General features: G+C 53.8%; 10 protein-coding genes across 12 annotated transcripts in view; all 10 read left to right on the top strand.

Annotated features, from left to right (window-relative positions):
* LOC308530478 (leukocyte-associated immunoglobulin-like receptor 1) overlaps positions 1-10,411 on the top strand; it is a 12,427-nt gene extending 2,016 nt beyond the window's left edge. The window contains exons 3-8 of the mRNA XM_081107153.1: positions 3,372-3,713; positions 7,182-7,292; positions 7,388-7,430; positions 7,545-7,582; positions 8,096-8,148; positions 9,312-10,411. Coding sequence (XP_080963279.1) covers positions 3,372-3,713; positions 7,182-7,292; positions 7,388-7,430; positions 7,545-7,582; positions 8,096-8,148; positions 9,312-9,458 — 734 coding nt within the window. The 3' untranslated portion in view covers positions 9,459-10,411. The remainder of the gene's footprint in view (positions 1-3,371; positions 3,714-7,181; positions 7,293-7,387; positions 7,431-7,544; positions 7,583-8,095; positions 8,149-9,311) is intronic.
* Positions 10,412-19,721: 9,310 nt separating this feature from the next.
* LOC308530480 (leukocyte-associated immunoglobulin-like receptor 2) lies at positions 19,722-24,491 on the top strand. 2 transcript variants are annotated; one of them, XM_081107155.1, is made up of 5 exons: positions 19,722-19,783; positions 20,193-20,225; positions 21,654-21,977; positions 23,552-23,623; positions 23,761-24,491. In XM_081107155.1, the coding sequence occupies exons 1-5, from the start codon at positions 19,750-19,752 to the stop codon at positions 23,895-23,897; spliced, it is 600 nt and encodes a 199-aa protein (XP_080963281.1). In that variant the 5' UTR covers positions 19,722-19,749; the 3' UTR covers positions 23,898-24,491. The 2 variants fall into 2 exon arrangements, with proteins under 2 accessions (XP_080963281.1, XP_080963282.1); XM_081107156.1 differs by lacking the exon at positions 20,193-20,225.
* A 447-nt stretch (positions 24,492-24,938) lies between these two features.
* On the top strand, positions 24,939-30,342 carry LOC308530481 (leukocyte-associated immunoglobulin-like receptor 2). Its single transcript, XM_081107157.1, has 4 exons — positions 24,939-25,568; positions 25,982-26,017; positions 27,565-27,867; positions 29,610-30,342. Exons 1-4 carry the CDS (start codon positions 25,535-25,537, stop codon positions 29,744-29,746), a joined length of 510 nt encoding a protein of 169 aa, XP_080963283.1. The 5' UTR covers positions 24,939-25,534; the 3' UTR covers positions 29,747-30,342.
* A 1,672-nt stretch (positions 30,343-32,014) lies between these two features.
* LOC308530479 (leukocyte-associated immunoglobulin-like receptor 2) lies at positions 32,015-37,609 on the top strand. The gene is made up of 5 exons (XM_081107154.1): positions 32,015-32,403; positions 32,838-32,873; positions 34,894-35,214; positions 36,672-36,743; positions 36,881-37,609. The coding sequence occupies exons 1-5, from the start codon at positions 32,370-32,372 to the stop codon at positions 37,015-37,017; spliced, it is 600 nt and encodes a 199-aa protein (XP_080963280.1). The 5' UTR covers positions 32,015-32,369; the 3' UTR covers positions 37,018-37,609.
* A 4,880-nt stretch (positions 37,610-42,489) lies between these two features.
* On the top strand, positions 42,490-58,476 carry LOC308530713 (leukocyte immunoglobulin-like receptor subfamily A member 6; the record flags this gene model as incomplete). The annotated part of the gene is made up of 9 exons (XM_081107400.1): positions 42,490-42,856; positions 44,411-44,482; positions 44,619-44,751; positions 48,548-48,636; positions 50,625-50,855; positions 51,572-51,657; positions 55,489-55,558; positions 57,310-57,630; positions 58,340-58,476. The coding sequence occupies 9 exons, from the start codon at positions 42,490-42,492 to the stop codon at positions 58,474-58,476; spliced, it is 1,506 nt and encodes a 501-aa protein (XP_080963526.1).
* A 3,945-nt stretch (positions 58,477-62,421) lies between these two features.
* On the top strand, positions 62,422-66,737 carry LOC308530482 (leukocyte-associated immunoglobulin-like receptor 2). The gene is made up of 4 exons (XM_081107158.1): positions 62,422-62,556; positions 62,967-63,002; positions 64,468-64,791; positions 66,044-66,737. The coding sequence occupies exons 1-4, from the start codon at positions 62,523-62,525 to the stop codon at positions 66,133-66,135; spliced, it is 486 nt and encodes a 161-aa protein (XP_080963284.1). The 5' UTR covers positions 62,422-62,522; the 3' UTR covers positions 66,136-66,737.
* Positions 66,738-71,547: 4,810 nt separating this feature from the next.
* LOC308530711 (leukocyte immunoglobulin-like receptor subfamily A member 5) lies at positions 71,548-84,798 on the top strand (the record flags this gene model as incomplete). Its single annotated transcript, XM_081107399.1, has 9 exons — positions 71,548-71,899; positions 73,120-73,231; positions 75,020-75,066; positions 77,574-77,671; positions 77,822-77,891; positions 79,466-79,563; positions 79,714-79,786; positions 80,982-81,089; positions 84,740-84,798. The coding sequence occupies 9 exons, from the start codon at positions 71,548-71,550 to the stop codon at positions 84,796-84,798; spliced, it is 1,017 nt and encodes a 338-aa protein (XP_080963525.1).
* A 9,224-nt stretch (positions 84,799-94,022) lies between these two features.
* On the top strand, positions 94,023-100,101 carry LOC308530475 (leukocyte immunoglobulin-like receptor subfamily A member 5). 2 transcript variants are annotated; one of them, XM_081107147.1, is made up of 12 exons: positions 94,023-94,445; positions 94,563-94,598; positions 94,786-95,070; positions 95,217-95,519; positions 95,855-95,905; positions 96,036-96,086; positions 96,216-96,266; positions 97,040-97,156; positions 98,773-98,815; positions 98,895-98,953; positions 99,166-99,218; positions 99,465-100,101. In XM_081107147.1, exons 1-12 carry the CDS (start codon positions 94,412-94,414, stop codon positions 99,609-99,611), a joined length of 1,230 nt encoding a protein of 409 aa, XP_080963273.1. In that variant the 5' UTR covers positions 94,023-94,411; the 3' UTR covers positions 99,612-100,101. The 2 variants fall into 2 exon arrangements, with proteins under 2 accessions (XP_080963273.1, XP_080963274.1); XM_081107148.1 differs by lacking the exon at positions 96,216-96,266 and having other exon boundaries at positions 94,346-94,445.
* A 9,816-nt stretch (positions 100,102-109,917) lies between these two features.
* LOC308530485 (leukocyte immunoglobulin-like receptor subfamily A member 6) lies at positions 109,918-125,340 on the top strand (the record flags this gene model as incomplete). Its single annotated transcript, XM_081107163.1, has 8 exons — positions 109,918-109,951; positions 110,070-110,105; positions 110,278-110,562; positions 110,710-111,012; positions 120,478-120,774; positions 121,024-121,326; positions 124,329-124,379; positions 124,527-125,340. The coding sequence occupies 8 exons, from the start codon at positions 109,918-109,920 to the stop codon at positions 124,631-124,633; spliced, it is 1,416 nt and encodes a 471-aa protein (XP_080963289.1). The 3' UTR covers positions 124,634-125,340.
* Positions 125,341-129,636: 4,296 nt separating this feature from the next.
* LOC308530710 (leukocyte immunoglobulin-like receptor subfamily A member 6) lies at positions 129,637-136,452 on the top strand (the record flags this gene model as incomplete). The annotated part of the gene is made up of 7 exons (XM_081107398.1): positions 129,637-129,670; positions 130,011-130,298; positions 130,445-130,747; positions 130,963-131,259; positions 131,513-131,815; positions 133,965-134,015; positions 134,159-136,452. 7 exons carry the CDS (start codon positions 129,637-129,639, stop codon positions 134,293-134,295), a joined length of 1,413 nt encoding a protein of 470 aa, XP_080963524.1. The 3' UTR covers positions 134,296-136,452.
* Between the last annotated feature and the right edge of the window lie 1,389 nt (positions 136,453-137,841).

Below are 137,841 nucleotides of genomic sequence, written 5' to 3'. Positions count from 1 at the left end.
TGAGCCTCCCACACTCACCCTGGGCCTCCCACACTCACCCTGGGCCTCCCACACTCACCCTGAGCCTCCCACCCTCAGCCCTGAGCCTCCCACACTCACCCTGAGCCTCCCACACTCACCATTGAGCCTCCCACACTCACCCTGAGCCTCCCACACTCACCCTGAGCCTCCCACACTCACCATTGAGACTCCCACACTCACCCTCAGCCTCCCACACTCACCCTGAGCCTCCTACACTCACCATTGAGCCTCCCACACTCACCCTGAGTCTCCCACACTCACCCTGAGCCTCCCACACTCACCCTGAGCCTCCCACACTCACCGTGGGCCTCCCACACTCACCCTGAGCCTCCCACACTCACCCTGAGCCTCCCACACTCACCATTGAGCCTCCCACACTCACCCTGAGCCTCCCACACTCAGCCCTGAGCCTCCCACACTCACCCTGAGCCTCCCACCCTCAGCCCTGAGCCTCCCACACTCACCATTGAGCCTCCCACACTCACCCTGAGCCTCCCACACTCACCCTGAGCCTCCCACACTCACCATTGAGCCTCCCACACTCACCCTCAGCCTCCCACACTCACCCTGAGCCTCCCTCACTCACCCTGGGCCTCCCACACTCACCCTGAGCCTCCCACACTCACCCTGAGCCTCCCACACTCACCATTGAGCCTCCCACACTCACCCTGAGCCTCCCACACTCACCCTGGGCCTCCCACACTCACCCTGGGCCTCCCACACTCACCCTGAGCCTCCCACACTCACCCTGAGCCTCCCTCACTCACCCTGGGCCTCCCACACTCACCCTGAGCCTCCCACACTCACCCTGAGCCTCCCACACTCACCATTGAGCCTCCCACACTCACCCTGAGCCTCCCTCACTCACCCTGGGCCTCCCACACTCACCCTGAGCCTCCCAAACTCACCCTGAGACTCCCACACTCACCCTGAGCCTCCCACACTCACCATTGAGCCTCCCACACTCACCCTGGGCCTCCCACACTCACCCTGGGCCTCCCACACTCACCCTGAGCCTCCCACACTCACCATTGAGCCTCCCACACTCACCCTGAGCCTCCCACACTCACCATTGAGCCTCCCACACTCACCCTGAGCCTCCCACACTAACCATTGAGCCTCCCACACTCACCCTGGGCCTCCCACACTCACCCTGGGCCTCCCACACTCACCCTGAGCCTCCCACCCTCAGCCCTGAGCCTCCCACACTCACCCTGAGCCTCCCACACTCACCATTGAGCCTCCCACACTCACCCTGAGCCTCCCACACTCACCATTGAGCCTCCCACACTCACCCTGAGCCTCCCACACTCACCATTGAGACTCCCACACTCACCCTCAGCCTCCCACACTCACCCTGAGCCTCCTACACTCACCATTGAGCCTCCCACACTCACCCTGAGTCTCCCACACTCACCCTGAGCCTCCCACACTCACCCTGAGCCTCCCACACTCACCGTGGGCCTCCCACACTCACCCTGAGCCTCCCACACTCACCCTGAGCCTCCCACACTCACCATTGAGCCTCCCACACTCACCCTGAGCCTCCCACACTCAGCCCTGAGCCTCCCACACTCACCCTGAGCCTCCCACCCTCAGCCCTGAGCCTCCCACACTCACCATTGAGCCTCCCACACTCACCCTGAGCCTCCCACACTCACCCTGAGCCTCCCACACTCACCCTGAGCCTCCCACACTCACCATTGAGCCTCCCACACTCACCCTCAGCCTCCCACACTCACCCTGAGCCTCCCTCACTCACCCTGGGCCTCCCACACTCACCCTGAGCCTCCCACACTCACCCTGAGCCTCCCACACTCACCATTGAGCCTCCCACACTCACCCTGAGCCTCCCACACTCACCCTGGGCCTCCCACACTCACCCTGGGCTTCCCACACTCACCCTGAGCCTCCCACACTCACCCTGAGCCTCCCTCACTCACCCTGGGCCTCCCACACTCACCCTGAGCCTCCCACACTCACCCTGAGCCTCCCACACTCACCATTGAGCCTCCCACACTCACCCTGAGCCTCCCACACTCACCATTGAGCCTCCCACACTCACCCTGAGCCTCCCTCACTCACCCTGAGCCTCCCACACTCACCCTGAGCCTCCCACACTCACCATTGAGCCTCCCACACTCACCCTGAGCCTCCCTCACTCCTCCTGAGCCTCACACACTCACCCTGAGCCTCCCACACTCAGCCTGAGCCTCCCACACTCAGCCCTGGGTGAGTATCACAGCGAATGGCTGTGGTTTGCACACTCCCCCTCACCCTGTGCTCCCTCTACCCTTCCCCCAAGAAGGCAGGGACCCTCCTGTGTTTCTCCTATTTGTGGAGCCAGTGGCACCAGGAGGCATCTGTAAAGGGAAAGATGGGAGCTGAGCTGTGGCTGAAGGTATGAGGGAATGAGTGCTGAGGCTCCGCCAGCTCTGCCTCTATGGGGATTGGGTAACTTGGATGCCTTCTTCCTGCTTCAGGGCTAGAGCCCTCCCTCCCTGCCCAGCCCAGTTTAGACACTTGGGGTTTCAGGAACCTCAATCACAAGGAAGTGGAAATGGGCTGAGAGGGTGGCAGGAAATGCAGAGGGAACCTGAGTGAGTGCTGCTCAGAGGACGTGCCCTGGAGTCAGGGGTCCTCACCACTGGGGTCCTGGGAGCAGGTCTGAGCTGGTGTCCACCCCCACTAGACTTCCCATGGGGCCCTGCAGCCCGCATTGGTCCCCACAATCTCTCCCAGCTGCCTGCAAACCTGGCCCAGCAAGAGGAGTGCAGTGGGCTAAGTGCAGTGACTTGGGGGGACGGATTTGCATCTGAGTCTCCTGGAATCACCAAGAAACAGACCCCGGAGCATTGTGGGATCAGAATCTGTCCCTTAGAGCCCATTGCAGACGCTCCCGTTTGGCTGAGCCAAGCTGGGGACACTCAGAAACACCCTCTCAGACTCCTGTCTCCCTCTCACCAGAGTGACCTGCTCATCCTCACCCTCTGCCTCCCTCCCAGCCCTCATGTCCCCCTGGGGAGTGGCTGTGGGGAGGGCGACGTGCCCGGGGCCCCAGGCTGCTCTGACACCTCCTGTGTCCCCCTGAGAAAAGGCCAGGATGTCACCATGACTGAAGTCCGCGTGTCACGTGGGGCAGTTACTGGAGTGATGAGAACTCAGTTTCCTGGAGGGGGAAGGGGTGGTCTCTTGGCGAAGGGGTGGTGGGAATGGTGTAGAATTGGGCTGTGGTGAGGGTTGCTAAGCTCCACTGAGCTATAAGCTTAAAACCCGGTGGGGGGGGGGGGGGTGTGAGGTAGGAGATTTCCTCATGATGGAGCCTGAGATCCTGCTCTGCTTCCTCCCAGGGGCCCTGCCCAAACCCTCCCTCAGGGCCGAGCCAGGCCCTGTGATCTCCCTGGGAGAGTCTGTGACCTTCGTGTGCCGGAGCCCAATTGGGGCTGAGTTATTCCGCCTGGAGAAGAATGGAAAATGTGCACAACCTGATCAGAAAAAGGTGTCTCAAGATGGTTCGCAGGAGACAGAGGCCAGATTCCACTTCCCCGCAGTGAGTGAAGACACTGCTGGGAGTTATTTCTGCCGCTATCACATAGCACCCAGCTCCCAAACGCACAGATTTGGCTGGTCTGAGCTCAGTGAGCCCCTGCAGCTGCACGTGACAGAGGAGGAGGACTCCACTCTGCCCTCAGGTGGGCCCCAGGGACCTGCTCCCTGTCCCAGCCCGGTCTCTGTCCTCGGGCTCCCTGCCCTCCTGCTCACCCCCAGCCCTGGGGCTCCCCTCCCTCTGCACACATCACCCTCAGCCTTCACCCCTGGCTCGGGGCCCTGGAGTCTGGTCCCATCTGGACACCACGGTGGCCTGGACCCTGAGTCCTGCATCAGAAGGGACACACACCTGTCCCTGCTGGGCTGGGTGGGGCCTGAGCTTCCAGCCACCAGGTGGGGACAGACCCCTTCAAAGGGGCCTGAGTCCTTCCCCTCAGGATGGCGGTGCCCTGCCCTTTCCCCTGGCCGGGCTCTGTGGGGCCCAGGCAATGTGTCCGCTGGGGACCACCCTCCATGGGCAAGTGGCATGGGTCTGGCAGGGGGGCAGGGCATGACCAGGGCGGGATGGTGCTCTGAGGGATTTGGGGGATGAAGCTGTCCTTCCCTGTGTGTGGTCAGCCCCTGAGACCTCCTGGACTCAGGGTCCATCAAGCCTCCCCCTCCCCCCATGTCCCTGGGCCTCAGGGGAGCTGCTCCCTTCTGTTCTGTGAGGCCAAGAGGCGCTGGTGCAGGGAGCTGAGAGGAGTGAACCCCCAGCAGAGTGGAGCAGGGCTCTCCTCCTCTCCTGACCCCCACCCCCCCATAGCTCAGGGTGCCGCCTGGGACTGAGTGATGGACAGATGTGGCCTGTGGGTGGACGCTCAGAATGGAGGGGGGCCAGGCCGAGTGGGAGGAACCCAGGCAGCCCCCACAGAGCTTCAACCCTTCCCCTGCCCTGTTCACAGAAGACCCAGGAGTTCTCAGCTCCACCCTCAGCTCCACTCCCAGCTCCTCCCCCAGCTCCACCTCCAGCTCCACCCCCATCACAGACACAAAGCCCCTCTCAGCTGGTGAGTAGAGACCTCAGCTTGGAGGGGTTTTTTTTGGGGGGGGGGCTCTGTGCTGGGGCTCAGGCTCCATCCTCCCAACTCTAGTGGGGAGAATTAATTAGAATGAACAACAAAAAACTGCATATCCTATATAATAAAAGGCTAATAAAATGCAAATCGACCAAACAGTGGAACAACTGGTCGCTATGATGGACACTGACCACCGGGGGCAGACACTCAACACAGGAGCTGTCCCCTGGTGGTCAGTGCGCTCCCACAGGGGAAGTGCTGCTGAGCCAGAAGCTGGGCTCATGGCTGGTGAGCACAATGGTGGTGGCAGGAGCCTCTCCCGCCTCTGTGGCAGTTGGACATCCCCTGAGGGATCCGGGACTGCGAGAGGGCACAGGCCTGGCTGAGGGACCGCCCCCCCCCCGCCCAGTGCACGAATTTCATGCACTGAGCCTCTAGTATGTCTATATGTGCAAATATAAATATATAATTTACAAGGTAAAGTTTCAGATCTATAATTTATGTTAGTGTATATAGTTGATTATACATTAGATATTCGTGTGTGGGGGCCATGGTCCCTAGGCCTGGCCTGCGATCAGGGCCATCTTCCCCAGCTGCCTGCATCTGGCCCTGCCCCTGCCGCCACCCACCCCCTGGTTCCCCATTCGGCATCAGGCGATCAGAGCCTGGGAAGGGACCAAGAGATGGTCAGTGTGCCTCATCGTGACTGGTCAAGCGGTCGTTCTGGTTGTTCTGCCCTTAGGGTCAATTTGCATATTGCCCTTTTATTATATAGAATATATAAATAATATGATTAATATGATAAGCACATTACAAATGAATACACAATACAGTATGATCAATTATACCATGTATTACTACAACCAGTATATGCAAATGTGAACATAAATACGCACCCTATGTTATATAATAACATGTATAATTCATATATATCTTATATAGTATAAGTTCTTTTAAATTTATATTTTTAAATACTTATGTGGTTCAAGTTGTACATTTATAAGTGAAATCACATAATTTTAAAGATATGTTTACACCCACTATACTTAGGTTATAATTACATAATTTTGTTATAAATATATAAATAGGTTACGTTACACACAGCACACACATGACACACATATTGCGTAAACATCTAAGTTTAAATTGTGCTAAATGCCTTAAAGGGAAGGACAGGCAGTGGCGTGCAGAACAGGGGGCGGGGCCTGGGTCCTGGGGCCTGGGCTGTCACAGGGCGGGGAGGGAGGATCCGGGAGGGGAAGCTTCCTGCTTTCTTAAGGGAAGTTGAGGACATGAGGAGGCATGCCCTCCTGATTCCAGAAGAAAAAACAGGGAGACTCGCAGCCTGTGCGTGGACGAGCCCTTGGACCTCAGTCTGACCGCCTGTGACATGGGCGGCGCCGTGCGCATGCGCAGAGCAGGTCACCGGCAAAGGCGCGATGGACGCACAGCGCATGCGCCAAGCCCGGTCCTGGGCTGGTGCTCCATCCACTCGCCCGCTCACTGCAGGGCTCCAGGCAGCAGGAGGAGCTCGGGGCTCGGCCTCCTCGCTCCCAGAAGGGGGTCCACGCCCAGCAGAGGCTGGAGTGAAAAAGAAAGAAGAATCAGGGATGGGGGTTCCTGCCCTGGGGGTGGGGCCCAGAAGGAGGTCGGCCCTTCCTGTTCTTAGTGGGTCTGATGTACCTGCATCCAGTGCGCGCACCGTTCGCCAGGTGTGGCCACTGAGCCCTGGGAATGTGGCTAGTGCAGCTGAGGGTGTAAAAAATGTATTTTTATTGAGTTCAGAGAGGAAGAAAGAGAGAGAGAGAGAGAGAAACATCCATGATGAGAGAGCATCATTGATCAGCGGCCTCCTGCACGCCCCCTGCTGGGGACCGAGCCTGCAACCCAGGCATGTGCCCTGATCGGGATTTGAACCTGTGACCTCCGGGTTCGTAGGTCGACAACCACTGAGCCAGGCGGGCCGGGCTGAAAATCTGGCTTTTATTTCAATGAAATGTCAGTGGATACAGTGACGTGTGGTTACCAATTTGGACAGGACAGACGTAGGACATTTCCATCCTCACAGAAAGTCCCGCAGGCAGAGCAGTCCTGGGGGGAGCAGGTGAGGGCCGGAGCGGGGAGACCGCCCTGGGGGCACCTGGAGACTCCGAGCCTCCTCTGTCCAGCTCGGGCCTTGGACGCATGTCCGCCTGGCTCCTCACTCCCAGGAGACACACAGGCCCGTGCACAGGACGGTAGCAATCGCGGTGAGCGATCTGGACCGAGGACCTGGACCCGGAGCCTGCCTCCGGGGGAAGGGAAGAGAATGGGCATGGACGCTGCTCACACCTCAGCTCTGGGAACGTCCTGTGGACAGAGGGCGTCCGCGCTCGGGACCCTGGTTTAGTGAAATGGGGATGATGGGTCCCGTGTCACAGGGCTACTAGGCATGTGGGAGATTCGATACATAAGCGTGAACACGACAGGCACCCAGCCTGTGCGTGGTATGCAGTTGGTGCTCAATACGTGCATCCTGCGGACACTTTGGTTCCATCTTCCCTGCTCTCCCAGGCCTGTCGAGCAAATACGTTTATGTCCTTGTTGGGACCTCCGTGGCCGTTCTCCTCTGCCTCCTCCTGCTGGTCCTACTCTTAGTCCTTCGCCGGCGTCAGAGAAAACACGGTAGGTCTCAGGGCCAGGGTGGGGCGACCTGGGAAGGCTGTTTGGGGTGCTGGGGAGATGGCCTCCTTCCTAATCCACACCCTGATTGTCCTCAGAGTCCCTCCACAGCAAAGGCGAGGAGAAGAGGCCCCAGGAGAGGTGAGGACCCCGAGAATGACCCATGGACCCCCTCCCAGTTCTCTGCCTCTAGGCCCCACCCTCCCCACCCCACTCCCTCCGCCCCACCCATGCTCACTTTTTCTTTCTCCTCAGGCTCAACCCAGCAGCTGACATCACAGAGGGCACCCCAGGTAAGGGACAAGGAGAGGGAACCCCTTGGGGAAAGGGAACCGGGCATTGAGTGCCATTGGGGAAGCAATGGGGAGGGGGCAGTAGTGTTGGATGTTCTAGCTCAGTGGTTCTCAACCTTCCTCATGCCGCGACCCTTTCATACAGTTCCTCGTGTTGTGGTGACCCCCAACCATAAAATTATTTTCGTTGCTACTTCATCACTGTAATTTTGCTACTGTTATGAGTCATAATGTAAATATCTGATATGCAGGATGTCTTTTCATTATTACAAAGTGAACATAATGAAAGCATAGTGATTCACCACAAAAAAAGTATGTAATTATATGTGTGTTTTCCAATGGTCTTAGGTGACCCCTGTGAAAGGGTCGTTCGACCGCCAAAGGGGTCGCGACCCACAGGTTGAGAACCGCTGTTCTAGCTGGAGGTGGAAACCTAAATCTGTGAGGTTTCAGGCAAATTTGCTGCAAAAGTTCACCCCAAAGAACTGACCACTGTTCTCCCCCCACCCCCAGATGAGGCTGTAGTCTGTGAACCTCCTGAGAAAAACAAGGAGACGCAGAGCCCAGTAAGTCCCTGGATTAGTCACCTATTTCTGTGTAGCCACAAACCCCAACTTTTTTTTAATTCCTCACATGGGGATATTCTTTTCATTGATTTTTCAGAGAGAGGGGAGGGGAGGGAGGGAGGGGGAGAAAGAGAGAGAGAGAAACATTGACATGACAGAGACACATCGACTGGTTATCTCCCACACGTGCCTCAACCAGGGCCGGGGATTGAACCTGCGACCCTTCCGTCTGCAGACAATGCTCTAACCACTGATCACACCAGCCGAGGCCAAAGTGCCCCCACTTTAACAGCATCACACAAGTATCTCAGTGTCTTGGGTCGGAATTTGGAAGCAGATTGAATCTGCTGGGTGGTTCTGGCTCGAGGACTCTCACGAGGCTGCTGTCATGATGATGGGCTGCATTCATCCGAAGGCTTGAATGGGGCTGCAGTCCACGTGCAAGATGGCACTCTCCTAGGCGGAGGGCAGGAGCCCTCAGTTCCTCCACACGCGGGCTTCTCTGTGGCAGCCGCCTCCCCCAGAGGGCGGGGCCCCAGGGAGGGAAGGCAGGAGCCCAGTGTGTCTTGAGGCCTCTCCATGTAGGTGGCATGCCCTCCCTTCTGTCATAGTCTAAAGGGTGTCCCAAAATTCACGCAAGAAGTAATTTTGATAGAAATCACAGGTTTATAATTAAAAATTGCAAATTTTTTATTGATCCATAAAGTACACAATATAGGGTTATGTATGGAATAGCCCATCGGGTAAATGGCCTCCATGGCTTTGCTGGCACATTACACAAAGCCGTGGTCTTCATTGGTCTTCATTGTCCCTGCTCCTGGGCCATCATTGGTACTTGGTAATGCTTATCAAATTGAAGGGATTGACATCAAAGGGCAACAGATATTAGAATCTGATTCAATAAACCAAGTAAAATTAGGCTTTTATTTTTGTTGTTGTTGTTTTTAATGCTCACGCAAAATTCAAATCTTGCGTGAATTTTGGGACACCCTTTACCTGTTGCACAGACCAACCCTGATGCTATGGGGACGGGAACTCCACAATGGAGATCGGGAGGTGGGATCACCAGGGCCACGTGGAAGCTGGCCGCCCTAGTCTGTCCTTCCCACAGCCCCCTCTCCTCTGCCCCAGCCACACTAACCAGCCCTGGCTCTCTCCCTCAGAGCCCTGATGCGGGGGACGCCCAGGAGGTGACATACGCCCAGCTGGACCCGCGGGCCCTCACCCACAGGGCAGCCCAAGCTGTGTCCCCACAGCCCACGGAGCCCACCGCTGACAGCAGCACATACGCAGAGCTCCCCAGACGCTGACTCGGCACCCCCTGGCCTCTGCACCCACAGACAGAAGTCATCTTTTTTTTTTTTAATTTAAATTCTTTATTGTTTAAAGTATTACATAAGTCTCTTCTTTCCCTCCCCCGTTGACTTCTTCCTGGTCACCACCACCCCCACCACAAGTCACTCTTGCAAAGGCCTGAAGCACCATGAAGAGGGATTCCCTCTGCAATCACCCCGTTCTTCACAGCCATCTATTCATTTCTCCTGGAGGCGAGAGCTGGAGTCGGGGGACCCTACTCAACACCTAGGAGGTTCTTCACCAGGGCTGCCCCCTACAGTCCACCAGCTGCTTGGAGCACCCATATAACACTTGTTTCCAGAGACCCAGCTACAGTTGTCCAAAAATTTCTAGGGACCCAGCTACAGTTGTCCAGCAGTTTCCAGAGACCCAGCTACAGTTGTCCAGCAGTTTTCAGACACTCAGCTACAACTGCCCAGCAGTATCTAACAACCCAACTACAGTTGTCCAGCAGTTTCCAGAGACCCAGCTACAGTTGTCCAGCAGTTTCCAGAGACCCAGCTACAGTTGTCCAGCAGTTTCCAGAGACCCAGCTACAGTTGTCCAGCAGTTTTCAGACATCCAGCTACAACTGCCCAGCAGTATCTAACAACCCAGCTACAGCTGTCCAGCAGTTTCCAGAGACCCAACCACGGTTGCTCAGCAGTTTTCAGAGACCCAGCTACAGTTGGTGGGCTGTTTCCGGAGACCCAGCTACAGTCCTACAGTCACTCAGCTCATTCCACCCAGTCCTGTGAATCCCCACCTTCCCCCCAAGAGACTGTTGGAACCATCTTCTTAGCCGACTCTAAAGACTTTTCACGTGTTGGCCTTGAACCTGGGCCATATTTATGCATCGAATCTCCGATGCCTCATTGTCTCTGAATCCTGCTTCACCTTGTGCATCAATAAATGTTTTCACACAACCAACTCCGGCAGCCCTGCATGAGGAGCTGGGGTACACGGTCCCTGGCCCCCAGTCTCTGCCTCCACAGATGCTCAATACTTAGTAAGGGAAAAAAGACAGGAAAAAAAGGGGGATTGATGATTTCTGATCTGAGTGAGGTTCTTAGTCATGAGTGAGCAGACATCTAAGGGGTCGCTTGGCTGGGTGAGGTTGCTGAGCGTACACCCTCACCCACACCCACACCCACACCCACACCCACACCCACACCCACACCCACACCCACACCGCATGCACACACATGCCCGTGAAGGCACAAATGCACACGCACACATGCATGCACACACTGGTACAAACGCATATACATGCATACGCCCACATCCTGGACACACGTGTGGTCTGGGCACAGGTTTGGCGAGGCTGTGGTGGCACAGGAGGGTCCCTCGGGCTGTTAGTCCACTCTGAGGGACATGGCCCGTTCCCACTTCCCGCGCCCACCCAGACTCATCCCCACTGGACACCATGCATTCTCCAAAGAATTTGGACCTACCCAGCTCTCCAGCCGTGTCCTTGGTCCGACCTTCCTCCCCTCCTGGAGCTCATGCCCTTCAAGACTGGGAGTGGGTGCTGTTTAGCCCAGTACGTTTGCATTGAGTCCTCCCCTAAAGTGAGAGTATTAGCTTCCTGTTGCTGCTGTAACAAATCACCACACACTTCGTGGCTTCAAACAAGACAGTGTATTATCTTATGGGTCAGGATGCCAGAAGCCTGAGGTCAGTTTCATTGGCTCAGATCAAGGTGCTGGCTGGGCTGCACTCTCTTGGGTGGGGGGGCAGGAGGGGAGGGCAGTAAAGGAGAATCCATCTCGTTACCTTGGGCAGCTTCGAGGGGTCGCCTGCACTCCTTGGCTTGCGGCCCTTCCCTCCATCGTCAAGGAGCGTGGCAGCTTCTTCAAATCCCGCTCTCTGACTCCGGACATCTCCTTCCCTCAGTCTCTGACCCTCCTGCCTCCCTCTGAGCAGGGCCCTTGGGATGACATGGGTCCACCTGGACCCCTGGATCATCTTCTGATCCCCAGATTCCAGATAGTTCCAGGGAATAGGACGTGGGCATCGCTGGAGGCTGTTATTCTGTCCTCAGCACCTTGTCTGTCCATGGGCTTCCTCTGGGCCCCAGGTGGGCTCTCCCCTTCGCTGCTGGAACTGACGTCCTGGGTGACCTTGGACGCCACACCTTGAAGGTGGTCCTGGCTCCCAGCCTGACTGCGCAGAGCAGAGCCTGCTGTGCCTCCTTGTAACTGGCCACGTGTCAGGGTCTGTAAACCTGACGCTTTCACATCCATCCCACAGGAGTCCGTCGGGCACAGCTTGTCCTCGACGACCCTGTAGATGCCTGAGCCCCCTGGCATTGGCCTCCTGCCCCCCTCACGGCTGCCCCAACCTCTGAACAAGAGTCCTCTTCCTGCCCTAGTCGGTGTGGCTCAATGGATAGAGCATCGGCCTGCAAACCAAAGGGTCCCGGGTTCGAGTCTGGTCAAGGGCAGGTACCTCGGTTGCAGGCTCCTCCCCGGCCTGGGCCCTGGTCGGGGCTCTAGGGGGAGGCAACCAGTCCATGTGTTTCTCCCACATCAATGTTTCTATCTTTCTTTCTCTCTCCCACTCTCTCTAAAAATCAATGGGAAAATATCCTTGGGTGAGGATTAAAAATATACTTAGGAATCCTCTTGCTGGGGTCACCCTTCAGATAAAACCAGCCATCCTGAGCCCACACCCCGCCACCCCTTCTGTGGGGCTTTCACACTCTGGGCCCCGACCCCCCTGACCTAGTCACCCCCGGACCAGGGGCCAGGCAGCTCGCACCATCCCCTCCACCCCGGGGCCCACTGCAAGCATTAAAGCAGCCATTGCTAAGCTGCTCACCCTGTCTCCCCAATTCCTCCCAGTAGAAACCACATCAAAGGCCCTTTTCTGTGATCCCCCACTTCCCCAACCTCTCTGCTCTGACCAGCCTGGGGCTTCCTGGGTGCCCCTCCCCCGGGCACTGTGAGTGACAGCCTGTCTCCAGTGGCCGGCATCTCCTTGCCTGTGGGCCGTGCCAACCCTCACACTTCCTGTTGGTCGCAGGATTTAGGCCACGCCTCCTGGGGAGCTGAGTGACCCTCACCTGTTGACGTGGGCGGGAAATTGCCTTCCATCCAGGTGAGTCCCCACACCTCGGGGCCTGTTGGCGGGGAAGGTCACACACCCCCGATCACACACATTCTGACAGCTGGTCTTTGCCCAGGGCAGGGGCGTGGCCCTGTGGTGGCTGTTGCCCCAGAGGCACCCCCCGCCTTGTGCTGTGCACCCTATTTTCCTGAACCTGCTCTTCCTCTTCTGTCCCTCCCCATGTGGGGTCGAGTCCCCCAGTTTTCTCAAATGCCACTGGTGGCAGGCACCCCCACGCTTCCCTGACCCCGGGGTCCCTGGCCATGGGGGCAGATCTCAGGAATCAGTTATGTGAACACATCCATCCTCGTTCCTGGGTCCCCTCGCTCTTTCTTTCTTTTTTAAAAAATTCTTTATTGTTTAAAGTTTTACATACGTCTCCTTTTCCCTCCATAGACCCCTCATTATTTCTATCCTCCCCCCAGGATAATTTTTCCATTGAGTTTTAGAAAGAGTGGAAGGGAGGGAGGGAGGGAGAGAGAGAGAGAGAGAGAGAGAGAGAGAGAGAGAGAGAGAGAGAGAGACAAACAGGGGCATGAGACACATGGACTGGTTGCCTCTCACACACACCCCGACCGGGTTGGGGATCGAACCTGCAACCCAGGTACATGCCCTTGAATCGAACCCAAGAGCCTTTGATGCGCGGGGTCTGCTCTAACCACTGAGCGACACCGGCCAGGCCCCTCTGTTATTCCAGTGTCTGTTCAGGACTGCCCACCCGGCTGCTTAGCAAGGTTGCTGATGGCCGCGGGGCTTGCAAAGGTCGCTGCCCAGCGCTGTCTCCACAAAGAAACATTTGGGGTCTGAGGCACCCCGACCCCAGAGCGGAGCCCCTCGCCATGAGCTGGGAGACAGAGCCCCCCTGTTGTGGGGACGGGCCCAAATTCCTGCCACTTGTGGGGTCAGACCCGCTGCCCCATCAGGTTAAAATGAGATGTTACCCTGCGAACCGCTAGGGGGCGCCCGCGTCTCGTTCGGATTAATGTTGCGAGTTTTTGTTGTTACTGTTTTAATAGAAAAGGTAAGAAGCTTGCGTGGCTGTTGCAGGCATTAAACATTTTATTCTCCATTAAAATAATATATATATTTAAAGTTTAACCAAGACTCAGCCAGCGTTTACAAGCGCGCAACTGCTATTTTCGTTCTGTCGAACGTTACACATTGAATCCTGGGCCAAGCCCTCTAAGGCAGCGGTTCTCAACCTGTGGGTCGCGACCCCTTTGAGGGTGGAATGACCCTTTCACAGGGGTCGCCTAAGACCATCGGAAAACACATCTATAATTCCATATTGTTTTTGTGGTTAACCACTATGCTTTCATTATGTTCAATTTGTAACAATGAAAATACATCCTGCATATCAGGTATTTACATGATGATTCATAACGGTAGCAACATTACAGCGATGAAGTAGCAACGAAAATAATGTTATGGTTGGGAGTCACCACAACACGAGGAGCTGTATGAAAGGGTCGCGGCATGAGGAAGGTTGAGCACCACTGCTCTAAGGTATGTTCTAGTCCTTTCTTCATTTTTCTTGGAAAAACTAGGGAGGGAAACATTCCCTAAGCTGCCGAAGGTGGGCGAGGAGCTCTACGTGGCCGGGGACGCTGACCCGCGTGGGGGGCCTGAGTCACTGTTCTGAGTCACAGGCCATGCACCTCAGAGAGGCTGGGTCCCCAGCCTTCCTACTCAGTTTCATTTTATTTTTTTAAAAAATATATCTTTAATGATTTCAGAGCGGAAGGGAGAGGGAGGGGGGGATAGAAACATCAATGATGGGAGAGAATCATTGACCAGCTGCCTCCTGCACGCCCCTAACCAGGGGTCGAGCCCCCAACCCCGGCATATGCCTTGTCCGGGATTCGAACCCAGAACCCTGCACCCAGCAGGCCGATGCTCTGTCCACTGAGCCAAACCAGCTGGGGCCTAACCCTATAGTTTTCATCTTCGTTTTTTTGGGGTTACATCCTGTACTGAATTTCTGAATCTCTCTCTCTCTCTCTCTCTCTCTCTCTCTCTCTCTCTCTCTCTCTCTTCCCTCCCTCCCTCTCTCCCCCTCCCCCTTTCTCTCTTTGTTACTTAACCCCTATTAGTGCATTATTCCGGGTCCTCCAGGTAAACAGAACCCATAGGCTCTGAGCTATCGGCACAGAGAGATAAGGAGGGGGTTTGGCACAGGAATAGCTCACCCGCTATGGAAGCTGGACGTCCCCATCCGCCTTCTGCACGGAGACCCAGGAGAGCCGGTGGCACAGTCCAGCCCAAGTCCAAGGCCCGGAACCGGGGGGCCGCGGGGGTGAGAGAACCAGGAGCTCCGATGTCCGATGTCCGAGGGCAGGCGAGACAGGCAGGCGAGATTGGCAGGCGAGACGGGCAGGCGAGATTGGCAGGCGAGACGGGCAGGCGCCCCAGATCCGGGAGAATGAGCCCTTCCTTCCCCTTCTGGCTCTGAGGTTGGGTGGTGCCGCCCACAGCGGGAGGGCGGGTCACACAGCCCGCTGATTGACAGCTCCTCCCCTCCAGTGACCCCGCCCTCGGCCTGAGCAGGGACAGCTGACCAGACCCAGGGCTGCCCCTGTGAGTCCAGGCAGTGCAGCCCAGTGGGGAGAGACACCCTCTGGGGGAAATGACAAGTAAAACAAGCCCGGCCGGGGTGGCTCAGTGGTGGGGCATCGACCCAGGAACCAGGAGGTCAGGGTTCGATTCTGGTCAGGGCACCTGCCTGGGTTGCAGGCTGGATCCCCAGTGTGGGGCGTGCAGGAGGCAGGCGATCCATGATTCTCTCTCATCAATGATGTTTCTATCTTTCCCTCCCTGTGCCTTCAATAAATGTATATACAAAAAATATAAATATATAAAAATAAATATAAATAAATAAAACAAAACCCTTTCCATCTCAGGGGTTATTGGAAGAGGAGGGGGCTCAGGGAGAAGTCAGAAGAGCAGACGTGAAGGCTAGTCCCTCCCCCTCCTCCTCCTTCTTTTCATTTTTTATTTTTTTGATTAATCCTCACCTGAGGATATCTTTCCCATTGATTTTTACAGGACTGGAAGGGAGGGAGGGAGAGAGAGAGAAAGAGAGAGAAGCATGGATGTAAGAGGGACACATGGCCCTGACCGGTTTGGCTCAGTGGATAGAGCGTCGGCCTGCGGAATGAAGGGTCCCAGGTTCGATTCCGGTCAAGGGCATGTACCTGGGTTGCGGGCACATCCCCAGTAGGGGGGGTGCAGGAGGCAGCTGATCCATGTTTCTCTCTCATCGATGTTTCTAACTTTCTATCCCTCTCCCTTCCTCTCTGTAAAAAAATCAATGAAATATATTTAGAGAGAGAGAGAGAGAGAGAGAGACAGAGACATGGACTGGGTGACTCTCGAACTCACCCTGACCAGAGATGGCACCTGCAACCCAGGTACCTGCCCTTGACCGGGAGTTGAACCCAAAACCTTTTGGAACCCGGGCCGCTGCTCTAACCACTGAGAACACCAGCCAGGGCGAGTCTTTTCTTCTTGAACCCCCGACTGCCAATCTGGGGGACGCAGGGCCCAGGACACGGCCATGGGGTGTAGGGACTGCAAAGTTCGTGACGCAGGAAACAAAGAGAATCAAGCTGGTCAGATAGGGGAAAAGAGAAGGTTTAGTCTGCATTCCCATGAGCCCCAAAGGCAGGGCCAATGCATTCCTGCCAACAGGGACGGGGGCACTTCTTTTTATACAGGTGTTTGGTGAGGGGGGGCGGGGGGGGCATGAGCTGAGGAAGTTCCCGCCGTGGGGGTCCCCATGTTGACCTGTTAGGAATTCCAGGGAGGATCCATGATCTCCGTCACCATCTGCCTTATGGTGGCATGCATCCTCTCCTGGGCTTCCCTTGGACATAACAGGGGCACCCCTTCCTCGAAGGGCACCCCTCTTGCTTTTGGGCCCCAAGAGGCCACCTGGAGGCCGGGTCACCTTTAACACTCCTGCTGGCAGGTGGAGAGGGACCCACCTTGCACTAGGACTCCCTCCAATCCCCCAGGTGTGTGGGGCGCTGATCACCAGGGAGCCGTAGGGAGATCCCACCTGGACCCGATGGGGCAGGAACGGATGCTCAGACGCGTCCACTGACGCCCGGGGGCAACGCAGGTGTTGAGATGATGCCACAGGGTCCCTGTGTCCTGAGGAGCAGAGGCAGGCTGGGCCGCATGGCACCCACCGAAGGCGCCCTGGCACGTTCTGCACCCACAGCCCCCCTCACGGCTGCAGCCCGTCTGTGAGCACAGCCTCTCTCGGGGGGGTTTGCTTTGACCTGCACCCCTTCCCCCGCTTTCCCACCTGGGGGACCCCGTGTAAACACGTGTGACTGCATGATGGGCTGTGAGTGACAGCAGGCAGCCCGTCGCTGTGTCTGCCTTTGCACGCGGGCGGGGCTCAGCGGAGGGGGTGCTTTGTGGGAATGAGGGGGATTGTTCTCACCAGGAGAGAACTGCTCCCCGAGGAGAGTGGCTGCGACCACAGACCCCAGGTCCCTGCAGCTGGTGGGGGACGCCAACCGCGGTGGCCACACCGCCCGCCCCGAGTCCACAGGGCGCCTCCTGCATCCTGTCCCCACACGGAGCCACTGGCTGCACCTTCTGTTCTCAGAGGCGCTGGGTCAGCTGGGCTGGGGACCTGCAGATCTGGGCGGTGGGGGTTGAGGCTAAGGATTCTGTGCCCTAAATGGACCCATGGATGCCCATCAGCACCCAGATGGGATTCCAGCCACCAGCCCAGACCCATGTGGTTCTGTGCAAACTCAACCTTCCCAGAAGCCCCGCCCACCAACGTGTGGACCACAGAACTGTTTCTTTGGTGCATTTGCTCCTGTGGACTTGGGGGCTTTCAGGTTGAAATAACCAGAGGCAGCTGGCAGCCCAGAGTCACCGGGCACAGAGGGGCACAGAGACATGGGCATCAAGCCTGAGCCCTGTGCCATCTGCCCGGGAGCATGGGGAGGGGTGCGGGGGTGCGGGGGGGCCGAGTCCATCCAGTGTCCCCCTCTGCTCTGTGCTCTCCCAGTAACAGCATGGAGGTGTCAGGAGAGTTCTATGGTTTCCTGTTTGCAGGTGAGAACCTGAAGCATTTGCATAAGGAAATGTGTGGTTTGGGGACAGTCAGCCTGTGAGGCCAGATGACAAGCCAAGAAGTTTCCCTGCCTGTGTGGTCTACCTACGTTTCTATGTATCTCAGTATCTATCATTGTACCTATGTATCTATCTATGTAACTATGTATCTATCTCATTATCTATGTATCTATCTATGCTACTATGTATCTAAATATGTATCTAAGTATGTATCTAAGTATCTATCATTGTACCTATATATCTATGTAACTATGTATCTATCTAATTATCTATCTATCTATCTATCTATCTATGCAAATATGTATCTAAATATCTATGTCATTATCTATGTAATATGTATCTATCTAATTATCTATGTATCTGTCTACATATGTAACTATTTATCTAAATATCTATGTATGTATCTATCATTGCATCTCTATATCTATCTATGGGACTATGTATCTATCTGATTATCTATGTATGTATCTATCTGTGTAACTGTGTATCTAAATATTGATGTATTTACATAACTATCTGTGTATCTATCTAAATATCTTCCAACTCTCTGTATTTATATAATTATGTATCTGACAACCTGTCTATCTATCTATGTACCCAGTATGGGTTTATGTAACTAAGTATCTTTGTAACTATCTCTATATCCATGTGTGCATCTATGTGTTTATCTATGTAACTATGAATTTGTTTATCTGTGTAACAACTTATACACCTACGTATCTGAGTATCCAGTGATCTAGGATCTATCTAGGACAGGGGTGGGCAACCTTGTTGTGAGTGCGTGCCAAATCCAGCAAAACCTCTGACTCAAAATTCTGCCTGCGAACCCTAATTTTTTGAGAACATGTGATGCCTACTTGATATCTCTTAAGGTGTATGTATGTGAAGAAGCTTGAAGAAATAATAAAATCCATTCGAGCGACAAAAACACAGTATATGATGATGAAAAATACATTTATTTTTTAATGTATACATGTACACTGCTAGTCCGACAGAAAACTTTATGACTCCGTTTGATATTATCAGTGGGATTTTTGCTGCTGCGTCACTGATGACAGAGATTTTACATCAGGTTTATATTTCGTGACCTTCAGAGATATGCACGAGCTACTACTTTCATCCGTCAAGCTACTCCTATTACGAGACTTAACAAAATTCATCACTGAGAACAAAGATTCACAAGCGTATGTGGATGAAACCAAAACACTGGTCGGATCTAGGAAGGCAGGGAGAGTTAAGGCAGAGGCATAGAAATTGCTCTTCCCCTCTCTCCTCAATCCATGTCTATGGTCTTTATTAACTTGTTATGTAAAATTATTTATTTATCTAAGATGCACCTACACTGAATTTATCTGAAAAATAAAAGAGTGGATATTAAGAAAAAAATTGTAAATGGAAGATTATAAGAGAGGGTTTTGCGTGCCAGCAAAAGTTACTGGCGTGCCATGTTTGGCACGTGTGCCAGGGGTTGCCCACCCCTGATCTAGGACCTATCTATCTATATCTATATCTATATCTATATCTATATCTATCTATATCTATATCTATATCTATATCTATATCTATATCTATCTCTATCTCTATCTCTATCTCTATCTCTATATCATCTATATCTATATCTATATCTATATCTATATCTATATCTATATCTACATCAACATCTACATCTACATCTACATCTACATCTACATCTACATCTATATCTATACCTATATCTATATCTATCTATCTGTCTGTCGCTGGTGAATTAATACCATGTGGGTTTCATCTGGTCAGAGGTTGAGCCTGGTTAGGACATGTATCGCTAGAAATTGGTGCGTGAACAAATTAGAAATTTAATTTTTCATAGAGTTTCACCAAGGCCCCTCTGGACCCAAAAAGGGGAAACTAGATGTGGCCTTAGGAGCACCCGCCTCCCTTCATGAGAAACCACAGAAATGAGGCACATGACTCAGCCCTTGTGAGCCCCTCCTGCAACTTCACTGTCCTGCGTCACCCAGGCAGACTCACCTCCTCCCTGTGGACAAGGACAGAGGAGACTGTGAGAGGCTGGCCATGAGCCCCCGGCCCTCCACCCTCCTGGGCCTCGGTGAGTCCTGGATGGAGGGACCGCATCCCAGGGACCGAGGGGCTGGGAGCTGAGGGAGGTGTCGCCATCCCTGCTCCGTCTGACTCCAGCCCAGGAGACCCATGGTCCCTCCTGGGGGCCTGGCCCCTCAGCGCTGGCCCTGACCTAAGTGTGACCATGGGAGGGTTAGTCCTAGAAGCAGGAGCCTGGGCGTGGGGACAGGTTCTGACTGAGGACGTGATTGGAAGAGAGGGTGGGGGGTTTGTGTGGAAACTCAGAGCAGGAAGCAGGATTGTGCTCAGAGGGAATGCCCAGGAGGGAGCCTGGAAAAGTCTCGGTGCCGAGCCCGCTGCCTCCAGGAAGGCCCCCTGATTGCAGCCCAAGGAGGACCGGGTTCTGGGCATTGTTCTCACCAGACCTTCCCTTGCAGTGCTCTGCCTGGGCCAGACGATCCACATGCAGGGTGAGTCCGCCTTTTAAATGCAGTTTTTCATACAAGTTTCATTTTCAGGCAAAATATTGATTTCCCTTAGCATCCTCTCCAGGTGTATCTTCAGCTGGAATGAGCCCCAGCCTCTCTCTCTTTGTCTGGATCTGTCTGTTCTCACGCCCTCTGGCTACATTACCTTCAGAAACCAGCCTTTCCTTCACTTTCACAAACACTATTTTCCCGCTGTACAATGGCCTCCTCCCAGGCTGAGGCTCCTGTGCTGGGCTTGGCTCATTCCCACCTGACCCTCTGGTCCCAGCTCAGGGCCTCCCCCTCTGCCTCTGATGAGAGGTGAGCTCTGCCCCCCTCTCCCTGAGCCTCCCACACTCACCCTGAGCCCCCCACACTCACCCTGAGCCCCCCACACTCACCCTGAGCCTCCCACACTCACCTGAGGCTCCCACACTCACCCTGAGCCTCCCACACTCATCCTGGGCGAGTATCACAGCGCGTGGCTGTGGTTTGCACACTCCCCGCTCACCCTGTGCTCCTTCTACCCTTTCCCCCAAGAAGGCAGGGACCCTCCTGTGTTTCTCCTATTTGTGGAGCCAGTGGCACAAGGAGGGGTCTGTAAAGGGAGAGATGGGAGCTGAGCTGTGGCTGAAGGAAGGAGGGAATGAGTGCTGGGGCTCGGCCAGCTCTGCCTCCATCCGGGATTGGGTAACTTGGATGCCTTCTTCCTGTTTCAGGGCTAGAGCCCTCTCCCCCTGCCCAGCCCAGTTTAGACACTTGTGGTTTCAGGGGCCTCATTAAAAGGGAAGTGGAAATGGGCTGAGAGGGAGGTGGGAAATGCAGAGGGAACCTGAGTGAGTGTTGCTCAGAGGACGTGCCAGGAGTTGGGAGTCCTCACCCACTGGGGTTCTGTGAACAGGTCTGGGCTGGTTTCCCTCTCCCCCCAAATGCCACTATCATTTCCATGAGGCCCTAGAGGCCCCATTGGTCCCCACAACGTCCCCCAGCTTCCCGCAGACCCAGTCAGGTCATACCCACCCTCTCCCACTCCAGCATCCCTGTCCCCTGAGGGACCTGCTCATCCGCACCCTCTGCCTCACACCCAGTACTGCCTGTCCCCCTAGAGAGTGACTGTGGGGAGGGAGACATGCCCAGGGCCCCAGCTGCTCTGACACCTCCCATGTCCCCCTGAGAAAAGCCCAGGATGTCACCAGAACTTGTGTGACACGGAGAAGTCATTGTATTGATGAGAACTGAGTCCCTGGAGGGGGTAGATGGGTGGTCTCTTGGGGAAAGGATGGTGCACATGGCCTAGAATTGGGCTGTGGTGAGGGTTGCACAGCTCTGTGAGTTTGCTAAGAACCATTGAGCTGCACGCTTAAAACCCGGGAGGTGTGAATTGTGATTTTTTCATGATGAAGCCTGAGATCCTCCTCTGCTTCCTCCCAGGGGCCCCGCCCAAACCCTCCCTCAGGGCCGAGCCAGGACCTGTGGTCCCCCGGGGACAGCCTGTGACCTTCGTGTGCCGGGGCCCAGCTTGGGCTGAGTTCTACCACCTGGAGAAGGATGGAAGGCGTGTCTACCTTTATCACAAAAGTGAGCCTCAAGATGGTCTGCCTGTGACAGAGGCCAGATTCCACATCCCCGCGGTGAGTAAAGTGACTGCGGGGAGTTACCGCTGCCTGTATGAACATATGTATGAGATCCGGTCTGAGCGCAGTGAGCCCCTGCACCTGCAGGTGACAGGGGAGGAGGTCTCCACTCCAACCTCAGGTGGGTCCCAGGGCCCTGCACCCTGTCCCAGCCCCGTCTCTGTCCTCGGGCTCCCTGCCCTCCTGCTCACTCCCAGCCCTGGGGCTCCCCTCCCTCTGCACACATCACCCTCGACCTTCACCCCTGGCTCAGGGCCCTGGAGTCTGGTCCCATCTGGACACCACGGTGGCCTGGACCCTGAGCCCCGCATCAGAGGGACACAGAGCTGTCCTCCTGGGCTGGGTGGGGCCTGAGCTTCCAGGCACCAGGTGGGGACAGAGCCCTTCAAGGGGCCCCGAGTCCTTCCCCTCAGGATGGCGGTGCCCTGCCCTTTCCCCTGGCCGGGCTCTGTGGGGCCCAGGCAATGTGTCCGCTGGGGTCCACCCTCCATGGGCAAGTCGCATGGTCCGGGAGGCAAGACCAGGGCTGGATGTTGCTTTGGGCATTTTTGGAAGAGGCTGCTCCTGGCCAGGTGTGTTCAGACCCTGAGATGAACTGGAGTCAGGGTCCAGCAAAGACGTGGAGAGGAAGGTAGTGCGGTGGTTCGGAGGGAGGGAGGGAGGGAGGGAAGGAGGGAAAGAAAATTCTTCCTTTAAATTTGAGTGTCTTCTCTCTCCTCTCCTTATCCTGCTGTGACTCAGACATCCATGGGTGGGAGCACATGCCCAGGGGTGGCCCCCATCCACCAGGCCTGAGGTGTCCACTAGTTGATCCTGACCCTGTGACCCTCCCTGCCCTGGGGGACTGTGGGTGGCACAGTGGCCGGGTGAGGTGAGCTCAGAGTCCAGGCCCTGTGACCCTGTGACCCTGTGGCCGGGTCAGGGGGCTCCCACCCTGTGTGTCCATGGGTCAGGACCAGCTGCCCTGTGCTAATGTAGGGAGGGTGGTGGGACGTTCTGAGGGGTGACCAGTCCCACAGACAAGTGGAAGCAGAGAGGGTGCCACCCCAGTGACCTCCTCTCCCTGTGCCCTTTCTGGGGGGTGTCAGGGCGTCGTCTCTACTGGGAGGTGCAGGGAAAGAGCTCAGGTGGAGGCGCGGTGGGTGGGGAAAGGCCAGGTGAGTGGGGCAGGCAAAGTGGACCTTGGGCTCAGTGCATGCCCTTTCCCTTTCAGGGGAGCCCCTGGAGCCCTCAACTCTCACCCTGAACGTGGGCCGGGAGGGGACCAAAGCCTGGGCGTCCCCTCCTCGGACTCTGCTGGGCAGTGGGGTGGCTGTGGGCAGGGGCTCTGCCTCTCTCACCGTGGGGCACACGGGGGAGGGGGGCAGGGACATTTACATCCTAAAAACAGCAAGAGACCGGTTCACGCCTGGTGGGTTGAGATCCAGGAGGGAGACGCCCTCGCTCCCTGCTGGAGTTTGATGAAATGCAGGTTTACTCTTTGCAGCTGGGCCCGCCCTGGGGCCTCTAGGTGACTGGCTGTGGCACCTGGGGACGTGCACCTAGGGCTCCTGAGGTGCTGCAGGTGGAGGTATTCCTGGGGGGGGGCCTGGGTGCTCCCCATGGAGGGAAGTTCCCTCTGGGAATCAGGAGGCAGGGTGTCCAGAGAAGGGGAGCAGCTGCCTGAGACGTCTGTCACCCCTTCCTGTCTCCTAGCAACAAGCCCTGCCCTCACCCTCCCACCCACAGAAGTGACACCTTCACCCACAGACACGGCCTCCCAGACAGGTCAGCCATCGGGGAGTGTGCACAGGGGTGGAGAGGGAGGGGCAGGTCCCCCCCATTGAGAAGGCGCTCCAGCCTCCTAGGGCCTGGCCTGGCCTGGTCGTGTCCACCTGTCAGTGACCCCTGCCCTCTGCTTCCAGGCCCCGCCTCCCGGGATTACAGGGTGGAGAACAGCATCCGCTTGGGCCTGGCGGGCGTGGTGTTGCTGATCCTGGTGGCGATTCTGGTGGAAGCTGGGCACAGCCAGCACAGGTCCTCACAGGGACCACAGGAGTAAACACCCGAGAGCCCCCCAGGGAGAGGGGACCCCAGGGCCCCAGCAGGGACCTCACCGAAGGCCTGAGGCTCACGCTGGAGCCCAGGAGACCCAGAGCTGCTCCCGCTGTTGTTCAAGGACAAGAGCACCCAGGCCCACGTGGGTTAGGATGCTTGGCCTCATCCCCTCATCTTCCCAGGACCATGGAGAGGACTCAGCTTGACTGACAGGCAGGCAGACAGGGCAGTGCTCCAGGGGAAGCAAAGGCAGGTGGAACGGAGGCAGGGCAGACACGGCCACGTGAGCCAGCCTGACCACGGAAGCCAACGACACAGAAATAACAGGACGATTTAGACTCAGAGGGGAGACACGTGAAACTAGGAAGGGGCTGCAACAGGCAGGTGAGCTGAGGCACAGGAACCAGGGAGGTTCAGGTCTGCTTCTGGGCAAGAACAATTGAGAGAATCCATCAGGCGGCCACAGGGGGCGACAGAGAGCAGGTTTGTAGCAAATATGTACCCCCAGACCACAGGCTTCAGTGGCAGCCATGAGGGAGTCCTCTTCCCACATGGGAGTCTGAATCTGCTTGCAATAAAGTTTCCATGCTTTTGCTTCAATCTTGTGGTGCAAGCTTTCATTGTTCAGGGTCATTAGGTTCAATCTGGGGGGCAACAAACCTCAGCTGGCTGTTCCGCGTATCACCATGATCCCCAGCACAGCCACCCAGGGCCGCTAAGACATGGGAGGGAAGCAAACTGCCCTCCATCAGGTGGTGGTGGTGGTGGGGGGAGGGGGCTCCTCACATCGGCTGAAGAGAACAGGACTGACCCTGGATGCTGGGGGCTGGCTCCCTGGGGCATGAGCTGCAGCAGCAGCTCCCCTGGTCTCCAGCCACCAGCCCTCCCTGCAGATTTTGCACTTGCCAGACTCCTGGATTGTGTGAGCCAATCCTGCCCCAGACATCTCTCTGTACATACACGCCTATTGGTCCTGTGCCTGTGACAGACCTGCAAGGATACAATGGGCACAGCATTTCTTTTGGGGTTTGGGGGTGATGAAAGTAATTTAAAATGAAGTAGAAGCAATGGTTGCACAAGACGGTGAATGGACACAATGCCACTGGTTAGTACACATTTCCCCTTCTGCTGATCGTGTCTGTATTGTTGACACTATTAGAGAAGTTCCCCATCCTCCCCTCCCACCATTGCCCTCCTGATGGCCCAGCTCTGCCTGGGGCCTGTCTGGGGCTGGAGCCTCCGCAGCCATCGCTGGGCTATCTATTTATATCTATCTATCTATCATTATCTATTATCTATGTCTGTCTATTTGGTGAATTAACACCATGTGGGTTTCATCTGGTCATCAGTTTAGCCTGGTTAGGACATATCTCACTAGAAGCTGCTTCATGAAAAAACTATAAATTTAGTTTTTCATAGAGTTTCACCAAGGCCTCTCTGGACCAAAAAAGGGGAAACTAGATTTGGGGCAAGAAGCACCCCACCTCCCTTTATGAGAAACCACGGAAATGACGCAAATGACTCGGCCCCTTTAAAGCCGCCCTACACCTTCACTGACCTGCAGGACCCTGTCGTCCCTCACCCAGGCAGACCCACCTCCTCCGCGAGGACAAGGACAGAGGAGACTGGGAGAGGCTGGCCATGAGCCCCCGGCTCTCCACCCTCCTGGGCCTCGGTGAGTCCTGGATGGAGGGACCGCATCCCAGGGACCGAGGGGCTGGGAGCTGGGGGAGGCGTCTACATCCCTGCTCCGTCTGACTCCAGTTTAGGAGACTCATGGTCCCTCCTGGGGGCCTGGCCCCTTAGCTTTGGCCCCGACCTAAGTGTGACCATGGGAGGGTCAGTCCTAGAAGCAGGTGCCTGGGCGTGGGGACAGGTTCTGACTGAGGACCTGATTGGAAGAGCGGGAGGGGGCGGGGGCTGCCTGGAAACTCAGAGCAGGAAGCAGGACTGTGCTCAGAGAGAATGCCGAGGGGGGAGCCTGGGAAATTCTCAGTACCCAGCCTGTTGCCTCCAGGAAGGCCCCCTGATTGCAGGTTGGGGAGGACCGGGTGCTGGGCGTTGTTCTCACCAGACCTTCCCTTGCAGTGCTCTGCCTGGGCCAGACGATCCACATGCAGCCGAGTGAGTCCACCTTTTAAATGCAGTTTTTCATACAAGTTTCATTTTCAGGCAAAATATTGATTTCCCTTAGCATCCTCTCCAGGTGTATCTTCAGCTGGAATGAGCCCCCAGCCTCTCTGTTTGTCTGGCTCTGTCTGTTCTCACGACCTCTGGCCAAGTTCCCTTCAGAAACCAGCCTTTCCTTCACTTTCACACACACCTTGTTCCTGTTGGACCCCGGCCTCCTCCCAGGCTGAGGCTCCTGTGCTGGGCTTGGCTCATTCCCACCTGACCCTCTGGTCCCAGCTCAGGGCCTCCCCCCTCAGCCTCTGATGAGAGGTCAGGTCTGCCACCCTCACCCTGAGCCCCCCACACTCACCCTAAACCTCCCACACTCACCCTGAGCCTCCCACACTCACCCTGAGCCTCCCTCACTCACCCTGAGCATCCCACACTCACCCTGAGTCTCCCACACTCACCCTGAGCCTCCCACACTCACCCTGAGTCTCCCACACTCACCCTGAGCCTCCCACACTCACCCTGAGCCTCCCACACTCACCCTGAGTCTCCCACACTCACCCTGAGCCTCCCACACTCACCCTGAGCCTCCCATACTCAGTGCTGGGGCTCGGCCAGCTCTGCCTCTATGGGGATTGAGTAACTTGGATGCCTTCTTCCTGTTTCAGGGCTAGAGCCCTCTTCCCCTGCCCAGCCCAGTTTAGACACTTGGGGTTTCAGGTGCCTCAATCACAAGGAAGTGGAAATGGGCTGAAAGGAAGGCGGGAAATGCAGAGGGAACCTGAGTGAGTGCTGGTCAGAGGACGTGCCCAGGAATCAGGGGTCCCCACCCACTGGGGTCCTGTGAGCAGGTCTGGGCTGTTGTACACTCCCACCCCCACTAGACTTCCCATGGGGCACTGCTTCTCCCATTGCTCCCCACAATCTCTCCCAGCTGCCTGCAGACCCAGCCCAGCAAGAGGAATGCAGTCGGCTAAGTGCAGTGACTTGCGGGGAGGGCTTTGCATTTGAGTCTCCTGGAATCACCAAGAAACAGACCCCGGGGCATTGTGGGCTCAGACTCTGTCCCTTAGAGCCCATTGCAGACGCTCCCGTTTGGCTGAGCCAAGCTGGGGACACTCAGAAACACCCTCTCAGACTCCTGTCTCCCTCTCACCAGAGTGACCTGCTCATCCTCACCCTCTGCCTCCCTCCAGCCCTGTCTGTCCCCCTGGAAAGTGGCTGTGGGGAGGGCAACGTGCCCGGGGCCCCAGGCTGTTCCGACACCTCCCGTTTCCCCCTGAGAAAAGGCCGCAATGTCATCACGACTCACGACCGCGTGTCACGTGGGGGAGTTACTGGAGTGATGAGAATTCAGTTTCCTGGAGGGGGTAGATGGGTGGTCTCTGGGGTAAGGGGTGGTGCACATGGTGTAGAATTGGGCTGTGGTGAGGGTTGCACAGCTCTGTGAGTTTGCTAAGAACCACTGAGCTGCAGCTTAAAACCCGGGAGGTGTGAGGTGTGGACATTTCCTCATGATGGAGCCTGAGATCCTGCTCTGCTTCCTCCAGGGGCCCTGCCCAAACCCTCCCTCAGGGCCGAGCCAGGCCCTGTGGGCCCCCAGGGACGGCCTGTGACCTTCGTGTGCAGTTCCCCAGTTTGGGCTGAGTTCTTCCGCTTGGAGAAGGATCGAAGACCTGTATTCCCTGGTCTGAGAAGTGAGCCTCAAGTTTGGAAGAAAGAGGCCAGATTCGTCATCCCTGCACGCACTCCTGGGCGTTATCAATGCCTCTATAATCAAGGGTCGGTCTGGTCGGAGCACAGTGAGCCCCTGCAGCTGCAGGTGACAGAGGAGGACCCCACTCCGCCCTCAGGTGGGTCCCAGGGCCCTGCACCCTGTCCCAGCCCCGTCTCTGTCCTCGGGCTCCCTGCCCTCCTGCTCACCCCCAGCCCTGGGGCTCCCCTCCCTCTGCACACAAGGTCCGCAGCCTTCGCCCCTGGCTCAGGACCCTGGAGTCTGGTCCCATCTGGACACCATGGTGGCCTGGACCCTGAGCCCCGCATCAGAGGGACACAGAGCTGTCCTGCTGGGCTGTGTGGGGCCTGAGCTTCCAGCCACCAGGTGGGGAGAGAGCCCTTCAAGGGGCCTGAGTCCTTCCCCTCAGGATGGCGGTGCCCTGCCCTTTCCCCTGGCCAGGCTCAGGGGGGCCCAGGCAATGTGTCCCCGGGGTCCCCCCTCCATGGGCAAGTCCCGTGCTCCATGGGGTCCCTGACCAGGGTGGGATGGTGCTTTGGGGCATTTTAGGATGAGGCTGTCCCTGGCCTGGTGTGGTCAGACGCTGAGATGAACTGGAGTCAGGGTCCAGCAAGGACTTGGAGAGGGTGGGAAGAAGGGAAGGAGGGAAAATTCTTCCTTTAAATCCAAGTGTCTTCTCTCTCCTCTCTCTTCATCCTGCTGTGACTCAGACATCCATGGGTGGGAGCACATGCCCTGTGGTGGCCCCCACCCACCAGGCCTAGGGGTGTCCACTAGTTGATCCTGACCCTGTGACCCTCCCTGCCCTGGGGCACTGTGGGTGGCACAGTGGCTGGGTGAGGTGAGCTGAGTCCAGGCCCTGTGACCCTGTGGGTGGGTCAGGGGGCTCCCACCCTGTGTGTCCATGGGTCAGGACCAGGTGCCCTGTGCTAATGTAGGGAGGGTGGCAGGACGTTCTGAGGGGTGACCAGCCCCACAGAAGAGTGGAAGCAGAGAGGGTGCCACCCCAGTGTCCTCCTCTCCCTGTGCCCTTTCTGGGGGGTTTCGGGGGTGTCGTCTATACTGGGAGGTGCAGAGAAAGAGGTCAGGTGAGGCTCTGTGGGCGGGGAAGGGCCAGGTGAGTGGGGCAGGCAAAGTGGAACTTGGGCTCAGCGCCTGCCCTGCCCCTTTCAGGGGAGACCCTGGAGACCTCAACTCTCACCCTGAACGTGGGCCGGGAGGGGACCAAAGCCTGGGCGTCCCCTCCTCGGACTCTGCTGGGCAGTGGGCAGTGGGGTGGCTGTGGGCAGTGGCTGGCCATGGGCAGTGGGCAGTGGGGTGGCCATGGGCAGGGGCTCTGCCTCTCTCACAGTGGGGTACAGACAGAGGGCAGTGACATGTACATCCTCAACAGCAAGAGACCAGTTTGATGAAATGCAGGTTTGCATTTGGCAGCTGGGCCCGCCCTGGGTCCTCTAGGTGACTGGCTGGGGCACCTGGGGACGTGCACCTAGGGCTCCTGAGGTGCTGCAGGTGGAGGTATTCCTGGGGGGCGGGGGGCGGGCCTGGGTGCTCCCCATGGAGGGAGGTTCCTGGTGGGAATCAGGAGGCAGGTCGTCCAGAGAAGGGGAGCAGCTGCCTGAGACGTCTGTCACCCCTTCCTGTCTCCTATCAACACGCTCCGCCCTCACCCTCCCACCCACAAAAGTGACACCTCCACCCACTGAATCGGCCTCCCAGACAGCTCAGCCATCAGGGAGTGTGCACAGGGGTGGTGAGGGAGGGGCAGGTCCCCCCCATTGAGAAGGCTCTCCAGCCTCCTAAGGCCTGGCCTGGCTGGGTCGTGTCCACCTGTCAGTGACCTCTGCCCTCTGCTTCCAGGCCCCGCCTCCCGGGATTACAGGGTGGAGAACAGCATCCGCTTGGGCCTGGCGGGCGTGGTGTTGCTGATCCTGGTGGCGATTCTGGTGGAAGCTGGGCACAGCCAGCGCCGGTCCCCACAGGGACCACAGAAGTAAACACCAGGGAGCCCCCCCCCAGTGAGAGGGGACCCCAGGGCCCCAGCAGGGATCTCACTGACTGCCCGAGGCTCACGCTGGAGCCCAGGAGACCCAGAGCTGCTCCCGCTGTTGTTCAAGGACAAGAGCACCCAGGCCCACGTGGGTTAGGATGCTTGGCCTCATCCCCTCATCTTCCCAGGACCATTGAGAGGACTCAGCTTGATTGACAGGCAGGCAGACAGGGCAGTGCCCCAGGGGAAACAAAGGCAGGTGGAACGGAGGCAGGGCAGACACGACTACGTGAGCCAGCCTGACCACGGAAGCCAACCACGCAGAAATAACAGGACGATTTAGACTCAGAGAGGAGACACGTGAAACTAGGAAGGGGCTGCAACAGGAAGGTGAGCTGAGGCACAGGAACCAGGAAGGGTCAGGTCTGCTTCTGGGCAAGAACAATTGAGAGAATCCATCAGGCGGCCACAGGGGGCGACAGAGAGCAGGTTTGTAGCAACTATGTACCCCTAGACCAGGCTTCAGAGGCAGCCATGAGGGAGTCGTCTCCCCATGCAGGGAGTCCTACTGTGTTTGCAATAAATTTTCCATGATTTTGCTTCAATCTTCTGGTCTGAGATTTTATTCTTAGGGTTCCTGAGGCTCGATCCTTTGAAGGAATGCTGGATTTGCTGTTCCGTGTATCACCATGATCCCCAGCCCAGCCCACCCAGGGCCTCTAAGACATGGGAGGGAAGCAAATTGCCCTCCATCAGGTGGGTGGGCCTCCTCACAGCGGCTGAAGAGAACAGGACTGACCCGGATTCTGCTGGGATAACTTGCTGGGGCTTGAGCTGCAGCAGCAGCTCCCCTGGTCTCCAGTCACCAGCCCTCCCTGCAGATTTTGCACTTGCCAGACTCCTGGATTGTGTGAGCCGATCCTGCCCCAGACATCCCTCTGTGCATACACGCCTGTTGGTCCTGTGTCTGGGACAGACCTGCACGGATACCATGGGCACCCCATTTCTTTTGGGGAATTGGCGGTGATGAAAATAATTTAAAATGAAGTAGAAGCAATGGCTCACAAGATGGTGAATGGACACAATGCCACCGGATAGTACACATTTCCCCCTTCTGATCGTCTTGTCTGTATTATAGACATTATTAGAGAAGTTCCCCCATCCTCCCTCCCCCACCATTGCCCTCCTGAAGGCCCGGCTCTGCCTGGGGCTGCAGCCTCCACAGCCATCCCTGGGCTGGGAGCTGAGGAGTCTCCGGCCTTTCCCTCCAGGTCCTGACTCTCCTCTGTCTCCTCCTCCTGGGGGCCCCTCCCCTGGGAGGTCACAAGGATGCCCCTCGGAGTCCTGAGGTGGGAGGCTATGGGATCATCTTACCTTGTCACACTGTCTGTGTTCTGGGCCTGAAATGGACCCACAAATGCCTATCTTCATCCAGGTGAGATTCCAGCCACCAGCCCGGACCCCTGTGGTTCTGGGAAAACTCAACCTTCCCAGAAGCCCCCACCAACAATGTGTGGACAACATGACTGTTTCTTTAGTGCATTTGCTCCTGTGGACTTGGGGGCTTTCAGTCTGAAATAACCAGAGGCAGCTGGGAGGCAGGGGCGTGTGCGGGTGGCAGCCCAGGGTCACTGGGCACAGAGGGAAGGGCATGGGGCCTGAGCCGGGTGCTGCCTGCCCTGGGGAGCATGGGGGCGGGGGGAGCAGGCTGAGCCCTTCCAGTGTCTTGTTCAGCTCCCTGTGCTGCCCCAGTAACAGCTTGGAGGTGTCAGAGAGTTTCATGGTTTCCCCTTTGCACTGAGAAACTGAAGCATTTGCAGAAGGAAATGTGTGGTTTGGGGACAGTCAGCTTGTGAGGCCAGAAGGCGAGCCATTCAGTTTCCCTGCCTGTACTGTCTGTCTATGTTTCTATGTATCTAAGTATCTATCATTGTATCTATATCTCTATCTATGGAACTATGTATCTAAATATCTATGTATTTACATAACTATCTGTGTATCTGCCTAAATATCTATTCAACACTGTAACTTGTATAATTACCTACCTTACTATCTGTATATCTATGTTTCCCATATCTGTTTATGTATCTAAGTATCATTGTAACTATTTTTATATCCATGTTTCCATCTATGTATTTATCTATGTAACAACTTATACATCTATGTATCTGAGTATCCAGCTATCCAGGATCTATCTAGGATCTATCTATCCATCTCCATCTATCTATTATCTATCTATCTATCTATCTATCTATCTATCTATCTATCTATCTATAATCTATCATCTATGTCTGTCTATTTGGTGAATTAACACCATGTGGGTTTCATCAGGTCATGGGTTTAGCCTAGTTAAGACATATCTCACTAGAAGCTGCTTCATGAAGAAACTAGAAATTTACTTTTTCATAGAGTTTCACCAAGGCCTCTCTGGACCCCAAAAGAGGAAACTGGATTTGGGGTTAGGAGCACCCGCCTCCTTTCATGAGAAACCACGGAAATGATGCACATGACACAGCCCCTTTAAAGCCGCCCTGCACCTTCACTGACCGGCAGGACCCTGTCCTCCCTCACCCAGGCAGACTCACCTCCTCCCTGTGGACAAGGACAGAGGAGACTGGGAGAGGCTGGCCATGAGCCCCTGGCTCTCCACCCTCCTGGGCCTCGGTGAGTCCTGGGTGGAGGGAACGCATCCCAGGGACCAGGCGGGTGGGAGCTGGGGGAGGCGTCCACATCCCTGCTCAGTCTGACTCCAGTTTAGGAGACTCATGGTCTCTCCTGGGGGTCTGGCCCTTTAGCTTTGGCCCTGACCTAAGTGTGACCATGGGAGGGTCAGTCCTAGAAGCAGGATCCTGGGCGTGGGGACAGGTTCTGACTGAGGACCTGATTGGAAGGCGGGGGGGAGGGGGAGGCTGCCTGGAAACTCAGAGCAGGAAGCAGGATTGTGCTCAGAGAGAATGCCGAGGGGGAGCCTGGGAAATTCTCAATGCCCAGCCTGTTGCCTCCAGGAAGGCCCCCTGATTGCAGACCAAGGCCCCCTGATTGCAGGTTGGGGAGGAACTGGGTTTTGGGCGTTGTTCTCACCAGACCTTCCCTTGCAGTGCTCTGCCTGGGCCAGACGATCCACATGCAGCTGAGTGAGTTTTCCTTTTAAATGGAGTTTTTCATACAAGTTTCATTTTCAGGCAAAATATTGATTTCCCTTAGCATCCTCTCCAGGTGTATCTTCACACAGAATGAGCCCCCAGCCTCTCTGTTTGTCTGGCTCTGTCTGCTCTCACGCCCTCTGGCTACGTTCCCTTCAGAAACCAGCCTTTCCTTCACTTTCACACACACCTTGTTCCTGCTGGACCCCGGCCTCCTCCCAGGCTGAGGCTCCTGTGCTGGGCTTGGCTCATTCCCACCTGACCCTCTGGTCCCAGCTCAGGGCCTCCCCCCTCTGCCTCTGATGAGAGGTCAGGTCTGCCACCCTCACCCTGAGCCTCCCTCACTCACCCTGAGCCTCCCACACTCACCCTGAGCCTCCCTCACTCACCCTGAGCCTCCCACACTCACCCTGAGCCTCCCTCACTCACCCTGAGCCTCCCACACTCACGTGAGCCTCCCACCCTCTCCCTGAGCCTCCCTCACTCACCCTGAGCCTCCCTCACTCACCCTGAGCCTCCCACACTCACCCTGAGCCTCCCTCACTCACCCTGAGCCTCCCTCACTCACCCTGGGCCTCCCACACTCACCCTGAGCCTCCCACGCTCACCCTGAGCCTCCCACACTCACCCTGAGCCTCCCACGCTCACCCTGAGCCTCCCACACTCACCCTGAGCCTCCCACACTCAGCAGTCAGCCTCCCACACTCACCCTGAGCCTCCCACACTCACCCTGAGCCTCCCACACTCAGCAGTCAGCCTCCCACACTCACCCTGAGCCTCCCACACTCACCGTGAGCCTCCCACACTCAGCAGTCAGCCTCCCACACTCAGCCTGAGCCTCCCACACTCACCCTGAGCCTCCCACACTCACCCTGAGCCTCCCACACTCAGCAGTCAGCCTCCCACACTCACCCTGAGCCTCCCACACTCACCCTGAGCCTCCCACACTCAGCAGTCAGCCTCCCACACTCACCCTGAGCCTCCCACACTCACCCTGAGCCTCCCACACTCAGCAGTCAGCCTCCCACACTCACCCTGAGCCTCCCACACTCAGCAGTCAGCCTCCCACACTCAGCCCTGGGCAAGTATCAGACTGCGTGGCTGTGGTTTGCACACTCCACCCCTCACCCTGTGCTCCCTCTACCCTTCCCCCAAGAAGGCAGAGACCCTCCTGTGTTTCTCCTATTTGTGGAGCCAGTGGCACAAGGAGGGGTCTGTAAAGGGAGAGATGGGAGCTGAGCTGTGGCTGAAGGAAGGAGGGAATGAGTGCTAGGGCTCGGCCAGCTCTGTCTCCATCAGGGATTGACTAACTTGGATGCCTTCTTCCTGTTTCAGGGCGAGAGCCCTCTCTCCCTGCCCAGCCCAGTTTAGACACTTGGGGTTTCAGGAGCCTCAACCACAAGGAAGTGGAAATGGGCTGAGAGGGTGGCGGGAAATGCAGAGGGAACCTGAGTGAATGCTGCTCAGAGGACGTGCCCAGGAGTCGGGGGTCCTCAGCCACTGGGGTCCCGTGAGCAGGTCAAGCCTGGTGTCCACTCCCAACCCCACTAGACTTCCCATGAGGCCCTGAGTCCCCAATGGTACCCACAATCTCCCCCAGCTGCTTTCAGACCTGTCCAAGGTCTTCCCACCATCTCAGACTCCTGCGTCCCTGTCTCCATGAGGGACCTGCTCATCCTCACTCTCTGCCTCCCTCCCAGCCCTGTTGGCCCTGAAGAGTGGATGTGGGGAGGGGGACATGTCTGGGTCCCCAGGCTGCTCTGACATCTCCCGTGTCCCCCTGAGAAAAACCCACGATGTTACCAGAACTTGTGTCCTGTGGCGTGATGAGGACTCAGTTTCCTTAAGGGGCAAGGGAAGGGGGTTTGGGGAAGGGTCAGCGCATATGGTCTAGAATTGGGCTGCGGTGAGTTTGCTAAGAACAATGAAGTGTTCGCTTAAAACCCGGGAGGTGTGAGGTGTGGAGATTTCCTCATGATGGAGCCTGAGATCCTGCTCTGCTTCCTCCCAGGGGCCCTGCCCAAACCCTCCCTCAGGGCCGAGCCAGGCCCCGTGGTCCCCCGGGGACGGCCTGTGACCTTCGTGTGCCGGAGTCCGGCTGTGGCTGACATATGCCGCCTGGAGAAGGATGGAAGACGTGTGCACGGTTATCAGGGCAGGGTGCTTCAAAATGGCTCGCAGGAGACAGAGGCCAGATTCCTTTTCCCCGCGGTGAGTGAAGACACTGCTGGGAGTTACTGCTGCTTCTGTTTCACCCGGTCCAGCTGGTCGGAGCGCAGTGAGCCCCTGCAGCTGCAGGTGACAGAGGAGGACGTCTCCACTCTGCCCGCAGGTGGGTCCCAGGGCCCTGCACCCTGTCCTAGCCACGTCTCTAACCTCTGCTCCCTGCCCTCCTGCTCACCCAGGTCCTGGGGCTCCCCTCCCTCTGCCTACAGGACCCTCGCCCTTCACCCCTGGCTCACGGCCCTGGAGTCTGGCCCCATCTGGACACCAAGGTTGCCTGGACCCTGAGCCGTGCATTAGAGGGGACACAGAGCTGTCCTGCTGGGCTGGGTGGGGCCTGAGCTTCCAGCCACCAGGTGGGCACAGACCCCTTCAAGGGGCCTGAGTCCTTCCCCTCAGGATGGCGTTGCCCTGCCTTTCCCTGGCCAGGCTTTGTGGGGCCCAGGCAATGTGTCCCCGGGGTCCACCCTCCATGGGCAAGTGGCATGGTCCAGGAGGCATGACCAGGGCTGCACGGTGCTTTGGGGAATTTTTGGATGAGGCTGCCCCCGACTGGGTCAGGCCCTGAGATGAACTACAGTCAGGGTCCAGCAAGGACATGGGGAGGGAGGGAGGGAGGGAAGGAGAGAGGAAGGGTGGTCGGGGTTGAGGCTCAGTGGACAGAGCATCGGCCTGGGGTTGTCCACTAGTTCATCCTGACCCTGTGACCCTCCCTGCCCTGGGGGACTGTGGGTGGCACAGTGTCTGGGTGAGGTGAGCTCAGAGTCCAGGCCCTGTAACCCTGTGGCCGGATCAGGGACCTCCCACCCTGTGTGTCCCTGGGCCAGGACCAGCTGCCCTGTGGTGGGACGTTCTGACAGGTGGCCAGCCCCGCAGACAAGTGTATGCAGAGAGAGTGCCACCCCAGTGACCTCCTCTCCCTGTGCCCTTTGTGGGGGGTGTCGGGGGCGTTGTCTCTAGTGGGAGGAGCAGAGAAAGAGGCCAGGTGAGGGCTCTGTGGGCAGGGAAAGGCCAGGTGAGTGGGGCAGGCAAAGTGGACCTTGGGCTCAGTGCATGCCCTGCCCCTTTCACGGGAGACCCTGGAGACCTCAACTCTCACCCCAAAGGTGGGCTGAGAGGGAGACCAAAGCCTGGGCGTCCCCTCCTCGGACTCTGCTTGGCTGTGGGCAGTGGGGTGGCCGTGGACAGGGGCTCTGCCTCTCTCACGGTGGGGCGCATGGAGGGTGGGGTGGGTAGTGACATGTATAACTTCAACAGCAAGAGACCGGTTCACGCCTGGTGGGTTGAGAGCCAGGAGGGAGACGCCCTTGCTCCTTGCTGGAGTTTGATGAAATGCAGGTTTGCTCTTTGCAGCTGGGCCCGCCCTGGGGCCTCTAGGTGACTGGCTGTGGCACCTGGGGACGTGCACCTAGGGCTCCTGAGGTGCTGCAGGTGGAGGTATTCCTGGGGAGGGGGGTGTCTGGGTGCTCCCCATGGAGGGAAGTACCCTCTGAGAATCAGGAGGCAGAGTGTCCAGAGAAGGGCAGCAGCTGCCTGAGACGTCTGTCACCCCTTCCTGTCTCCTAGCAACAAGCCCTGCCCTCACCCTCCCACCCACAGAAGTGACACCTTCACCCACAGACACGGCCTCCCAGACAGGTCAGCCATCGGGGAGTGTGCACAGGGGTGGAGAGGGAGGGGCAGGTCCCCCCCATTGAGAAGGCTCTCCAGCCTCCTAGGGCCTGGCCTGGCCGGGACTTGTCCACCTGTCAGTGACCCCTGCCCTCTGCTTCCAGGCCCCGCCTCCCGGGATTACAGGGTGGAGAACAGCATCAGCTTGGGCCTGGCGGGCGTGGTCTTGCTGATCCTGGTGGCGATTCTGGTGGAAGCTGGGCACAGCCAGCATAAGACTCCACAGGGACCACAGGAGTAAACACAGGGGAGCCCCCCAGAGAGAGGAGACCCCAGGGCCCCAGCAGGGACCTCACCGAAGGCCTGAGGATCACGCTGGAGCCCAGGAGACCCAGAGCCGCCCTCGCTGTTATTCAAGGACAAGAGCACCCAGGCCCACGTGGGTTAGGATGCTTGGCCTCATCCCCTCATCTTCCCAGGACCATGGAGAGGACTCAGCTTGACTGACAGGCAGGCAGACAGGGCAGTGCCCCAGGGGAAGCAAAGGCAGGTGGAACGGAGGCAGGGCAGACACGGCCACGTGAGCCAGCCTAACCACGGAAGCCAACCACGCATAAATAACAGGATGATTTTAGATGCAGAGGGGAGGCATGGGAAAGTAGGAAGGGGCTGCAACACGAAGGTGAGCTGAGGCATAGGAACCAGGAAGGTTCAGTTGTGCTTCTGGGCAAGAACAATTGAGAGAATCCATCAGGCGGCCACAGGGGGCGACAGAGAGCAGGTTTGTAGCAAATACATACCCCTAGACCAGGCTTCAGTGGCAGCCATGACGGAGTCTTCTCCCCATGCAGGGAGTCTGAATCTGCTTGAAATAAATTTTCCACTTTTGCTTCAATCTTGTGGTGCATGATTTCATTGTTCACGGTCATTAGATACAATCTGGGGGTGAACAAACCTCAGCTCGCTGTTCCGCGTATCACCATGATCCCCAGCCTGGCCCACCCAGGGCCTCTAAGACATGGGAGGGAACCAAACTGCCCTCCATCAGGTGGGTGGGCCTCCTCCCAGCGGCAGAAAAGAACAGGTCTGAACTCGATTCTGTTCGGAAAACTTTCTGGGGCTTGAGCTGCAGCAGCAGCTCCCCTGGTCTCTAGCCGCCAGCCCTCCCTGCAGATTTTGTGCTTGCCAGACTCCTGAATTGTGTGAGCCAATCCTGCCCCAGACATCTCTCTGTACATACACGCCTGTTGGTCCTGTGTCTGTGACAGACCTGCACGGATACAATGGGCACAGCATTTCTTTTTGGGGGTTGGGGGTGGTCAACATAATGTAAAATGAAGTAGAAGCCATGTTTGCACAAGATGGTGAATGGACAAAATGCCCCTGGATAGTACAATTTTCCCCCTTCTGATGATCTTGTCTGTATCGTTCACACTATTAGAGAAGTTCCCCATCCTCCCCTCCGCCACCATTGCCCTCCTGATGGCCCGGCTCTGCCTGGGCCCTGCCTGGGGCTGCAGCCTCCACAGCCATCCCTGGGCTGGGAGCTGAGGAGTCTCAGGCCTTTCCCTCCAGGTCCTGACTCTCCTCTGTCTCCGCCTCCTGGGGGGCCCCTCCCCTGGGAGGTCACAAAGATGTCCCTCAGTGTTGTGAGGGGGGAGGCTATGGGACCACCTTCCCTAGGACAGTGTCTGAGTTCTGTGCCCTAAATGGTAAATGGACCCATGAAGGCCCATCAGCATCCAGACGGGAATCCAGCCACCAGCCCAGACCCATCTGGGTCTTTGCAAACTCAACCTTCCCAGAAGCCCCGCCCACCAGCATGACTCTTTCTTCAGTGCTTTTGCTTCCGTGGATTTGGGGGCTTTCAGTTTAGAAATAGCCAGAGGCAGCTGGGAGGCAGGGGAGTGTGCGGATGGCAGCTCAGGGTCACAGGGCACAGAGGGGCACAGGTACAAGGTCATCGAGCCTGAGCCAGGTGCCACCTGCCCTGCAGAGCATGAGGGGGCGGGCTGAGTCCTTCCAGTGTCCCCCTCCACTCCCTGCGCTGCCCCAGTAGCAGCATGGAGGTGTCAGGAGAGTGTATGGTTTCCCGTTTGCAGGTGATAAACTCATGCATTTACAAAGGAAATGTGTGGTTTGGGGACAGTCAGCTTTGAAGGCCAGATGACAAGCCATAAAGTTTCCCTGCCTGTACTGTCTGTCTGTGTTTCTATGTGTCTCAGTATCTATCATTGTATCTATCTATGGAACTATGTATCTATCTCATTATCTGTGTATCTATCTATCTCTATGGCTAGGTATCTAGATATCGATGTATTTATATAACTATCTGTGTATCTATCTAAATATCTCCTCAACTCTCTGTATTTATATAATTATGTATCTGACAACATGTACATCTATCTATGTAACCCGGTATGTATTTTTGTAACTAAGTACCTTTGTAACTATCTCTATATCCATGTGTGCATCTATGTATTTATCTATGTAACTATCTATTTGTGTATTTGTGTAACAACTTCTACATCTATGTATCTGAGTACCCAGCTATCTAAGATCTATCTATCTATCTATCTATCTATCTATCTATCATCTATCTATCTATCATCTATCTATCATCTATCTATCTATCTATCTATCTATCTATCTATCTATCTATCAATCTATCATCTATCTATCTATCATCTATCTATCTATGTATGTATCTATCTATGTATCTATCTATCTATCTGTCTATCTATCTATCTATCTATCATCTATCTGTCTATCTATCTATCTATCTATCATCTATCTATCTATTATCTATCTATCTATCTATCTATCATCTATCTATCTATCTATCTATTATCTATCTATCTATCTATCTATCTATCTATCATCTATCTATCTATCTCTATCGTCTATGTCTGTCTATCGCTGTGATTTAATACCATGTGGGTTTCATCTGCTCAGAGGTTGATCCTTGTTAGGACATATATCACTAGAAATTGCTGCATAAAAAATTAAAATTTACTTTTTCATAGAGTTTCAACAAGGCCTGTCTGGACCCAAAAAGGGGAAACTAGATTTGGGGTTTGGAGCACCTGCTTCCCTTCATGAGAAACCACAGAAATGACGCACATGGCTCGATCCTTTTAAAGCCGCCCTGCACCTTCACTGGACCCTGTCCTCCCTCAACCAGGCAGACTCACCTCCTCCCTGTGGACAAGGACAGAGGAGACTGGGAGAGGCTGGCCATGAGCCCCCGGCTCTCCACCCTCCTGGGCCTCGGTGAGTCCTGGGTGGAGGGAACGCATCCCAGGGACCAGGCGGGTGGGAGCTGGGGGAGGCGTCTACATCCCTGTTCCCTCTGACTCCAGCCCAGGAGACTCATGGTCCTTCCTGGGGCCTGGTCCCTCAGCTCTGGCCATGACCTAAGTGTGACCATGAGAGGGTTAGTCCTAGAAGCAGGTGCCTGGGCGTGGGGACAGGTTCCTACCGAGGACCTGATTGGAAGAGGGGGGGGTGGTTGCCTGGAAACTCAGAGCAGGAAGCAGGATTGTGCTCAGAGGGAATGCTGAGGAGGGAGCCTGGGATATTCTCCGTGCCCTACTGGCTGCCTCCAGGAAGGCCCCCTGATTGACGGCACGGGAGGAAACGGGTTCTGGGCGTTGTTCTCACCAGACCTTCCCTTGCAGTGCTCTGCCTGGGCCAGACGATCCACATGCAGCCGAGTGAGTCCGCCTTTTAAATGCAGTTTTTTATAAAAGTTTCATTTTCAGGCAAAATATTGCTTTTCCTTAGAGTCCCCTCCAGGTGTATCTTCAACTGGAATGAACCCCCAGCATCTCTCTTTGTCTGGGTCTGTCTGTTCTCACGCCCTCTGGCTAAGTTCCCTTCAGAAACCAGCCTTTCTTTACTTTCACACACACCATGTTCCTGCTGGACCTCGGCCTCCTCCCAGGCTGAGGCTACTGTGCTGGGCTTGGCTCACTCCCACCTGACCCTCTGGTCCCAGCTCAGGGCCTCCCCCCTCAGCCTCTGATGAGAGGTCAGGTCTGCCACACTCACCCTGAGCCTCCCACACTCACCCTGAGCCTCCCACACTCACCCTGAGTCTCCCACACTCACCCTGAGCCTCCCACACTCACCCTGAGTCTCCCACACTCACCCTGAGCATCCCACACTCACCCTGAGCCTCCCACACTCAGCCCTGAGCCTCCCACACTCACCCTGAGCCTCCCACACTCGCCCTGAGCCTCCCACACTCACCCTGAGCCTCCCACACTCACCATTGAGCCTCCCACACTCACCCTGAGCCTCCCACACTCACCCTGAGCCTCCCACACTCACCCTGAGCATCCCACACTCACCCTGATCCTCCCACACTCACCCTGAGCCTCCCACACTCGCCCTGAGCCTCCCACACTCACCCTGAGCCTCCCACACTCACCCTGATCCTCCCACACTCACCCTGAGCCTCCCACACTCGCCCTGAGCCTCCCACACTCACCGTGAGCCTCCCATACTCACCCTGAGCCTCCCACCCTCACCCTGAGCCTCCCACACTCACCATTGAGCCTCCCACACTCACCCTGAGCCTCCCACACTCACCCTGAGCCTCCCACACTCACTCTGAGTCTCCCACACTCACCCTGAGCCTCCCACACTCACCCTGAGCCTCCCACACTCACCCTGAGCATCCCACACTCACCCTGATCCTCCCACACTCACCCTGAGCCTCCCACACTCGCCCTGAGCCTCCCACACTCACCCTGAGCCTCCCACACTCACCATTGAGCCTCCCACACTCAGCCCTGAGCCTCCCACACTTACCCTGAGCCTCCCACACTCATCCTGGGCGAGTATCACAGCGCGTGGCTGTGGTTTGCACACTCCCCCTCACCCTGTGCTCCCTCTACCCTTCCCCCAAGAAGGCAGGGACCCTCCTGTGTTTCTCCTATTTGTGGAGCCAGTGGCACAAGGAGGCATCTGTAAAGGGACAGATTGGAGCTAAGCTATGGCTGAAGGAAGGAGGGAATGAGTGCTGGGGCTCGGCCAGCTCTGCCTCTATGGGGTTTGGTAACTTGGATGCCTTCTTCCTGTTTCAGGGCTAGAGCCCTCTCTCCCTGCCCAGCACAGTTTAGGCACTTGGGGTTTCAGGTGCCTGAGTCACAAGGAAGTGGAAATGGGCTGAGAGGGTGACGGGAAATGCAGAGGGAACCTGAGTGAGTGCTGTTCAGAGGACGTGCACAGGAGTCTGGGGTCCTCACACACTGGGGTCTGTGAGCAGGTCTTGCTGGTGTCCACCCCCACCCCAGCCCCCACCCCTACTAGACTTCCCATGGGGCCCTGTAGCCCATTGGTCCCCACAACCTCCCCCAGCTGCTTGCAGACCCAGCCAGGTCATTCCTACCCTCTCCCGTTACAGCTTCCCTGTCCACCAAGTGACCTGCTCATCCTCATCCTCTGCCTCCCTCCCAGCCCGTCTGTCCCCCTAGAAGTGGCCGTGGGGAGGGGCACGTACCCAGGGACCCACCTGCTCTGACACCTCCTATGTCCCCCTGAGAAAAGCCCACGATGTCACCAGAACTTTGTTCACGCGGGGAAGTCCTTGGAGTGATGAGAACTGAATCCCCTGGAGTGGGGACGAGTGGTCTCTGGGGGTAGGGATAGTGGGAATGCTGTAGAATGGGCTGTGGTGAGGGTTGCACAGATCTGCAAGTTTTCTAAGCTCCACTGAGCTGCACGCTTAAAACCCGGGAGGTGTGAGGTTGGAGATTTCCTGATGATGGAGCCTGAGATCCTGCTCTGCTTCCTCCCAGGGGCCCTGCCCAAACCCTCCCTCAGGGCGGAGCCAGGCCCTGTGGTCCCCCTGGGACAGCCTGTGACCTTCTTGTGCCAGGGTCCAGCTGGGGCTATATTATTCTGCCTGGAGAAAAAAGGAATGCCTGTAGAACAGAAAAGTGTGTTTCAAGATGATTTGACTGTTACAGAGACCAGATTCCACATCCCCTCAGTGAGTGAAGATACCACCGGAAGTTATTTCTGCCGCTATAGCGCAGTATTCATGTGGGAAACCCCGCCTATCTGGTCGGAGCGCAGTGAGCCCCTGGAGCTGCAGGTGACAGAGGAGGAGGACTCCACTCTGCCCTCAGGTGGGTCCCCGGGCTCTGCTCCGTGTCCCAGCCGTGTCTCTGTCCTCATGCCCGCTGCCCTCCTGCTCACCCCCAGCCCTGGGGCTCCCCTCCCTCTACCCACAGGACCCTCGGCCGTCACCCCTGGCTCAGGGCCCTGGAGTCTGGTCCCATCTGGACACCACAGTGACCTGGACCCTGAGCCCCGCATCAGAGGGACAGAGAGCTGTCCTGCTGGGCTGGGTGGGGCCTGAGCTCCCAGCCACCAGGTGGGCACAGACCCCTTCAAGGGGCCTGAGTCCTTCCCCTCAGGATGGCGGTGCCCTGCCCTTTCCCTGGCCAGGCTCAGTGAGGCCCAGGCAATGTGTCCCCGGGGTCCACCCTCCATGGACAAGTGGCATGGTCTGTCGGGCATAACCAGGGCTGCACGGAGGTTTGGGGAATTTTTGGATGAGGCTGCCCCCGACCTGATCAGACCCTGAGATGAACTGGAGTCAGGGTCCAGCAAGGACATGGGGAGAGAGGGAGGGCGGGAGGGAGGAGAGAGGAAAGGAGGGAAAATTCTTCCTTTAAATTTGAGTGTCTTCTCTCTCCTCTCCTTATCCTGCTGTGACTCAGACATCCATGGGTGGGAGCACATGCCCAGGGGTGGCCCCCATCCACCAGGCCTGGGAGTGTCCACTAGTTGATCCTGACCCTGTGACCCTCCCTGCCCTGGGGGACTGTGGGTGGCACAGTGGCCGGGTGAGGTGAGTTCAGAGTCCAGGCCCTGTGACCCTGTGGCCCTGTGGCCGGGTCAGGGGGCTCCCACCCTGTGTGTCCCTGGGCCAGGACCAGCTGCCCTGTGCTAATGTAGGGAGGGTGGTGGGACGTTCTGAGGGGTGACCAGCCCCACAGACAAGTGGAAGCAGAGAGGGTGCCAACCAGTGTCCTCATCTCCCTGTGCCCTTTTGGGGGGCATCTTCTATACTGGGAGGTGCAGAGAAAGGAGCCAGATGAGGGCGCTGTGGGCGAGGAAAGGCCAGGTGAGTGGGGCAGGCAAAGTGGAACCTGGGCTCAATGCTTGCCCTGCCCCTTTCAGGGGAGCCCCTGGAGACCTCAACTCTCACCCTGAACGTGGGCTGGGGAGGGGGACCAAAGCCTGGGCATCCCCTCCTCGGACTCTGCTCGGCTGTGGGCAGTGGGGTGGCCATGGGCAGGGGCTCTGGGTCTCTCACGGTGGGGCACACGGGGGGGGAGGGCAGTGACATTTATACCCTCAACAGCAAGAGACCGGTTCATGCCTGGTGGGTTGAGAGCCAGGAGGGAGACACCCTTGCTCCCTGCTGGAGTTTGATGAAATGCAGGTTTGCATTTTGCAGCTGGGCCTGCCCTTGGGTCCTCTAGGTGACTGGCTGTGGCACCTGGGGACGTGCACCTAGGGCTCCTGAGGTGCTGCAGGTGGAGGTATTCCTGGGGAGGGGGGTGTCTGGGTGCTCCCCATGGAGGGAAGTACCCTCTGGGAATCAGGAGGCAGGGTGTCCAGAGAAGGGGAGCAGCTGCCTGAGACGTCTGCCACCCCTTCCTGTCTCCTAGCAACAAGCCCTGCCCTCACCCTCCCACCCACAAAAGTGACACCTCCACCCACAGACACGGCCTCCCAGACAGGTCAGCCATCGGGGAGTGTGCACAGGGGTGGAGAGGGAGGGGCAGATCCCCCCATTGAGAAGGCTCTCCAGCCTCCTAAGGCCTGGCCTGGCTGGGTCGTGTCCACCTGTCAGTGACCTCTGCCCTCTGCTTCCAGGCCCCGCCTCCCGGGATTACAGGGTGGAGAACAGCATCCGCTTGGGCCTGGCAGGCGTGGTGTTGCTGATCCTGGTAGCGATTCTGGTGGAAGCTGGGCACAGCCAGCATAAGACTCCACAGGGACCACAGGAGTAAACACCAGGGAGCCCCCCAGAGAGAGGGGACCCCAGGGCCCCAGCAGGGACCTCACCGAAGGCCTGAGGATCACGCTGGAGCCCAGGAGACACAGAGCCGCCCTCGCTGTTATTCAAGGACAAGAGCACCCAGGCCCACGTGGGTTAGGATGCTTGGCCTCATCCCCTCATCTTCCCAGGACCATGCAGAGGACTCAGCTTGATTGACAGGCAGGCAGACAGGGCAGTGCTCCAGGGGAAGCAAAGGCAGGTGGAACGGAGGCAGGGCAGACACGACTACGTGAGCCAGCCTGACCACGGAAGCCAACCACGCATAAATAACAGGATGATTTTAGATGCAGAGGGGAGGCATGGGAAAGTAGGAAGGGGCTGCAACACGAAGGTGAGCTGAGGCATAGGAACCAGGAAGGTTCAGTTGTGCTTCTGGGCAAGAACAATTGAGAGAATCCATCAGGCGGCCACAGGGGGCGACAGAGAGCAGGTTTGTAGCAAATACATACCCCTAGGCCACAGGCTTCAGTGGCAGCCATGACGGAGTCTTCTCCCCATGCAGGGAGTCTGAATCTGCTTGAAATAAATTTTCCACTTTTGCTTCAATCTTGTGGTGCATGATTTCATTGTTCACGGTCATTAGATACAATCTGGGGGTGAACAAACCTCAGCTCGCTGTTCGGCGTATCACCATGATCCCCAGCCTGGCCCACCCAGGGCCTCTAAGACATGGGAGGGAACCAAACTGCCCTCCATCAGGTGGGTGGGCCTCCTCCCAGCGGCAGAAAAGAACAGGTCTGAACTCGATTCTGTTCGGAAAACTTTCTGGGGCTTGAGCTGCAGCAGCAGCTCCCCTGGTCTCTAGCCGCCAGCCCTCCCTGCAGATTTTGTGCTTGCCAGACTCCTTAATTGTGTGAGCCAATGCTGCCCCATACATCTCTCTGTACATACACGCCTGTTGGTCCTGTGTCTGTGACAGACCTGCACGGATACAATGGGCACAGCATTTCTTTTTGGGGGTTGGGGGTGGTCAACATAATGTAAAATGAAGTAGAAGCCATGTTTGCACAAGATGGTGAATGGACAAAATGCCCCTGGATAGTACAATTTTCCCCCTTCTGATGATCTTGTCTGTATCGTTCACACTATTAGAGAAGTTCCCCATCCTCCCCTCCGCCACCATTGCCCTCCTGATGGCCCGGCTCTGCCTGGGCCCTGCCTGGGGCTGCAGCCTCCACAGCCATCCCTGGGCTGGGAGCTGAGGAGTCTCAGGCCTTTCCCTCCAGATCCTGACTCTCCTCTGTCTCCTCCTCCTGGGGGTCCCCTCCCCTGGGAGGTCACAAGGATGTGCCTCAGTGTTGTGAGGGGGAGGCTATGGGACCACCTTCCCTAGGACAGTGTCTGAGTTCTGTGCCCTAAATGGTAAATGGACCCATGAAGGCCCATCAGCATCCAGTCGGGAATCCAGCCACCAGCCCGGACTCATCTGGGTCTTTGCAAACACAACCTTCCCAGAAGCCCCGCCCACCAACATGACTCTTTCTTGAGTGCTTTTGCTTCCGTGGATTTGGGGGCTTTCAGTTTAGAAACAGCCAGAGGCAGCTGGGAGGCAGGGGGTTGTGTGGGTGGCAGCTCAGGGTCACAGGACACAAAGGGTCACTGATACAAGGGCATCGAGCCTGAGCCAGGTGCCACCTGCCGTGCAGAGCATGAGGGGGTGGGCTGAGTCCTTCCAGTGTCCCCCTCCACTCCCTGCGCTGCCCCAGTAGCAGCATGGAGGTGTCAGGAGAGTGTATGGTTTCCCGTTTGCAGGTGAGAACTGAAGCAACCGAGTGGAAGGAAGTCAGTCCTACAGGGGTTGTCTTGGCAACGGCTGCGCTCTCCCCCAAGCTGTTTCCTGTAAGGGCGGAGTTTGAGGCAGGAACCCGCCCTGGGAGCGTGGAGGCAGATCTTTCTAAAGTGTGCCGTGCCAGCACGGGGTGAACCTGAGTGCGGCGGCTGAAAGGCTTAGAAAAGAGGATGAAAGCCAGGTCTCCGTGGGACGCTGCTTCTCTGAGAGACAGCAACCATGCCCACAGCCATGCCTTTAGTTTATAGCAGATGCTTTGAGGCAAAGGGCGTGACCAAGATGTTTACAAACATTCTCCTGGGATTCAATCCTACTCAACCACATGCACCTGAACTCCCAAGCCCACATCACTCAGACACGTGGGGCCATGTGTTCGGACCATAGGTTCAAGCTCACAACCACAGCTGTTGGCTGTAATTGTGCTGTGAGCGCCCTGCCCTCCAAGCTGGCACTTGCACCTGGCAATGAGAGGACAGTGCCCTCTCATCAGTCCAAGGCCTGAACCTGTCCAAAACACGGTAGCGGCTCCCCACAATAAAGTTTTAATTCTGTTTCTTGGTTACTAATGTTGTGGCCCCACTCCATAACAAAGAAACAAAGGAAAATTTCCCCATCGAATTTCTGAATAGTGTTACTCCTTCGGGAATGCCGTGTCATAAATTAACATTGAAAGTGGGTGCAATCATCATGCTACTGAGAAATCTCAATAGTAAATGGGGTGTTTGTAATGGTACCAGATTTATTATCAGAAGATTATGACCTAACATTATGGAAGCTGAAGTATTAACAGGATTTGCATAGGGAGAGGTTGTTCTGATTCCAAGAATTAATTTGTCCCCATCTGACACTGGCCTCCCATTTAAATTGATTCGACGACGGTTTCCCGTGATGCCAGCATTTGTGATGACTATTAATAAATCACAAGGACAAACTCTAGACAGAGTAGGCATGTTCCTACCTGAACCCGGTTTTGCACATGGTCAGTTATATGTTGCTTTCTCTGGAGTTTGAAGAGCATGTGATGTTACAGTTAAAGTTCTAAGTACTTCATCACAAGGGAAATTAGTCAAGCACTCTGAAAGTGTTTTCACTCTTAATGTGGTGTACAGGGAGATAGCAGAATAAGTTTAATCACTTTATCAGTCATTGTTTGCATCACTGTTGTTCTTATATCATGTTTTTGTTGTTTTCATATGTTTTTGTCGTTTTTATATCATGCCTCTGTTGTTGTTATATCCTTTTGTTACTGTTTATTTATTAATAACTTTATATATTATTTCCATATACATTTTACTAATTTCCTTTCCACTCTCACACTTCTATTATAGATAAAGGGCAAATAGCAATATTAAAATATCTCTGCTAATTAATCCCCTTTTTATGAAAATATATTTTATTAAATTTTTACAGAGAGGAAGGGAGAGGGATAGAGAGTTAGAAACATCGATGAGAGAGAAACATCGATCAGCTGCCTCCTGGACACTCCCCACTGGGGATGTGCCTGAAACCAAGGTACATGCCCTTGACCGGAATCGAGTCTGGGACCCTTGAGTCTGTAGGCCGATGCTCTATCCACTGAGCCAAACCGTGTAGGGCACTTAATTTCCTTCGTATGTGCACAAATTTCATGCACAGGGCTACTAGTCTATCTATAGCTATCATCTATGTCTGTCTATTGCTGGTGAATTAATACCATGTGGGTTTAATCTGGTAATGGGTTTAGCCTGGTGAGGGCGTATATCGCTAGAAACTGCTGTGTGAAAAATTGGAAATTTACTTTTTCATAGAGTTTCACCAAGGCCTTGCTGGACCCAAAAAGGGGAAACTAGATGTGGCCTTAGGAGCACCCGCCTCCCTTCAAGAGAAACCACGGAAATGACACACATGACTCGGCCCCTTTAAAGCCGCCCTGCACCTTCACTGACCTGCAGGACCCTGTCCTCCCTCACCCAGGCAGACCCACCTCCTCCCTGTGGACAAGGACAGAGGAGACTGTGAGAGGCTGGCCATGAGCCCCCGGCCCTCCACCCTCCTGGGCCTCGGTGAGTCCTGGATGGAGGGACCGCATCCCAGGGACCGAGGGGGTGGTGGCTCGGTGAGGTGACTACATCCCTGTTCAGCCTGACTCCAGCCCAGGAGACTCATGGTCCCTCCTGGGGGCCTGGCCCCTCAGCTCTGGCCCTGACCTAATCGTGACCATGGGAGGGTCAGTCCTAGAAGCAGGTGCCTGGGCGTGGGGACAGGTTCTGACTGAGGACGTGATTGGAAGAGCGGGAGGGGGCGGGGGCTGCCTGGAAACTCAGAGCAGGAAGCAGGATTGTGCTCAGAGAGAATGCCGAGGGGGGATCCTGGGAAAGTCTTGGTGCCCAGCCCGCTGCCTCCAGGAAGGCCCCCTGATTGCAGGTGGGGGAAGAACCGGGTTCTGGGCGTTGTTCTCACCAGACCTTCCCTTGCAGTGCTCTGCCTGGGCCAGACGATCCACATGCAGCCGAGTGAGTCCACCTTTTAAATGGAGTTTTTCATACAAGTTTCATTTTCAGGCAAAATATTGATTTCCCTTAGCATCCTCTCCAGGTGTATCGTCAGCTGGAATGAGTCCCCAGCCTCTCTCTTTGTCTGGCTCTGTCTGTTCTCACGCCCTCTGGCTAAGTTCCCTTCAGAAACCAGCCTTTCTTTCACTTTCACAAACACCATCTTCCCTCTACCTCTGCCTTCTCCCAGGCTGAGGCTCCTGTGCTGGGCTTGGCTCATTGACACCTGACCCTCTGGTCCCAGCTCAGGGCCTCCCCCCTCTGCCTCTGATGAGAGGTCAGTGCTGCCCCCCACGCCCTTGGCCTCCCACCCTCAGCCCTGAGCCTCCCACACTCACCCTGAGCCTCCCACCCTCAGCCCTGAGCCTCCCACACTCAGCCCTGAGCCTCCCACACTCAGCCCTGAGCCTCCCACACTCACCCTGAGCCTCCCACACTCAGCCCTGGGTGAGTGTCACAGCGAATGGCTGTGGTTTGCACAGTCCCCCTCACCCTGTGCTCCCTCTACCCTTCCCCCAAGAATGCAGGGCCCCTCCTGTGTTTCTCCTATTTGTGGAGCCAGTGGCACAAGGAGGCATCTGTAAAGGGAGAGATGGGAGCTGAGCTGTGGCTGAAGGAAGGAGGGAATGAGTGCTGGGGCTCGGCCAGCTCTGCCACTATGGGGTTTGGGTAACTTGGATGCCTTCTTCCTGTCCAGGGCTAGAGCCCTCTCTCCCTCTGCCCAGCCCAGTTTAGACATTTGGGGTCTCAGGATCCTCAAACACAAGGAAGTGGGAATGGGCTGAGCTGAAGGCGGAATATGCAGAGGGAACCTGAGTCAGTGCTGCTCAGAGGACGTAAACTGGAGTGGGGGTCTTCACCCACTGGGGTCCTGGGTGCAGGTCTGGGCTGGTGTCCATTCCCACATCCTCTAGACTTCTCATGGGGCTCTGCAGCCCCCATTGGCCCCCACTGTCTCCCCCAGCTGCTTTTAGACCCGGTCAGGTCATTCCCACCCCCTCTCACAACAGCGTCCCTGTCCCTACCAGTGACCTGCTCATCCTCACCCTCTGCCTCCCTCCCAGCCCTGTCTGCCCCCCTGGAGAGTGGCCATGGGGAGGGGGATGTGCCTCCGGCCTCACGCTGCTCTGACTCCTCCCATGTCCACCTGAGAAAAGCCCAGGATGTCACCAGAACTTGTGTCACATGGAGAAGTCATTGGAGTGATGAGATCTCAGTCCCCTGGAGGGGGCAGAGGGGTGGTCTCATGGGGAAGCTATGTTGCACATGGTCTAGAATTGGGCTGTGGTGAGGGTTGCACAGCTCTGTGAGTTTGCTAAGAGCCACTGAGCTATAAGCTTAAAACACGGGGGGGTGTGAGGTTGGAGATTCCCTCATGATGGAGCCTGAGATCCTGCTCTGCTTCCTCCCAGGGGTCCTGCCCATACCCTTCCTCCGGGCCGAGCCAGGCCCTGTGGTCCCCTGGGGACGGCCTGTGACCCTCGTGTGCTGGGGCCCAGTTTGGGCTGAGTTCTTCCGCCTGGAGAAAGATGGAAGACCTGTATATGAGAATCAGAAAAATGTGTCTCAAGATGGTTTGCCAGTGACAGAGACCAGATTCCACATCCCCGCGGTGCGTGAAGACACTGCCGGGAATTACACCTGCCTCTATCCACATTCGTATGGCTGGTCTGAGCGCAGTGAGCCCCTGCAGCTGCAGGTGACAGAGGAGGACGCCACTCCGCCCTCAGGTGGGTCCCAGGGCCCTGCACCCTGTCCCAGCCCCGTCTCTGTCCTCGGGCTCCCTGCCCTCCTGCTCACCCCCAGCCCTGGGGCTCCCCTTCCTCTGCACACACGACCCTGGGCCTTCACCCCTGGCTCAGCGCCGTGGAATCTGGTCTCATCTGGACACCACGGTGGCCTGGACCCTGAGCCCTGCATCACAGGGGACCCAGTGAGCTTCCAGCCACCAGGTGGGGACAGACCCCTGCAAGGGGCCAGGGGTCCTTCCCCTCAGGATGCTGTGTGTCCATGGGCCAGGACCAGCTGCCCTGTGCTAATGTTTGGAGGGTGGTGGGACGTTCTGAGGGGTGGCCAGCCCTTCAGACAAGTGGAAGCAGAGAGCGTGCATCCCGCTGTCCTCGTCTCCCTGAGCCATTTCTGGGGCGTGTGTGGGGTGTCCCCTGTAGTGAGAGGTGCAGAGAAAGAGACCAGGTGAGGGCGCTGTGGTGGTGAAGGGCCAGGTTTGTTGGGAAGATGGAGTGGAACTTGGGCTCAATGCTTCCCCAGTCCCTTCACAGGAGCCCTGGAGACCTCCGCTTCTACCTGATGCCTGGGCTGGGGAGGGGAGAGCTCAACCTGGGGCATCCCCTCCTCGGGCTCTGCTGGGCAGTGGGCTCCAGCCTCCTAGGGCCTGGCCTGGCCGGGTTGTGTCCACCTCTCAGTGACTCCTGCCCTCTGCTTCCAGGCCCCGCCTCCCGGGATTACACGGTGGAAAACAGCATCCGCTTGGGCCTGGCAAGCGTGGTCTTGTTGATCCTGGTGGCGATTCTGGTGGAAGCTGGGCTCAGCCAGCGGAGGACTCCACAGGGACCACAGGAATAAACACCAGGGAGCCCCCCAGAGAGAGGCGACCCCAGGGCCCCAGCAGGGAGCTCTCAGAGGGCCCGAGGCTCACGCTGGAGCCCAGGAGACACAGAGCCGCCCCCGCTGTTGTTCAAGGACAAGAGCACCCAGGCCCACGTGGGTTAGGATGCCTGGCCTCATCCCCTCATCTTCCCAGGACCATGGAGAGGACTCAGCTTGACTGACAGGCAGACAGACAGGGCAGTGCCCCAGGAGAAGCAAAGGCAGGTGGAACGGAGGCAGGGCAGACACGGCCACGTGAGCCAGCCTGACCACGGAAGCCAACGACACAGAAATAACAGGACGATTTAGACTCAGAGGGGAGGTATGGCAAACTAGGAGGGGCTGCAACACTAAGGTGAGCTGAGGCATAGGAACCAGGGAGGGTCAGGTCTGCTTCTGGGCAAGAACAATTGAGAGAATCCATCAGGTGGCCACAGGGGAGACAGAGAGCAGGTTTGTAGCAAATATGTACCCCTAGACCACAGGCTTCAGTGGCAGCCATGACGGAGTCCACTCCCCATCTTGGACTCTCAGTCTGCTTGCAATAAATTTTCCACATTTTTGCTTCAATCTTGTGGTCCAAGATTTCATTCTTCGGGTGTGTGAGATACAATCTTGGGAGGAACAAACCTCAGCTCACTGTTCCGGGTATCCCCATGATCCTCAGCCCAGCAAACCAGGGCCTCTAAGACGTGAGAGGGAAGCAACGTGCCCTCCACCATGTGGGTGAGCCTCCTCACATCGGCTGAAGAGAACAGGACTGACCCCAGATGGGGTGGACAGACTTCCTGGGGCTTGAGCTGCAACAACAGCTCCCCTGGTCTCCAGCTGCCAGCCTTCCCTGCAGATTTTGCACGAACCAGACTCCTGGATTGTGTGAGGCAATCCTGCCACATACATCTCTCTGTATATACACGCCTGTTGGTCCTGTGTCTGGGACAGACCTTCATGGTACCAGGGTCTTTCCCTGAATCTAGAACGGTTCAGGAATCTGGAGAAGGACTGCAGGTAAATTAATAAAGAGACTAGAAATATAAATTTGGAAGACATTTTGGGGAGCCAGAGGAGACCTAGCTTCAGTAACCAAGTTCTCTGAATCTCTGGACCCCTAGCTTTTTATTAACACAAACTGCCCTAAAGCAAAGCAGATATACATATCAAAGGTAAAGTTTGTTATACAGTAGGCATTGTCAGGTTGGGGGACCTGCCTTCAGCTGTTCAGCTCTTTGGCTCAGGTTTGGGGAAATGCTTTCAGGTATTTCAGAAGCAGGTAATATGATTCGGTAGTGCTGAATATAGAAGCCCATCAACCTCTTGATCAACTTCTTGCATTTATGACCTGCTGGAATTAACCCCCAGCACATGGATTCAATGGGCACACCATTTCTTTTGGGGGTGATGAAAATAATTTGGAACAAGGTAGAGGCAATGGTTGCACAAGATGGCGAATGTACGAAATCCCACTGAATAGTACACATTTGCCCCTTCTGATGATCTTATGTGTATTGTTGACACTATTAGAGAAATTCACGACCCTCCCCTCCCTGACTTTGCCCTTCCTGATGGCCCAGCTCTGCCAGGGGCCTGCCTGGGTCTGCAGCTCCCACAGCCATCCCTGGGCTGGGAGCTGAGGAGTCTCAGGCCTTTCCCTCCAGGTCCTGACTTGACTCTCCTCTGTCTCCTCCTCCCTGAGAAGTCACAATGATGTGCCTCAGAGTTGCGGGGGGGGGAGACTATGTGACCACCTTCCCTAATCAGAGTGTCTGTGTTCTGTGCCCTAATGGACCCATTGATTCATCAGGGTCCAGCCAGAATCCAGGCACCAGCCCAGACCCTTCTGGTTCTTTGAAAGTCAACCTTCCCAGATGCCCCACCCACCAACATTTGGACAACATGACTGTTTCTTTAGTGCCATGGTTCTCAACCTTCCTAATGCTGCGACCCTTTAATACAGTTCCTCATGTGGTGACTCCCAAGCATAAAATTATTTTCGTTGCTACTTCATAATTGTAATGTTGCTACTCTTATGAATCGTAATGTAAATATCTGCTATGCAGGATGTATTTTCATTGTTCCAAATTGAACAGAATTAAAGCACAGTGATTCATCACAAAACAATATGTAATTGTAGATGTGTTTTCCGATGGTCTTAGGCGACCCCTGTGAAAGGGTGGTTGGACCCCCAAAGGGGTCGCGACCCAAAGGTTGAGAACCGCTTCTGTAGTGCATCTGCTCCTGTGGACGTAGGGCTTTCAGTTTAGAAATAATCAGAGGCAGCTGGGAGGCAGGGGAGTGTGTGGGTGGCAGACCAGGTTCACAGGACACAGGGAGGCACAGAGACCCGGGCATTGAGCCTGAGCCGGGTGCCGCCTGCCCTGCAGAGCATGAGGGGGCGGGCTGAGTCCTTCCCATGTCCCCCTCAGCTCTGTGCTCTCCCAGGAATGACATGGAGGTGTCAGGAGAGTTCTATGGTTTCCCCTTTGCCCTGAGAAACTGAATCATTTGCATAAGGAAATGTGTGGTTTGGGGACAGTCAGCCTGTGAGGACTGTCCTTTAAAACCGAGTTTCAGGATCAACTAGGTGGACACCCCCAGGCCTGGATGATGGGGGCCACCCCTGACCCTGTCCTCCCTCCCACCCATGGGATGTCTGAGTCACAGCAGGACAAACAGAAAGGGGAGAGAACACACTTGTATCATTGTATCTATACATCTATCTATGTAACTATTTATCTAATTATCTATGTATCTATCTATATATGTAACTAGGTATCTAAATATCAATATATTTATATAACTACTAGAGGCCTGGTGCACAAAATTCATGCATGGCTGGGGGATCCCTCAGCCCACCTGCACCATCTCCAATCTGGGACTCCTTGGGGGATGTCCAAGTGCTGGTTTAGGCCCCATATCTGACTGGCAGTCGGATATCCCTCTCACAATCCTAGACTGCTGGCTCCTAACCCCTCCTATGCCTGCCTGTCTGATCGCCCCTAACCACTCTGCCTTCCTGCCTGTCTGATAGCCCCTAAGTACCTCTGCTTGCTGGCTCGATTGCCGCCTAACTGGTCCCCTAATGGCTAGGTCGCCTCGAGTTGCCACTCTGCTGACCTGGTCGCCCCCTAATTGTCCAGAAGGATGTTGGACTTCCGGAAGATGTCTGGTCGACCAGGTCTATTTAACATATTACCCTTTTATTAGTATAGATCTGTCTATCTATCTATCTAAATATCTATTCAACTTCCCTTATGTATATAATTATGTATCTGACAGTCTGCATATCTGTGTATGTACCCCAGTATGGGTTTATATAACTAAGTATCTTTGTAACTATCTCATATCCATGTTTACATCTATGTATTTATCTACATATCTGTGTATCTGTGTAACAATTTATATATCTATGTGTCTGAGTATCCAGTTATCTAGGATCTATTTTGGATCTATCCATCTATCATCTATGTCTGTCTATCGCTGGTGAATTAATACCATGTAGGTTCCATCTGGTCATGGATTGAGCCTGGTTAGGACATATATCTCTAGAAACTGCTGCCCGAACAAATTAGAAATACAATATTTTGTATACGTTCACCCCAAAAGGGGAAACTAGATTTGGAGTTTGGAGCACCCCACCTCCTTTCATAAGAAACCACGGAAATAACGCATATGACTCAGCCCCTTTAAGCCACCCTGCACCTTCACTGACCTGCAGGAGCCTGTCCTCCCTCACCCAGGCAGACTCACCTCCTCCAGGTGGACAAGGACAGAGAAGACTGGGAGAGGCTGGCCATGAGCCTCCGGCCCTCCACCCTCCTGGGCCTCGGTGAGTCCTGGATGGAGGGACCGCATTCCATGGACAGAGCTGGTGGGAGCTGAGGGAGGTGTCGCCATCCCTGCTCAGCCTGACTCCAGTTCAGGAGACTCATGGTCCCTCCAGGGGGCCTGGCCCCTCAGCTCTGGCTCTGACCTAAGTGTGACCATGGGAGGGTCAGTCCTAGAAGGAGGAGCCTGGGCGTGGGGACAGGTTCTGACTGAGGACCTGATTGGAAGAGAGGGTGGGGGTTTGTGTGGAAACTCAGAGCAGGAAGCAGGATTGTGCTCAGAGGGAATTCCAAGGAGGGAGCCTGGGAAATTCTCAGTGTCCAGCCCGCTGCCTCCAGGAAGGCCCCCTGATTGCAGGTCGGGGAAGAACCGCATGCTGGGTATTGTTCTCACCAGACCTTCCCTTGCAGTGCTCTGCCTGGGCCAGACGATCCACATGCAGCCGAGTGAGTCCGTCTTTTTAAATGGAGTTTTTCAGACAAGTTTCATTTTCAGGCAAAATATTGATTTCCCTTAGCGTCCTCTCCAGGTGTATCTTCAGCTGGAATGAGCCCCAGCCTCTCTGTTTGTCTGGCTCTGTCTGTTCTCACGCCCTCTGGCTACGTTACCTTCAGAAACCAGCCTTTCCTTCACTTTCACAAACACCATGTTCTGTCTCTACCATGACCACCTCCCAGGCTGAGGCTCCTGTGCTGGGCTTGGCTCATTGACACCTGACCCTCTGGTCCCAGCTCAGGGCCTCCCCCCTCTGCCTCTGATGAGAGGTGAGCTCTGCCCCCCTCACCCTGAGCCTCCCATACTCAGAGCTGGGGCTCGGCCAGCTCCTCCCCCTATGGGGATTGAGTAACTTGGATGGCTTCCTCCTGTTTCAGGGCTAGAGCCCTCTCTCTCCCTGCTCAGCCCAGTTTAGACACTTGGGGTTTCAGGTGCCTCAATCACAAGGAAATGGAAATGGGCTGAGAGGAAGGCAGGAAATGAAGAGGGAACCTGAGTGCTGCTCAGAGGACGTGCCCAGGAATCAGGGGTCCCCACCCACTGGGGTCCTATGAGCAGGTCTGGGCTGTTGTCCATTCCCACCTCCACTAGACTTCCCATGGGGCACTGCTTCTCCCATTGCTCCCCACAATCTCTCCCAGCTGCCTGCAGACCCAGCCCAGCAAGAGGAGTACAGTGGGCTAAGTGCAGTGACTTGGGGGGAGGGCTTTGCATTTGAGTCTCCTGGAATCACCAAGAAACAGACCCCGGGGCATTGTGGGCTCAGACTCTGTCCCTTAGAGCCCATTGCAGACGCTCCCGTTTGGCTGAGCCAAGCTGGGGACACTCAGAAACACCCTCTCAGACTCCTGTCCCCCTCTCACCAGAGTGACCTGCTCATCCTCACCCTCTGCCTCCCTCCCAGCCCTCATGTCCCCCTGGGGAGTGGCCGTGGGGAGGGAGACGTGCCCGGGGCCCAGGCTGCTCTGACACCTCCCGTGTCCCCCTGAGAAAAGGCCAGGATGTCACCGGGACGCAGGTACTCGTGTGACGTGGGGAACTCACTAGAGTGATGAAAACTTAGTCCCTGGAGGGGGTAGATGGGTGGTCTCTGGGGTAAGGGGTGGTGCACATGGTGTAGAATTGGGCTGTGGTGAGGGTTGCACAGCTCTGTGAGTTTGCTAAGCACCACTGAGCTGCACGCTTAAAACCCGGGAGGTGTGAGGTGTGGAGATTTCCTCATGATGGAGCCTGAGATCCTGCTCTGCTTCCTCCCAGGGCTCCTGCCCAAACCCTCCCTCAGGGCCGAGCCAGGCCCTGTGATACCCCGGGGACGGCCTGTGACCCTCGTGTGCCAGGGCCCAGCTGAGGCTAAGTTATTCCGCCTGGATAAGGATGGAAGTCGTACACAACCTGATCAGAAAATTGTGTCTCGAGATGGTTCGCAGCAGACAAAGGCCACATTCCACATCCCCGCAGTGAGTGAAGACACTGTCGGGAGTTATCGCTGCCTCTATTACCAAGATTCCTTCTGGTCGGAGCGCAGTGAGCCCCTGGAGCTGCAGGTGACAGAGGAGGACGTCTCCACTCCGCCTTCAGGTGGGCCCCAGGGACCTGCTCCCTGTCCCAGCCCCGTCTCTGTCCTCGGGCTCCCTGCCCTCCTGCTCACCCCCAGCCCTGGGGCTCCCCTCCCTCTGCACACACGACCCTCGGCCTTCACCCCTGGCTCAGGGCCCTGAGGTCTGGTCCCATGTGGACACCACGGTGGCCTGTACCCTGAGCCCAGCATCATAGGGACACAGACCTGTCCCTGCTGGACTGGGTGGGTCCTGGGCTTCCAGCCACCAGGTGGGGACAGACCCTTTCAAGGGGCCATGAATCCTTCCCCTCAGGATGCTCTGCTAATGTATGGAGGGTGGTGGGATGTTCGGAGGGGTGGCCAGACGCTCAGAGAAGTGGAAGCAGAGAGGGTGCCACCCCAGTGTCCTCATCTTCCTCTCATTCTTCTGGGGGGTGTGGGCAGGGTCCTCTACACTGGGAGGTGCAGAGAAAGGCCAGGTGGGGGCGCTGTGGACGGGGAAGGCCAGGTGAGTGGGGCAGACAGAGAGGAACTTTGGCTCAATGCTTCCCTTTCCCCCTTCACTGGAGCCCCTGGACACCTCTGCTATCCCACTGGGAGCCTGGGCTGAGTAGCGGGGACCTCCCTGGAGCGTCCCCTCTTCGGGCTCTGCGGGGCAGTGGGCTCCTGCCTCCTAGGACCGGGCCAGGTTGTGTCCACCTGTCAGTGACCCCTGCCCTCTGCTTCCAGGCCCCGCCTCCCGGGATTACACGGTGGAGAACCGCATCCGCTTGGGCCTGGCGGGCGTGGTGGTGCTCACCCTGGTGGCGATTCTGGTGGAAGCTGGGCTCAGCCAGCGCCGGTCCCCACAGGGACCACAGGCATAAACACAAGGAAGCCCCCCCAGGGAGAGGGAGCCCCAGGGCCCCAGCAGGGACCTCACCGAGGGCCCGAGGCTCACGCTGGAGCCGAGATGGCCAGAGCTGCCTCTGCTATTGTTCAAGGACAAGAGAATCCAGGCGAACGTGGGTTAGGATGCTTGCCTCAACCTTCATCTTCCCAGGACCATTGAGAGGAGTCATCTTGATTAACAGGCAGTCAGACAGGCCAAGGTCGAAGGGATAGAAAGGCAGGCGGAGGCAGGGCAGATACGACCATGTTATCCAGCCTGACCACGAAGACAACCACGCAGAAATAACAATGATTGAGACAGAGGGGAGCCACGTGAAACTAGGAAGGGGCTGCAACAGGAAGGTGAGCTGAGGCACAGGAACCAGGAAGGGTCAGTTGTGCTTCTGGGCAAGAACAATTGAGAGAATCCATCAGGTGGCCACATGGGGAGACAGAGAGCAGGTTTGTAGCAAATGTGTACCCCTAGACCAGAGGCTTCCGTGGCCACCATGACGGAGCCCTCTCCCCATGCAGGGAGTCTGAATCTGCTTGCAATAAAGTTTCCCCACGTTTGCTTCAATCTTCTCCTCTGAGATTTCGTTCTTTGGGTCCGTGAGACACCATCTGGGGGCTATCAAATCTCAGCTCACTGTTCTCGGTTCAACATGATCCCCAGCCCAGCCAGCCAGGGCCTCTAAGACATGGGAGGGAAGCAACGTGCCCTCCATCAGGTGGATGAGTCTCCTCACATCGGCTGAAGAGAACAGGACTGACCCTGGATGCTGGGAGCAAGCTCCCTGGGGCTTGAGCTGAAACAGCAGCTCCCCTGGTCTCCAGCCACCAGCCCTCCCTGCAGATTTTGCACTTGCCAGACTCCTGGATTGTGTGAGCCTATCCTGCCACAGACATCCCTCTGTGCATACACGCCTGTTGGTCCTGTGTCTGGGACAGACCTGCACGGATACCATGGGCACCCCATTTCTTTTGGGGAGTTGGGGGTGATGAAAATAATGTAAAATGAAGTAGAAGCAACGGTTGCAAAAGATGGTGGATGTACAAAATGCCACTGGATAGTACACATTTTGCCCTTCTGACGATCTTATGTGTATTGTTGACACTATGACAGAAGTTCCCCATCCTCCCCTCCCCCACCATTGCCCTCCTGATGGCCCAGCCCTGCCTCGGGCCTGCCAGGGGCTGCAGCCTCCACAGCCATCCCTGGGCTGGGAGCTGAGGAGTCTCAGGCCTTTCCCTCCAGGTCCTGACTCTCCTCTGCCTCCTCCTCCCTGGGAAGTCACAATGATGTGCCTCAGAGTTGGGGGGCGGGGGGGGGGGAAGGGAGGCTATGCGACCACCTTCCCTAATCAGAGTGTCTGTGTTCTGTGCCCTAAATGGACCCATTGATTCATCAGGGTCTTGAAGGAAATCCAGGCACCAGCCCAGATCCTTCTGGTTCTTTGAAAGTCAACCTTCCCAGATGCCCTATGTAACTATTTATCTAATTAACTATTATCTACCTACATATGTAATGATGTGTCTAAATAGCGATATATTTATATAACTACTGGAGGCCTGGTGCACAAATTTTAAGCATGGGTGGGGAGTCCCTCAGCACGCCTGCAACATCTCCAATCTGGGACCCCTTGAGGGCAGTCGGATATCCCTCTCACAATCCGAGACTGCTGGCTCCTAACTGCTCCCATGCCTGCCTGTTTGATCAGCCCTAACCACTCCACCTTCCTGCCTGATCGCCCTAAGTACCTCTGCTTGCTGGCCCGATTGCCGCCTAACTGGTCCCCTAATGGCTAGGTTGCCCCGAACTGCCACTCTGCTGGCCTGGTCACCCCTAGTTGTCCAGAAGAATGTTGGACTTCCGGAAGGTGTCTGGTCGACCTGGTCTAATTAACATATTAACCTTTTATTAATATAGATTTTTGTATCTATCTATATATCTACTCAACTCTCTGTATTTATATACTTACTAGAGGCCTGGTGCACAAAAATTTGTGCACTTGGGAGGGTCCCTTAGCCTGGCCTGTGCCCTCTTACAGTCTGGGACCTCTTGGGGAATGACCACCTGCTGGCTTAGGCCCGCTCCTCAGGGGACTGGGCCTAAGCTGGCAGTCAGACAACCCTTTTGCAGCCAGGGAGCCCTCAGGGGATGTCCACTTGCCAGCGGGGAACAGGCCTAGCTGCAGTTGGACATCCTTAGCGCTGCTGAGGAGGCTGGAGAGGCTCCCACCACCACTGCTGTACTGGCAGCCATCAGCCTGGCTTGTGACTGAGCAGAGCTCCCCTGTGGGAGCACACTGACCACCAGGGGGCAGCTCCTGCATTGAGCATCTGCCCCCTGGTGGTCAGTGTGTGTCATACTGAGCAGTGATTCCCAGTCCCTCTGCTGTTAGGGTCAATTTGCATATTACCCTTTTATTATATAGGATAGAGGCCTGGTGCGTGGGTTGGGGGCGGCTGGTTTGCCCTGAAGGGTGTCCCGGATCAGGGTGGGGGTCCCACTGGTGTGCCTGGCCAGACTGGGAGAGGGGCTGAGGGCCATTTTCAGGCTGGCCACAGCCCCTTCAGGGAGGGGGCTCCTGCTGGGGTGCCTGGTCAGCCTGGGTGAGTGGCTGATGGCTGTTTGCAGGCTGGCCACAGCCCCTTCAGGGTGGGGGTCCTCTCTGGGGTGCCTGGCCAGCCTGGGTGAGGGGATGATGGCTGTTTGAAAGCTGGCCACAGAACCTTTGGGGGGGTGGGGGTCAACCCTGGGGTGCCTGGCCAGCCTGGGTGAGGGGCTGAGGGCCATTTTCTGGCTGGCTGCACCCCCTTATGGGAGGGCATCCCACTGGGGTGCCTGGCCAGCCTTGGTAAGTGGCTAATGACTGTTTTCAGGCTGGTCACAGCCCCTTCAGGGTGGGGGTAACCGCTAGGGTGCCTGGCCAGCCTGGGTGAGGGTCTGATGGCTGTTTGCAGGGTGGCCACAACCCCCAGCAGGGACCATCACCCCATGAGGATGTGAGCAACCTGGGTGAGGGGCTGATGGTTGTTTGCAGGCTGGCCACAACACCCAGCCACCCAAGCTCCCAGTGGAGGCTGGCTAGAAGCAGGTATCTGGGATTTATTTAGCTTCTATAATTGAAATTTTGTTGCCTTTGGCAGAGGACACAGCTGGCCACAGCAGGCGGGAAGTTTGGCTTCCTCCATCGTCAGGGCAACCAAGCCTCTGGCTTACTCCAGCTCCGTGGCTGTCAGCCGCCATCTTGGTTGGGCTAATTTTCATATAGTCGCTCTGATTGGCTAGTGGGTGTGGCTTGGGGCATAGCGAAGGTACGGTCAATTAGCATCTTTGTCTTTTATTAGTGTAGGTGTATATGACAATGTGTATATCTATCTATGCACCCAGTATGAGTTTATGGAACTAAGTAACTTTGTAACTATCTCTATTTCCATGTGTGCATCTATGTATTTATCTATGTAACTATAAATTTGTGTATCTGTATAACAACTTATACATCTATGTATCTGACAATCCAGTTATCTAGGATCTATCTAGGATATCTATATGTATATGTATATGTATATGTATATGTATATCTATATGTATATCTATATCTATATCTATATGTATATGTATATCTATCTATATCTATATGTATATCTATATGTATACCTATCTATATCTATATCTATATCTACATCTATATCTATCTGTCTGTCGCTGGTGAATTAATACAATGTAGATTTCATCTGGTCAGATGTTGAGCCTGGTGAGGACATATATCGCTAGAAATTGGTGCATGAACAAATTAGAAATTTAATTTTTCATAGAGTTTCACCAAGGCCTCTCTGGACCCAAAAAGGGGAAACTAGATGTGGTGTTAGAAACATCCGCCTCCCTTCATGAGAAACCACGGAAATGAGGCACATGACTCGGCCCCTGTGAGCCCGTCCTGCACTTTCTGACCTTCGGGACCCTGTCCTCCCTCACCCAGACAGACTCGGCTTCCTCCAGGTGGACAAGGACAGAGAAGACTGGGAGAGCCTGGCCATGAGCCCCCAGCCCTCCACCCTCTGGGGCCTCGGTGAGTCCTGGATGGAGAGACCGCATCCCAGGGGCCGAGCGAGTGGAAGCTGAGGGAGGTGTCGCCATCCCTGCTCTGTCTGACTCCAGCCCAGGAGACACATGGTCCCTCCAGGGGGCCTGGCCCCTCAGCGCTGGCCTTGACCTAAGTGTGACCATGGGGGTGTCAATCCTAGAAGCAGGTGCCTGGGCGTGGGGACAGGTTCTGACTGAGGACATGATTGGAAGACAGGGTTGGGATTTTGTTTGGAAACTCAGAGCAGGAAGCAGGATTGTGCTCAGAGGGAATGCCCAGGAGGGAGCCTGGGAAAGTCTCGGTGCCGAGCCTGCTGCCTCCAGGAAGGCCCCCTGATTGCAGCCCAAGGAGGACCCGGGTGCTGGGCATTGTTCTCACCAGACCTTCCCTTGCAGTGCTCTGCCTGGTCCAGACGATCCACATGCAGGAGGGTGAGTCCGCCTTCTTAAATTGAGTTTTTCATGCAAGTTTTATTTTCAGGCAAAATATTGATTTTCCTCAGAGTCCTTTCCAGGTGTATCGTCAGCTGGAATGAGCCCCCAGCCTCTCTCTTTGTCTGGATCTGTCTGTTCTCATGCCCTCTGGCTAAGTTACCTTCAGAAACCAGCCTTTCTTTCACTTTCACAAACACCATGTTCTGTCTCTACCATGACCACCTCCCAGGCTGAGGGCTCCTGTGCTGGGTTTGGCTCATTCCCACCTGACCCTCTGGTCTTAGCTCAGGGCCTCCCCCCTCTGCCTCGGATGAGAGGTGAGCGCTGCCCTCCTCTCCCAGAGCCACCCACACTCAGCCCTAAGCCTCCCACACTCACCCCTGAGCTTCCAACACTCAGCCCAGAGCCTCCCACACTCAGCTCTGAGCCTCCCACACTCAGCCCTGAGCTTCCAACACTCACCCTGAGCCTCCCTCCCTCAGCTCTGGGCAAGTATCACAGCGAATGGCTGTGGTTTGCACACTTCCCCCTCACCCTGTGCTCCGTCTACCCTTCCCCCAAGAAGGCAGGGACCCTCCTGTGTTTCTCCTATTTGTGGAGCCAGTGGCACAAGGAGGCGTCTGTAAAGGGACAGATTGGAGCTAAGCTATGGCTGAAGGAATGAGGGGACGACTGAGTTTTGGGGCTTGGCCAGCTCTGCCTCTATCAGGGATTGGGTAACTTGTTTGCTTTCTTCCTGTTTCAGGGCTAGAGCCCTCTCTTCCCTTGCCCAGTCCAGTTTAGACACGTGGGGTGTCAGGAGACTCAATCACAAGGAAGTGGAAATGGGCTGAGAGGGTTGCCAGAATTGCGGAGGGAACCTGAGTGAGTGCTGCTCAGAGGACGTGCTAGGAGTCCGGGGACCTCACACACTGGGGTTCTGTGAGCAGGTCTCAGCTGGTTTTCCCCTCCCCACACTGCCACTATGCTTTCCTTGGGGTTCTAGAAGCCCCTATGTACCCCACAACGTCCCCCAGCTTCCCGCAGACCCAGTCAGGTCATTCCCACCCTCTCCCACTCCAGCATCCCTGTCCCCTGAGGGACCTGCCCATCCGCACCCTCTGCCTCACACCCAGTACTGTCTGTCCCCCTAGAGAGTGACTGTGGGGAGGGAGACACGCCCAGGGCCCCAGGCTGCTCTGACACCTCCCATGTCCCCCTGAGAAAAGCCCAGGATGTCACCAGAACTTGTGTCATGTGGAGAAGTCATTGGACTGATGAGAACTGAGTCCCCATAGGGTTTAGATGGGTGGTCTCTTGGGGAAAGGATGGTGGGAATGGTGTAGAATTGGGCTGTGGTGAGGGTTGCACAGCTCTGTGAGTTTGCTAAGAACCACTGAGCTGCACGCTTAAAACCCGGGAGGTGTGAGGTGTGGAGATTTCCTCATGATGGAGCCTGAGATCCTGCTCTGCTTCCTCCCAGGGGCCCTGCCCAAACCCTCCCTCAGGGCCGAGCCAAGCCTCGTGGTCCCCCAGGGACGGCCTGTGACCTTCGTGTGCCGGGGCCCAGCTTGGGCTGAGTTCTACCACCTGGAGAAGGAAGGAAGACGCGTCTTCCTTTTTCACAAAGGTGTGTCTCAAGATGGTCTGCCTGTGACAGAGGCCAGATTCCACATCCCCGCGGTGCGTGACATGACTGCAGGGAGTTACCGCTGCCTCTATGAACAGGTGGATGAGGGGCCATCTCAGCCCAGTGAGCCCCTGGAGCTGAAGGTGACAAAGGAGGACTTCTCCACTCTGCACTCAGGTGGGCCCCAGGGCCCTGTTCCCTGTCCCAGCCACGTCTCTGTCCTCGGGTTCCCTGCCCTCCTGCTCACCCCCAGCCCTAGGCTCCCCTCCCTCTGCACACATCACCCTCAGCCTTCACCCCTGGCTCAGAGCCCTGGAATGTGGTCCCATCTGGACACCATGGTGGCCTGGACCCTAAACCCCATATCAGAGGGGACACAGAGCTGTCCTGCTGGGCTGGGTGGGGCCTGAGCTTCCAGCCACCAGGTGGGGACAGACTCCTTCAAGGGGCCTGAGTCCTTCCCCTCAGGATGGTGGTGCCCTGCCCTTTCCCCTGGCCAGGCTCAGTGGGGCCCAGGCAATGTGTCCCCTGGGGTCCACCCTCCATGGGCAAGTCGCATGGTCCATGGGTCCCTGACCAGGTTTGAGCAGTGCTTTGGGCAATTTTTGGATGAGGCTGCCCCTGGTCTGGTGTGGTCAGACCCTGAGGTGAACTGGAGTCAGGGTCCAGCAAGGACAGCGAGAGGAAAGGAGGGAGAGAGGGAGGGAAGGAGGGATGGAGGGAGGGAGGGACAATCCTTCCTTGAAAACTGAGTGTCTTCTCTCTCGTCTCTCTTCATCCTGCTGTGACTCAGACATCCATGGGTGGGAGCACATGCCCAGGGGTGGCCCCCATCCACCAGTCCCAGGGGTGTCCACTAGTTCATCCTGACCCTGTGGCCCTCCCTGCCCTGGGGGACTGTGGGTGGCACAGTGGCCGGGTGAGGTGAGCTCAGAGTCCAGGCCCTGTGACCCTGTGGCCGGGTCAGGGGGCTCCCACCCTGTGTGTCCCTGGGCCAGGACCAGCTGCCCTGTGCTAATGTAGGGAGGGTGGTGGGATGTTCTGAGGGGTGGCCAGCCCCGCAGAGAAGTGGAAGCAGAGAGTGTGCCACCCGGGGTACCCCGTCTCCTTGTGCCTTTCTGGGGGGTGTCGGAGCGTTCTCTCTACTGAGAGGTGCAGAGAAAGAGGCCAGGTGAGGGTCCTTTGGGAGCGGAAGGACCAGGTGAGTGGGGCAGACAGAGAGGAAGTTGGGCTCAGCGCTTACCCCACCTACTTCACAGGAGCCCCTGGAGACCTCTGCCCCCCATTCCAGGGCCTGGGCTAGGGAGGAGGGACTTCTACCTGGGGTGTCCCCTCCTCGAGCTCACCTGGGCAGTGGGCTTCTGCCTCAAAAGTCACAATCTGGCTGGGTTGTGTCCACCTGTCAGTGACCCCTGCCCTCTGCTTCCAGGCCACACCTCCCAGGATTACACGGTGGAGAACAGCATCTGCTTGGGCCTGGAGGGCGTGGTCTTGCTGATCCTGCTGGCGATTCTGGTGTAAGCTGGGCTCAGCCAGTGCAGGGACCCACAGGGACCACGGGAACCTACACAAGGGAGCCCCCCAGAGAGAGGGGGCCCCAGGCACCAAGCAGGGAGCTCCCAGAGCCCTGCCCGCTGTTGTTCAAGGACAAGAGACCCCTGGCCCACGTGGGTTAGCAGGGTCCACCTCAACCCCTCATCTTCCCAGGACCATGGAGAGGAGTCATCTCGATTGACAGGCAGGCAGAGAGGGCAGTGCCCCATGGGAAACCAAGGCAGGTGGAACGGAGGCAGGGCAGGCATGGCCACGTGAGCCAGCCTAAGCATGGACGCCAACCGCGCAGAAATAACAGGATGATTTTAGACTCGGAGGGGAGGCACATGAAACTAGGAAGGGGCTGCAACAGGAAGGTGAGCTGAGGCATAGGAACCAGGGAGGGTCAGGTCTGCTTCTGGGCAAGAACAATTGAGAGAATCCACCAGGTGGCCACTGGGGGAGATAGAGAACAGGTTTCTAGCAACTATGTACCCCTCAACCACAGGCTTCAGTGGCAGCCATGACTGAGCCTCTTCCCACATGGGAGTCTGAATTTGCTTGCAATAAAGTTTCCATGCTTTTGCTTCAGTCTTGTGGTGCAAGATTTCATTGTTCAGGGTCATTAGGTTCAATCTGGGGGGCAACAAACCTGGGCTCGCTGTTCAGCGTATCACCATGATCCCAAGCCCAGCCACCCAGGGCCGCGAAGACATGGGAGGGAAGCAAACTGCCCTCCATCCGGTGGGTGGGCCTCCTCACATCAGCTGAAGAGAACAGGACTGACCCTGGATGCTGGGGGCTGGCTCCCTGGGTCTTCAGCTGCAACAGCAGCTCTCCTGGTCTCCAGCCACCAGCCCTCCCTGCAGCTTTGGAACTTGCCAGACTCCTGAACTGTGTGAGCCAATCCTGCCACAAACATCTCTCTGTATATATGCGTCCTGTTGGTCCTGTGCCTGTGACAGACCAGCATGCATACAGTGGGTACACCATTTCTTTGGGGGTTTGGAGGGTGACGAAAATAATTTGGAACAAGATAGAAGCAACGGTCGCACAAGATGGTGAATGTATGAAATCCCACTGAATAGTACACATTTCCCCCTTCTGCTGATCTTGTCTGTATTGTTGACACTATTAGAGAAGTTTTCCATCCTCTGCTCCCCTTCCTTTGCCCTCCTGATGGCCCAGCTCTGCCGGGGGCCTGCCTGGGGCTGCAGCCTCAACAGCCATACCTGGGCTGGGAGCTGAGGAGTCTCAGGCCTTTCCCTCCAGGACCTGACTCTCCTCTGTCGCCTCCTCCTGGGGGGCCCCTCCCCTGGGAGGTCACAAGGATGTGCCTCAGTGTTGTGAGGGGGGAGGCTATGGGACCACCTTCCCTAGGACAGTGTTTGTGTTCTGTGCCCTAAATGGATGTAGGAAAGCCTATCAGCATCCAGAAGGGAATCCAGTCACCAGCCAAGACCCTTCTGTGCATTCTCCACCTTCCCAGATGCCCCGCCCACCAACTTGACTATTTCTTTAGTGCATTTACTTCTAAGGACTCAAGGGCTTTCAGTTTAGCAATAGCCATAGGCAGCTGGGTGGCGGGGGAGTGTGTAGATTGCAGCCCAGGGTTACAGGGCCCAAATGGGCCTAGAGACATGGGTATGGAGCCTGAGCTGGATGCTGCCTGCTGTGCAGAGCATGAAGTGGGGGGCAGACTGGGTCCTTCCTGTGTCCCCCTCTGCTCTGTGCTCTCCCTGGAATAGCATGGAGTTGTCAGAAGAGTTTTATGGTTTTTCCATTTGTAGGTGAGAAACTGAAGCATTTGCATGAGGAAATGTGTGTTTGGGGAGAGTCAGCCTCTGAGGACCAGATGACAAGCCAAGAAGTTTCTATGTCGTATTGTCTAGACACGTTTCTGTGTCTCTACCATTGTATCCATCTATCTATGTAACTAGGTATTTATCTATGTATCCATCTATATATGTAACTATCTATGTATATATGTATCTATCTATGTATCTATGTATCTATCTATATATCTATCTATGTATCTATGTATCTATCTATCTATCTATCTATCTATCTATCTATCTATGTATCTATGAATCCATCTATGTAACTAACTATCAATTCAACTCTATGTGTCTAAGCGTCTATATATCTATGTATGTTAGTATCTGCCTATGTATCGATGTCTCTAAGCGTCTATGTGACTATCTCGATATCCATCAAAGCATCTATGTATCTAGCTATGTCAATATCCCTTTGTGTATCTGTGCTGCTATATATCTACATGTCTGAGTATCTACGTGTCATCTATCCATCCTTCTGTCGTCTGTGTCTGTCAATGATGAATTACTTCTGTGTGGCTTTCATTTGGGCATGGCCTCACCCTGGTGAGGAAACATCTCACTAGCAATGCCTCCCGGAAACCACGGCCTCTCAGCTTCTCCAAATTGGGGAACATGGGTCTGGGAGCAGCCACAGTCCCTTCCTGACAGACCACGGAAACGAGTCCTGACCTGGCCCCAGCACACTTCCTGACTGGCCGAGCCCTGGCTTGCCTCACCGGGCACAAGGGCAGAGAAGCGGTTGAGAGGCTGGCGCTCATGTACCCCCATCTCACCACCCTCCTGGGCCTGGGTGAGTCAGAACGCAGGTGGGAGGGCCACGGGGCAGAGGGGCGGGACTGTGGGGGGCACCCAGGCCCCACCTCCACCCAGCCCTTTGGGAGCCCACTCAGCCTGCTTTCCCTGCTTCCTTTGTGTCACCTCAGCCCCAGCTCCAGGGGAGGGACCTGGCTGTTCTAGACACGGGGAAGGGAACAGGTCAGACACAAACACGGCCACAGGTGGCTCTGGTGGGGAGGCCTCCTGGGAACCTGTCTGGAACCTGCTGTAGGGCAGGGGAGCTAGCCCATGGGAGCCATGCTGACAAGGGGGGTTGGAGGCGGTGGGAGGTGCAGTCCTTGACCCCGTTTAAGGACATCAGCCTGGCGGTGGGCACCTGTCTCACTGGGGCTTCCCTTGCAGGGCTCTGCCTGGGCCAGGGGATCTACACACAGGAGGGTGAGTCACTCCTGCTCCACCCCCCATCCCCACCCCCACCTGAAGGACGTCCTGTGGATTCCTGGGGGGATGCAAACCCAAGTGGCACCAACAAAAGTGCCTCCTAAGACTCCCGACAGCTGCCCACACCCACTGGACATCAGCATTGATTTCCTGATGCCTGAGATCCAGGAAATGCAAAACTGGACCCTGATTCTCACCCCCTCTCACCTGACTCCCCCTCCCCTGCCTCCTGTGTCCTCAGAGACGGGCCTCCGTCCAGGACTGGATGCCACAGTCATCCTGACGCCCTCCCCTCCCCCTTCCCCGTGTTACTCCATCCCACACCCTGTGGTGTCACCCATGTCCTCCCATGTCCTCATGTGAGCCCATGTCCCAGCTGGGCTCTCACTTCCATGGCAGCTCCAGGGGCCTCCCCCACCCTGCTCCGCCCATCCTCTCCTGAGGGTGAATTTAGAAAAATCCAACCTGATGACTGGACTTCTCACCCAAAACCCTTCACTGGCTGAATTGAGGTCGCATCAGATCCCTTATCATCGCGTCTCCCTCAGCCACGTCCTGCCTGTTCTGTCTGCCTCCCTCATCTCCAGAAGCATTGGTTTTCTTTCCCTTTCACACACACGCTGAGCTCAACCCACACTCAGGTCCGTCTCCCCCACCCACGCCCCGGCCTCCCCTGACCGCTCAGCTGACCTGCTTCCTGGGTGTCCCTCACATCTCAGCTCAGAGGGGCCAGGATCTCCTCAGCCTGCACTCTCCTCACACCTGTGGGCATGCATCACAGGTCTGCCTGGGGTCTAGTTCTTTCTCTCCCCCCCCCCACGTAACCCCCCCAACATCGCTGCACAGGACAGACAACATCTCAGCCGCTATTCAGTCTCACTCACAGAGAGGCCAGCTCTGTGGGGTTTTGCCAGACACAGCATGGCCCCCACCCTCGCCCAGAGGGACCTCAGGGAGGCAGCTCCCTCATTCTGCTCCACAGCTGGAGTGCTGGGCCACCAGCTCTAACGGGACCTCCTGAAGCCAGATGGCTGCCAGGCCTCCGGCCATTGCATGTGCCTGCAGCCTGGACGACAAAGGCAGACATAGGAAAGGGGCTGCAGGTGTATTTGCCAGGCTTTGAGCTGCCCTTTCTCTTGGCCAGGCTCTGTGGGGCCCAGGCAATGTGTCCCCTAGAATCCACCCTCCATGGGCAAGTGCTGTGGTCCATGGGGTCCCTGAAGAGGGTGGGACGGTGCTTTGGGTCATTTCTGGATGAGGCTGCCCCTGGCCTGATGTGGTCAGACTCTGAGATGAACTGGAGTCAGGTCTAGCAAGGACATGGAGAGAGAGGGTGGGAGGGAGGGAGGGAGGGAGGGAGGAAAAATTCATCTCTCCTCTCTCTTTATCCTGGGGTGACTCAGACATCCCATGGGTGTGAGCACAAACCCTGAGGTGGCCCCCAACATTGAGGCCTGGGGGTGTCCACCAGTTGATCCTGACCCTGTGACCCTCACTGTCTTAGGAGGCTGTGGAGCCAGTGGCACAAGGAGGCGTCTGTAAAGGAAGAGATAGGAGCTAAGCTGTGGCTGAAGGAATGAGGGAATGAGGGGTGGGGCTCGGCCAGCTCTGCCTCTATGGGGTTTGGGTAACTTGGATGCCTTCTTCCTGTTTCAAGAACAGAACCCTCTCCCCCCTTGCCCAGCCCAGTTTAGACACTTGGGGTTTCAGGAGCCTCAATCACAAGGACGAGGAAATGTTCTGAGAGGAAGGTCAGAAATGCAGACGGAACCTGAGTGAGTGCTGCTCAGGGGCCGTGCCCAGGAGTTAGGGGTTCTCGCCCACTCTGGGTCTTTGAACAGGTCTGGGCTGGTACTGCATCCCCAAACCCATTAGACTTCCCATGGAGCCCTGCAGCCCCCATTGGTCCCCACAATCTCCCTCTGGTGCCTTCAGACCCAGCCAGGTCATACCCACCATCTCCCACTCTAGCGTCCCTGTCCCCATGAATCACCTCCTCATCCTCACCTTCTGCCTCCCTCCCAGCCCTGTCTGTCCCCCTAGAGAGTGGCCATGGGGAGGGGGACCTGCCCAGGGCCCCAGGCTGCTGTGAATCCTCCCATGTCCCCCTGAGAAGAGCCATGTTGTCATCAGGACTTGTGTCACCTGGGGAAGACCCTGGAGGGATGAGTACTCAGTCCCCTGGAGGGAGCAAAGGGGTGGTCTCTTGAGGAAGGGATGGTGCAAATGGTCTAGATTTGCCTGTGGTGGTGGTAGCACAACGCTGCAAGTTTCTGAAGAATCATTGACATACACACTTGAAACACGGGAGGTGTGAGGTGTGAGGCGTGGCAATTTCCTCATGATGGAGCCTGAGATCCTGCTCTGCTTCCTCCCAGGGGCCCTGCCCAAACCCTCCCTCAGGGCCGAACCTGGCCCTCTGCTCCCCCGGGGATGGCCTGTGACCTTCGTGTGCAGTTCCCTAGTTTGGGCTCAGTCGTTCCTCCTGGAGAAGGATGGAAGACCTGTACACCCTGATCAGATAAGTGGGGCTCAAGATGGTTCCCAGAGGACGCAGGCCACATTCAACATCCCTGCGGTGAGTGAAGACACTGCTGGGAATTATACCTGCGTCTATCAACATGTGTATGGCTGGTCTGAGCGCAGTGAGCCCCTGGAGCTGCAGGTGACAGAGGAGTTCTCCACACCACCCTCAGGTGGGTCCCAGTGTCCTGCACCCTGTCCCAGCCCCGTCTCTGTCCTCAGGCTCCATGCGCTCCTGGTCACCCCCAGCCCTGGGGCTCCCCTCCCTCTGAACACGTCACCCTCGGCCTTCACCCTGGCTCAGGGCCCTGGAGTCTAGTCCATCTGGACACCAAGATGGTCTGGAACCTGAGCCCCACATCAGAGGGGACACAGGGCTGTCCTGCTGGGCGGGGTGGGTCCTGAGCTCCCAGCCATCAGGTGGGGACAGACCCCTTTGAGGAGCTCCGACTCATGCCCCTCAGGATGTCGGTGCTCTGCCCTTTCCCCTGGCCAGGCTCAGTGGGGCCCAGGCAATACGTCCCCTGGGGAGCACCCTCCATGGGCAAGTGCTGTGGTCCCTAGGGTACCGGACCAGGGCTGGACAGTGCTTTGGGGCATTTTAGGATGAGGCTGTCCCTGGCCTATTGTGGTCAGACCCTGAGATGAAGTGGAGTGAGGGTCCAGCAAGGACATGGAGAAGATGGGAAGGAGAAAAGGAGGGAAAATTCTTCCTTTAAATCCAAGTGTCTTCTCTCTCCTCTCTCTTCATCCTGCTGTGACTCAGGCATCCATGGGTGGGAGCACATGCCCTGTGGTGGCCCCCATCCACCAGGACTGGGGGTGTCCACCCAGTGGATCCTGACCCTGTGACTCTCCCTGTCCCGAGGGACTGTGGGTGACAAAGTGGCCAGGTGAGGTGAGCTGAGTCCAGGCCCTGTGACCCTGTGACCAGGTCAGGGGGCTCCCACCCTATTGGTCCATGGACCAGGACCAGCTGCTCTGTGCTAATGTATGGAGGGTGGTGGGACATTCAGAGGGGTGGCCAGCCCCTCAGAGAAGTGGAAGCAGAGAGGATGCCACCCCAGTATCCTCATCTCCTTGAGCCCATTCTGGGTCATGTGGGGGATGTCCTTTATGCTGGGAGGTGCACAGAAAGAGGCCAGGTGTGGGCGCTGTGTGCAGTGAAGGGCCAGGTGAGTGGCACAGAGGAGTGGAACTTGGGCTCATTGCTGCTCTCACCCCCTGCAAAAGAGCCCCTGGAGACCTCTGCTCCCCCACCAGGGTGTCTCCCATGCCTCAGCTTGGGATGTCCCCTTCTCAGGCTCACATGGGCAGTGGCTCCTACCTATCATAGGTCATGATCTGGCGGGGTCATATCCACCTATCAGTGACTTCTGCCCTCTGCTTCCAGGCCCTGCCTCCCGGGATTACACTGTGGAGAACAGTATCCGCTTGGGCCTGGCCGGTGTGGTCTTGCTGATCCTAGTGGCGATTCTGGTGGAAGCTGGGCTCAGCCAGCGCAGGTCCCCACAGGGACCACAGGAATAAAGACAATGGAGCCACCAGAGATAGGGGGCCCGAGGGCCACAGCAGGGACCTCCCCGAGGAGCCAGAGGCTCATGCTGGAGCCCACGAGATTCACAGCCACTCCTGCTGTTGTTCAAGGACAAGAGAATCCACGTGGGTTATGATGCTTGGTGTAGGGAGCGGCTTTATGGTTAAGCCTCGGACTTCCCAGTGGCAGGGCCACAGACAAGTCCCAGCCTGGAGGTAAGAGCTCTCCTAGCATAATTAAGTCTGACCTTGTAGCCCTCCTTAATTCTTTCCTGAGTAATTAATGGGATGTGGAAAGTGCAGCTAGTGTTGCCAAAACAAGATCATTTGTATACATGTTAATCTACGCTTGTTTTAAGCAGATTATAAAATAAAGCATCAGCTTGCACGCTGGGTCTTTTGTATCCTCATCCAGGCAGGGGAGATTCACAGAGCCCCAGCTGTATTCTCTTGTTTGTCTTTTCTTCAATCCTTCACCGGCCCTCCTCAGGTTCACCCTTGTCCATACTGGTGCAGCACACGTGGCGCCCAACGTGGGGCCTGATATGGGGGTACTACAATTGCAAGGTGAAAGGATGCTCCAGTGAAGCACGTGCAGAAAGCAAAAATTAAGGGAAGGAGTGAATTTAGGTAGCAGCTTGGTGTAAAACATGGGATGTTAAGACCTTCCAAATCTTAGGAGTATAAAGAAAAATCAGACCCTCCAGATGGAAATCCAACAGAACCCGCCTCACATTGACAACATCTTCGCATCAAGGGCATTGGCATCTTTGAGAGGAGCCAGAGTATCATCACTGTCAGCAAAAGCCTGAATGGGAGACCATCCCCCAGAGGCTCGCCAACCTGCATTCGCTGTGGGGCCTTCTCATCAAGGAGATGGAGAAGCTGCACCAGCAGCTGGAAGAGGTACAGGGGACCCAGAGGAGCTCCTTGTCCCTTTGGTCAAAAGTCTGAGCATTGACTCGATGATAGCAATAGGGGAGAAGAAAATGAATGAAGGCTACGCAAGGGACCAAGGTGCTGACTAGCTTTGGTGAGCTGCCAGTTTTCTGTAGAGTCTTGCGTGGCCAAATCTGAGGATTCTGAGTAGATAACCTTCATTTTGCAGCTGAAATTTTTATTTTGTAGCTTAAAATGTTAACATGTCTGTAGTTTGGTTTTTCTCGTATTGCTATGTTGCGTTGGCATTGTTTTGTTATTGTTTTAACAGCCAGAGTTATGTTCAAGTTCACTTTTATTGTAGTAGCTTAAAAACAAAAAAGGGTGAGATGTAGGGAGCGGCTCTAGGGTCAAGCCTTGGGCTGACCTGTGGCAGGGTTACAAACAAGTCCCAGCCTGGAGGGAAGAGCTCTCCTAGCATAATTAAGCCTGACCTTGTAGCCTCTCTAATTCCTTCCTAAGTAGCTAATGGTCTGTGGGAGGTGCAGCAAGTATTGCCAAAACAAGAACATTTGTATATATGTTAATCTACCCTTGTTTTTATCAGACTATAAAATAAAGCATCAGCTTGCAGGCTGGGTCTTTTGTGTCCTCATCCAGGAATAAGAGATCAACTAATGTATGCTCTTCTCTGTCTTTTCTTCAATACTTCACCACCCTTGCTCAGGTTCACCCTTGGCCATGCTTGCATGGCACAACAGGGCACAGAGGGGCCCAGAGACATGGGTTTGAGCCTGATCTGGGTGCCACCTACCCTGGAGAGCATGAAGGGGCAGGCTTAGTCCTTTAGTGTCCCCCTCAGCTCTTTGTTCTCCCAGTAATAACATGGAGGTGTCAGAAGAGTTTTATAGTTTCGTGTTTGCAGGTGAGAAACTGAAGCATTTGCATAAAAAAATGTGTGTTTGGGGACAATCAGCCTCTGATGACCAGTTGACAAGCCTGTATTGTCTATCCACGTTTCTATGCATCTCACTATCTATATCATTGTATCTATATAGCTATCTATATAACTATGTACCTATCTAATTATCTATTTATCTATCTATCTGTATATCTATGTATCCATCTATCTATGTAACTAAGTATCAATTCAACTCTATGTGTCTAAGTGTCTATATATCTATGTATGTTAGTATCTGTCTATGTATCTATGTCTCTAAGTGTCTATGTGACTATCTCCATATCCATCTATTCATCTACATATCTACTGTGTTGCTATTTACCTATGTGTCTGAGTATCTACGTGTCATCCATCCATCCTTCTGTCATCTGTGTCTGTCTTTGATGAATTATTTCTGTGTGGCTTTCATCTGGACACGGCCTCAGCCTGGTGAGGAAACATCTCACTAGCAATGCCTCCCGGAAACCACGGCCTCTCAGGTTCTCCAAATAGGAGAATGTGGATCTGGGAGCCACCACACTCCCTTCCTGAGAGACCACGGAAATGAGCCCCTGACCTGGCCCCAGCACACTTCCTGACTGGCCGAGCCCTGCCTGCCTCACCGGGCACAAGGGCAGAGAAGCGGTTGAGAGGCTGGCGCTCATGTACCCCCATCTCACCACCCTCCTGGGCCTTGGTGAGTCAGAATGCAGTAGGGAGGGCCACTGGGCAGAGGGGCGGGACTGTGGGGGGCGCCCAGGCCCCACCTCCACCCAGTGCCTGGAGCCCACTCAGCCTGCAGGCCCTGCTTCCTTTGTGTCACCTGGGCCCCAGCTCCAGGGGAGGGTCCCAGGCTATTCTAGACACTGGGAGGGGGACAGGTCAGACACAAACATGGCCGGGGGGGGGGTACTCTGGTGGGGAGGCCTCCTGGGAACCTGTCTGGAACCCTCTATAGGGGAGGGAGCTACCCCATGGGAGCCATGCTGACCAGGGGGTTGGAGGTGGTGGGAAATGCAGGCCTTGACCCCATTTAAGGTCACCGCGAGAGCAGGAGGGCACTTGTCTCACTGGGGCTTCCCTTGCAGGGCTCTGTCTGGGCCAGGTGATCCACATGCAGGAGGGTGAGTTTGCCTTTTTTAATTTAGTTTTTCACTCAAGTTTCGTGTTCAGGCAAAATATTGCTTTTTCCTTAGAGCCCGCTCCCGGTGTATCTTCACCTGGGATGAGCCCTGAGCCTCTCTTTTTCTGCATCTGTCAGCTTTCACGCCCTCTGGCTAAGTTCCCTTCAGAAATCCATCCTGTCTTTCACTTTCACAAACACTATTTTTCTGATATACCACGGCCTCCTCCCAGGCTGAGGCTCCTGTGCTTGGCTTGGCTCATTCCCACCTGACCCTCTGGTCTCAGCTCAGGGCCTCCCCCCTCTGCCTCTGATGAGAGGTCATGTCTGCCCCCTCGCCCTGAGCCTCCCTCACTCACCCTGAGCCTCCCACACTCACCCTGAGCCTCCCACAGTAAACACTGGGCGAGTATCAGAGCGTGTGTATGTGGTTTGCACACTCCCTCCTCAGCCCTGTGCTCCCTCTACCCTTCCCCCAAGAAGTCAGGGACCCTCCTGTGTTTCTCCTATTTGTGGAGCCAGTGGCACAAGGAGGTGTCAGTAAAGTGAGAGATGGGAGCTAAGCTGTGGCTGAAGGATTCAGAGAATGAGTGCTGGGGCTCGGCCAGCTCTGTCTCCATCAGGGATTGAGTAACTGGCATGCCTTCTTCCTGTTTCAGGGCTAGAGCCCTCTCTTCCCCTGAACAACCCAGTTTAGACAGTTGGGGTTTCAGGAGCCTCAGTCACAGGGAAGTAGAAATGGGCTGAGAGGGAGGTGGGAAATGCAGAGGGAAGCTGAGTGAATGCTGCTCAAGGACGTGCCCAGGAGTCTGGGGTCCTCACCCACTGGGGTCCTGGGAGCAGGTCTGGGCTGGTGCTCCACCCCCAAAAAATTAGCCTTCCCATGGGGCCCTGAAGCACCCATTGGTCCCCACAACCTTCCCCAGCTGCTTTCAGACCCGGCCAGGTCATTTCCACCCTCTCCACACCAGCGTCCCGGTCCCCCGAGTGACCTGCTCATCCTCACCCTCTGCCTCACACCCAGTATTGCCTGTCTCCCTAGAGAGTGGCTGTGGGGAGGGAGACATGCCAAGGCCCCAGGCTGCTCTGACACCTCCTGTGTCCCCCTGAGAAAAGCGCACGATGTCACCAGAACTTGTGTCACATGAAGAAGTCATTGGAGTGATGAGAATTCAGTTACCTGGAGGGGGAAGGGGTGGTCTGTTGGAGGAGGGGTGGTGCAAATGGTCTAGAATTGGGCTGTGGTGAGGGTTGCACAGATCTGCAAATTTGCTAAGAACCATTGAGCTGCACGCACAAGACACGGGAGGTGTGAGGTGTGGAGATTTCCTCATGACGGAGCCTGAGATCCTGCTCTGCTTCCTCCCAGGGGCCCAGCCCAAACCCTCCCTCAGGGCCGAGCCAGGCCCTGTGGTCCCCTGGAAACGGCCTGTGACTTTCGTGTGCCAGGGCCCAGCTGAGTCTAAGGTATGTCTACTGGAGAAGGATGGAAGACGTATACACACTTTTCAGGACAGTGTGCCACTAAATGGCTCACAGGGGACAGAGGCCAGGTTCTTCTTCCCTGTGGCGAGTGAAGACACTGCTGGGAGTTACCGCTGCCTCTGTCTGACCCAGTTCGGCTTGTCTGAGCGCAGTGAGCCCCTGCAGCTGCAGGTGACAGAGGAGGACTCCACTCTGTCCTCAGGTGGGTCCCAGGGCCCTGCACCCTGTCCCAGTTGCTTCTCTGTCCTCGTGCTCCCTGCCCTCCTGCTCACCCCCATCCCTGGCTCCCCTCCCTCTGCATACATGACCCTTGGTCTTCACCTCTGGCTCAGGGCCCTGGAGTTTGGTCCCATCTGGACACCAAGGTCTCCTGGATCCTGATCCCAGGATCAGGGGGGACACAGAGCTATTTGCTGGGCTGGGTGGGGCCTGAGCTTCCAGCCACCAGGTGTGGACAGACCCCTTCAAGGGGCCTGAGTTCTTCCCCCTCAGGATGGTGGTGCCCTGCCCTTTCCCCTGGCCAGTCCCTGTGTGGCCCAGGCAATATTTCCCCTGGGGTTCACCCTCCATGGGCAAGTCCCATGCTCCATGGGTCCTTGACCAGGGCTGGGTTGTTCTTTCGGGCATTTTTGAATGAGGCTGCCCCTGGCGAGGTGTGGTCAGACACTGAGATGAATTGAGGGTCCAACAAGGACATCGAGTGGGAGGGAGGGACAGACGGAAAATTCTTCCTTTTACACTGACTGTCTCCTCTCTCCTCTTTATCTTTCTATTATTAAGCCATCTCAGTAGTGGAGTATAAGCCCTGAGTAGGAGCACAAGCCCCGAGTTGGCCCCCAATATTGAGGCCTGGGGGTGTCCACCAGTTGACCCTGATCCTGTAATCCTCACTGTCTTAGGAGACTGTGGAACCAGTGGCACAAGCAGGCGTCTGTAAAGGAAGCGATGGAAGCTAAGCTGTGGCTGAAGGAATGAGGGAATGTGTGCTGGGGCTCAGCAAGCTCCTGCCTCTGTGGGAATTTGATAACTTGGATGCCTTCTTCCTGCTTCAGGGCTAGAGCCCTCTCTCTCCTCCCCTCCCCAGCCCACTTTAGACACTTGGGGTTTCAGGAGCCTCAATCACAAGGAAGAGGAAATGGGTTGAGAGGAAGGTGGGAAATGCAGAGGGAACCTGAGTGAGTGCTGCTCAGAGGACGTGCCCCGAGTTAGGGGTTCTCAGCCACTCAGGTTCTGTGCACAAGTCTGGGCTGGAACTGTACCCCCAAACCCATTAGACTTCCCATGGAGCCCTGCAGCCCCCATTGGTCCCCACAATTTCCTTCTGCTGCCTTTGACCCAGCCAGGTCATACCCACCATCTCCCACTCTAGCGTCCCTGTCCCCATGAATCACCTCCTCATCCTCACCTTCTGCCTCCCTCCCAACCCGGTCTGTGCCCTTAGGGAGTGCCATGAGGAGGGGGACCTGCCCAGGGCCCCAGGCTGCTCTGACTCCTCCCATGTCCCCCTGAAAAAGTCCATGATGTCACCAGAACTTGTGTCACATCTGGAAGTCACTGGAGGGATGAGTACTCAATCCCCTCGAGTGGGCAGAGGGGTGGTCACTTGAGGAAGGGATGGTGCAAATGGTCTAGATTTGAGCTGAGGTTGTGGTAGCACAGCTCTGCAAGTTCGTTAAGAATCATTGACATACACACTTAAAACCCGGGAGTTGTGAGGTGTGAGGTGTGGCAATTTCCTCATGATGGAGCCTGAGATCCTGCTCTGCTTCCTCCCAGGGCCCCTGCCCAAACCCTCCTTCAGGGCCGAGCCAGGCCCTGTGATCTCCCGGGGACGGCCTGTGACCTTTGTGTGCCAGGTCCCAGCTGAGGCTAAGGTATGCCACCTGGTGAAGGATGGAAGACGTATACACCATTATGAGGACAGTGTGCCTCAAGGTGGCTCTCAGGGGACAGAGGCCAGATTCCTCGTCCCCGTGGTGAGTGAAGACACTGCTGGGCATTATCGCTGCTTCTGTCTTACCCAGTTCAGCTCATCTGAGCTCAGTGAGCCCCTGCAGCTGCAGGTGACAGAAGAGGATGACTTCACTCCGCCCTCAGGTTTGTCCCAGGGCCCTGTACCCTGTCCCAGCCCTGTCTCTGTCCTTGGGCACCCTGCTCTCCTGCTCAACCCCAGCCATGTAGCTCCCCTCCCTCTATACACATGACCCTCAGCTGTCAACACTGGCATGGGCCCTGAGGTCTGGTCTGTACACCAAGGTGGCCTGGATCCTGAGCCCCACATCAGAGGGGACACAGAGCTGTCCCTGCTGGGCTGGTTGGGGCCTGGGCTTCCAGCCACCAGGTGGTAACAGACCTCTTCAAGGGGCCCAGCGTCCTTCCCCTCATGATGTTGGTGCCCTGCCCTTTCCACGGGCGAGGCTCTTGGGGCCCAGGTAATGTGTCCCCTGGGTTCCACCCTCCTTGGGGAATTTCCGTGGTGCATGTGGTCTCTGACCAGGGCTGAGATGTGCTTTGGCATTTTTGGATGAGGCTGCCCCTGGCCAGGTGTGGTCAGACCCTGAGGTGAAATGAGGGTCCAGCAAGGACATGGAGAGGAAGGAAAGGAGGGAAAATTCTTCCTTTAAATCAGTGTCTTCTCTCTCCTCTCTTCATCCTGCTGTGACTCAGATATCCCATGGCTGAGAGCACATGTCCAGGGTGGCCCCCACCCACCAGACCTGGGGGTGTCCACCCAGTGGATCCTGACCCTGTGACTCTCCCTGCCCTGGGGGACAGTAGGTGGGACAGTGGCTGAGTGAGGTGAGCTCAGAGTTCAGGCCCTGTGACCCTGTGGCCAGGTCAGGGGTCACCCAACCTGTGGGTCCTAGTCCAGGACCAGCTGCTCTGTGCTAATGTAGGGAGGGTGGTGGGACATTCTGATGGGTGGCAAGCCCCTCAGACAAGTGGAAGCAGAGAGGGTGCCACCCCAGTATCCTCATCTCCCTGTGCCCATTTGGGTGCATGTGGGGGACATCCTCTCCACTGGGAGGTGCAGAGAAAGAGGCCAGGTGTGGGCGCTGTGGGCGGTGAAAGGCCAGGTGAGTGGCGCAGAGGAGTGGAACTTGGACTCAGTGCTGCGTCCACCCCCATCGAAGGAGCCCCTGGAGACCTCCGCACCCTCATCCGGGTGTCCCCCACACCTCAGCATGGGTCGTCCCTCCTCGGGCTCACCTGGTTAGTTGGCTCTTGCTTCATAGGTCATGATCTGGCTGGTAGTATCCACTTGTCAGTGACTCCTGCCCTCTGCTTCCAGGCCCCGCCTCCCGGGATTACACGGTGGAGAACAGCATCCGCTTGGGCCTGACGGGTGTGGTCTTGCTGATCCTGGTGGTGATTCTGGTGGAAGCTGGGCTCAGCCAGCGCAGGTCCCCACAGGGACCACAGGAATAAAGGCAAAGGAGCCCCCCCAAAGATAGGGGGCCGCAGGGCCACAGCAAGGTCCTCCCCGAGGGCCCAGAGGCTCATGCTGGAGCCCAAAGATTCACAGCTGCCCCTTGTTCAAGGAAAAGAGAACCCATGTTTTTTTTTATGATGGTTGGTGTAGGGAGAAGCTCTATGTTTAAGCCTCAAACTGCCCCGTGGCAGGGCCACAAACAAGTCCCAGCCTGGAGAAGAGAGCTCTCCTAGCATAATTAAGCCTGACCCTGTAGCCCTCCTTAATTATTTCCTGAGTAATTAATGGGCTGTGGAAGGTGCAGCAAGTGTTGCCAAAACAAGAACATTTCTATGTATGTTAATCTATTCATGTTTTAATCAAACTATACAATAAAGCATCAGCTTGCACGCTGGGTCTTTTGTGTCCTCATCCAGGCAGGGGAGATCCACAGAGCCCCAGCTGTATTCTCTTGTCTGCCTTTTCTTCAATCCCTCACCACCCCTCTTCATGCTCACCCTTGTCCGTACTAGCGCGGCACATGTATCGCCCAACGTGGGGCCTGATATGGGGGAACTACAATTGCAAGGTGAAAGGATGCTCCAGTGAAGCACGTGCAGAAAGCAAAAATTAAGGCAAGGAGCGAATTTTAGTAGCAGCTTGGTGTAAAACACGGGAAGTTAAGACCTTCCAAATCTTAGGAGTATGAAGAAAAATCAGACCCTCCAGAAGGAAATCTGAAAGCACCAGCCTCGCATTGACAACAGCTTCGTATTGATGGAATCGACATCTTTGAGTGGAGCCAGAGAATCGTCATTGACAGCAGAAGCCTGAATGGGAGACCATCCCCCAGAGGCTCGCCAACCTTCATCAGCTGTGGGGCCTCCTCATCAAGGAGATGGAGAAGCTGCACTGGCAGCTGGAGGAGGAACAGGAGACCCAGAGAGGCTCCTTGTCCCTTTGGTCAAAAGACTGGATGTTGACCCGATGATAGCAATGGGAGAGAAGAAAATGAAGGCTACGCAAGGGACCAAGGTGATGACTAGCTTTGGTGAGCTGCCAGTTTTCTGTAAATTCTTGCATGGCCAAATCTGAGGATTCTGAGTAGATAACTTTCATTTTGTAGCTGAAAATGTTAACATGTCTGTAGATTGATTTCGCTCTTATTGCTGTGTTGCATTGGCATTGTTTTGTTATTGTTTTAATAGCCAGAGTTATGTTCAAGTTTACGTTAGTTGTAGTAGTTTCAAAACAAAAAAGGGGGAGATGTAGGGAGCGGCTCTAAGGTCAAGCTTTGGGCTGACGTGTGGCAGGGCCACAAACAAGTCCCAGCCTGTAGGGCAGAGCTCTCTTAACATAATTAAGCCTGACCTTGTAGCCCTCCTTAATTCCTTCCTCCTAAGTAGCTAATGGGCTGTGGGAGGTGCATCAAGTGTTGCCAAAAACAAGAACATTTGTATACATGTTAATATGCCGTTGTTTTAATCTGACTATAAAATAAAGTATCAGCTTGCATGCTGGGTCTTTTGCATCCTCATCCAGGCACGGGAGATCAACCGAGCCCCAGCTGTATTCTCTTTCTGTCTTTTCTTCAATCTGTCACAGCCCCTCCTCAGGTTCACCCTTAGCCATGCTGATGAGGCACAAGAGGGCCCAGAGGGGCCAAGAGACATGGATATCAAGCCTGAGCTGGGTGCCCCTGCCCTGCAGAGCATGAGGGGGCAGGCTGAGTCCTTTCAGTGTCCCCCTCAGCTCTGTGCTTGCCCAGGATTAACCTGGAGGTGTGAGAAGAGTTTTATGGTTTCATGTTTGCAGGTGAGAAACTGAAGCATTTGCATAAGGACATGTGTGTTTGGGGACAGTCTGCGTGTGAGGACCAGATGACAAGCCATTAAGTTTCCCTGCCTGTATAATCTGTCTACCTTTCTATGTATCTCAGTATCTATCATTGTATCTATTTAACTATGTATGTAACTACGTATCAATCTAATTATCTATGTATCTATCTATCTCTGTAACTATGTATCCACCTACCTATGTAACTAAGCATCAATTCAACTCTATGTGTCTAAGCGTCTATATATATCTATGTATGTTAGTATCTGTGTATGTATCTATGTCTCTAAGTGTCTATGTGACTATCTTGATATCCATCTATGCATCTATGGATCTACGTATGTCAATATCCCTTTGTGTATCTGTGCTGCTATATATCTATGTGTCTGTGTATCTATGTGTCATCCATCCATCCTTCTGTCGTCTGTGTCTGTCAATGATGAATTTCTTCTGTGTGGCTTTCATCTGGACATGGCCTCAGCCTGGTTAGGAAACATCTTACTAGCAATGCTTCTCAGGAACCACGCCCTCTCAGGTTCTTCAAATTGGGGAAACGTGGGTCTGGGAGCTGCCACACTCCCTTCCTGACAGACCACGGAAATGAGCCCCTGACCTGGCCCCAGCACACTTCCTGACAAACCGGGCCCGGGCATGCCTTACGGGCACAAGGGCAAAGAAGCGGTTGAGAGGCTGGCACTCATGTACTCCCATCCCACCACCCTCCTGGGCCTGGTTGAGTCAGAATGCAGTGGGGAGGGCCACTGGGCAGAGGGGCGGGACTGTGGGGGGCACCCAGGCCCCACCTCCACCCAGTGCCTGGGAGCCCACTCAACCTGCAGGCCCTGCTTCCTTTGTGTCACCTGGGCCCCAGCTCCAGGAGAGGGTCCCAGGCTGTTCTAGACTCTGGAAGGGGGACAGGTCAGACACAAACTCGGCCAGGGGGCGGGGGGTACTCTGGTGGGGAGGCCTCCTGGGAACCTGTCTGGAACCCGCTATAGGGGAGGGAGCTACCCCATGGGAGCCATGCTGACCAAAGGGGTTGGAGGTGGTGGGAAATGCAGTCCTTGGCCCCGTTTAAAGTCACCTGGCAAGCAGGGAGTGCTTGTCTCACTGGGGCTTCCCTTGCAGGGCTCTGCCTGAGTCAGATGATCCACATGCAGGAGGGTGAGCTTGCCATTTTTAATTTAGTTTTTCACACAAGTTTCATGTTCAGCCAAAATATTGATTTTCCTTAGAGTCCACTCCTGGTGTATCTTCACCTGGAATGAGCCCCCAGCCTCTCTCTTTGTCTGTATCTGTCTGTTCTGACGCCCTCTGGCTAAGTTACCTTCAGAAATCCATCCTGTCTTTCACTTTCACAAACACTATTTTCCCAATGTACCATGGCCTCCTCCCAGGCTGAGGGCTCCTGAGCTCAGCTTGGCTCATTCCCACCTGACCCTCTGGTCTCAGCTCAGGGCCTCCCCCCTCTGCCTCTGATGAGAGGTCAGGTCTGGCCCCTTGCCCTGAGCCTCCCACACTCAGCCCTGGGCCAGTATCACAGAATGTGGCTCTGGGATTATACACTCCCCTCCTCAACCCTGTTCTCCCTCTACCCTTCTCCTAAGAAGACAGGGATCCTCCCGTGTTTCTCCTATTTGTGGAGCCAGTGGCACAAGGAGGCGTCAGCAAAGGGAGACATAGGAGCTAAGCTGTGGCTGAAGGAATGAGGGAATGAGCGACCAAGGGAATGAGTGCTGGGGCTCGGCCAGCTCTGCCTTTATCAGGGATTGAGTAACTTGGATGCCTTCTTCCTGTTTCAGGGCTAGAGCCCTTGTTGTGGACCAACATTCGCGAGAATAAGACCACCGACTCCAACTAGGTCTTAAACAGCAAGCGAGGACTTATTGAGCTGGCCAGTGACTACAGTTACAGCACCCTGCCGAAGCAGAGGCTGAACTGCAGTGCCGACTACAGGAGTTACATTTTATTATTAAATTCTGTGGAGGCCCAGAGAAAAATGTGTCTTTCAAATTCTGGGCCCCCAATATGGAGGAAACTCTCTTTATTTATACTTTTTCCAGTCCTTTGTCTCCCAAATTTGGAATGAGACTTTCGGGCCTTCTAAGAAAGAAGGCCTATGTGCTGAGAAGGGGGCCATGAGACCATATCTCAAGTCCTGGCCTGATGTCAGTACCTTCCTATGTATGTGTTTAGGACAGCGTGCCCCACCTGGCCGAAGCGCCAGATATGCAGCCCAGCACACCCGCTCTTCCCCTGCCCAGTCCAGTTTAGACACTTGGGGTTTCAGGAGCATCAATCACAAGGAAGTGGGAATGGGCTTCGAGGAAGGCGGGAAATGAAGAAGGAACCTGAGTGAGTGCTGTTCAGAAGATGTGCCCAGGAGTCTGGTGTCCCTCACCCATTGGGTTCCTGTGAGCAGGTCAGGGCTGGGCTGGAGCTCCACCCCCATTAGACTTCCCATGGGGCCATGCAGCTCCCATTGGTCCCCACATTCTTCCCTAGCTGCCTGCAGACCCGGCCAGGTCATTGCCACCACCTCCCACTCCAGCGTCCCTGTTCACTGAGTGCCCTACTCATCCTCACCCTCTGCCTCCCTCCCAGCCCTGTCTGCCCCCCTGGAGAGTGGTCGTAGGGAGGGAGACATACCTGGAGCCCCAGGCTGCTCTGACACCTCCCGTGTTCCCCTGAGAAAAGCCCAGGATGTCACCAGAACTTTTTTCACGTGCAGAAGTCATTGGAGTGATGAGAATTCAGTTTCCTGGAGGCGGAAGGGGCAGGGTTTTGCGGAAGGGATGGTGCAAGTGATTAGAATTGTGCTGTGGTGAGGGTTGCACAGCTCTGCAAGTTTGCTAATAACCATTGAGCTGCACGCTTAAGATACGGGAGGAATGAGGTGTGTAGATTTCCTCATGATGGAACCTGAGATCCTGCTCTGCTTTCTCCCAGGGGCCCTGCCCAAACCCTTCCTCAGGGCCGAGCCAGGTCCTGTCATCCCCAGGGGACGGCCTGTGACCTTCCTGTGCCGGGGCCCAGTGGGAGCTAAGTCATTCCGCCTGGAGAAGGATGGAACAACTGTAAGCCCTGATCAGAAGAGTGTGTCTCAGGATGGTTCGCAGGGGACAGAGGCCAGATTCCACTTCCCCTGTGTGAGTGAAGATATTACTGGGCGTTATAGCTGCCTCTACCAACATGTGTTTGATATCTGGTCTGGGCACAGTGAGATACTGGAGCTGCAGGTGACAGAGGAGGACGACTCCACTCCACCCGCAGGTTGGTCCCAGGGTCCTGCACCCTGTCCCAGCCGCGTCTCTGTCCGGGCTCCCTGCCCTCCTGCTCACCCCCAGCCCTGGGGCTCCCCCCCCTTCTGCACACATGACCCTCGGCCTTCACCCCTGGCTCAGAGCCCTGGAGTCTGGTCCCATCTGGACACCAGGATCGCCTGAAAAATGAGCCCCGCATCAGAGGGGACACAGAGCTGTCATCAGGTGGGGACAGACCCCTTCAAGGGGCCTGAGTCCTTCCCCTCAGGATGGTGGTGCCCTGCCCTTTCCCCTGGCCAGGCTCTGTGGGGCCCAGGCAATGTGTCCCCTGGGTTCCACCCTCCAGGGGCAAGTCCCATGCTCCATGGGGTCCCTGACCAGGGCTCGGCCGTGCTTTGGGGTATTTTTGGATGAGGCTGCCCCTGGCCAGGTATGGTCAGACCCTGAGATGAACTGAGGGTCCAGCAAGGACATGGAGAGGGAAGGAGTGAAAATTCTTTCTTTAAATCTGAGTGACTTCTCTCTCCTCTTTATCCTGCAGTGACTCAGACATCCATGGGTGGGAGCACGTGCCCAGGGGTGGCCCCCATCCACCAGGCCTGGGGTGTCCACCCAGTTGATCCTGACCCTGTGACCCTCCCTGCCCTGGGGGACTGTGGGTGGCACAGTGGCCGGGTGAGGTGAGCTCAGAGTCCAGGCCCTGTGACCTTGTGGCCAGGTCAGGGGGCTCCCACCCTGTGTGTCCCTGGGCCAGGACCAGCTGCCCTGTGGCAGGAGGTGGTGGGATGTTCTGAGGGGTGACCAGTCCCCCCGCAGACAAGTTAAAGGAGAGAGAGTGCCACCCCAGTGTTATCAGTCTCCCTGTGCCCTCTCTGGGGTGTGTGTGTGTGTGTGTGTGTGTGTGTGTGTGTGTGTGTGTGTGTCAGGGTGTCCTCTCTACTGGGAGGTTCAGAGAAAGAGGCCAGGTGAGGGCGCTATTGGAGCGGAAGGACCAGGTGAGTTGGGCAAACAGAGAGGAACTTGGGCTCAGCCCTTCCCCTGCTCCCTACAGTGGAGCCCCTGGAGCTCTCTGCTCCCCCACCCAGAGCCTGGGCTGAGGAGGAGGGACCTCAGCCTGGGGCGCCCCTTCCTCGGGCTCTGCTGGGCAGTGGCTCCGGCCTCATAGGTCCTGGCCTGGCCTGACCCTGTCCACCTCTCAGTGACCTCTGCCCTCTGCTTCCAGGCCCCGCCTCCCGGGATTACAGGGTGGAAAACAGCATCCAATTGGGCCTGGCGGGCGTGGTCTTGCTGATCCTGGTGGCGATTGTGGTGGAAGCTGGACTCAGCCAGCGCAGGTCCCCACAGGGACCACAGGCATAAACACAACGGAGACCCCCAGAGAGAGGGGACCCCAGGGCCCCTGCAGGGACTGCCCCGATGGCCCCGAGGCTCATGCTGGAGCCCAGGACACCAGTGCCTGCCCTGTCCCCCTCTCTCTCCCCGCCTCCCAGGAGACTGCCCTTAGGTCTGTACTTCCTCTTCCCCCTTAAAAGTGCGGGATTCTCCATGGTGACCAGGCCTCTCCACTGTGACTTCTCTCAGGTCTCCAGGGTTGGCTCCAGGTCTGACCCTCACCTGGCTCACGGCCCGCCTCCTCCTTCCCGAGTCTCCCTTCTCTGCAGGTTCTACACAGGCCCCAGGTCCCTGCAGCTCTTTGCGCCCCCTTCCCCTGCCCCCCCCCCAACCCTCCCCCCTTTTCAGAGGCTGCAGGTGCTGGGCTCAGGCCCTTTTCTCAGCGTCCACGCCCCTCTCTCTGGGGGTCTCAGTGTCTGGGCTCTCTCCCAGGTCTGAGCCGCCCCCCCCCCCCCAACACACACACACGCTGGGATCTCCTGCCTCCCCCTCCCCCCAACCCCCATTTCGCCTCCTGGAGCCCCACTTCCCAGCTGCTTTCTGGGAACCGGGAAGGAATGCGTGTGCTGCTCCAGGCCCTTGGTCTCAGCCACACAGGTCACCTGTGGGCCCGCACCTGCTCTGGGCCCGGCGCACCCCACTCCCCTGCCTCCTGGGTCTGCCTCCAGCTGACTGCACCGCAAAGTCCAGGGAAGGACACGCAACCCCAAACCTCGGGTGGTGCCAACACACACTCATCATGGCGGCCACTGTTTAAAAAAATAACTTTTTGCATAGAAATGGTAGGAAACTAGTGGGGGAATCACTCCGTAAGGCATATGCATGTCTAATTCCTGTGCTGCGCACTTGACTTAATATATTGTATGGCAGTTGTCATGGAAAAAATAGATTTTAAAATAAAAGGAAAGGAAGCCCAGCCGTGGTTGAGCGTCGACCTATGAACCAGGAGATCAGGGTTCGATTCCCAGTCAGGGCACAGGCCCGGGTTGAGGGCTCCATCCCCAGTAGGGGGTGTGCGGGGAGCAGCCGGTCAATGTTTATCTGTCATCATTGATGTTTCTATCTCTCTCTCCCCGCTCCCTTCTTCTCTCTGAAATAAATTTAAAAATTTTTTTTAAAGGATTAAGAGGATGTGGAGGGTTGGGGAGCCCTTGGGCCCCTCGGCGGGGGTGCCAAATGGTGCAGCCGCTGTTCCTCAAAGTTAAACACAGGATGAGACCCCGCGGTCCCGCCACCGACTCGGGTGCGCATTCAGGAAAATGAAGGCGGGGTTTCTCTCCGTGCGCCTCCGGTCCACCTGCAGGTCTCCCAACCCCCAGGTCAGCGCCAGCCCCTCCGACGTGGAGCGGGGAGGCCCCCCCAGTGGCGCCCGGAGACGCAGGAAGGGGCGCGCGGCACAGAGCGCGCGGTGTCCCCAGGCGCCGGACAGACAGACACAGAACGGGTTCTGCCCCGGAGGCTCAGAAGGGACGCAGCCTGATGTCAGCCCAGTGAGGCCCGGTTAGGACTTCTTCTTCTTTTTAAAAATATTTTTTTATTGATTTCAGGAGGAAGGGAGAGGGAGAGAGAGATAGAAACACCAATGATGAGAGAGAATCAGGGATCGGCTGCCTCCTGCACACCCCCCACTGGGGATCGAGCCCACAATCCGGGCATGTGCCCTTGACTGGAATCCACCCCGGGACCCTTCAGGCCACAGGCCGACGCTCTATCCACTGAACCACACCGGCTAGGGCCAGTTGGGACTTCGGAGTCCAGCACCGTGTTGCTGTGAGCCACACGCTGGTGCCAGCCTGGCACCGCGGAGCCGGGAGTCTCCTGCGCCTGGCACCGGACACACGGAGGTCCCAGGACGCCCCCAAGCTTCTGCAAACCGGGGCGGCGCGTTCCTTATCGCCTCTGACCTCCACCCCCTCCCCCTGACAGTTCCTCCAAACCCCAACCGACAGACTGACCGCCAGAGCCGGAGCCAGCCGGGCGGGGCGTGGGTCTCAGGGTCTGCAGGACGCAGCCGCGTGGCTGGGCGCTACCCGCGCTGGGCACCGCGGGCCTGATGCGGACCCAGGACCAGTCCTCGCTCACCTCACCTCCCGCAGGAAGAGGTGGGCGGGGCGACTCCCTGTCCCCACCCCATGGCCCCTCCCCTATTCTCTCCCCATCCCCTCCCCTGCCCCCTGCCCTGCCTCCTCCCCTGTCCCCTCCCTACTGCCCTCCCCGGTCACCGGCACAGACAGGAGACCGAGGGAAGTCTCCCTTCGCTCTGAGTCCTCTCTGCGCCGGACTCCAAGTTAGTCCCCGGGAGGGGGGCGCTTCCAGCACCCGGCTGCCTGCGGGGTTCCCGCACCCTGCCCGGAGCTCAGAGCCCGGAGCTCGGGGCGCCCTTCCTGTGAGCTCTGGTGCGCAGCTTCCCCAGCTTGGCCACGGGGGAAGGTCCTTCCAGCTCCCCGCTGCGCTCGCTGAGACCTCCCCACTGGCTGGCTGCGCCCCAGCCCCATCGTGCTTCTAATCGGTGGTTCTCAACCTTCCTCATGCCGCGACCCTTTCATACAGTTCCTCATGTTGTGGTGACCCCCCAATTTCATTGTTACAGATTGAACATAATGAAAGCATAATGATTCATCACAAAAACAATACGTAATTATATATGTGTTTTCCGATGGTCTTAGGCGACCCACAGGTTGAGAACCGCTGTAGGGAGCCCAGGGGGCCCTGGCCGGATGTGCTCAGTGGTCAGAGCGCCGGCCTGCGCACCATGGGCTGGGGCTGCCTGCCGCTGTGTCCAATCACGAAGGCGGGGTTGCATCATATAGACGTTTATGGAGAAGGCCGGCCCGCCAAGAAGACAGGGCACTTGTAAGCATCAAGTCCTGCCTCCCAGCAGGTGCAGGGGGCAGGATTATTTAGGGGAAGGGCCTGGGGTGGGGGCTGGGACCGACAGGCAGCTACGTGCAGGTCTGGGGGACTGCAGATGTCAGCTATTGTCTTTAGTCCTCAGGCGCTGCGATGATGCAGATGAGATGTTGTTGATGCGATGATGTTGCTGATACGATGTTTTGACTCCTGGTGGGCTGGATTCACCCCTGAGTCACCTCCCCCATCGCTTCGCACAGGCCTTGGAAAGGAAACTTAAGAAAAACTGAACCCCCTCTTCACCTAAGTATATGTGTTCTAAGATTTAAAATACTGTGATTATTTTCCAGATTAATCCAGGCGCTCTATCTATCAGGTTATAGGTCCCCCTATCAGGGCCCCTCCGCTCGTACCCTCATACCCTCAGTCCATCAAGGGCACGTTCCTGGTTTGCAGGTTCCATCCCCGATTTGGGGGCGCATGTGGGAGGCAACCAATCGATGTTTCTCTCTCCACCTCCTCTCCTCGCTTATCTGTGTCCTTCCTGCCCTGGACCAGGAGACCACCTCCTCTCCTAGTTCTTGGGGTCCTTTTAGTGGGAACAGTACTTAAGAAGCAAAGCCTGGGGGTAGGCGAACCCAAGGCTACCGGGGTTTTGTTCCATGGGAACCATTTAGTATCAGGGAGGATGCACAGTGTCCGTCCACACAGGGAGCTCCCACCCGTGTTACATCACAGGGTCATTTATGTTGTGCTTGTATTTCTCATATGAAAAGCCAATTCCTAACTAATTCCTGTAGATGCCTCTTCTTTTCTTTCTTTCTTTTATTTTCTTTTTTTACCCCGTGTCTGTGGTGATTGAATATGAGTTTGTCTGCATTTTCATTTGTTCACATTCTTGTCAGAGTGTGCTTTTCCCATCGTCTCTGACGGAACTGGGTCTTGGACTCTGTAGACTATCTTTAGGTTTCAGAAGTTAAACGGCCTGGGATGGCACGTTCCGATTGGACTGTTCCTTCTGTCCCCTTCACCCTGGACCCCCATGAACCGGAGGTGACTGTTTTTGTCGGTTTCTGGTTTTCACAGTGAAAGAGGAACATGTGGAAATAAGTAAACACACACATAATGTTATTTTATCTTTCTTTTTAAAGAAATATTTTTATGTTTATATTGATTTCAGAGAGAGATAGACACATCAATGATGCCCCCGCTGGTCTGGCTCAGTGGATAGAGCATCAGCCTGTGGACTAAAGGGCCTCGGGTTCGATTCCTGATCCAGGGCATGAACCTGGGTTGTTCGTTTGATCCCTGACCCCAGTCGGTCAGGGCTCATGCAGGAGGCAACCAAGTGCTGGAGGCAACCAATCGATGTGTCTTTCTCAAATTGATGTTTCTCTCTCACGCATGCTCTCCCCCCCTCCCTCCCTCCCATCTCTCTCTCCCCCTCCTCCCTCCCTCCCATCTCTCTCTCCCCCTCCTCCCTCCCTTCCACTCCAGAAATCAATGGAAAAAATATCCTCAGATGAGGATTAAAATTTTCTTAAATTTCCCTTTATTATTGAAAGTATTACAGATATCCCCCTTTTCTCCCCACTGACCCCCTCCACCCCACACCTGCTACCCCCCAGGCCTTCAGTGCACTGTTGTCTGTGTCCACGGGTTATGCATATGTGCATGTAAGTTCTTGGGTTAATCTCTTCCCCCTAGCCCACCCCTTCCCCCTGAGATCTGTCAGTCTGTCCCCTGCTTCCGTGTCTCTGGACCTATTTTGTCTGTCTGTCTATTTTGCCCATGAGATCCCACATGGAAGTGAGATCACGTGACCACTCTGACTGGCTCACCTCCCGGGGCATCCGTTCTTGTTGGCAGACTGTTCCCTCGCACACCCGACCTTCCGCAGGCTTCTCCGGGACTCACCTGGGAATCAGGCTGACAGCGTGTGCGTGGGGCTGGGGATCATTGCGGCCTCCCCCGCTCCTTGGCACCCACCTGTCAGACCTAGCACCTGCTCGGGGCTGGGCGAGGCGGGGATGGCAAGCGCTGGCCTCTGCTCACCTGTGGGACCCACACTCGTGTCACACAAAAGCGGCGATCAGTCTGTTTCTCACGCACACACGGGGGAGGTGACTCAGGGCTGCCCATGGAGGGGGTGTCAGTGAGCAGAGCTAGCCCAGCGCCCACCCACAAACACAAGTGAGGGGCACCACAGCTTCCAACCTTCCCCGAGGCCCCGACCCCACCCCCTCCCGGTGAGAACCTGGGGCCTCTCTCTGTGTCCGCGTGAGTGGGAACCTCCGTCAACAACACCGGCTGCTGCTCGGCTTTGCTGTCCGTTCTTGTGGTCTCCTGTCTGTTTGGGGAACTTTCATTTCTCTTTTTCTGAAAATGACTATCTCTACTTGGAAGGTGTCCCCAGAAACATATACACACACTTAGAATCATGATGAAGGCAGTGTTTATTAAAATGCATTTCTTTCTAAAAATATATTTTTAATGATTACCGGAATCGAATCATAGCCTCCTGGTTCATAGGTCGATGCTCAACCACTGAGCCATGCTTGCTGGGCCACTGATAATATTTCTGAAATACAGGGTGTCCCCCAAAATGCATGCACACTGTACTGGCTGATAGCTCCCTTTTGAAAATGAAATGTATTTTAGACTTGGCCAATTTGGCTCAGTGGATAGAGTGTTGGCCTGCAGACAGAAGGGCCCCGGGTTCGAGTCTAGTCAAGGGCTCATGCTTGGGTTGCGGGCTCGATCCCCAGTTGGGGCCGTGCAGGAGGCAGCCGATCCATGATTCTCTCTCATCATGCATGTTTCTCTCTCCCTCTCTCTCTCTCTCTCTCCCTCTCCCTTCCTCTCTGAAATCAATAAAAACGTATTTAAAACAAGAAACATTATCAGAGGCATTTATTGGTCTGTGAAGCAGACAAGAGCGCTGGCGTGGCTGCTACGAGCATTTGTCTTCACCGCAGGGCCTGACACCACGGCCCCCTCACGTCGTCACCTGAACTGAACGTGAACAGGGACTGGTTTCCTCCCACGAGCCAGGAACCAGGCCACCAGCAACCCCGCTGACCCCAACAAGGACAGAAATACAGGGTCTGCCCCCAAAAGCATTCACACTGCAACAGTGGATGGCTCAATCCTGAAAATGAGAGGACGTGTTTTAATCAACGCTGCCTTCATAATTATTCAAAGTGTGTGTATATATTTGGGGGACACACCCTATAGATAAGATGCTATTGTCCAGGGCACACAGGCAGGGGATGGGAGGCGAATATTTACATAAAGGTCATCTTTTTCTTAAAAAATAAACCTCTAACCTCCCAAAAAAGTCCCCTAAATGTTACATGCAGGACCCCAGAATGAGGAAGAGAATGCTGTCCAAGGCATGAAGAGCAGCAATGAGTGAGGCTTGTTCCCCAGGAAGGCGGGGTAGATGCTGTTGCAAAAAAAAAAAAAAGGCTAGTCCAATGCCCACCCACAAAAAAAGATAAATGCACCCAGGGGGAAAATCACATTTCCTTTCTTATTCCCCTCTGAGCTCATTGTCAGGTGACATCGCCCTGAGCTGCACAGTTGGAGGGTGAGCGTGTCCCTGATGATCTGAGCTCTGCAGGCCACAGGGACCCACGTCTTCCTGAGGCAGGTGGCACTGTCCATGGTGAGGACCCCAGGGAGATGCTGATGGGCGAGCTGAGGAGGAAGGAGACACCATGGGGGAGGCTCTGACAGGGAAGGACGTGCCCTGGATCACCTCACCAGCAAGGGGCATCTCAGGAGGCTCCGGGTCTATTTCCTGATTCGTCATGGAAACCACAGCTTCCTTGTGGCTGCTGACGTGGCCGCCGTGACAACCATGGGACCGGCAGGGCCAGCCTCTCAGTGGCCACACCCTGTGCGTCTGTACTTACAGCGCCATGGGCTCCATCTGCACACTCGGGACCGGATCGAGAAGACGCCATGACCCCCACCCTCACGGCCCTGCTCTGCCTCGGTGAGATGGGAGTGGGAGGGGAGCCCTGGTCTGTCAGGACCCAGGACTCAGGAGCTCATGGGGAGGAGGGTGCTGCTCAGGGTTCAGGGCAAATCTCTCACAGGGACTCTCTTCCAGGGCTGAGTGTGGGCCTCAGGACCCCAGTGCAGGCAGGTGAGTCTGTCCCCAAGTGTTCCAGGTCCCACTCCTCCCTGGGGACAAGGGGATACAGCCTGGGAAGTTGGGGGTGGAGAACAGTAGTTCTGGGCTGATGGATGAAGGACATCTGAAATGCTCAGGGCTGAGAGCTGGGGACCAGGGGTGGGAATGTCCTGTGATTCAGCCCCTGATTTCCTTCCAGGGCCCCTCCCCAAGCCCACCCTCTGGGCTGAGCCAGGCCCTGTGATCGCCTGGGGGAGCTCGGTGACCATCTCCTGTCAGGGGAACCCAGGGGCTGAGGAGTACCGTCTGGATAAAGAGGGAAGCCCACGGCCATGGAAAAGACAGGAGCTACTGGAGCCCAGCGACAAGGCCAATTTCTCCATCACACACATGACAGACGATAATGCTGGGATATATCACTGTCTCTACCACAGCCCTGCTGGCTGGTCAGTGCGCAGTGACCCCCTGGAGCTGGTGGTGATAGGTGAGAGGACACTTAGGAGTCCCAGCCTCAGGCTCTGCCCTCAGGAAGGGGGTCTGCTCTCAGGGTGTCTCCCTCTCACAGCCCAGTCCTGGGGGACATGAGGGAGGTGTGAACCCTACTTAACATGCTGCCTCCTCCTCTCCTAGGACCCTACAGCGGACCCAGCCTCTCAGCCCTGCCCAGCCCTGTCGTGACCTCAGGAGGGAACGTGACCCTCCAGTGTGGCTCAGGGCAGGGATTTGGCAGGTTCCTTCTGACTAAGGAAGGAGATCACAGGCTCTCCTGGACCCTGGACTCAGAGCCACTGCCCAGTGGGCAGTTTCAGGCCCTGTTCCCTGTGGGCCCTGTGACCCCCGGCCACAGGTGGATATTCAGATGCTATGCCTGTTACAGGAACAAGCCCCAGCTGTGCTCACACCCCAGTGACCCCCTGGAGCTCCAGGTCTCAGGTGAGCAGCCCCAGTCCTGTCCCCCCCATGTCCCTATGTTTGGCTAAGGGTCCTTCCCAGGAGGTCCCCAATGTAGGACAGGAGTGAGGGCTTCAAGGGAGGGTCATCCACAGGGGAATCCACCCCTCAAAGGGATGGATGGAGCACAACAGGCCCTTCTGCCCCTGCCCCTTCCTCATGCCCATCTCCAGATTCTCCAGGGGACCCCAGGGCTGGGAGGGAGCACCTTGCCAGGGCCACAGGGAAGATCAGAAGACAAATGTGAACAAAGACAGTGTCTCTGGCCGGGGGTGGGGGGCGCTCTACCCCTCACCCTTCTCCTGTCTTTTTTCCAGGATCCTCTGTGGACCCCAGAACCCTACCCCCAAAGCTCACCTCCACGGCTGGTGAGTCACTGGGGCCTCTTTGCTCTGGGGGAGCACAGACCAACCCAGGGCAGCTCAGAGAGCCTCTCAGAGGATCTAGCACCCCCTTACATACGCTCTACCCCTCACCCTTCTCTTGTCTTTTTTCCAGGATCCTCTGTGGACCCCAGCTCCCTACACCCAGAGCTCACCTCCACGACTGGTGAGTCACTGAAGCCTCTTTGCTCTGGGGGAGCACAGACCAACCCAGGCAGCTCAGAGAGCCTCTCAGAGGATCTAGCACCCCCTCACATAGGCTCTACCCATCACCCTTCTCTGGTCTTTTTCCCAGGATCCTCTGGGGACCCCAGCTCCCTACCCCCAAAGCTCACCTCCATGACTGGTGAGTTTCTGGGGCCTCTTTGCTCTGGGGGAGCACAGACCAACCCAGGGAAGCTCCGAGAGCCTTTCAAAGGATCTAGCAGCCCCTCACATATTCAGGGATGAGCTCGGGTTCTGGGGACTGAGGCTGGTGGGGCAGTCAAAGCAGAGGGAAATGTGGGGCCCAGCTTAGGGGAGCAGCGGCTGGGTTTCAATGGGGAGAAGGCAGGGCCAGCTCTCACCTCCCCATCCTTGGCTTATGATGCTCAAACAGGTGGGCATCACTGTCGGGGGCGGGGGTTTCAGTGCTCCTTGGGATGGTGATTTTATTATTTTTAATTATTACTATTATTATTATTTTAATGTAAAATTCAGTGGTTTTTATTGCATTCAGAGTTGTACGATTTAATAATCACCGCTATCTAATTTTAGGACCTTTTCTTTTTCTTTCTTTTTAAAAAGACATGCTCACCCCTAGCTGGTTTGACTCAATGGATAGAGTCTCGGCCTGTGCACGGAAGGGTCTTGAGTTCAATTCTACCTCAGTTGCAGGCTCCTACCTGGCCAGGGCCCTGGTCGGGGCACATGCAGTAGGCAGTCAATCCGATTTACCTCTCTGGGCCTTGGTTTCCTGGTTTGTGAAATGAATGGAAGGGGGATTGGCATTCACATGTTGCTTGATTGTTATGAGGGTGAGAGGTGATTCATTCACAGACCCCCAAAACGTGCCTAACGCACAGTAGGTGCTCAATTAGGTGGCACCATTGGCTCATTCATGATATCATTGTGTCCAAGGTCTTCAAAACTTCCATGAAATTCTGATCGGAGTCTCTGTGGCCTTCATCCTGCTTCTCTTCCTCCTCCTCCTCCTCTTCTTCCTCCTCAAGCATCGGAACAAACGCAGCAGGTCAGGTGAGTAGAGGATGGGGAGACCTTGCCTCCCTGAGAGGATTCCCCTGTAAGTACAGTTGTGACAGGTGGGGTCCTGCATAGAGGTAGCAGGGGTGCACCCGGAACCTGAGGAACCGTGTGGTGATGGGAGCCATGAGAAGGTGCCCTTGTCAGCCTGCAGTCGAGAGCAGTGGGGAGTGGGCATGGTGGTGAGGAATGGGGGTGGCGTTGAAGTGGTTGGGAGCTTCATTGCTTTGAGAAAATATGTAAAGGTAGGGGGTGAAATGCCCGTGAAGAATTTAAAAATGTGCAAAGACAGTTGGCTAGAAAAAATTGGAGGCGTTCCATTGGAATTGAAGATGTCAGTATTGTTACTGAATACAAGTTTGGCTGCCTGCTGTGACGGAAGCTGAGGCAGGTGAGACAGGTGCTGGTGGAAAGGATAGACGTTTTATTCATGTGCAGATGATCTGAGAAGTTGGCGGACTTTTGTCCAAAAATACCATCTTAACATCTCTGGTCAAGTCGGTGACTTTCTAAAGAAGAGGGAAGGGAAGTGGGGACATGTAGGCAGCATTCTTGCTGGTTCCGACGAAGATCTTGGTAGCAGCATGCTGACTCTGCCCGTATCAGTCGCTCTGCTCCTTTCTGAACAGGAACTGGAACTGATGCAATGTACTAAAATAGAAGCTAAAATAGAGGTTGTTAGGGGAAAAAAGAGGTTGTTCCTGTTTTTGTTCCAACAGACTTGTTTGTTTATTGGTTAGCACAGTTAATTCTGGTTAGTACAATATTGCATAAAGATTATATGCTTTTCATTCTGTGACAGTGTGACCTAATGACAAATTATATATATACTGAGTGGCCAGATTTTTATGACCACCACTAATTTGCCTACAAAATTTGTGCACTGGGTGGCGCAGGGGGGTGGGGGGGAGAGTGTCCTTCAGCCCAGCCTGCACCCTCTCCAATCTGGGACCCCTCGGGGGATGTCTGGCTGCCGGTTTAGGCCCGAGGATTGGGCTTAAGCCAGCAGTCGGACATCCCTCTCACAATCCGGGACTGCTGGCTCCCAACCGCTCACCTGCCTGCCTGCCTGATCACCCCCTAAGCACTCCCCTGCCAGCCTAATCGATGCTTAACTGCTCCTCTGCCAGCCTGATTGCCCCCAACTGCCCTCCCCTGCCAGCCTGGTTGCCCCTAACTGCTCTCCCCTGCCTACAAACGTCAGGTGATCATAATAATCTGGCCACTCAGTGTGTGTGTGTGTGCGTGCGTGTGTGTGTGTGTGTGTGTGTGTGTGTGTATTTGACATAGAAATAGTTAGAGGTATACGTGTTTGCACTGTGTGTACTAACTCAGACCTAGACATAGTGACAGCCCACTAGAAATAAGCACACTGATCCTCTACGAGAGAGCAGAGATGTCATAAGAACAGACTTAGACTGTAAACATGTTTTTTCGGGTTCATACAATTTCATTTAAAACAACCATGCAAGTTGGAGGCACTACCTTTTAACTTTGTTTATGTTGAATTCCAAATGAACCAAGGTGGCGATCACAGCCTCTGTGGTATAGTGGAGCCCCGGGGGCCGGGTTCTGGGCTAGTTTGGAAGCTAATTTCCAACTTTGTACAGGTGCTTCGAACCTTGAAGTGAAGACCAGAGCACTGCAGAAAAGGTAATTTCTTCCCCAACCCCTCCCACCCCTACCTGTATCTCCTTCCACACTGTCTAACGCTCCTGCCCTCCTTGCTCAGCTCCAGCTCCATGGCTGATGTCCAGGAGCAGAACCAGTGTACCGGTAATCGTGGAGGAGGTGAGGTCCTGGTGGGGCATTGGGGCAGGAGGAGTTCTTGGGAAGGCTTCTGGGCTTAGGGGTGAGGAAGCATGAAAGTCCCAAATATGTGTGATCCCAGGCACCTCCTCGCCCCTCAAGGAACCTTGGTCTTCCCACCTAAATTTCAAGGAGAGTGTGGGATTGGGGGATTTCAGGAATCTTGCATGAGATAGGATCTTCTCATTCTTTAGATGCTCCCATAAGAGAATCCCAACCTGAGGAGGACAGAAAGATGAACAGCCAGGTAAGATCCCTGCCCTGTCCAGGACACCCAGCAAAGGCTTGTTAATACCTCCAGGGGAATCACTCCAGGCTCAGGCAGGGGGTGGCCACCCTGCCTTCTGTCCTGTCAGAGGGATTTCTGGATGTAGAAGACAGCTAAGTGGGAGAGGACAAGTAGATGGACAGTCACGTGGGTCCTTTCTGCTCCCAGTGCCCTGACTTCTCGCCACCCCAATCACCCACCTGCCTCTTGCTCTGCCCCCTCCAGGACACTTCATCTGAGGATGCCCAGGATGTGACCTATGCCCAGCTGAATCACTTAGCCCTCAAACGACAGACAACTGCATCCCCTCCTCCCCCGTCAGACCAGCCCCAAGTTGAGCCCAGCGTGTATGCTTCTCTGGCCATCCACTAGCCAAGGAGGGACTCAGACCTCCCACTCCAGAGAGGGGAAATGCAGGGACCCCAGAAGGCATAGGAGCTGCCCCCCTGGACACTCAACTACTGACCTGAGCCTGAGGACGTTATGTAAGCAAGCAGGATGTCATGAGACCTTAGACGTCACCTAATTCTGCAGAAGAAGATAAAGATGAGCTCTATGTTTTTAGAAACAGAGCAATACACTTCTACATAACCAGTGATCGAGAGAAGAAAATCAAAAATGAAGATAAAACCTTTTTTTTTTTACTTAAAAGATAATGTGACTCATATTCTTACTTGAATGGAAATGCAGTTGTTACACATCAACTGGGAAAATTAAGTACCTAAATGGAGTTACTAGAAAGAGAAGAAAGCCTGACACCCAGCCACCTAGGTGAGCATTTAAAGAAGTCAAAGAATAACAAATGCATCCCACCGCAGTGGATGAAAGGATATAAAAATTATAAGAACATATATTTATATGGAAAAGAATAAAAAAAGAGAAAAATCCAGTGTGTTTGTCTTCCCGGGCTGCCATAACAAAGGACCACAGTTTGGGCAGAGCAGAAAACAACGGAAATCCATTCTCCCGCTGTTTTGGAGGTTGCAAGTCTGAGATCAAGGTGCCAGGAGGGTTGGTGTCCTCTACTGCCTCTCTCCTTGGGTAGGAATGGCTGCCTTCTTGCTTCTGCTTACATGGTCTTTCCTTGGCGTGTGTGTGAAGGGGAGAGGGAGAGAGAGCGAGACCCGGTGTGTTTCTACTGTTAAGGACACTAACATATCTGATCAGGGTCCCACCCTTATGATCTCATTGAACCCTAATTACTTCCTCATAGGCCTTATCTCCACATACAGCCACAGGGGGTTTTAAGGGCTTTACCATGAATTTTGAGGGGGGAGGACATCAACATTCAGTCCACAACATTCTGAGCGCCCCCGCTCCCCAATTTTGCGTCCTTCTTCCACGCAAAATGCATTCATTCCAGCTCTATAGTGATCCAGATCTCCACTCTTTCCAGCATCACTTAACCAGTTGAAAATTCAAAGTCTCATCTACCTATTGTCTACGTCAGGCATGAGTGAGACTCAGGATAGGACTCCTTTTAAGGAAGAATCCTTCTGCAGTCATGAACTTGTGACTGAGACAAGTTCCAAAATGCACCACAGCAGCAGATGTAGGAGAGATATTCCTATTCTGAAAGAGAAACATCGGAATGACAAGAGTGATGGGTTCCAAGCATGTTCAACATCCAGCAAGGCAACTCTTCGTTAGATCATTTTTGTCTCTTTTGGGTTCAATTTTTTTTTAATTCTATTTTTCAGTTACAGTTTACATTCAGTATTATTTTGTATGAGTTTCAGCATAGTGATTAGATTAGATGTTCTGCCCTCCAGAACATGGGGTGGCAGCGTCACCTCCATGGCTCAGCTGAGTGACGCGGTACCTTCATCTCCCTGTGGGGACCCTCTGTCCTGTTAAAACCAAGGAAGTGATTCTAACTTTGAAGTCAGTGGGGCAGCCCTGATCACCTCTGAATTGCCTTTGGGGTCATTCTTTCCTTTTCTTGAAGAACAATAGTGTTACAGGGTCTGGGCCCGGAGCTAGGCTACCTTGGGCCAACTGGTAGTGTGTGGGTTCTTAACTCCGTGTAGAAAAAATATCACAACACAAGTCTAGGTGCTTTTGAGAGTAAGTTCATTAAAGCTGGGGACAGTGAAATAAAGACAGGACTTAAGGCAGAAGAAGCAACAGGAGAGAGGAAGTTAGAGAATAAAGGGTCTTGGAGACAGGTTCAGAGGGTAAGCCCAGGATGAGCTGCCACTGCCCACTGCTCCCCTGGTTGCACGTTTCCTGGGTTCCTTTAAAATTTTGGAGGAAAACAGCAGAGATAAGAATATGTGGGTGTACTCTAACAAGAGAGCATGAGCTGGATCCTTTGTCTTGAGGCTTTTTATCTCTCTTTGGAAGGCTGGACTCCTAGGGGAGGTCTCAGGGGAAGGTCTTAACAGAACATTCATTAGCTTTTCAGGTGTGTCCTTCAACATGTTGATTCAGCAAAATGTGCATGGGGGGGGTGGTCAGGGGTTATTTTCTGGTTCATTTTGTTTTTAAAGAACATCATTGTTAGGGTCACTGAAGGAGGAATGCACAAGGTCAAAGAGGTAAAGAATTACAAATTTACTAGAGGTCCAGTGCATGAAATTCATGCAAGGGGCTTGGCCCTAGCAGCCACGGTGGCTTGCCTCAGCCCTCGCAGCCCCGGGTTCATCTGGAAGGTCGTCCAGAAGGAGTCTGTAAGGTTGTTCGACTATCTGGTTTAATTAGCATATTACGCTTTTATTATTATAGATTAGGTAATCTGTAAACCAGATGGGCTGAACCCCAAAATGGCGCCAATACCCAGGGCTGGGGAGTCAGAGATTTTAAAGGACTCTAGGTGGGCTCTTTCAGCAGGAAATTCTCTGGGCAAGTCCAGATTCTGGGAAAGTCTGAAGGGGAAAGATACTGATCTTAGCAAATGGAGTGTGGTCTTTAAGGTCAGTTCCCAGGGGAGGAGGTATCGATTCAATTACTTAATCAGACCTAACATTCCAGCCTTTTTTGTTTTATGGAATAGGGATGGTGGTCATATCTTTCATAGTTACTTCCTGCTGAGGGGACATCAAGATTGTTGGGGGATGGACTTTGATTATAGTCGGCTAGAACACTGTGTAGACTCCTCATGGTTGGAGTGGTGGGGTTGAAGCAGTATGATTTCCCTGAGAAGACTGGTTGGTGATGACCAGAAAACAGTCCTGATAAATGACTTGGGAGGTACCAGTAAAAGCTGGTCCTGGGGCAGCCACAGTGTCACTTGTCTGGTTTTGCTGCTTTTCTGAGCCTGGAGTTGAAATACAACTGAGGCCTAAATGTTATCTTCAGGGAAGAAGAGATAACATCTAGGGATGTTACTCAGGGAGTCTAAACTGCCTGACTAGTGATATGAAAGGGGAGGTAGGTTACCCCTGGGGGTAAGTTTCTTGTTTTCCTAGTTTTTCCCCTTGCTAGGAATCTGGAGTTTTCTTCCCTGATGAGTTTCTGTACCTAGCCCACCGTCCTTGCTCTAGTGTCAGGGAGTGGGTGAAGGTCTAAGATTCGGGTGGGGGGATGCCTAACATTTCCCTCCTCAAAGATTTTTGGCTGAATTCTTTCAGGGGGAAAGTGGGGGGGGGGCACAGGGTCTCTTCTATAACTACTTCCTGCTGAAAGGGGGTGACGTTTTCCTTCAGAGCCAAAAATCCTTGCTCTCTGTCAGAGGGACAGTGAGGCCTGGGCACAAAATGAGGTTGTGATGGTGTCTAGGAGTGGTATTTCCTGAGGACAAGTAGGGCTTGTAACCTGGTGGAGACCATCTGTTTTATAAATGTTAGTATTGTTGGGGAAAAAGCTAGAACAAAAATAATTATGACAAATGGTCTGGTGGAAGGAAAGAGACATTAGTTTTGGGGGGCTGTAGCCAAATATGTAAGAAAACTAGATACATGTAGGGTTTAGTTTGGTCTTCGATTCCATTTAGAGTTTTTAAAAATAAAGAGCAAACAATATGCAAGATTTTAAAAGCATTGCACATGGCTCATTGAAGTGTATATTGAGCACTGGAAGCAATTCATAAACACCCCAATGTGTGGATCACAAACATTTGGAGTATTACTGCCAGATGCCATCCATAGGGAACTATTACTCTAAGCTTGCCCAGTGTCACTGACAGGATACCTGTTACTCCTGAGACTTTCCTGTTTGAACTCAGGTCTGAATCTTTGCAAGTTCCTTCCTAGAACAGATTGAAATTTCTAGAACATTATTTTTAAAACTAATGACCCAGTGCACAGATTCATGCACATGAAAGGAAATTAATTAGAAGGTGGCCAGCAGGGCAGGACTGGGTGAGACAGGCCAGACATGCCCTGGAGCCAACCTCCCGCAGTCCCTCCCCGACCACACCTGGGGGGGGGGGGTGCTGCTGCTCCAAGGGCATCTGCGGAGTGAGTGGGGTCCCTCTGGCAGCATAGGATTCAGAGGTAAGCCCAAGACAAGCTGTTGCTGCCAACTGCTCTCTGAGTAGCAAACTTGGGATGATCTGTGGAACCCTCCTGGGTTTCAGCACCAAATGTTAGGGTCCCCAAAGGAGGAACATAGGAGTCCAAAACGGGTAAAGAATTATGAATTTACTAGGTTATCTGTAAACCAGATGGGCTGAGCCTCATAGTAGCACCAGCACCCAGGGACAGAGTCAGAGATTTTAAAGGCCTCTAGGTGGGCTTTTTCAGTGGGGAATTCTCTGGGCGGGTCCGGATCCTGGCCAAGTCCAGAGGGAAAAGATACTGGTCTTAGCAAATGGAATGTTGCTGGGGTCCAACCCCAGCAGGTCCAGGGGTCCCCAAAGGTGTGGATGGAGTCGGTGAAGAAGGAATGACACAGAGGCAGCATTCAGGTGATCATCATAGCTGGGTTCTCTTGTCAGGGTCTCCAGCCAAGTTCTGGTCTGGATCTCCAGCCAAGTTCTGGTCTGGATCTCCAGCCAAGTTCTGTGTCCACATTCTCTTGCTAGGTTCTGTCCAGGTTCTCCAGCCAGGTTCAGTCACCAGGTTCTAGTCAGGTTCTGTTGCCATGTTCTATCCAGGTTCTGTAGGCAGGTTCTGTCTCTAGGTTCTTCAGCCAGGTTCTCTTGCTAGGTTCTGTCTCTAGGTTCTGTGGCCAGTTTCTGTCCAGGATCTTTTGCCATGTTCTGTCTCTAGGTTCTTCTCTAGGTTCTGTGTCTAGGTTCTGTGTCCTGTTGTCTTGTTGCATCTGTATTTATACCAATTGATTCCAATCCTATCAATCTCTATTCCAAAGGTTAGGGCATTTCTTATCTCCATTCCAGGGAGTAAAGATTATGTAGCTTAAGCATGATTGTTCGTAGTTAAAGTGATTAATTACCCGCCTGGCACTTAGTTAAGGGGTTTTATTCCCTCCCTAACTTCAGGGGAAAATCCCTACCTGGGGAAACAACCTTTCTCAGAGAGGTGACTTTGGTTAAAACACATAGTGGCAAGAAGGTGAGCAAACATATTAAGAACAGTATGCCATATATGCCAGGTCCCTTGAAACAGCAAGGATGGACCGGCTCCCGGCAGAATGTGGTCTAAGCAAAAGGGAATGTTGGTTGTGAAGTGGTCTAAAGGTCATTTCCCAGGGGTTGGAGGTATCGATTCTATTATTTGATCAGACCTAACAGTCATCATTGAAGGGGGACAGGGACTGAGGCCACTCTGCCCCAGAATGGTCCGGAATATGTAAAGCATTTGCTCCTTAAGTGTCATTGGTTAGAGAAGATAAAACCTTGTGATTCAAGGTTTTAAAGGATTTGAGCTGACTGTAAATTGCTCAAATCCTTTGGCCTTGTTTAATATTTTGTGCCAGTTTCCCTCATTCCACTTGTCAAGGAATTTCCCTTGCTTCTTACTATCCTGCCACCATAGCACACGCTTGCAGACAGATAACTGTATCATCTCAGCCTGTAGTATCTGAACAGTGTTTCTGTTCCTACAATCCCATCATCTCTTTGCCGACCGACAGTCCATCCCCGTCTGTGCAGTTCTCCCCCAAACCCACTCTCATCTGTAGCAACAGGAACAGCCAAGAATTTTCCAAATCACTAAGTTGTGGGTCCATTTGCTTCACAGTTCATTCTTCAACTTGTCTCTCTCCTCTCAAAGGTGACCATGAACATTCGGAAGGACCCAGGCCACATGCCACCATTTTGCTTAGGAATGTTTTCAGCTAAATATACAGTTTTATGGGTCCCACATTCTACCTTCTAGAAGCATTAGAAAACAATTCATCCAAGTTATTTGCCCCTTTATAACAATGATAAACTCTTCTCCATTGTCTAAGGCTATCTTTACCATTTCTGTCTGAAGACTCACCAAAATGGATATTACCATCCGTAGTTGTGCCAACATTCTATTCACCATTCATCATGCATTCTCTGAGAAGGTGGGGCTTTCTCTCCACATCTCTGAGCCATCACCAGAATGACCGTGAAGGTCCATGTATCTGTTAGGTCTGATCAAATAATTGACTCCATATCCCTTCCCCTAGGAACTGGCCTTGAGACAACTTCACTGCCGGGGTTCTAGTCCCAGCATCAAGAAGGGTTCAGGAATCTGGAAAAGGCGCTGTGGGTAGATGACATAGGAATCCAGGGACTAATAAAGAGTCCGGAGATGATATATAATTTTGAAAGGCATTGGGGGTCAGAGGACCTTCAGCTAAAGGAACTGAAGAGTACCTTCTTGCTTAGGACCCTTGCTTTTATTAACACAATTTGTTCTAAGGCAAGGTGGAGACAATACACTTCAAAGGGTAAGGTTTCAAAGGGTACAGAGGAATTGTCAGAATGGGGGAATAGCCTATGGCTGTTCAGGTGTTTGGCCAGTAGGAGGCAATAACATGTAGATTAAGATGCCCTTTAACTGTCTGGCAGCCACAATCAGTTTCCTATTGGTTTGGGGAAATGTCTTCAGCCATTCCCAACAGGTGACTCCATGTGTGGCTCAACCCTGTTGAGTCCCCAAGTCTCATCAACCTTTTGATGAAACTCTTGAAATTATGACATGCTGGAATTGGTCTACAGCACTTCACAACTGACATTCCCTTTTGCTTAAACCACATTTCACTGGCTAAGACCACATTCCACTTGCCATTCTCTTTCCCCTCCAGACCCACCCAGAGAATCCTTCTCCCAGAAAAAGCCCACCTAAAATCTGTGACTCCTTCTCCCTGGGTGTGGGCGCTATTTTGGTGCTCAGCCCATCTGATTTTCCAGAGGACCTAATAAATTCACAATTCCTTACCCCTTTTGGCCTCGTGCGTTCCTCCTTTGGTGACTCTAACAGTATCCACCAGCAGTCCGTTCACAGTACCTAGACTTTTTCTCACATGCACCTCAAGACCCCGTCAACTTCTTCTCATTACCAGCTCCAAAGCTGCTTCCAGGTCTTGGTAACAAATTTTATATTATCTGCTCAGGCTCCTCTAACAAAATATCATAGGCTGAGAGGTTTAAGCAACAGAAATTTATTTGTTTACCGTTCTGGAGAATGGAAATCCCAGATCAAGGAGCCAGAAGGGTCAGTGCCCCATAGGGTCTGTGCCTGGGGCTTCCAGGTGGCCCCTTCTTCCTGTGTGTTACCATGGCCTTTCCTTGGTGTGAGAATGTGGAGAGAAACAGAATGAGCTCTCTGGTTTATCTGCTTTCAAGGCAAATGATCTTAATAAATCAGGACCTCAACCTTATTACCTTATTTAACCTGCTTTCTTAGAGACCCCACTTTCCCAAGTACAGTCATGCTGTGGGGGTTAGGGCTTCAGCATATGAATTTGTGGGGACACAAGCATTCAGTCCATAGCATTGATAATGCCCAAAACATTTATTATTGAATATTCTTAAAATGTATAAAATCCAGTAGCACTGAATAAGAGACAGAGATATGGCACCGAGAACCTATGTAAGTAATGAAATGAGACATCACTACAGATCCCACAGACTTCTCTAGTGTCAACTTAAATACAAGCTCCAATGACCGAAACATTGAGGTGATTTAGGAACACCAGAGGTGCCAGAAGCCGGTCCATCCTTGCTGCTTGACACAGTCGCTGCAGGAAAGAAACATCTGCACAGCATATGTTTCAAGGGACCTGGCGTATATGGCATACTGTTCTTAATATGTTTGCTCCCCTTAGCGCTATGTGTTTTTACCAAGGTCACCTCTCCGAGAAAGGTTTCCCCAGGTAGGGATTTTCCCCTGAAGTTAGGGAGGGGATAAAACCCCTTAACTAAGTGCCAGGCGGGTAATTAATCACTTTAACTACAAACAATCATGCTTAAGCTACATAATCTTTACTCCCTGGAATGGAGATAAGAAACGCCCTAACCTTTGCAATAGAAATTGACAGGATTAAAATCAACTGGTATAAATACAGATGTAACAAGACAATAAACACCAGAACTTGGCTAGAGATCCTGGCTAGGCTGCTGATCAACTGAATGCTTTCTCCATGTCATTCCTTCTTCGCCGATTCCGTCCACACCTTTGGGGACCCCTGGACCTGCTGGGGTTGGACCCCAGCACAGAGGAATTGCAATTCGGGACATGAAAACCGTATAAACTACAGGTGAGTTCTCTAAGGATTTGAGGCAGGCTGTATTTATGGGCAAGAAATTCAAGGAGGTGGTGGGAAACTACAGTCCAAGGGGAAATTTCATTGTTGAGGATGGGGAGAAGCTCTTGATGGAGGTTCATTGGCCAAAAAGGTTGCTGTTTCCTGTAGATCAGACATTTATGGGGAATTACACTTTCAGTCCGTAAATTTAGTTTACCTCAACCCATATGTGAGACTCTCCATTTCATACCCTCCAGTTCTATTTCAGAATGAAATCTTTTCACAATACGGTCAAACCTCAGTTCTCCAAGATCTCCCATCTCAAACAACTCAATTCTCCACCAAGATGTTCAGGGGGAAAATGTCTCAGTTGTGGAACCAAGTTTCTGTTTTCCACCTGACAACCCCTTCATGCTGACAAAAGGTGTCCCTCAGACAACAAACAGAGGATAGAATGCGTTTCTTCCTGGAAAAAAAAAAAAACCATAAAACCCAAAACGGCCATTAGCACAATTTTAAAACTTGAAGAGGACATCAAGAGTGCTGATGTTGCTAGGTGGTGAAAGAGACAATGATCACAGGCAATGGAAGAGGTCGAAACACTGGTGTTGATTTGGATAAAGGAAAAGCAGTTAGCCAGTGACAGCCTTTTGGAGTCAGTGATATGTGAGCACCAAAAAGACAACCCTAGGACGTGTGCTGAAAGTTATTTATTTAAGGCTAGTAGAGGGTGGTTCGATGACTTTAAGAAGACAAGTGTTTGTTTATAGATTAAACAGTACATTAGATATGTTCTGTTTTTAAGAAAGGTTAAAACGGAATCACTTGGGGGGTCTGAAACAGATTAATTCAATTTACATTACTTATAATGGGGGGCGGTGGGGGGCGGGGGGAGGAAGAACCATTTTCGAACAAATCACTTCCCAGACAGCCTTTCACAACAAATTAAGAACCGAGGTTTGCCTGGCTGGCATGGCTCAGTGGTTGAATGCCAGGCGACCTATGAACCAGGAAGTCACAGCTTGATTCCTAATCAAGCCACATGACTGGGTTGCAGGCTTGATCCCTAGAGGGGAGTGTGCAGGAGGCAGCCCATCAATGATTGTTTCTGATCACTAATGTTTCTATCTCTCTCTCCCTCTCTCTTCATCTCTGAAATCAATAAAAATCCTATATAATAAAAGGCTAATATGCAAATTAACCAAACGGGGGAACTCCCAGTTGCTATGACATGCACTGACCACCAGGGGGCAGATGCTCTCTCTATCTCTATCTCTATCTCTATCTCTATCTCTATCTATTTCTCCCACCTTCCCTCCTTCCTTTCCACTCCATCTAAAAGCAATGCAAAAAAATATCTTCAGGTAAGGATTAACAAGAACACAAAAGATGAATTTTCTTCGACAAATCAAAGCTCTAGCCCAAATTATGGTCCTTTAATATCTAGGACAAGGCATGGTCCCAGGAAGACAGCTCTGCCCGAGGAATGAGGGCCCCTGAGAGGAAAATGACCCTGGGGCTTATTTCCAGGAAGAAGGAGCTGGAGGCTGTCTCTGTGAAAAAAAGGAACTTCATGAAGAAACATGTTCTAGGAAGAGGACCCACAATCTGGTGTCCTTCCCTTATTTCCCTGCATTTCCCCTCTGTGCTCATTGTCACAAGGACATCGCCCTGAGCTGCACAGTTGGAGGGTGAGCATGTCCTGCTGATCTGAGATCTGCAGGCCCCAGGCATCCACGTCTTTCTGAAGTGTCTCCAGGGCCTGAGTGACACTGTCCATGGTGAGGACCACAGGGAGGTGCTGATGGACGGGCTGAGGAGGAAGGAGACCCCGTGGGGGAGGCTGTGACAGGGAAGGACGTACCCTGGGTCACCTCAGCTGGAAGGGGCATCTCAGGAGGCTCCGGGTCTACTACCTGTTTCACCATGAAAATGAGTGCCAGGCTGCTAGAGAGAGGCTGTGCTCTCACCTATAGGCTGCTGATGTGACAACCCAGTGACAGGAAGGACCAGCCTCCAAGTGACCACCACCTGTGTGTGTGTCTGTCTGTCCATTCCGCTGGCCCCGTTGCCTCCTCCATCTGCTCAGCTGAGGCCTCTGGGAGAAGACGCCATGACTTCCACCCTCAGGGCCCTGCTCTGCCTCGGTGAGATGGGAGGGGGAGGGGACCCTGGTCTGTCAGGACCCCAGGACTCAGGGGGCTCATGGGGAGGAGGGTGCTGCTCAGGGTTCAGGGCTAATCTCTCACAGGGACTCTCTTCCAGGGCTGAGTGTGGGCCTCAGGACCCCAGTGCAGGCAGGTGAGTCTGTCCCCACGTGTTCCAGGTCCCACTCCTCCCTGGGGACAAGGGCCACCATCCAGGCAGCAGGGAAAAGGGTGCAGATCTGTCTAACAGACAGGGGGCATCTGGGACCGAGAACTGGGGACCAAGTGTGAGAATGTCCTGTGACCCAGCCTCTGATTTATTCCAGGGCCCCTCCCCAAGCCCATCCTCTGGGCTGAGCCAGGCCCTCTGATCCCCCGCGGGAGCCCCGTGACCATCTGGTGTCAGGGGACCCCAGGGGCTGAGGAGTACCATCTGGATAAAGAGGGAAGCCCAGCACCATGGAAAAGACAGAAGCCATGGGAGCCCGGGGACAAGGCCAATTTCTCCATCACACACATGACAGAATATGATGCAGGGATATATCGCTGTTACTATCACAGCCCTATGAACTTGTCAGAGCACAGTGACCCCCTGGAGCTGGTGGTAACAGGTGAGAGGACACTCAGGGGTCTGAGCCTCAGGCCCTACCCTCAGGAAGGGAGTCTGCTCTCAGGGTGTCTCCCTCTCACAGCCCAGCCCAGGGAGGACATGAAGGAGATGTGAACCCCATTTAACATGCTGCCCCCTCCTTTCCTAGGATTTTACAGCAAACCCAGGCTCTCAGCCCTGCCCAGCCCTGTCGTGACCTCAGGCGGGAACGTGACCCTCCAGTGTGGCTCAAGGCAGGGATTTCACAGGTTCATTCTGACTAAGGAAGGAGATCACAGGCTCTCCTGGACCCTGGACTCACAGCCACAGCCCAGTGGTCAGTACCAGGCCCTGTTCCCTGTGGGCCCTGTGACCCCCATTCACAGGTGGACGTTCAGATGCTATGGCTGTTCCAGGTACAGCCCCCAGGTGTGGTCACACCCCAGTGACCCCCTGGAGCTCCTGGTCTCAGGTGAGCAGCCCTGTCCTGTCCTCGCTGGGCTCCAAGGTCATCTCTGTCTCTGTTCCCAGCAACATCTGAGATGTGATGGAAGTAGGTGGAGCACTGGGTGGTTCCACAGAGGAGGGTCATCTGTAAAGTGTGGACACAGGCAGAGACCTCCCTCCCCTGGGAAAGCCGGGCCCTGCAGTCTCAGACAGGGCTGAGGGAGGAGGGAAGTGGCACTACTGGCATGAAACCAAGAGGAAGTGAGATTTGACTGAAGTGACCAGACAGAGGCCCTACCCCCTGACTTCTGGTGGCTCCACCTCAGAGCAGAGCATTGCTGCTCCCAGGGGCACATCCCACAGGCAGGACCCCAGGAAATGGGGCTGAGTGTGTGTGGACTCAGCTCTCCTGAGAAGTGAATGCTGAGAACCTTTTCCATCTGAACAAGGGGGCTGCCTGCCATGACCTGCAGGGGCGCTTTCATTTCTGACTTCCTGGGGCACCTGGTACCTGGCTTGTCCTAGACCTGCTCCGGGTGCAGCCTCTCTGGGCCTGTCCTGCTGCTCCCATTCACTGTGATCTTGTAGGGATTGAAAAGGTGAGGGAGTCAGGGGCAGGTACACTGATTATCCACCAGGCCTGGGGGCTCAGCTCAGCAAGAGGAGCCACCATGTTATGGAGACACCAAAGATTGGGAAAACACCCACTTAGCATCTCAGCTCCTCCTGGTTCCACACAGGATCTGTGGGGTTTTCCACTAAAAGCCAGGAGCCCTGCATAGTTCGCCTGGCGCCCGGTCCCTAAGCAGGTTGGAGAGTGTGTGGAGTGGGAGATGGAGAGCGGGCCAGGTTGGCAGCCTTTGGTGCCCAAGCCTGGCTTGCAGCACAGGGACGATGGCTGGGCTGGAGATGGGGGAGGAGAGGCCGGGAGAGTTACAGAGAGGGCAGGGGACACTCCTCAGCTGCTCATTTCCAGAGCCCCTTGGGTGGAAGCCCTCACCCACACAGGTGGGGTCCCTGAACGTACTCAGAGCAGGAGAAGTGGCTGCTCTGGCCAACGTGCGACCTGCTGTGGGTGATGGTGCTGTACCCACTGGACACCCTGCTGTAGTGAGAAGTGTCCCCACCTGTGGGCACCACTCTGCAAGGCCCTGTGCTCACCTGGAGGCCTCCAGGCCCTCAGTGCCCACCTGAGACACAGGCAGGACCATGGAGGCTTCATGAGGAACTAGGGGCTCCTACCCCGACATTGTGTGAAATTCATGCTTTCTCTCTGCATTTTCTATGCATACTTCTCTATTATTGCTCTTTTGCTGGGAACTTGTAGGTAATACTTGCATATATCAATTTAACCTGGAAACATTTATGACTTCAAAAACATGGATTTATTCTTATTTTAATTGGGGTTATATTAAATCCATGTATTTATTATGAAGAATAACTTCTTTTTTACATGAAGTTTCTTGTAAAAGATGCTTCAAATAGTTAGTTTTTATTGATTTCAGGGAAGAAGGGAGAGGGAGAGAGATACAGAAACATAAATGATGAGAGAGAATCATTAATCGGTTGTCTCCTGCATGCCCCACACAGGGGATCGAGCCCACAACCTAGGCATGTGCCCTGACCAGGGATAAAACCATGACCTCCAGGTTCATAGGTGGACGCTCAACCACTGAGCTACACCGGTTGGGCTCAAAATGTTAATTTCTGCATTTCGATGCATTTTGCAGTTTTATTCATAAAATTGTCCTCACTCATAGCTCAAGAATTGCTCAAGGTCTACATATATACATGTATGCATATTTGAAACCAACCCATGGATCCTGGGTCCTCAACTGTTGCATAAATATAAGCTTTCATACCCAGATGAGTTTGCTTCCCTTGTACAGAGTTTCACAATAAGCAGAGAGATTAGAATAACTAATTATGGCCCTGGCCATGGTTGTCTAGTTGTTAGAACACTAGCCCATGCACCACAGGGCCATGGGTTTGATTCCCAGTCAAGGGTCACAGGCTTGATCCTCAGCCCCTGTCAAGGCTTATGCAGGCGGCACAAATCGATGTGTCTCTCTCACATCTCTCTGTCTCTATGTCTCTCTCTCTCTCCCCTCCCCACTGCCTTCCTCCACTCCAATCTCTCTGAACATCAATGAAAAAAATATCCTCCACTGAGGATTTAAAATAAATAAATAAATAAGTATATAGATAAACAAAGAAACAGTACCTATCCCATATAATAAAGGTGTAATATGCAAATTAACACTCACGCCCTCACAAGATGGCTGCCTACAACCAGGCCAGCAGGGGCGTTAGTGAGGGACGACCAAACGACTGAACAGCAGACTGCGTTGTGTGGAGTGACCAGGTCAGCCGGGGGGGGGGCAGTAGGGGATGACCAGGCCAGCAGGGGGGGGCAGTTGTGGACGACCTGGTTGGCAGCAGGGGCAGTTAGGGGGGACCAGGCCAGCAGGGGGGGGCAGTGAGGGGCAATCAGGCAGGTGGGGGGGGCAGTTAGGGGCAATGAGGCAGGCAGGCAGGTGAGCGACTAGGAGCCAGAGGTCCAAGATTGTGAGAGGGACGTCCAACTGCTGGTTTAGGCCCAATCCTGGCCTGAATCAGCAGTCAGATATCCCCTGAGGGGTCCCGGATTGGCGAGGGTGCAGGATGGGCTGGGGGCACCCTCCCCCTGTGCACAAATTTCATGCACTGGGCCTCTTGTTGTCTATAATGAGAAAACATATTTCTCTCTCATCCTGAATTCTCTGGGCAAAGCCAAGGTGCTCCAAAGTGACTCAGAGGCAAAGTCTAAACTCAAAATTTCCAGGAAGCCTGAAAGAATCCATGAAAGCAGAAAGAACCCTTCTCCAGCAGAAAAGGGGTTCATGGAGGAACTGATAGCAGTTAGGTCATGAGAATGGGGAGAGTTATGGGAACGCTGGGCTTGAGTGGCATCAACTCCTTACACGGCCCACTTCTTTCTGCTTCTCAGGAGCAGCCGACACCATCAGCCCCTCACAGAACAACTCAGACCCCAAGAGTGGTGAGTAGGAGACATTCTATGTTATAGGGTTCAGCACAGATGGTCATGTCCTGTTAAGGGAGGGGGTGCCTGGGTAGACATTCAGGGTCCTGGGTGAGTTTGTCCTGCCCTGACCTCTGTGACTTGTTTGCCCACAATTTCCAGCCTCCCACTTCCAAGACTACACTGTGGAGAATTCCATCCGGTTGGGCATGGCTGGATTGGTCCTGGTGGTGCTTGGGGTGCTGCTACTTTGGTCTCAAAACAGCCAGAGAAGGACCCAGGAAGCAGCCTGGACATGAACATGGAGGGAAAATGCATGGTTCAGAGAGGGGGATCTTGGGAATGTTCTGGAAGATAATGTGAGACATATGCTGAGGGACCTGTCTGCAGCTCCTTGCAGGTGGAGGAGTCATCGCTCATGTGCAGGGACAAGGTCTGGACCTTCTGCCCCTGGATTGTGGTCCTTTCCCTCCTGACCACAAAGGGCTCCTGACGTTCCCCATTTTGGTGAAATTAGTATTTATCCCACATGGCAAATACAGGTCCACATCTCCCTACACTTGCATGGAATATGTTTTCATTTATTTATAACCACACGGACCTTGATGTCTGCACAGAGTCCCCATCTCCTGAGTTCAATTCATGCCGTCTCTTGTAATCAATCTACAAGATGCACAATCCATCCTGCTAGAGATGAACCCACAGGAGGTCCTAATGGCCTCTATGGGCTCTGCATGCCCCTCACCTGTCCTTGAGGCCACCTGTGATCTTTCTGCAGCAACCTCACCCCTTGGGATCCAGACCTGGTTGTCTGAAGGGGACGCCCGGTCTGCGCTGCCTCTGAAAACCACATTGTCCAAAATATAGTGCAAGACACAGATGATGGGTTACGGATGTACACACTTGAAACGTATGTCCTGCTATTCACCGATGGCACTCCAATAAATTTAATATAAAAATATCACTGATTCCTGTCATTTGCCACTTTCTCTGGTATATATGCCTCCTCCATGGCCAAGGTCAAGTGCCCATATAAGGTCCTCAGGCAGACTTGGGAGGTGATGCACAAACTGACTTTCACAAAACAGTACAAGTCGATGTGGGACACCATTAACACCACACTGATAGCCCCACGGTGCTCCTAAGTCCCCTTCTAGTTGATGTGTAACGATGGTTTCTACTTCAAGGTTGGGGCACAGTTTCCATGGAAACACAAGACCACAGTCCCAACCAATCCAGATGAGATGCACAGAGAAATGTTTTACTATCACTTGTGGGAGAGATTAATAATTTGTACATATTAGACCAGGCATTTGTGTCATTTGCTCTTATAAGAGTTTTTTTCACCCATTTCATTGATCTTATAAATGTTCAGTTGAGTCTCCAAATTTGTACAGACTTTATGTGTTTCAAGGACATGTGATGAGTGTCTGTTTAATATAGTATTTTAAAAACTAAAATGAATTTTATAACACACAATTGCATCATATTGTTGAATATTTATATAGCAATCAGCCAATTTTATTAAATGATGACAACACATTCTTTATTCATACAACATACCCTTTAATGATTTGGGATAAGAGTGTATGGCTGCATACATTTGGTTTTATTGGCAGGTGTCCTTTGATCTAACCCTTGAGCCAGCCATTAATCTTTTAATGTTTGGTCATAACTTAAAACATTTTCATTGTTACCACCTTTTATTTAAGTAGAGTTTTTTGTTAAGTAACTTTTGAACTTTTAGATTTTTAATCATTTTTTATTTCTCAACTACAGTTGACACACAATTCAATATTAGTTTCAGGTGTACACCATGGTGATTAGACATTATATAATTTTCTAAGGGATCATCCCAATAAATCTTATACCCATCTTGACACCATACATAGATATTAGAATATTATTGACAATATTTCCTATGCTGTACATAAATCCTTTGACTATTCTGTAACAATCAATTTGTACTTCTTAATCCCCTCAACTTTTTCACCAGCCCCCATACCCCTCTCATCTGGTGAGAATAAATTTATTCTCTGAATCTATGAGTTTTTATCCATTCTGCTTGTTAATTTATTTTGATATTTAGATTCAATTGTTGATGGATATGTATTTATTGCCATTTTCTCACTCATATTTATTTCTTCTTCTTCTTCTTCTTCTTCTTCTTCTTCTTCTTCCAGAAGACCCTTTAACATTTCATAAAATACTGTTTTCCTGGTAGCCCCACCCCACCCCTTTTGCAGTCCCACCTAAGGTGTTTGCAGCAGCTTTTCCATATGAATGGCCTGTCCTGGATCAGTACTCAGGCTTACCTAAAGTCTCTGAAACAAGAAGCAGATGGTGTCCCTGTGCCCAATAACACTCAATAAGAAACCCAAGGCCTGCCACAAGCAGCACCCAACCTGACTTGATGGCTTGGCCTCTCCTGGGCACTTCCAAGCCCAACACAAGTAGCAGCCATCTACAGATCATGCTGTAGCTCCTGTCAGGTGGCCCAGGCAGTGCCTGACTTTACACCTCTCTGGAGGCCCCAGAATCACTGTTCCCAGTGAACAGCTTCAGACAATACCAGATTACAACTCTACACATCCATCAGAGACACAATTAAAGGGCAGACTCAGTGAGCACCAAAGCCCCACTGAAGCAAGTCCTGCTCTGTAGGGTGCTTCCTGCACAGCAGCTCCTCCATTATAGTCACAACTGGTACTCACAACCAATTGGCCTGGAGGTCATTTACTCCCAGTGACACCAATAGCAATCAAGGCTCAACTACAACACAGGGAAGACAGTGCACACAGCCCACACATGGGCTCACCTAGAGTGCCCTGCTCAGGTAACTGGGGAGGCTGAGCCACTGGGCCCTACAAGACACCTACTACGCAAGGCCAACCTACCAAGTCCAGGGCACATAGCAGCTCTACATAATACATAGAAACAAGCAGAGGGAAGCATCCAAAATGCAGAGACAAAGAAACATGTCCCCAATGAAAGAAAGGAAGAAATTCCCAGGAAAAGAACTAAATGAAATGGAAGCAAACAAACTACTAGATACAGAGTTCAAAACAATGGTTATAAGGTTGCTCAAGGATCTTAATGAGAGCTTCAAGGGGCTTAAGAAGAATTTCAAGAATCTTAGTGAGAACATCAAAGACACGAAAAAGGACCAGTCAGAAATTACACATATACTAACTGAAATAAAGGATCATTTAAAGGGATTCTACAGTAGAGTACAGAATTCCAAGAATTAAATCAGTAATTTGGAATATGAGGAAGCATAAAACACCCAATCAGAAAAGCAAACCAAATCTAAAAATATGAAGATAGTGTAAGCAGCCTCTGGGACAACTTCAAGGGTACCATCATCCACATTGTGGAAGTGCCAGAAGGAGAAGAGACAGAGCAAGATATTGAAAACCTTTTGGAAAAAACAGTCACAGAAATCTTCCCCTACCTGGTGAAAGAAATAGACTTACAAGTCCAGGAATCACAGAGTCCCAAGCAAGAGGAACCCCAGGAGGCCCACACCAAGATACATCATAATTAAAATACCAAGAGTTAAAGACAAAGATATAATCTTAAAAGCAGTAAGAAAAGCAGTTACCTACAAGATACTGCCCATATGACTGTCAGCTGATTTCTCAACACAAACTTTGTAGACCAGAAAGAAGTGGCACGAAATATTCAAAGTGATACAAAGCAAGGACCTACCACCAAGATGACACTACACAGCAAAGCTATCAGTTGGAGTTAAGGGTCAGGTAAAGAGCTTCACAGAGAAGAAAAGGTTAAAGGAGTTCATCACCAACAAACCAATAGGAAATGTCAAGAGGAAGAAGAAGAAGAGGAAGAGGAAGAAGAGGAAGAAGAAGAAGAAGAAGAAGAAGAAGAAGAAGAAGAAGAAGAAGAAGAAGAAGAAGAAGAAGAAGAAAGAGAGAAAGAAAGAAAGAAAGAAAGAAAGAAAGAAAGAAAGAAAGAAAGGAAATGGCATATCTAACCAGAATAAATACATATCTAGCAACAACTGATCAAAAGTCAAAATAAATGATCAAAGAATCTAATGAACAAAATAAACTGATGAGAATAAAAGAGAACCAGAAGCATGGACTGATGAATCTCAGAGGGAAGGGGGAGGTAGTCAGGAAGAGATTAACCAAAGAACTCATACGCATATATGCATTACCAATGGACACAGGTAACAGGGTGATGAAGGGCTGGGAGAGGGCGGGAACCAGGTGGAGGGGAGCAAGAGGGAGAAAAAAGTTGACATCTGCAATACTTTCAACAATAAGCATTTAAAAAAAAAAGTGGGTCTCTTATAAGCAACAGAAATAATAAATAAATAAATAAATAAATAAATAAATAAATAAATAAATAAATGTTTTAAGTCAACATCAGATCTCTCACCCAAATCAGTGTCCCTTAAAGCTTGAAGGCAGGACCACAGGATGAGGAGGAGACTTTAACACAGGAAACAAGGTGTACTTAGGAGGAAAAATAACTCAGAAGCATGTCCCCAAAAAGCAGGGGCAGATGCTGTTGCTACGAATATAAGGTAAGGTCCAAGAGGGCAGCAACGATAGAAAGGAAGCCATACTAGGGGCCAGGAGAAGTGACGTGTGTCCTTCCGTTATTTCCCTGCATTTCCCCTCTGTGCTCATTGTCACAGGGACATAGCCCTGAGCTGCACAGTTGGAGGGTGAGCGTGTCCCTGCTGATCTGAGCTCTTCAGGCCACAGGGACCCACGTCTTCCTGAGGCGTCTCCAGGCCCAGGTGACACTGTCCATGGTGAGGACCACAGGGAGGTGCTGATGGACGGGCTGAGGAGGAAGGAGACCCCGTGGGGGAGGCTGTGACAGGGAAGGACATGCCCTGGGTCATCTCACCTGCAAGGGGCCGCTCAGGAGACTCCGGGTATATTTCTTGCTTCACCATGGAAACCAGATGCAGGCCTCTGGGAAGGGAATGTTCCCCTTTCTGTGGGGCTGCTGACATAAGAGCCCCATGACAGCGACGGCCAGCCTCCCAGGGGCCACACCCTGTGTGTCTGTCTGTTCAGACGACACTGTGGCCTCCTGCATCTGCACAGCGGGGTGCAAAGAGAGGAGACGCCATGACCCCCACGCTCAGGGTCCTGCTCTGCCTCGGTGAGATGGGAGGAAGGGGAGGACAGAGGGGATCCCTGGTCTGGAAGGGACCTTGCCCAACAGCCAAGCCCTGGTCTGTCAGGATCCCAGGACTCAGGAATCTCATTTGGAGGAGGATTCTGCTCAGGGTTCAGGGCAAATCTCTCACGGGGACTCTCTTCCAGGGCTGAGTGTGGGCCTCAGGATCCCAGTGCAGGCAGGTGAGTCTCCCCAGGTGTCCCAGGTCCCTCTCCTGACTGTGGATGAGGGGCCACACCACATGCAGCTGGGGTAAGGGTGCAGATCTGCCTGAGAGATGTGGGGCAGCTGGGACCGAGATGTGGGGCCAGGGGTGGGAATGTCCTGTGACCCAGCCTCTGATTCCTTCTAGGGCCCCTCCCCAAGCCCAACCTCTGGGCTGAGCCAGGCCCTGTGATCCCTTCTGGGAGCCCCGTGACCATCTGGTGTGAGGGGACCCCAGGGGCGAAGGAGTATCTTCTGGAGAAAGAGGGAATTCCAGCACCATGGAATATACAGAAGCCACAGGATCCCAGGGACAAGGCCAATTTCTCCATCACACACATGACAGAGTATGATGCAAGGACATACCACTGTTACTATTTCAGCCCCACCGGCTGGTCAGAGCGCAGTGACCCCCTGGAGCTGGTGGTGACAGGTGAGAGGACACTCAGGGGTCCCAGCCTCAGGCCCTGCCCTCAGGAAGGGGGTCTGCTCTCAGGGTGTCTCCCTCTCACATCCCAGCCCTGGGGGACATGAGGGAGGTGTGAGCCCCATTTAACATACTGTCTCCTCCTCTCCCAGGATTCTACAGCAAACCCAGCCTCTCCGCCCTGCCCAGCCCTGTCGTGACCCCAGGAGGGAACGTGACCCTCCAGTGTGGCTCAAGGCAGGGATTTGGCAGGTTCCTTCTGACTAAGGAAGGAGATCACAGGCTCTCCTGGACCCTGGACTTACACATTTACCCCGATGGGCAGTCCCAGGCCCTGTTCCCTGTGGGCCCCGTGACCTCCAGCCACAGGTGGATATTCAGATGCTATGGCTGTTCCAGGAACAGCCCCCATGTGTGCTCACATCCCAGTGATGCCCTGGAGCTCCTGGTCCCAGGTGAGTCCCTTATTGTCTCATCAATAGATTGAGGCACCAGACACATTATCGGCTTTTTTTTCATTGAGGGGAATCCTATGGGAGAGAATGGGGTGAGGGAAGCACAGGGGTTTTGGGGCCAGAGACACAGAGAGAGACAGTGGGACCTGGAGGCCAGGCCAGGAGAAGGGGGTTATGGGAGGAGCAGCCCCTGTAATTCACATCTGGTCTCCCCAGGTGAGTCTGGGAAGCCCTCCCTCCTGAGCCAGCAGGGCCCCATCGTGGCCTCTGGACAGAGCCTGACCCTCCAGTGTCGCTCTGATGTCGGCTATGACGGATTCGCTCTGCACAAGGAGGGGGGACGGGACCTCCCCCAGAGCCTTGTCCTGCAGCCCCAGGCTGGGCTCTCTCAGGCCCACTTCCCCCTGGGCACTGTGAGCAGCTCCCACGGGGGCCGGTACAGATGCTACGGTGGATACAACCTCTCCTCTGGGTGGTCGGCCCCCAGTGACCCCCTGGACATCCTGGTGGCAGGTGAGGAGCCAGTGGGTTCACTCAGGGACCAGACTCTGCACAGGCTCTGCTGGGGGTCTCAGGGGTCGAGGCCAGAATGACAGTGCAGGGCCCAGGGAGGGAGAGAGACAGAGAGGCAGGGGGTAGGAGGGGAGAGGGGGAGGCTCAGAGAAATCGAGACAGAGAGTAAGGACCTCAGAGAGAGGCCTGGTGACTCTCAGGTCACAACACAGTTAGCAAGCAGCCCTCACCCTCCCTCCCTCTCTCTAGGATGGCTGTCTGACAGACCCTCCCTCTCGGTGCAGCCAGGCCCCAGGGTGGCCTCAGGAGAGAACGTGACGCTGCTGTGTCAGTCCCAGAGCCCGAGGGACATGTTCCTTCTGTCCAAGGAGGGGGCAGGCGGTCCCCCCGAGCATCTTACATCAAAGCATCGAGGTCGGCAGTACCAGGCGGAGTTCTCCATGAGTCCTGTGACCTCAGCTCATGGGGGCACCTACAGGTGCTACAGCTCACACAGCTCCTCCCCCTACCTGCTGTCACTCCCCAGTGAGCCCCTGGCGCTCCAGGTCTCAGGTGAGGGCCCCTGACCCTGCCTGCTGAGCTGTCAGCTCAGGGTCCTGTCCCCCGAAGAACTATGAACTAAAAGGGAGGGAGGGGCTCTAGGGATGGCTGCCCACAAGAGATATGACCCTCAGAGATCCTCCTCCCCCTGCTCAGTCCTATCCCTCACCTAGGTCCAGAAGGTGCCAGGTGGGCACTGGGAGGGCCTTAGCAGTCACAGGGCAGGTGTAGGAGGGGTCTGAGTGAGGTGGGGAGGGCAGGGCCAGCCCCAGCCTTGTGGCCCAGCAGGGCGGGCAGTCTCGGAAATATTTCTGTGAAATACCGGGCTCCAGCATCTCTGAGGATTCACCCCTCCTCCTCCCATGGAGTCTGGCCTTAGAGGGGGAAGCGAGGCAGGTGACAGGTGGGGTGGTCATGGCAGAGGTAGAGATTGGGGCACAGGCTGGGGGAGTGTCATGAGAAGTCAGCCCTACCCCTCACCCCTTTGACCTTGGCTCATTGTGAAGGGGGGATCCCCTGGCAGAGGGGTCTCATTGCTCCCTGAGGTCATGCATTTGGTCCTGTGTCTGGCCCCCGAGCTCCTGGTCTCAGGGGAGCAGCCCTGTCCTGTCCTCTCTGGGCTCCAAGGTCATCCCTGTCTCTGTCATCAGCTAAGTCTGAGATGTGATGGAAGTAGGTGGAGCCCTGGGTGGTTCCACAGAGGAGGGTCATCTGTGAAAGGGTGGACACAGGAAGGGACCTCCCTACCCTGGGGCAACCCATCCCTGCAGTCAGGAAGGGAGGCGGCACTACTGGCGTGAAGCCAAGAGGAAGTGAGTTAAACTGATGTGACCAGACAGAGGCCCCGCCCCCCTGACTTCTGGTGGCTCCACCTCAGACCAGAGCATCGCTGCTCCCAAGAGGACATCCCACAGGTGGGACCCCAGGAAATGGGGCTGAGTGTGTGTGGACTCAGCTCTTCTGGGAGATGAACTCTGAGAACCTTTCCGTCTGAACAAGGGGGCTGCCTGCCATAACCTGCAGGGGCGCTTTCATTTCTGACTTCCTGGGGCACCTGACACCTGGCTTGTCCTAGACCTGCTCTGGCTGCAGCCTCTCTGGGCCTGTCCTGCTGCTCCCCGTCACTGTGTCCTTGTAGGGATTGAAAAGCTGAGGGGGTCAGGGGGCAGGTACACTGATTACCCACCAGGCCTGGGGGCTCAGCTCAGCAAGAGGAGCCACCATGTTATGGAGACACCAAAGATTTGGAAACACCCACTTAGCATCTCAGCTCCTCCTGGTTCCACACAGAATCTGTGGGGTTTTCCACTAAAAGCCAGCAGCCCTGCATAGTTCGCCTGGCACCCGGTCCCTAAGCAGGTTGGAGAGTGTGTGGAGTGGGAGATGGAGAGCGGGTCAGGTTGGCAGCCTTTGGTGTCCAGGCCTGGCTTGTAGCACAGGGACGATGACTGGGCTGATGGGAGTGGAGAGGCCGGGAAAGTTGGAGAGGACAGGCGACACTCCCTCAGCTGCTCATTTCCAGAGCCCCTTGGATGGAAGCCCTCACCCACACAGGTGGGGGCCCTGAGCTTCTCAGAGCAGGACAGGTGGCTGCTCTGGTCAAGGTGGGACCTGCTGTGGGGGACAGTGCCATCCCCACTGGGCACCCTGCTGTAGTGAGAAGTGTCTCCACCTGTGGGCACCACTCTGCAAGGCCCCTGACTCCCCTGGAGGCCTCCAGTCCGTCAGGGCTCACCTGAGACTCACGGGGACCTTGGGAGGCTCAGGATAAACTAGGGGGTTCCTGCTCGGACTCTATGAGAAATTCATGCTTTCTCTCTGCATTTTCTATGCATACCGCTCTATTTTTGCTCTTTTGCTGGGAACTTGTAGGTAATAGTTGCATATATAATTTTAACCTGCTAACATTTATGACTGTAAGAACATGGGTTTATTCTAATTTTAATTGGGATTATATTAAATCTATGTCTTTATTATGAGGAATAACTTCTTGTTAACAGGAAGTTTCTTATAAAAGATGCTTCAAAAAGTTAATTTTTTAAAATATGTTTTTATTGAGTTCAGAGAGGAAGGGCGTGGGAGAGAAATATGAGAGAGAATCATTGATCTGCTGCCTCCTGAATGCCCCACACAGGGGATCGAGCCCACAACCTAGGCATGTGCCCTGACCAGGAATCTAACCAAGTTCACAGTTGGACGCTCAACCACTGAGCTATACTGGCTGGGCTCAAAATGTTAATTTTTGAGTTCAGATGCATTTTGTAATTTTATTTATAAAATTGTCCACACTCATAGCTCAAGAATTGCTCAAGGTCTACATATATACATGAATGTATATTTGAAACCATCCTCAACTGCTGCATAAATATAAGCTCTTATACCCAGATGAGTCCGCTTCCATGGTACAGAATTTCACAATAAGCAGAGAGATCAGAATAACTAATCATGGCCCTGCCCTGGCCGTGGTTGTCTAGTGGTTAGAGCATCGGCCCATGCACTACAGGCCTGTGGGTTTGATTCCCAGTCAAGGGTCACAGGCTTGATCCTCAGCCCCTGTCAAGGCTTATGCAGGGGGCAACCAATCGATGTGTCTCTCTCACATCTCTTTCTCTTTCTGTCTCTCTCTCTCCCCCTCTCCTTCCCTCCTACCTTCCTCCACTCTAATTTCTGTGCACATCAATGAAAAAAATATCCTCCACTGAGGACGCAAATAAATATATAAATATGTAAATAAATAAGTGAATAGTAGCTATTATCTATAATGAGAAAGCAGGTTTCTCTCCTATCCTGGATTCTCTGGGCAAAGCCAAGGTGCTCCCAGAAGCAAAGTCTAGACTCAAAATTCCCAGGGAGCTTGAAAGAATCCATGAAAGCAGGCAGGACCCTTCTCCAACAGAGAAAGGGTTTGTGGAGGGACAGATAGAAGTTAGGTCATGAGAAAGGGGAGATCTCTGGGGACACTGGGCTTGGTTGGCATCAACTACTCACACATCCCAATTCTCTCTGGTTTGCAGAAGCAGCCCACACCATCAGCCCCTCACAGAACAACTCAGACACCAAGAGTGGTGAGTAGGAGACACTCTCTGTTATGGGCTCAGCACAGATGGTCGTGTCCAGTCAAGGGGAGGTCGGTGACCTGAGTGGACATCCAGGGTCCTGGGGTTACTTTGTCCTGCCCTGACCTCTGTGACCTCTTTGTCTACAATTCCCAGCCTCCCATTCCCAAGACTACACCGTGGAGAATTCCATCCGGATGGGCGTGGCTGGATTGGTCCTGGTGGCACTCGGGGTGCTGCTATTTTGGTCTCAGAAGAACTAGAAACAGACCCAGGATGCAGCCAGGACGTGAACATGGAGGGAACAATGCACGGTTCAGAGAGGGGGATCTTGGGAAGGTTCTGGAAGATAACGTGGGACATATGCTGAGGGACGTGTCTGCGGCTCCTTGCAGGTGGAGGAGTCATCGCTCATGTGCAGGGACAAGGTCTGGACCTTCTGCCCTTGGACTGTGGGCCTTTCCCTCCCGCCCCCTGTGAGTCCTGTGACTGGTTCTGACTTTCCCCATTTTGGTGAAATTAGCATTTATCCCAGGTGGCAGGTACAGGTCCACACCTCCCTACGCTTGCATGGAATATCTTTTCATTTATTTCTAACCACACGGATCCTCATGTCCATATGGAGTCCCATCTCCTGAGACCAGAGCATGCCGTCTATTGGAATCAATCTACGAGGTGCACAATCCATCCTGCAAGAGGTAAACCCACAGGAGGTCTTAACGCCCTCTCTGGACTCCACACGCCCCTCACCTGTCCTTGAGGCCACCTGTGAGCTTTCTGCAGAAACTTCACCCCTTGGGATCCAGACCTGCTTGTTTGAAGGGGTCGCCTGGTCTGAGCTGCCTCTGAAAACCACCATTTTCCAAAACACAGTGCAAGACACAGATGATGGGTTACAGACATGCATATTTGAAACCTATGTCATGTTATTCACTGATGGCACTCCAATAAATTTAATATAAAAACCCTGATTCATGGCATTTGCCAATTTCTCTGGTATATATGCCTCCTTCATGGCTAAGGTCAAGTGCCCATGTAAGGTCCTTACACAGACTTGGGAAGCGATACACAAACTGACTTTCACAAAACAGTACAAGCCCACGTTGGACACCTTTAACACCACACTGATAGCCCCACAGTGCTCCTAAGTCCCTTCTAGCTGATGTGTGAGGATGGTTTCTACTCCAAGTTGGGGCACAGTTTCCATGAAAACACAAGACCACACTCCCAACCCATCCAGATGTGGTGCACAAAGGAATGCTTTGATATCACTTGTGGGAGAGATTAATAATTTGTACATATTAGACCAGGCATTTGCTCTTATAAAATTTTTTTTCACTCATTTCATTTGTCTTATAAATGTTCAATCGAGTCTCCAATTATGTACAGACTTTATGTATTTCAAGGACATGTGATGAGTGTCTGTTTAATATAGTATTTTAAAAACTAAAATGAATTTTATAACACACTATTGCATCATATTGTTGAATATTTACTTAGCAATCAGCTAATTTTATTGAATAATGACAACACATTCCTTATTCATGCAACATACCCTTTAATTATTTTGTTTGGGATAAGAGTGTATGGCTGCATACATCTGGTTTTGCTGGCAGGTGTTCTTTGATCTAACCCTTGAGCCAGTCCATTAATCTTTTAATGTTTGGTCATAAGTTAAAACATTTTCATTGTTTCCACCATTTATTTAAGTATAGTTTTTTTATAAGTAGCTTTTGACATTTAATTTAAGTTTTTTCATCATTTTTTAATTTTTCAACTGCCATTGACACACAATTCAATATTAGTTTCAGGTGTACACCATGGTGATTAGACATTATAGAATTTTCAGTGTGGTCATACTGATAAATCTTATACCCATCTTGGCACCATACATAGATATTAGAATATTATTGACTATATTTCCTATACGTACATCCCTTGACTATTCTGTAACAATCAATTTGTACTTCTTAATCCCCTCACCTTTTTCACCCAGCCCCCACACACCTCTCATCTGGTGAGAATAAATTTATTCTCTGAATCTATGAGCTTGTATTCATTCAGTTTCTTATTTTATTTTGATCTTTCGATTCAATTTTTTAAAATATATTTTATTGATTTTTTTACAGAGAGGAAGGGAGAGAGATAGAGAGTTAGAAACATCGATGAGAGAGAAACATTGATCAGCTGCCTCCTGCAAATCTCCCACAGGGGATGTGTCCGCAACCCAGGTACATGCCCTTGAATGGGATCGAACCTGGGACCCCGCCCCAGTCCGCAGGCCGACGCTCTATCCACTGAGCCAAACCGGTTTTGGCTCGATTCAATATTTGATGGATATGTATTTAGCCACTTTATCACTCATATTTATTTCTTCTTCTTCTTCTTCTTCTTCTTCTTCTTCTTCTTCTTCTTCTTCTTCTTCCTCTTCCAGAAGACCCTTTAACATTTCATAAAATACTGTTTTCCTGGTAGCCCCACTCCACCCCTTTTGCAGCCCCACCTAAGGTGTTTGCAGCAGCTTTTCCATACGAATGGCCTGTCCTGGCTCAGGACTCAGAGTTTCTTAAAGTCTCTGAAACAAGCAGCAGCTGGTGTCCTTGTGCCCCATAACACTCAATAAGAAACCCAAGGCTTGCCTCGTTTCCCGGCTTTGCCTCTTCTGAGTACTTCCAAACCCAACACAAGTAGCAGCCATCTACAGATCATGCTGTAGCTCCTGTCAAGGGTCCCAGGCAGTGCCTGACTTTACACCCCTCTGGAGGCCCCAGAGCCACTGCTCCCAGTGAACAACTTCAGACAATACCAGATCACAACTCTACACATCCACCAGAGACACAATTAAAGGGGAGACTCAGTGAGCACCAAAGCCCCACTAAAGCAAGTCCTGATCCTTTGGAATGCCTCCTGAACAGCAGCTCCTTCATTATAGTCACAATTGGTCTTCACAACCAATTGGCCTGGAGGTTAACTCTTTCCAGCAATGCCAATAGCAATCAAGGCTCCACTACAACAAGACAGTGCACACAGCCCACACTTGGGTGCATGTAGAGTGCCCAGCTCAGGTAACTGGGGAGGCTGAGCCACTGGGTCCTACAGGACACCTATTATGCAAGGCCACCCTACCAATTATAGGGCACATAGCAGCTCTACATAATACATAGAAACAAGCACAGGGAAGCAGCCCAAATGCAGAGACAAAGAAACATGTCCCCAATGAAGGAAAGAAAGAAATCTCCAGAAAAGGAAAAAAAGGAAATGGAAGCAAAATAACTACTAGATACAGAGTTCAAAACAATGGTTATAAGGTTGCTCAAGGATCTTAATGAGAGCTTCAAGGGGCTTAAGGAGAATTTAAAGAATCTTAGTGAGAACATTAAAGACACAAAAAAGGACCAGTCAGAAATTACACATACACTAACTGAAATAAAGAATCACTTACAGGGATTCAACAGTAGAGTACAGGATGCCAACAATTAAATCAGCAATTTGAAATATGAGGAAGTATAAAACACCCAATCAGAAAAGCAAACAGAATCTAAAAATATGAAGATAGTGTAAGCAGCCTCTGGGACAACTTCAAGGGTACCATCATCCACATTGTGGAGGTGCCAGAAGGAGAAGAGACAGAGCAAGATATTGAAAACGTTTTGGAAAAAACCGTCACAGAAATTTTCCCCTACCTGGTGAAAGAAATAGACTTCCAAGACCAGGAATCATCGAGTCCCAAGCAAGTGAAACCCCAGGAGGCCCACACCAAGATACATCATAATTAAAATACCAAGGGTTAAAGACAAAGATATAATCTTAAAAGCAGTACGAAAAGCAGTTACCTACAAGATACCGCATATACCACTGTCAGCTGATTTCTCAACACAAACTTTGCAGACCAGAAGGAAGTGGCATGAAATATTCAAAGTGATGCAAAGCAAGGACCCACAACCAAGATGACACTACCCAGCAAAGCTATCATTTAGAATTGAGGGTGAGATAAAGAGCTTCACAGAGAAGAAAAGGTTAAAGCAGTTCATCACCAACAAACCAATATGAAATGGCAAGAGGAAGGAGAAGGAGAAGGAGAAGGAGAAGGAGAAGAAGAAGAAGAAGAAGAAGAAGAAGAAGAAGAAGAAGAAAAACAAGAAAATGGCAATAAATACATATCTAGCAACAATTGATCTAAAAATCAAAATAACCACTCAAGGAATCTAATGAACAAAATAAACTGATGAGAATAAAGGAGAACCAGAAACATGGACTGATAAATTTCAGAAGGAAGGGGGAGGTGGTCAGGAAGGGGTTAAACAAAGAAACTTGTAGGCATATATGCATTACCAAAGGACACAGATGATAGGGTGATGAAGGCCTGGGAAGGGCAGGAACTGGGTGGAGTGGCAGAATTGGGAGAAAAAAGGTGATCTCTGTAATACTTTCAACAATAAGCATTTCAAAAAAATAAAATGGGTCACTTGTAAGCAACAAAAATAATAAACAAACAAACAAATAAATAAATATCTGTCTGTTTTAAGTCAAAATCAGAACTCCAACCCAAATCAGTGTCCCCTAAAGATTGAAGGCTGGACCACAGAATGAGGAGGAGACTTGAACACAGGAAACAAGGGGCACTGAGGAGGAAAATTGCCTCAGAAGCTTGTCCCCAGGAAGGTGCTGTAGATGCTATGGCTAAGAAAAAAACAAAAAGAAGAAGGTGGCTGATAGAAACAAAGCCACACTCTGGGGCCAAGAAAAGGCACATGTTTCCTTCCCTTATTTCCCAGCATTTCCCCTTTGTGCTCACTGTCACAGTGACATCGCCCTGAACTGCACAGTTGGAGGGTGAGCGTGTCTCTGCTAATCTGAGATCTGCAGGCCACAGGGATCCACGTCTTCCTGAAGCGTCTCCAGGGCCCGGGTGACACTGTCCATGGTGAGGACCCCAGGGAGGTGCTGATGGACGGGCTGAGGAGGAAGGAGACCGCGTCGGGGAGGCTCTGTCAGGGAAGGACGTGCCCTGTGTCACCTCCCCTGCAAGGGGCGTCTCAGGAGGCTCCGGGTCTATTTCCTGCTTCACCAGGAAATAGATGCGGGAAACCAGATGCGGGCCTTTGGGAAGTGAAGTGAATGTTCCCCTTTCTGTGAGGCTGCTGAGGTGAGAACCCTGTCACAGGCAGGGCTAGCATCCCAGGGGCCACACCTTGTGTGTCTGTCTGTTCAGAGGACACAGTGGCCTCCTGCATCTGCACAGCAAGGTGTAAAGAGAGGAGACGCCATGACTCCCACCCTCACGTCCCTACTCTGCCTTGGTGAGTTCGAAGCGGGGAAGGGAGCCCTGGTCTGTCAGACCCCCAGGACTTAGGAGGCTCATGGGGTGGAGGGTGCTGCTCAGGATTCAGGGCAAATCTCTCACAGAGACTCTCTTCCAGGGCTGAGTGTGGGCCTCAGGACCCCAGTGCAGGCAGGTGAGTCTCCCAGGTGTCCCAGGTCCCACTCCTCCATGGGGATGAGGGACCACACCACAGGCAGCTGGAGATGGAGAACAGCAATTCTGGGCTGACAGATGGTGAACACTTTGGAAGGTTCTGGTATGACAGCTGGGGCTGTGGGTGGGAATGTCTTAGAACCCAGCTACTGGCTTCCTTTCAGGGCCCCTCCCCAAACCCACCATCAGGGCTGAACCAGGCCCTGTGATCCCTTCTGGGAGCCCCGTGACCATCTGGTGTGAGGGGACCCCAGGGGCTGAGGAGTACAGTCTGGAGAAAGAGGGAAGCCCAGCACCATGGAAAAGACAGGAGCTACTGGAGCCCGGGGACAAGGCCAAGTTCTCCATCACACACATGACAGAGCGTGATGCAGGGATATATCGCTGTTACTATCGCAGCCCTGCGGGCTGGTCAGAGCGCAGTGACCCCCTGGAGCTGGTGGTGATGTCAGGTGAGAGGACACTCAGGGGTCTCAGCCTCAGGCCCTGCCCTCAGGAAAGGGGTATGTTCTCAGGGTGTCTCCCTCTCACAGCCCAGCCCTGGGGGACATGAGGGATGTGTGAGTCCCATTTAACACGCTGCCATCTCCTCTCCTAGGATCGTACAGCAAACCCAGCCTCTCAGCCCTGCCCAGCCCTGTCGTGACTTCAGGAGGGAACGTGACCCTCCAGTGTGGCTCAGGGCAGGGATTTGCCAGGTTCATTCTGACTAAGGAAGGAGATCACAGGCTCTCCTGGGCCCTGGACTCACAGCCACAGCCCAGCAGGAAGTACCAGGCCCTGTTCCCTGTGGGCCCCGTGACCCCCAGCCATAGGTGGACCTTCAGATGCTATGGCTGTTACTGGAACAGCCCCCAGGTGTGCTCAAACTCCAGTGACCCCCTGGAGCTCCTGGTCCCAGGTGAGTCCCATTATTGTACCATCCATGGATTGTGGCACCAGTCACATATGGGCATCTTTGTTATGATGGGAGCCCCATGTGAGAGGGGAAGGGGAGGGAAGCACAGGGGCTACTGGATCAGAGACACAGAGAGAGACAGTGAGACCTGGGGGCCAGGCGAGGAGAAGAAAGTTATGGGAGGAGCAGCCCCTGTAACTCACATCTGGTCTCCCCAGGTGAGTCTGGGAAGCCCTCCCTCCTGAGCCAGCAGGGTCCCATCGTGGCCTCTGGACAGAGCCTGACCCTCCAGTGTCGCTCTGATGTCGGCTATGACAGATTCGCTCTGCACAAGGAGGGGGGATGGGACCTCCCCCAGAGCCTTGTCCTGCAGCCCCAGGCTGGGCTCTCTCAGGCCCACTTCCCCCTGGACACTGTGAGCAGCTCCCACGGGGGTCGGTACAGATGCTACGGTGGATACAACCTCTCCTCTGAGTGGTCGGCCCCCAGTGACCCCCTGGACATCCTGGTGGAAGGTGAGGAGCCAGTGGGTTCACTCAGGGACCAGAGTCTGCACAGGCTCTGCTGGGGGTCTCAGGGGTCGAGGTCAGAATGACAGTGCAGGGCCCAGGGGGGTAGAGAGACAGAGAGGCAGGGGGTAGGAGGGGAAGGGGGGAGGCTCAGAGAAACTGAGGCAGACAGAGAGTAAGGACCTCAGAGAGAGGCCTGGTGACTCTCAGGTCACAACACAGTTAGCAAGCAGCCCTCACCCTCCCTCCCTCTCTCTAGGATGGCTGCGTGACAGACCCTCCCTCGTGGTGCATCCAGGCCCCAAGGTGGTCTCAGGAGAGAGCATGACCCTGCTGTGTCAGTCCCAGAGCCCGAGGGACACGTTCCTTCTGTCCAAGGAGGGGGCACCAGGTCCACCCCTGCATCTTACATCAAAGCACCAAGCTCAGCAGTTCCAGGCGGAGTTCTCCATGAGTCCTGTGACCTCAGCCCATGGGGGCACCTACAGGTGCTACAGCTCACGCAGCACCTCCCCCTTCCTGCTGTCTCTCCCCAGTGAGTCCCTGGAGCTCCAGGTCTCAGGTGAGGAACCCCCGGCCCTTTCTGCTGAGCTATCAGCTCAGGGTCCTGTCCCCAGAAGGATTATGGGCTTGAAAGGGAGGGAGGATCTCTGGGGATCATCACCCAGAGGTGATCTGACACTCAGAGACCCTCCACCCCGTGCTTAGCCCTCCCCGTCATCTGGTCCAGAAGGTACCAGGTCGGCAGTGTGAGGGTCTGAGGGCCGATGCAGGAGGAGTCTGAGTGAGGTGGGGAGCCCAGGGTTGGCCCCAGAATCTCACACTTGGTCCTCCTTCCCAAGACCCTCTGGTACCCTGACTCCCCAACAACAGGGACCATGTCCACAGTTGGTCAATCCTGGGTCCCCTGTGCTCAGAGGGAGCACTGTCCACCCCAGGGAGTTCTTAGTCTCTTAGAGGATCTAGCGCCCCACCACCACCCCCCACTCGGAGAGAGACTTGTGTCTGAGCGGGGCCAGGAGTCCGGGAGACATTTCAGGGAACTACTGGGTTCCAAGGTCTCTGAGGATTCTCCCCCCACCCCATGGAGTCAGGCCTAAGAGGGAGAAGTGAGGCAGGTGACAGGTGGGTGGTCATGGCAGAGGGAGATGTTGGGGCCCAGAGTGAGGGAGGAGCAGAGGCCAGAGAGGTGGAGAGAGGACAGGGGGACACTCCCTCAGCTGCTCATTTCCAAAGCCCCTTGGATGGAAGTCCTCACCACACTGGAGGGGTCCCTGAGCTTCTCAGAGCAGGACAGGAGGCTGCTCTGCCCAAGGTGGGACCTGCTGCGGGTGACGGTGCTGTCCCCACTGCTGTAGTGAGAAGTGTCCCCACTTGTGGGCACCAGTAGCAAGGCCCTGTGTTCAACTGGAGGCCTCCAGGCCCTCAGTGCTCAACAGAGACTCAGGGGGACCATGGAGGGCTCATGAGGAACTAGGGGGTCCTGCCCAGACTCTGTGTGAAATTCAAGTTTGCTCTCTGCATTTTCTGTGCATACTTCTCTATGATTGCTCTTTTGCTGGGAACATGTAGGCAATACATGCAGATATAATTTTAACCTGCAAACATTTATGACATCAAAAACATGGATTTATTCTTATTGTTATTGGGATTATAGTAAATCTATGTATTTATTATGAGGAGTAACTTCTTATTAACATGAAGTTTCTTATAAAAGATGCTATAAAAGTTAATTTTTAAAAATATATTTTTATTGATTTCAGAGAGAAAGGGGGTGGGAGAGAGATACAGAAACATCATTGATGAGAGAGAATCATTGTTCTGCTGCCTCCTGCATGCCCCACACAGGGGATGGAGCCCACAACCCAAACATGTACCCTGAACAGGAATGGAACTGTGATCTCCTGTTCTTCGGTCGACGCTAAACCACTGGCTATGCCGACAGGGTAAAATGGTTAATATTTGACTTCAGGTGCATTTTGTAGTTTTATTCATAAAATTGTCCACACTCAGAGCTCAATAATTGCTCAGGTTTCACATATATGAATGTCTACATATTAGAGACCAAATTCGTGGATCCTGGGTCCTCGCTGTTGCAAAAATATAAGCTCTCATACACAGATGAGTTAGCTTCCCTGGTAAAATATCCACAATGAGCACATAGATTAGAATAACTAATTATGGCCCTGGCCGCTCTGGCTCAGTGCTTAGAGCATCAGCTCATACAGGGCCGTGGGATTGATTCCCAGTCAAAAGTCACAGGTGTGATCTGTGGCCCCTGTCAGTCTTGTACAGGAGACAATGATCCATGTGTCTCTCTCACATCAATGTTTTTCTCTTCCTCTCTCTCTCTCCCCATCCCCTTGTCCCTTTTACTCTCTTTGAATATCAATGGAAAAAATATCCCCCAGTGAGGATTTTAAATAAATAGTCACCATTTTCCAAATTGTGAGCCCATATTTCTGCTCAATCCTCAGTTCTCCAGGCAAAGCCAAACTGTAATCGAAAGTGACTCAGAAGTAAAGTCTAAACTCAAAATTCCCAGGGAGCCTGAAAGAATCCATGAAAGAAGGCAGGACCCTTCTCCAGCAGAGAAAGGGTTCGTGGAGGGACTGGTAGCAGTTAGGTCATGAGAAAGGGGAGAGCTATTGGGACACTGGGCTTGAGTGGCATCAACTCCTCACACAGCCCCACTCCTATCTGGTTCTCAGGAGCAGCCGACACCATCAGCCCCTCACAGAACAACTCAGACCCCAACAGTGGTGAGTAGGAGACACTGTCTGTTATGGGCTCAGCACAGATGGTGCTGGCCTGTCAAGGGGAGGGGGTGCCTGGGTGGAAATCCAGGGTCTGGATGACATTGTCCTGCCCTGACCTCTGTGACCTCTTTGCCTACAATTTCCAGCCTCTGACCCACAAGACTACACTGTGGAGAATTCCATCCGGTTGGCCGTGGCTGGATTGGTCCTGGTGGTGCTTGGGGTGCTGCTATTTTGGTCTCAAAACAGCCAGAAACAGACCCAGGATGCAGCCAGGACATGAACATGGAGGGAACAATGCACGGTTCAGAGAGGGGGATCTTGGGAAGGTTCTGGAAGATAATGTGGGACATATGCTGAGGGACCTGCCTGCGGCTCCTTGCAGGTGGAGGAGTCATCGCTCATGTGCAGGGACAAGGTCTGGACCTTCTGCCTTGAACTGTGGTCCTTTCCATCCGACCCCTGTGAGTCCTGTGACTGGTTCTGACTTTCCCCATTTTGGTGAAATTAGCATTTATCCCACATGGCAGATACAGGTCCACACCTCCCTACACTTGCATGGAATATGTTTTCATTTATTAATTACCACACAGAACTTCATGTCTGTATGGAGTCCCCATCTTCTGGGTCCAGATAATGCAGTCTATTGGAATCAATCTACAAGGTGCACAATCCATCCTGCAAGAGGTAAACCCACAGGAGATACTAATGCCCTCCCTGGACTCCACACGCCCCTCACCTGGCCTCGGAGGCCACCTGTGTGCTTTCTGCAGAAACTTCACCCCTTGGGATCCAGACCTGCTTGTTTGAAGGGGTCGCCTGGTCTGTGCTGCCTCTGAAAACCACCATTTTCCAAAACACAGTGCAACACAGAGAGGACATGTTACAGATGTGCCTCCTTGAAACCTATGTCCTGTTATTCACCAATGGCATCTCAATAAATTTAATATAAAAAATTTCTGATTCCTGTTCTTCCGTTTCTCGTCATCCATGAGAAGAGGATGTCCCTGTCACTTTGGCCTGGGTCCCCAGAATGAGAAGGTACATGGAGTAAACATGGATCAGAGGCGCTACAACCTGGATCAGAGGCGCTACAGCCAATCTGCAAACCCGTGAGCAAGAAATAAGTGTTGTGGAGAAACTAAGATGGCGGCATAGATAAACACCGGGAAATAGTCGCCTCCCACAACAATTGAGAAATATCCCAAAGGACGGAGCAAACACCGCCCAGAACAACAGGAAGGCTGGCTGAGTGTAATTTCTACAACTAGAAGAAAAGAAAAGCACGCTGAGAGCCAGAGGAGCTGCGGAGGCTGAGTGCAGAGGTACGGCAGCGGCTCGCGCGCGCGGAAAGGGGGTGGCACCTGAGGACGCGGCTGTCTTTTTGAATCACAAGCTCCCGACTGCTCTGAACTCCGGTTCTGGGAAGTCTCTGGGGACCCAGGACTCATACGGAGAGAGGCTGCTCTGTCAGGCGGCAGTGGGCGAACTTGAGGGCGGATTTCCCTCAGAGGTGCTTGCAGCCGTTACCGGGACACTGAGACGCGCGACTCCGGGCGCAGAGAATCAGCCATAGCTTCTTTCTCCGCCCTTTTGACTCCCTGAGACCCCGCCCCACCCAGGCTGCGGCAGAGGCTTTTGCATGTGAATGTACCTAACTACAGCCCAGCCTGGCAGACCCGGAACTTCCAAGAGAAGGCCCAAGGCCCCGCAGCGGCTTGCATTGCTTCACAGCTGAGCCTCTTCATGGCTCCGGCTGTGTGGCCTCAGGCAGGGGCTGAATTAGCACCTCCTTAGATCCAGGAGCCACTGTACCCAGTGGTCAGAGGGGGACCATTCTCCCACTTCAGACACAGCTGCTTCCCACAGCCAATTGGCCTGGAGGTCAATTCCTCCCAGTGATCCTACAACAACCAAGGCACCAAGAGTGCACCAAGAGTGTCCACCCCAGGTAACTGGGGAGGCTGAGCCACTGGGCCCTACAGGACACCTGGCGCGCAGGGCCACTCTATCAACACAGGGAAGCAGCCAAAATGCGGAGACAAAGAAACAGGTCACAATTGGCAGAAACGGAGGAGGACAGACGACTGGATATAGAGTTCAAGGCCACGTTTATAAGGTTTGTCAAGAATTTTATGGAAACCGCCGATAAATTTAATGAATCCCTCAAGGAGTATAGTGAGACCATGGAGGACATGAAAAAGGACCAACTAGAAATTAAGCATACACTGACTGAAATAAAGAATAATTTACAGAGATCCAACAGCAGACAAGAGGATCCCAAGAATCAAGTCAAAGATTTGAAATACAAAGAAACAAAAAATACCCAACCGAAAAAGAAAAAAGAAAAGAGATTCAAAAAATATGAAGATAGTGTAAGGAACCTCTGGGACAACTTCAAGCATACCAACATCAGAATTATAGGGGTACCAGAAGGAGAGAGAGGGCAAGATATTGAAAACCTTTTTGAAGAAATAATGACAGAAAACTTCCCCCACCTGGTGAAAGAAATGGACTTACAAGTCCAGGAAGCGCAGAGAACCCCAAACAAAAGGAATCCAAAGAGGACCACACCAAGACACATCATAATTAAAATGCCAAGAGCAAAAGATAAGGAGAGAATCTTAAAAGCAGCAAGAGAAAGACAGTCAGTTACCTACAAGGGAGTACCCATCCGACTGTCAGCTGATTTCTCAACAGAAACCATGCAGGCCAGAAGAGAGTGGCAAGAAATATTCAAAGAGATGAATAGCAAGAACCTGCAACCAAGATTACTTTATCCAGCAAAGCTATCATTCAGAATGGAAGGTCAGATAAAGAGCTTCACAGATAAGGAAAAGCTAAAGGAGTTCATCACCACCAAACCAGCATTATATGAAATGCTGAAAGGTATTCTTTAAGAAGAGGAAGAAGAAAAAGGAACTCTTACCATTTGCCACAGCATCGATGGAACTGGAGAGCGGATAAATACCACAGGATCTCACTCATTTGTGGAATATAATGAACAACATAAACTGATGAACAAGGACTGATCCAGAGACGGAGAGGCATTGATTGGACTGTCGGGCCTTGGAGGGAAGGTAGGGGAGGGTGGGGGTAAGGGGGAAAGATCAACCAAAGGACTTATATGCAAGCATATAGGCCTAACCAATGGACACGGACAACGGGGGGGGGGGGTGTGAGGGGATGAGCGGGGGGGGGGGGGGTAGAGGGTACACATATGTAATATCTTAATCAATAAAAAAATATAAAAAAATAAAATAAAAAAGAAAGTAGTAGCTCGTGCATATCTCTGAAGGTCACGAAATATAAACCTGATGTAAAATCTCTGTCATCAGTGATGCAGCAGCAAAAGTCCCACTGAAATAGCAAACGGAGTCATAAAGTTTTCTGTCGGACTATCAGTGTACATGTATACATTAAAAAATAAATGTATTTTTCATCATAAAAAAAAATAAAAAATAATGAATGATAAAATAAAAAAAAATAAAAAATAAAAAAAAATAAAAAAGAAATAAGTGTTGTGACCTCTGAGATTTTAGATGATTTGTTATATAGCACTATTGTAGTCAACTTAACTGACTCACTCCCTCAGGCACCTGTTCCACTGCAGTTTTGGCAGGAAATTCTTCACTGTGTCTAACCTGAATTCCTTATACATTAAGGTACAGATCCATTCAATGTGTCTCTCAAAAAAATATTTGTTAAATAAATAAATAAATAAATAAGTTCTAAAAAAAAAAAATTCTGATTCCTGCCATTTGCCACTTTCTCTGGTATATATGCCCCCTTCATGGCCAACATCAAGTGCCCATGTAAGGTCCTCACG

This window comes from Myotis nattereri (genome assembly GCF_964212035.1).
Source record: "Myotis nattereri genome assembly, chromosome: 15".
Classification (NCBI taxonomy): Eukaryota; Metazoa; Chordata; class Mammalia; order Chiroptera; family Vespertilionidae; genus Myotis; species Myotis nattereri.
Note: the sequence above shows the minus strand (reverse complement) of the source record. Positions and strands in the feature narration are given on the sequence as shown.

Excerpts from the sequence above, each read along its gene's own strand:
- LOC308530480 (XM_081107155.1), top strand. The coding sequence starts at position 19,750 with ATGAGCCCCCGGCCCTCCACCCTCCTGGGCCTCG. Across the intron at positions 20,226-21,653 it reads CCAGACGATCCACATGCAGG|GGGCCCCGCCCAAACCCTCC; the intron begins GTGAGTCCGCCT and ends GCTTCCTCCCAG. Across the intron at positions 21,978-23,551 it reads GGTCTCCACTCCAACCTCAG|CAACAAGCCCTGCCCTCACC; the intron begins GTGGGTCCCAGG and ends CCTGTCTCCTAG.
- LOC308530481 (XM_081107157.1), top strand. The coding sequence starts at position 25,535 with ATGAGCCCCCGGCTCTCCACCCTCCTGGGCCTCG. Across the intron at positions 25,569-25,981 it reads CTCCACCCTCCTGGGCCTCG|TGCTCTGCCTGGGCCAGACG; the intron begins GTGAGTCCTGGA and ends CTTCCCTTGCAG. Across the intron at positions 27,868-29,609 it reads GGACCCCACTCCGCCCTCAG|GCCCCGCCTCCCGGGATTAC; the intron begins GTGGGTCCCAGG and ends CTCTGCTTCCAG.
- LOC308530479 (XM_081107154.1), top strand. The coding sequence starts at position 32,370 with ATGAGCCCCTGGCTCTCCACCCTCCTGGGCCTCG. Across the intron at positions 32,404-32,837 it reads CTCCACCCTCCTGGGCCTCG|TGCTCTGCCTGGGCCAGACG; the intron begins GTGAGTCCTGGG and ends CTTCCCTTGCAG. Across the intron at positions 35,215-36,671 it reads CGTCTCCACTCTGCCCGCAG|CAACAAGCCCTGCCCTCACC; the intron begins GTGGGTCCCAGG and ends CCTGTCTCCTAG.
- LOC308530482 (XM_081107158.1), top strand. The coding sequence starts at position 62,523 with ATGAGCCCCCAGCCCTCCACCCTCTGGGGCCTCG. Across the intron at positions 62,557-62,966 it reads CTCCACCCTCTGGGGCCTCG|TGCTCTGCCTGGTCCAGACG; the intron begins GTGAGTCCTGGA and ends CTTCCCTTGCAG. Across the intron at positions 64,792-66,043 it reads CTTCTCCACTCTGCACTCAG|GCCACACCTCCCAGGATTAC; the intron begins GTGGGCCCCAGG and ends CTCTGCTTCCAG.
- LOC308530475 (XM_081107147.1), top strand. The coding sequence starts at position 94,412 with ATGACCCCCACCCTCACGGCCCTGCTCTGCCTCG. Across the intron at positions 95,520-95,854 it reads CCTGGAGCTCCAGGTCTCAG|GATCCTCTGTGGACCCCAGA; the intron begins GTGAGCAGCCCC and ends TCTTTTTTCCAG. Across the intron at positions 99,219-99,464 it reads ACAGAAAGATGAACAGCCAG|GACACTTCATCTGAGGATGC; the intron begins GTAAGATCCCTG and ends TGCCCCCTCCAG.